Here is a 144,179-nt window from a genome sequence, read left to right as displayed (position 1 = left end):
GGAAAAGGCACTTGGTTTATGTCAAAGCATTTACAGCAGAACATCTTTCCTCATATTTAGCACATGTCCAGCTGGCTATCACCCAGATAAACAGATTTGTCTTGAGATTTCTCATGGGAAAGCTAATATCAAAGCATTACTTTCATGATTCTGTAGTTTTTGTCTTTTTAAAGAACCCCTTCTTTTGCAAAGCCCAATCAAATGAAACCCATCCAATCCAAGTACGTGCACAGCACTGTTCAGTACTGTATCTGGTTGTTATTAAAACTGCTGAATGAACTTCATACTATTGATGGTGAATGTTTATTCCATGTATCCCAAAGCAGCCAAGAATATTGACTTGGCAGGGATCAAGAAACGAGAAGGAATCAAGCTGAGCAAAACAATCCTAGAAGTATGGTCTTGGAAATAACATCAACAAGGGAGACAAATATATCTATGAAGATACACTGAACTCTTTCCCTTAAAACCATGAGTATTCTATCACTTGGAAAATCTGCTGAATTCCATCCTTTCCTGAAGTTTACTAATGACAGTGAATCTTTGCTACTGTCAAGTTTTCAGTGCTTTATTCTCATGTCTTAAGTAGTTGAATTGGCAAAAGAATGCTGAAATCCACAGCATGCCTGGAAAAAAAAAAAAAAAAAAGAAAGCAAAGAAACAACAAACAACCAAACAAAAAACCAAATCCAAAAACCAGCAGCAACAACAAAAAAGCAAACCAAGACCCCTGAGATTTTAAGCTGGCAAACTAACATCAGGGCTGTGGTCTTGCAGTATAGGCTATTATACATTCTTTAGGGCTAGAGATAATAGGTTTTTTTCCTTTTTCTCTTTTACAAAAAAGCAAGCAAAGGCTTTTCTACAGTACCTATTCAAAATGGTACCCCAGAACATGTTAGGCTAATGAATCCTGTTCCTTATCATCATCTCCTTGTCTCTGGAAATTTGTTTTTAAAGTCATCATTATGCCAACATTGGTAGAAATTGCCTCTTCTAGTTTGTCAGATTCCATATTACCCTGCTTTCTCACAAAAGTTCAGGCTGCAGTCGGATTGCCCTTAACTGAGAACACCAACCTCTGCTTCTGTTCTTGAGCCTATTTTCTTCTTAGCTGCACTCTCCCAAGAGGGTGGAGGGGGGAATAAAAGTAAGAAAATAAAAAAGGCAGTTTCTTTCAGGGTGGAGCTGGATCCCAATGCAGTGGAGTAACAGAAGAAAATTGAGGATGATTGCCAGTATCCACAGCAATACCTCCCCTACTCCTTCCCCCCTCACGCTCCTAGCATTCCAGTTATCTTCCCATCAGCCCCATACTCTGCTCAATCCTAATGTTTTATAGCCTTGTTTTTCAAAGTCCTGTGGAAATGTGTAAGTTCAGAGATGATAATTTCTGAGGTGCAGTGACACACATTTTCAAGGCAAAAAAGCAAAGCTCACTTTCTGAAGAGGTTCACACTCTTTTATCATGGTTATTGGCATTACAGTATTTTCCAGAGGTTCTCACCAGTGAGCAGCCACACATGCAGAAGGAGCACATATTTCGAAAAGACATATAAGCAAAAAGTTGAGAAGAAAAACATTTTTTGCATCATCTTACAAAGCACAGCTAACAGACTTGGCTAAGATTGTTCCACATGTTCACCTCAAAACCAAATGCAGACACTAGATTTCAGTGTCTTGCTCACTAGATCGTCAGACTTCCCTTCAGGTGTGTTGTAGTAGTATGTTCATTTCTTCCAGCTAATTACCCTTTGTGGGCATTTTGATACGCTATGACAAAAGCCCTGTTTGCTGCTGGGAAGACACCAAAGTCTCAGTAGCATCTTGCACCCATCTCTACAAAGGCACTTAGCAAAGCCACCCATACGAGGCTGTGGGAAACCATTTCCTCCACACCACACAAGTACATCACCGAAATCACCTCCTCAAGTTACTGCTATAGCTATGACCCAAGTAATAATGTATTTTTTTATGTCTTGTAACAATCCAAAGACACATATTCTGCACTAGGAAGAGACTACAAAGTGACAAGCTGCCTGTAACATACTGCATGCACACATTTCAGAGGGAAGTACTTCTGCACATCTAGTGAAAATGCACAAGATGATCTAAATGGCCATTTCCCCTTTATGGTCTGTTCTCAGCAAACGAAACAAGAGACACTGAGAGACTAAGATCAGAGAAATCGGGCAAAACAAGAAAAATATATCTCATCGCAACTAAGACGTACTGACCAGATGACAGACTAGTTTACAGGCACTGCTGTGGCTCCTGTGTGTACAGACACCAATACATTTGCTGCATGCAAAGGTTTGCCTGGATGAGGACCCCCCAGATTGCACTTGATGTCAGTGTAGTGTCAGCTGGTCTTTCGGCAGCTGGCCTGCTCTTATCTATCCACTTCTGTTCTCTTTAATGCTAACATCTGCCCATGTTTTGTGTTGACAGAAAGGTCAGTGAGACCCTAATGATATGTTAAACCTGATAATCAAGTGATGCATCATTTGCAATTACCCTATGCTCAATCTTATTCCCCTTGTATTCAGAGCTCTGCTTTTTTTCTAAAAAACTATAGTGCAAGTGCAGAAATATCTGTAACCTCAAATCTAAAACACGTTATAGAGATCACACAGGATAACAGAGAAAGGATGTCAGAAAACACGTAGTCTCTCCAGGCTTCCAAGAATATTAACATCTGTTCTGTCACTATAGACATAAATTTCTGATTCCAAACTATTTTTCTCTACAATGCACAACTACCTCTTTGTTCAAACCAGCGTGCCCCATTTTCTTTACTCCTACAACAATTTCAATTGAACACTGAGCTGTGAATCCTAACAAAAGAGAGACCCAAACCTAGGTGTAAACTCATTTTGAGGCATGTTACTGCATGACTTAAACATTATGGTCCCTTGCATTCTCTAACAAAATGCTATACTCTGGTGGGAATATGTCTAGATCCACTCATTTTGCTCATTCAATACACTCTGAACATTTTCTGAGTGAAGCTTTTCCTGTTGCCTTCACAATGCAGGACTTGCAGAACTCATGCTGGTCTTTGTGACCTATGACTGGTATGTTTGTTAAATGCCTCAGAAAGAACAACTGTCAACGCTGGAGAAAGTCAATGCAAAGAGTTATTGTTTTCTCGGTACCATCTGCTGCATTGGGTAAACTAAATCAAAAACCAGTAAAACTGAATGTAATGGTGGACAATCTTTATGACTGTTCTGCAATGTTTCTTATAAAATTTATTTTCCTTATCTGCATGAAGAAAAAAAATGTAATTAAAAAAAAAAAGCTCATGGTTAAATTATTTTTCTTCTTTCTATCTCAAAATTCTTTATTTCTTCTTTCCAAATAAATTATGTAACAATACAATTAAAAAAAAAATAAATCATCTGCAAGCTCACAGATTTTAAGCCACTACATGTGAATCCAACTTTCATTACTGGTGCACTGTAAATTATTTCCCAGATTAACTCTACCAAATATCAACAGGACCATTCAAAGATTAAGGTAACGTACATGTTGGATTGTGTATCAGATTTCAGACCATTGGGAGCCTGAAGTGGAAAACACTTATTAAAAGTGTTGATAATGGAAATGTTTCTGTCATGATTAATCTAAATTTTGACATTCAGAACTTAATTGACTTGAGATCATTTGGGCTTTTTTCTAAAACTAGGCCATAGAAAAAACCTCACAAAAAGTAGCACCTCAGTGGTTTTTAATGTGTTTTCAAAAAAACCCTAAATGTTAAAGGCTGTATGTTTTATTCTAAGCACAGTCAACTACAAACCAGAAAAAATACACAGATAGTAAGAGAAGGCAAAAAATAAAATAAAAAAATAAGAATTCCACCAGTTATGTCTTTTTCCATTTATCCACTGGAAGATCAGACAGCATATCAGAGCTGTTAGTGGGTGCCTTGGATATTTTTAATCAGTTTCATTTGTTTCTGTGTAATTCAGAAGCATGCACTGATGTATTGCTGTATATATTTCTAGATTATTTGCACTGGTAAAAAGGTCTCATTGCTTGGGATGTCCTGGGGACTAAAGGGGCATCACAGATGACAGATGTTTACATCATATAGTGTTTTAGGAAAAGACTGAGTCCTTGAATTTGAAGGGAGTTAGACTGGGTAGGTAATAATTGAAGATATTGCATCATTTATTTATCTATCAGGTTTAATACATTTATTAGAATCCCATCAACTTTCTCTAATAACATTTGTGTGTCTGTATTAAGGAAGTACGATTAGTATTAGGGAATTATGATTAAATGGAAAACATTGGTACCTGTGCTACTTAAAGGTAATGCTTTGGTATCTATACCCTGTCATTCTACAAAGCCTTCACTCTCTCATTTTCCCATCAAATGTATGGCATGCATTCATTCAGTTGTTGAAGAGAGCCATATAAGTCACCAAACAATTCCAGCTATGCAGAAAAGTGATGTGCACAGGTCCATATACAACCTCATTTATAGTTCAGTTCCACCAGTCTAAACTGGTAAGATTACTGGCAATACCCTTTTATATTATAAAGGTAGCAAACCACAGATTTTTGTATTACCCTGCCCTCCCCTACTTCCACCTTCTTATAACTGTCTATGATATACTTCAGCTGCATGGAATCGATGGCTACTCCAGCACTTGCCTGAAGAGACTTGCAGTGGTCACAGACCACAGGTCCTGCACCACCCTACACCACTGGGAGCTGCAGCTGTCCTTCCCAGCCTCGTCTGGGCCACAGACTTAAGGTTTCCTTGACATGGAGATGAGTTTAGTGTAAAGCACAGGTCTATTTGCATGCGTTTTACACCTGAGACAGGATAGAGAAAAAGCATTCACCTGGAAATCTGGGAATCAATAGGCCATGTCATCCTCACTGCCTATTCTCCAGATCACCTCACAGTTTTTAACCCAAAACAGGAAGGTATGGTTTCCCTTGCCCCTGGCTCATCAGTTTGGGCTTTTCTGGGGCCGCGTGGTACTGGGGGGTTGTAATTTGTCGTGGATTTTTCAAATGGAATAATGAAGCAGAGGCTGAGGCTCAGAAGCGCAGGTTTCTAGGGCCCATATCACTTAGCTGTAATGATTTTATTTATTACTTGCCTGGCATTACCCAAAGAGTCTTAGGAACTGAATCTTGAGCTCTGATTAGTCCACTAAATAATACCTTTCAAGGCATTATTATGTAATTTTGGAAAATGCTTAGTTTTGGAAGGAAGATATCCATTTAACCCCCATGCAAATCTTGTGAGGTTGATTCTAATCAAAGTAGAGCTGTGTAAAGAACTATTTAATATATGATAGTCACATTCCTAGAAAGGTGCACTCCAAAATGCATTCACTTTTGCAAGCTGAGGACTTTAAACACTCATGAAAACATTTTAGAGTTAGAGAAGACATGCAGAAAAGAGCTGTCTATAAATACAAAATCACCAATACAAGCATAAGTCATCAAGAGCCATAAATACAGGTAGTATAAAAATAATTTATTGATTTCTATTGTCCAAAATAGCATTAAATCTCTCTTAATTTCTCTTGGGAAAAACTATTTTAATAACCATGAAAAGGCTTCTGAAATAGAATACAGTATATTCATCTTTGTTGATCTTATCAAGATTGAATGGAGATACCAAGCTGAGCAAAGAGAAAGAAGACAGAGCCTTTATCTTGTGTCAGTTCTTCAACACAATCCCAGTAAGAAATCCTCTCTCAAATACAAATAGTCATAGCTTCAGAACCATCCATTTTGCTTGAGAAGCTGCACAATAGTTCAATGAGGAAATCACAAGTAAGGGTATGGAAACTACATGATCCACACCCATAACTATGGAAAGACTCTTAAAATACACAGGCTGTAATTTAGTGTAACAGCCGTAATTATGATGGAAAAGGAAATGGACACATTAAAATTAAAGGAAGGCAAGTAAAAACTATCCTCACATTAAAGCAGGTTCAAAAGTATGGGTGTCTTTCTTTTTACAGTGGGTCTAAAAAGGGGTAAGATGCAAGCAGCACCTGTTAGGCAGTGTTTCTAAATAGCCTGCCTTTTTAAAGAGTCCATATAATAGGCTGAAACCACTGAAATACTGGCCAAACACTCTTTCAAAAGGACCTGAATCTTTGTCAGCTTCATTTAAAGTTTATTTTTATAGACTGTAATTTAGATAGCAGCTAATCAGTACAAGTCCTTTTTGTACAAAAGTGGTGTTCATTTTGCTACCTGCTCCTTCCCCCCACACTTCTTCCTCCCAAAAAATAACTGATTGCAGGTTCAAAAAACATCACTGAGACCTGCCCGAGTCGTTTTACAAATAGTAACAAACTTTGCATGAAATTGGTAGCAATTATAGCTTATGTAAGAGAGTGAGAAGGAAACAATCATTTTTTAACCCACTTAAAAATCTTTCCACACGGGAAAGAAACATATTTTTGGTATCTTATTTATGTTCTTTTGATTTGTTTTTAAGAGAAGCCTTTTTAGCTTTAGTACTCCAATGTTCCATATCACTATGTGCTAGAACCCTATAATCTAGATACTAAAAAGAGGAAACACAGAGAGTTAAATTTTTCATTGAAAAATCTCCCATTAAGGGAAAAAAAGAAACGGAAAAGTGGGAGCTTCAAAAATTGTATTAAAGAAACAAATCTATTGATTCCTCCTACAGATGTAGCTAAATAGGAATAAACGAGTATTTAAGAACATGAATTAAAAAGTCGTGCCTTAAAATTCTGTAACGGCTGTGAGCTTTTTAATAGGTTGAAAATTACTACCATCCATGCATATTCCTTATATTCACTGTGGAGGCTGATGAGATGACATTAACAAGAACGTCCAGGAGAGTCAGAAAATGCACTGAATTCTCTACTTTCTCAGAAACAAAACAGGTAGGAATGTGATTCAGAGCAACTAAGCTAAGTAGGAGCGAAGGGGCTAACTTAGGTGTCAGTCTCTGAAGACAATCACTTTTCTCTAAAACTGCAGAGGGGATGAAGTCTGCTGGTGCTAATATGCCCCAACCAGGCCTACCAACAAATCAAAAAAGCCACAGAAGTTATACATAAATGTTGCAGTGGCTTAAGTGCCGAAGTTAGAGAGACTATCCAGTAAAAGCAGAGCTCAAAATAGAACACAGATGGGAAGAATTTGGATGTGAGGTATGAGATGCTTTCAGAAGATGACAGACAGAAACAGGAAATGTCAGGGCTGGGGAATCAAGACTCTCAGCAAGGAAGAGATCGATGCTCCCATCCAGAGGATACGAGTTTCAGTTAATATACCAACCTGTGAGCAGTTTCTAGTGCATGGTCTTGAAAGGAGAGAAGTTAATGGTGCTGTGGTATCTTCTTAATGGGCAAACTGGTTTAGAGAACAGGAAATGGAGAATCAGTGGCAAAACTGCACAGCAAGTAGTCTTAGAGGAAAGTGTGGCAGGGCAAATCAAACAGCATCATTAACTATGTGATGGAGAAAGATCTAAGGAGGTGGATTCAGAAGAGGAGTGATTCATCAGAGGCTCAGGCAACTCTAAACTGCAAGCGTGAGCTGCCTGACTGACAGGCTGCTCAGAAGCAAACACCTGAAAGCAAGACGCCTGGGGAAGCTGTGACAGTAAAGGGAGAGAGAAGAGACAAAATGACTCGGGAAGAGATCAGGAAAGCTTTATGAAAGTGTTTTTTTCTTCCCTAAGAAAAACAATGTTTGTCGAGTCTATGGAGAAAAACCCAAAACTTCTCAGCTCTGTTTCCCATTTTGAATTTAGGCAGAAGAGTTTTAAGGCTGTTAAGACTTTGCTGTACTTAACTGTGCTCAGTCATAGCAGTAAGACCTTTTCCACAGACAAGAGGGGTCTGAAGAGCCATGCAGACCTACCTCTGCAGGTTTCAGTCTGGAAAAAAGTCCTAATCATATCTTGAACAATGGCATTTTCCAACATGAACCTATTACTCCCTGAAAGTTTGAGTCTGACTGGCAGGAACCCAAATGAGACATTAAACCATACAACTCTATTATCAGAGGCTTCAAAAGTCATGCCCTGAATCAAACCTTCCTTGTTCAGTGGGCTAACCATTTACCATCATGAAAAAAATTTTTCCATTAAAGCAAGTGCTACTTAACATGACGTATTTAGGGTCTGCTTAGCCTCTTACATGCAGTAAAGGCAATAATAATTAGTAAAGGGAAAGCAATACCATTCAAGATTTCACTGTTCAGAGACCACAGATCAGAACCCCCTGGCCTGCCATTAAGCAACCCTCAAAGGCTTAGTTACTGAAGCTGCAATACAGAGCTATATAAATCCTCCATGGTCCTAAGTATGCTGTAGCTCAGTTACACAAAACTCATGATATACGTTGAGCTGTTTTGGGCCACTCATCCCTTAAACTCCCGGACTTTTGGCTCATGATAGAAATATTCCTTTATAGTCACTACAGCTTTTTCCAAATATCACATTGCCAACTGGCTCTAGCACCATTTTTCAGATTCTGTGGCACTGACAGAAAAGCCAACGAGAAGAAAAATATCAGTAACTGCTGTGCAGAGTCTCCAGAGAATATTTTACAGCACAACCAGTAAGCCTGGAAAAGTACCACGGCAGGTTTGGCCTCTAATACTGCAGAAGCTACACATCCACAGAAAAAGGAGAAATGGTACTGCAAATTCAAGCCTCTTATGATACTCTGTAAGCAACACCCTGAAATTTATAGCACACCTTCCTGAAGCAGTTGACTTTACTGTCTTCTTATTTCACATCTACACACTGTTTGTTGTACTGTTAGAAGCTACCTTGTACAGATAGTTCTTGAGAAGACGAATGACAAATACAGGAGGAAGGGATAACTATCAGGACAGCTTATTTACATCTTGGAAATTTTGGGGACTGCTCACCCTCCTTTTTCCGTCAGAAATCTTCTACTCTTCATCTGTTTCACAGTACAAAGATCAGTGACGGGATATGGGGGAAAGGGGAAAGAGAAAAAGACAGAGAGAGAACACACAGTATTACGCTATTCCAGTCTCAGCCTTTCCAGCCTCAGTTTCTAAACATGAAAGGCAGTAACAGCTAAAGTACAAAACAAATCTGTTTTGGATGCAACACTGTGGAAAATAAAGCACCAGTCAGAATGAAAAACTGTCTTTAGCTCACATAACACTCAACATACCCCAATTTGTGTCCCAAAGAAGACCAGCCCTAGTTTTTCAAAATAGCCTAAAATTAATCCCAGCTAGACATGAGCCACTAGATAGCATCTTTAGCATCCAATCTGGAGAGCACTGAGAGCAGCTGGTGCAGAGCAGGATGTCTCTAAACTAATCTCTTAACTGCTATCAAGTCCAGAGTGCTCCTACTGTCATCTGCAAGCATAAAAATGAAACAATTCAGGAAATTAGCCTTACTCCTTTTTCTCCCCCCTCTCAAGCCTGAGAGCTAACAACCCTAAATAAGAAAAGGCAAAAAAAGGGAAAAGAAAAAAAAAGACAAAACCATTTTTCATGTAAGTAATTAAACTGGTATGTCTGACTTTAGACAGCGATTACACAGTGAAACATCCAAAGAGCTGGATCTCTTGTAAAGTTTTTATTTTGTTGCCAATTTGAACAAATAAATTATAACCTATTTTTGCAGCACAAAGTCTGACATACGGGTGCTAAACAGTGAGACCTGTATGGTTGGGGCTAATTAAAGGTAATGTCCTACTCAGGCACACATGCGCCACAATGGAGCACCTTCCTTTCTTTGCGGATAAAAACACAAAATCAATCAGCTAGATTTTTAGCCATTTTGCTCTGTTTTGCCAAGCCTGTTTTGTCAGTCTTCAAATTATTAAAATGGAGCTGCCACAAAATCATTCAGAGCTAATTACCTACTTGAAAAATATGTCTTTAGGCAGGAGTACTTTTTAAAAGTAAAGGCAGGAATGGATTTCTCCTGGCATTCTTTTAAGCACTATAGAATTTGAGCCACAGAAGCGACTCTTGTATTTACAAGAAATCTTTTAATACATTTCTTCAAGAAACATATTTCTTCAAGAAATATATGTTGGTTGTTTTTTGTTGTGTTTTTTTAAAGAAATATTAGTTGGAATCAAAATAGCACAAGAAAATCTTAAGACACATGTAAAGCACTGATATAAAAGACAGAAACACCACTTTTTGGCTCAGAAGATATGCCTGTCACAATCAGATATTCTACATTTATGGTTATAAAGATAAAAGCTGAGGATCAAAGTGCTCAAGTTGAACAAGCTATAACACATCACCTGAACCCCAGCAAACACAATGCAAAATCACTTTGCTTAACCTCACTCCACTATGAACTGCTCAGATAAATAACCCTACATTCGCAGTGAGCTGCCTGCGTAAGATTGCTACTACTATATGGCTGGCCTGTTAAACATCAGTAACAGGGTGAGGAGCCTGGTCCTCAAGTCACTGACCCAAATAGACAAAATCAGCCGAAATACATATTTGACAGGCTGGATTGCTTGAAGATCAAGGGCTGCTGAAGCCACGAAGGAAGAATACTTTCTGACATATCAGACCATCCTTGCAAGAGACTGTTACATGGCAACTATAACAGTAACACATGCAAAGAAGTAAGTCAGAAGATAGATCCATCAAGGATTTCCTTATGAAAATTTATGAAAGTTGCTCATTTCCTCTAATCCACTGCTAACACTGGGATCAGAGTTACCAAGATGGTATCTACATAAATAAAACAGAAGTTTTGCCCATTAATAGTTCCACAGACGTATCAGCCATTCTTTGGGTTTCTCAAATGGTTACATTAAATAAATTTCCTATGCTAACAATTCTTCGATACTGTAATAAAAATCAGAGCAAGTACTGTGCTGACTTTTAACATTAGACAGTCTATACTGGACACCACTCTAAATTTTCTGTACGTCGTAAGTTCTAGTAATGTTTCTTTCGCCTCTTGGCAATGAACTTTTGCTTTTTCTTCACAATCATGGAAAAACTGAGCTGGTTCCCTCCATAAGGACAGTGCTTTTCTCTCAGGGGAGCACCATCAGTGTGAGACTTTCCCCTAAAAAGACACAGGCAACTCCTGTGCATTGCTACATTCCAGGGTGCTCTTTATTCAATTAGTCCTGACCTCTGACTCTATAGCCATATATCCACAAGCAAAGCCACCTCTCCTTCTCCCTCTAGTAATTCCTTTCAATTTGTTTTTTAAAAATGCTCACTGGTTTTCCTTATAGTTATGGGCAATTTCTTTAACAGAACTTTTTCAAAACACTTTCTCCAGTCAGATAACTCCTTACTCTGCATATAATTTCACTGATGTCAGTAAGACACAGCACAAGAAAAGCATCAATGCTCAACTTCATGCTGTTTTAAATATGTAGCAGCTTCCTGAAGTGAGAGTTTTGTGCCTCTGAGCACAAAATTGGTGAAATCCAATATGTGTTATCAATCCCGAGTGTCTCAAGTGTCTTGTGCAAATTTGTCCCCTTTAGAAAACAGCTAGGATGCACTAATCAATAACTGTACAAAACTGAATTTCTTCACTTTGTGTATGGCTAAAATATTCCATTTAGCAGTGAGTAAAAAAGAAAAAGACCAGAGAATCGTTGAGTACACAAGGTGCATCAAAAGAGAGATTAGCAAAACTTAGCAGGTCTGTGATACACATTTGTGAGGTTTTTGACAGATATAAACAGAAGTGACATCAAAGCTGAAGAACCTCTACTGTAAAATGTAGACTACTTAAGAAATTCTTAGCAACTGCTTCCTTGTTTCATGCTTCAGCAAAACCACTTTAAATATTCTAGTGACAGAAAACAAAAGCATGAAATATTTAACTTCGCAGAGACCCCAAGTTCCTGTGACTGCAGCTACTGCCTTCGGATAGCAATCCCCAGTCCCATTTGTAATCTGTCAGTGCTTTAGACATCAACTTGCCTCTGGATTGCACCTGCTATCCCCATAACCCTTCAGCAGAAAGCACTCATGCCACTAACATGTCATGTAATTTCCCATCTCTTTACTGACTTTCTAATGCGCCTACCTATAGAGGCCCAAGCAAGTTGGTTCAAAACAGATTGGTGCTGGTTTCACCAGTAAAACTTGCAGAAAACAGTGTCAGTCTTTCACTGCCACCTTACTTCCAACAGCAGGCTCGCAACCCTCAGAGTGCGGACAACTGGGTTGAAGCCTAGACAAATAACAGTGCAATGAACAGCCCTTACAAAAACAGTAATGCTGACGCAAACAAGCACATCCTGTTTCAGCTGGTTTCCAACAGTTCCCTAATGAACTTAACTAATCCTAACTGTTTACATTGTTACCTTTCCTCATGTTTGCTTCTCCTATTTCAAACTTCTTCGGATTTACATTCCAAGAGGGAAGAACAAGTCAATTAAAAATTACTTTCAGTGGTCCACTAGAAGATTTTTATTTATACACATTGTAACAGAGAAATACACACAATATACATTTTTTTATGATTATGAACTTGTATTCTGTCTGTTCACATGATTAATTACAAATTATTTCCCTTCTCTTCAGCCTGGGTCACTTTGAAGTTCTACCTTTTCAGGAGCAGTTATTACACAGTAAAATCATTCAGGTGAGAAATTCAGGTAAAATGCAAATCATGGAACAAAACACTGTACTTAAGACAAACAGCAAAACAGGTATAAACAAGTACTATGACTTCTCATCATTAATAGCTATAGAGGTCTAAATGCAACTCCAGTGGTCAGGTGTTCACTGTATATTTTCCTTAGACTGCATGATTTTAAAGGCAGAAATGGAAGGTTACAGGACTGTGACCTAACAAGAAGGTAGCCTTTTCCTATGCAACTTATGACATCTGCTACCTAAAACTACAGGGAGTGTTGATCATAAGACTTTCAGGTTTAATTGCCTGTAACCACAAACAATAACCACAGTAGGAAGTCAGCTAATGAACTTGCCCCAAATGTAACAATTGCTACCTAGACAAAATTATGAGGCTGTTTTAAATAACAGTATCCTTCCTTCCAGCAATACTTACATTTTCTTCTGCTGCAAAAAGTTACAGACGTTTTTTTAATCTCCAGTCTCTAAAATTTTCACAGAATTAAAGGTTTGATCCCACACTCACTGATGTCAGAGGGAGAGACAAAGCAGGCCATAAAGACAGGAAAATATCCAGGTCCTAAAAGGTCTGTTCTGACCAATTTACTGTTTGGCTTTAGCAGTTTTTAATGACACCAAGAAGAGCCAAGAACAGAGGCTCCCTAAGCTGGAGACTTGGCAGGTATCGTAAGCAAAGACAAGGATGGGTTTTGTGTAGTCTTCATTCTCTGTGTACTTATCATCCTAAAGCCCATTCACACACTTCAACCTATTTGCGCTCCCACTGAAAACCAGAACTTGAAATTCTTTCTTAAAAAAGGAAATAAAACCAACCCACCAAACCATAAAATCCTAAATCTCTTCATCCTGTCTTCTGTTACCTACAAAGTTTGTTTGTTGTCCCTACTTACTTGGATACATGACCTATACAGCCATAAAACCAAATTTAGGAGTTTGTATATATATATATGTGTATTACATACACAGGCAAGTTTGCATATTTGTAAATGTTTCTCACCCACAGATGTGTATACAAATACCTATTTCTGAGCAGAAAACTACCTACAGATGTCTCATTTATTGGCTTTCTCTGTGCCCTTAGCCAAAAAATGATAAATGCAGGTTCCCAGAACTTTATCTTAAGCAACTCTGTCATTACTATATCAAGTTCAAAGAGGAAAGCAGCCAACAGGTCTAAATAAATAAATAACCCATAATATTCACATTGCATTGGAAAGAACACATACTTTTTCCACAGCAAGATCACTGTTGATCACGCTTTTACAATCACCAACCGCCATACACTTCATACCCCTCTGTAAAACCAAACTTATTTTTAAAACATACCTATCAAATTCAGGACCTCAGCCTCATTCAACTGCCCCAAAAGAGACAGCTGATTAAAAAAAGCATCTGGCATGACAATCTAAGGAACCCACAAGTCCATATGCAGCACAAGTTCATACACTGGTGGTGCATATGTTAAGAAACAGAACTAAGGGATATGCTGAACACTCTGGCCAGTACCACAGCACTTTCTTGATGAGGCTCACAAGCCTCTTCCTCTGCAGGCAGTCCCAGACTGGGTTCTGTCCATCCATGGCTATTCACCCCTTCTACCAGCAATCACTTCATACAAAACCAGAGCCAGTGAAGAAGAGGAAAGCCTGTAGATTCTAATACAAGCAGTGACCTGTACTGAAAAATCAACAAAATAACTCCAAAACCTAAAGAACTACTGTGATGTTTATGCTTATGCTTTTTCTTGGGATATTCTAAAAGGACTTGAAGTCACACCAGTCAATAGCCACATATAGCTTTTTATGTCACACTCCGATGAGCCATGTTGCATTTTTTCCCCCAGGATGCAAGCCACCAGAAATAGATGTGGGAATCCAAAAATATTAAGATTTGTTTTCTTGTCTTAAAAAGGGAGGAAGGATGACAGAAAGGGGAAAAAAAAAAAAATTAAATCATACAGTGCAATCCATTTAATTACACTTAGAATTGTCTGGGGGGAGGAGGAAAGAATCATTGGAACAAATTAAGCATCAAAACCAAAATCCAGAGTTTTACAGGACACCATAGTAAAAACACACAAATACAGAACTATCCCAAAGCCAGAGCACAGGATGTGCGTTTACTTTATATAGAAACCATCACTGCACACAGTAGACATTGATACCTATTAATTAGACATGAACACACAGTTTTTCCCTTCTATGTGATCTACAGTTACTCAGAAGAAAAAAAGAAAAACACCTAAGGAATCTGACTGGCTTACAGACGCTGTTGCTCCATGCTTGGTTTCAAATGGTTTGCTTTTCCTTCATCAAGAAAACATCCCATAGTCAAAACCATATTGCTACAATGTATTTTTATTTGGACTCCAGGAAACTTACTATTTTTCTTGAATATTTTGGTTTTCACTAACTATAAAGTCAAAGAAAATCTGAAACCACAACCTGAAAAACAAATATTCAGGACATACCTAAAAATACCTGTGAAGAAGGTAACTTAAATTGTGAAGGAAACCTTTGCAGACAAGTATTTTCTTCACAAAATAGAAATAAGCATCTGCCATTTCACTGTTGAGTATTTTTATGTTTGTTTGTGGACTTTTGGGTGTTGTTTGTTTGTTTGTTTTATAATTATAAATTTAAGCAGTGAAAATATAAAACTACAGTTTCCTATATCTGGTTTCTGAAGAAAGCCCCAGAAAGATTCTTTCCATCTCAAGATCTTCAAGTACTTCTGTTGTCCAAAACATTATACTTTGACTTAATAATTAGTATTTTTTACATAGTTTTTACAAAATAGATTATTTTTTACTATGTAAACCAGGCAAAATAGTACTGGAGTTTAATTTACTGGAAGTATATTAGAAAACAGAATTGATAACACCCATATCACCAGTTAGATTTCAAGCTTTGCTGTATTTTAGTTGAGAAAGAGAAAATATTTTTCTTCAAACTCTGGCACATAGAGTTGCCGAACAATTTGGAAAGTGTATGATATCATAGGTACCAGTGAAACTTTGAGTCAATGAAATCTTGATAGTTTATTGATACTGATCTTGAAACTTTGGCATACAAAAGTAAAATTCTGTTCCTAAAAATAAGACTGTTAGCTATCAGAAGAGTGAAACATTACACAAAAATCCTAGAAAATACGTCTGCACATATAAAAGTGATCACTGTTCAAAGTTTCCAGACGAAATGCAAGGTGAAAAATAAGCGATGAATCACTGCCACTGAAAATAAAGCCTATTATATCCTTTATTACAATTTGAGAACATGTCCAGAAAAAAAGAAGTTTTTTCATGTAAACGTTTTCAAGTAGGATTAAACACTGCACATATCACTTTCCTGTTACTTCGTTAGCAAGCAGAAATGACTGTTTTAAAAGTAGAAGCATTCAATCCAAGTAGAAGACAAGTCCTTTGTGTTCTTTAAAAAAAGCTCTTTGTCTGAATAAAGGAAAAATTGTAATCACTGTGCTCAGTCAAGCCTGTGTATTTAAGACATATTTCTGGATAGGAGCTTTGAAAATGATTTTTTAAATGTTTGTATGAAACCAAGGTGATCTAAACGAAAAGGCCTTTATTCTCTGTAGGAATCTTTTTTCATTAAAAACAGGTCTTCCAGTTCAAGACCTGCAGTGTCAAGGAAAATATGCTGCTGTTGCTCAAACTTTATACACTTAATACTCCCTAGCTGTGAAAACACACCTTTCAGCAGTTCAAACCTTCAAACAAAAGAAAAAAAGACTTCCACAAACACCTTTGGGCTCGTAAGGATTGCATCAGAGCTGGCACAAAAGCCTTTGCAATGTACAATCCTCTTACGCAGTTAATAGCCAGCCTAAAAACAACGTTGTCCCTCAAGATGCTCATTATGGAGATAACACGGTAAGTTTGAAAGTCCTTGTGGGTAACATTTTTACTTTGGTTTAGTATTCAAGATTTCTACTGTTGCCCTGGTACCTGTTCATGCCGTGAATGACCGAGGGGAGCTCTCCACTCAGAAGAGGCATATCCTCCAATGCACAAACAGCCCTTGCCCTTCTCCTCCTATTCTCAGCAAAGGAAGGACAGGGAAGAAGGTCCACAGTACTGACCCCTACAACTAAAACGTATATGCACACGCAATCCAGGCCCGTGCACTCCCTCCCTGCCATGCAGGTTGCCTTGTTCAGCTGGTGTTAGCAGGACCCTACTGTTAAGCAATTACCACCTCACCCAGATGTTGGGTTAAGGCTTGCTTCTCAGTCCCACAAGCTAAATTGCTGATGCAATAACAGGAAAAACAGTTACAAATTATTTTCAGCATAGCATGTCACATTGTAGAACCCAAAGTACTGAGCAAATTATGCAAGAAATTTCTTCTCATACATGCCCAAAAACCTAAAAATGGCTCTACCTAAGCTATAGCATAGCTTAGGTAGACAGTAAAAAGTTCCCCTTTTGCCCTGCACTGGTCCATTTACATCTGTAAAAATTATCTCGTACAATCAGATCTAGACAACCACTGCTAATGACTCAGTGAAGCACCACTACTAATCTGGGATTTATGCCATCATTTTTCAGTCAAGACTGATTAAAGAGATTTGGCAATACTGCAAACATAATTCAGCATCTCTGGCACTGTTTAGAAAACTGTGATCACAGCTTCATATGTATTAAGACTGGCTGGCCATCTGCAAAATTTCATGTTGATGCATCCAAATAATATATATTCAGCCAGCCATTTGAACTGTGGGCAAAAAAGATGGGTAGGAAAAGAAGATCATCCCACACAGTATGATTAAGCAAATACCCTGATCTAGAGAGGTTAGAACTCTAGTTTTAAAAATAGACACTGTGCAGTATCATCTCATGTGTTGCACATGCTAACATAAAAATATTTTGGTTTTATAAAACAAGATGAAAACCAAGATCTCTATTGAAAATACAGACAATCTGATACATCACACCTTAAACCAATAATTATTTAAATGTGTTATGAAACTGCAACAATGTTTCTCCTGCAGACTTCTTCCTTCCATGTGACTTTGAAATCAGTACTCCAACAACAAGAACAAAACCACATTGCTTCAAGCACTCTTCTGGCACCAAGAAATAGAAGCAGGATATTAAGTTAATGAAGAGCGCAACATTAAAAGCTGTGGCATCAGCAAAGTGAAGGTGCAGACAGCAGCAGATTTTCTGTGACTCTACTAGAGAAATTCCATCTGAAAGCCACTATCCTGTGCTCCAAATATGGAAATTCAGATAAAGTCCTGAGGTCCAATGGCTGCCAGCAACAGATTTCAGATTCATGCAGAAGGCAGAGAGAAACTCCAGCTCTGACAGGCAGGGACTATTGCTGCTATGTGGGGCTATGCCTTCATTTGCAAGATTTTCACACAATTGTCAGCAAATCCTTTTCAGAGGAAAGTAGGCCAGTCAGCCTGACAGTGCAAACAAATGATGGTAATGCATTTCCAAAGCCTTCCAAGGTGTTGCATGTTCCCATCATCATGCCCACCATCACCACCACATACTCCAGTAAAAGTCATCTTCGTAGCGACATCACAAACGTCCCACTCCAGCTTTATGCACCTCCTGTTCCCCAGAGAGGAGGTCACTCCCTTACTACTCATCTTACAAACCTTTCTTATCATGTACATCATTTCAAGGATTTCCACACTAGCCATTGCTGTCAGGAACTCTTCCCTTCTTGAGTGTAAACTCTGCCCTCATTTGCACTCTTGCACAAACCAAATGCTGAATGTTGCAGAGGAATTCAGCATTCAATAAACGGAATGTTACACGCATCACTACCAAAATACCACATTCAGATGTGAATGTGTCAGAAGAGGAGGTCTCTGAGAAAGGACTTTTTTGAGCATCTGAAGCACACTGGGCCAGATTATCAGGTCTGGAAAGCATATGGCAGAATTTCTTAAATGTAAAGTCAAAGATACCAGAACAGAGTATGTGCCTGAAGGGCAACAAAGAAAATGTCTTTAGCTGGGCTGTCACAGGAAGAGAAGTGTTATTAACCATGCTGGTATTTTGGTAAATATGAGCACATGCTATATACACAGTCAGGTGCAGTTGCTTTCTCTCACACAAATTTTCACCAATTCAAATGCATGCCCAAAGCCATATAAAACCCAACAAAACAAAACTACCCAACCATAAAAAAGAAACAAAGCTTTATCTTCCTTTTCAACTTTCAGCTACCTCCCAGTTACCTTACTCAGCCTCATGCAATGTGTCATTTAGGAGAAAGCCAAGTCAATACCCAGATTACTTCCAACCACATGTACCACAAAAGGAACACACAAATATATCCTGCATCATTACATCATCTTGTTTCCCTATCGTTACCCATTTGTGCAATGCATGTAACCCTATTAACTAAACACTTTCTCAACACAAGCCCACTCACCTTGTAAAAGGGTCCAACAGCTGTTCAAAAGTAAACAGGGAGGCAGGTTACCAGATGAGGAAGGGGACTGACCTCCATTTGACAGCCTGGGAAGGCTTATGCTTCAGTAAGGACAGGAAGCAACTCTTCAGAAGCAGAGGCTGTCCTCTGGCCTGAACCAACTCTCACACTGCCTAGTCTAGAGGAGGATAGAGCCGTTTCTTACTCATGAGATGTCACCCTTTTAATTTGGGTTCTATAAGAATCAGAAAACACTTTACATCCTATAGGCCATGGTACTCAGAGCTGACAGGACTACAAGCCAACATGTTAGAAATGCAGCAAAGTTCCAGCTTCAACACACACCAACCACAAGAAACTCACCTTAAAAAAAATACCCTAATCAAGCACCCAGTCAAAAGTAAAAAGCTGTTAATTAGGGCCACAAGAGAAAAAACTGGCATGTATCCTGCAGCTGATGGAAACGGGAAGGATGAGATCACAATGGTGGAATACCAATGACAGGATAACGAGCCATTTCCTCAGTGTCAATGGCTCGTTGAAGACAGTCAATTGAGCCAACCACAGTTTTATTTTTAAGTCACCTTTCTTCCTCTCTGGAAATTAACACATTTGCATATTTCTTTCTACCCACAGGGTAACCATTAAAGAAGTTTTTGTATTAGTAATCATTGTCACTAAAAGCATCTGAAAAAGTATTTTAGGATAACCGTACAAAGTGAAATATTGTTAATTGCAGCTCATGAAGATAGAAACAGTTTTGATTCAGGTATCTGTAGTCAATGTGGGAGCCTCATTTTCGGGGCTTCTTTATTCCTGTTATGCTTTAGGAGGCCAATTCTGAAAGTACAGCAGATTCTCATCGTTTACAAATTCTACACAGCCTCAGTTCCCTCCAAGTTCATAGTTCCCCTTCCTTGGGTTTTGTTTTGGTTTTGGGTTCCACTCCCTCTTCATTTTCTCCCCCCCACCCAGTCCTGTTTCTTTCAGTTCTCTTACCTTCCCCGCCAACTACATCATAAAAATAATAACAGATAAATTACAGTTTCCCTATTTTCTGCACAAATTAATATCAAGGTTTTTAATGTCTGTTTGCTTAGAACCCATTCATAGAATCATATAATCAGCTAGGTTGGAAAAGACCTTCAAGATCAACAAGTCCAATCATTACCCAAGGACTGCCAACTCCACCACTAAACCATGTCACCGAGGGCCTCATCTACAGGCTTTTTTAGCACTTCCAGGGACAGCAATTTGACCATTTCCATGGGCAGCCTGTTCCAACACCTCATCACTTTTTTGGTGAAGAAATTTTTCCTAATATTCAATCTAAACCTCCCCTGCCACAGCTCACAACCATTACCTCTTGTCCTATCATCTGTTACTTGGGAGAAGAGGCTGTCCCCATGTTTTTTCTTAATCCTGTCAAAGTTTCACAGACTCATGTCTCTGAACTTGTGTTCTGCAAGTACCCCTTCTGTTCAGCTGTATCTCTTGCCACCTTCATGGCTTCACATCATGGTTTCCAATGGTCACAATTCTAGTCTAACCCTAAACTGCAAGAGCAACCGCAGTAATGGGGAAAAAGGGCCCACTGAAAAAAAATCCCCATTTCCTTCTACTTACGAAACTAAGACTTAAATTTTCTTCCTTATTCCCTGAGCTGTTGACACTTTTTTTAGGTGAGATGAAGCTTTCCTCCTTTCAGAACCACACAGCATTACCCTCCCTAGAGGTGTATCTTCATGGGCTCTCCAACCTAGCTGCTAAACAATAAACCAAAAAGAGGGGCAATACAGATGGATTTTTACCAGTTCTTGCCTCCTCCAATTCTTAGATGTCACAGTTTAAATTAGACTGTTTGTAAGCTCCGATTTATAAATCTCAGTAGGAGGTTAATTCTTCACTTTCTAACAGTTCCAGGTAGATGCAGTACATATAGATACGTTCATGTTGGCATCACACTGTCATCCTGTGAATTATTTTGTGCCACGAATCATAAGACAATGAACCACATACAATTACACAACTCCAGACATACTTAGAAGCCCGTATAAAAGTGAGGTTTGCCCATCCTCATAACCACTGTGAAGGGCCCCAGGGAAACCTAGAAACACAAAGACTTCCTAGAACCTTCAACAATTACTCCTTTTGGAGTCACTGGTCCTTCCAAGTATTTTACCCAAGTCTCACAATCCTCAGCCTTTTCTTGAAAGTCTCAGGTGTTATACACAGGAAAGACAAAACCTTTCACATTATATCAGAATAGAGCCTGCAAACATGCCTTACAAGTAAACTTGTAAGGAGGGCAGGACACATTAGTTCTTCAAAGCCATTCCCAGACACAAAAAATTTAAAGACACAGGGATTTTCAGGAAAAGCAGAATATAAGGTGACCGCATAGCATGCTGTTTTACTTAGTATTACTGCACAGGGACCATCAAGATTGGGAGCCACCTAAAAGCTCCCAAAGCTGGGAGCCAAATATGAAGGCTATGGAAAGGATTATTTGAGCAACCCTCACAATTCTGAAAGCTCCCTGCAGTTTCTGAATGCTCAAGGTTGACAATACTACTGCCACATATATTCCTTGACACCCTTTTCTAACTGCTGCATGTAAAATGTAGGCTTCACAACTGCCTTTCTTCAAGGGAGAATTACTCATGACCTAATTTTACTTATGACATTACTACCATGGCTTCTTTTAAAAGAATGTTCCACTAAATTCCCACAACCACTTTCAAAGAACTGTTTGCCTTCCCATCCTATCAACTTTAACCATAAAGGCAAACCAAGCGCCTGTCACAACTGTAGATTCCCAGATTTGGAAGTAGGAAATGGGAGGTCAAAATGGTACAGTCACAGGAAAATAAATTTCTGCCCTCAGACTGAAAGCTCTCAGGAACACCCTTGCAGAATTACTGTACCCAGTATATCTCTCTCCAGCTCCTACCTGTCAGATGCAGTGTGGAAGGGAAAACAGGTTCCAATGATAACCCCTGGGATGAGCTACCCTGTTCATATACATGTGTCAGTGGAGAGGACTGTGTTGTTTACCTTTCCTTCCTCACACAGCAGCAGCTATCCCAGAAACAAACATATTCTGGAGATTTTCAGCCTCCAAAGCTAGGCAGGAGATGTTCAGATCAACCCTGGACTGCTGCAGCAAGGTATTAATACAACAGCACTCTGCTGTTCCAAGAGTAAGAACTAACATGTTAGTTTCAGAGCTGCAGTACCCTGAGTTAATTCAGAGGTAAGGGAAACCAGGAGGAAAAGGTGCTTTTGTCCTGTCAGAGAAACAGAATAAGGAGGCAATATAAAAGAACCACAGAAATAAAGAATTCTATTCCTGTACCAGGAACAGCCCCTGAAACCTCTATGTGAGACATGACATTTATGTAACAAAACACTAAAATTTTTCACTGCTCTTCCTAGGAAGTAAAATCTCACCAGAATAACACTGATCCTCACAATTCGCTCCCACTAATTGTCTCCTTATGTACCTGTTTTCTGCTAGGACTGAAGAGCAGTGTTTTTCAGGCAGCTCTCAGCCTTCCTGTGTTTGGCAGGTAGTCTAATTGCTAAGCTGCTTCTACATAGCAGAGCAGAAGCCTCCACTCCACCAGCATCTCCTCTCCCAGGGCAGTATTATCCTACTGAGAAGTAATAGGCACTATACACTCACTGAAAAGCAGCACAGTACATATGCAAAGAGCCAACAGTGAGCCTAGGATGACTTCTAATGGTTTTATTTACATCTTACCAGTTCATTTTTTGCAGTATGCTCATTTTACCTACAATATTTTAATACAACTGCTAAATTCACATCCAAGCCTGCAGGGTGCTGAAGTTCCCACTTTCTGACAGTACCTTGACATTTATTGCTCTATAGTAACGGGGCTAGTTATGCTATACAACAGAACTGCTAAATATTTTATGTAGGCATGTTCATTCAATATATTAATTAGGAAGTTAGTCTCAAGTGTTCTCAAAATTGAATAGAGCTCACACATCCAAAACTCTCATTATAGATTCACTCACTATAGAAGCTTTCACACAGATTTTTTGACTGACTCTGTTTTGCTGTACTCTCTTTTTATAGAGTATATATAACCTTCTGGTCATAGCAGATTGCTTGCTTCCAGCTGGAAAGACTCTTGGGAACACAGAACTGTAACCTACCACTAATATATTAAGAAGAGAACATTTCAGACATTATGACGCAGAAATCACAAAGATAGAAAGCTACATGAGAACCTGATGTAGAATTAACAAGACTTGTTCCATATCTGCCTCTAGCTCGAGTGAAGCAGTAAACCTACAGCTCATATTGGAAGCCTGCGTCTCAGGCCCTGCTACTATAACCATTAGTGCTTCTAGCAGAAATACAGTTCTTACTGACGCTTCCTGGAAAGGGTAATTTTACTAAAATATAGATTGAGTCTAACTGGAAAAAAAAACCAAACTATTCTTTGGTAATTTGATCTTGCCAAAAAGGAATGACTCAATCACAGCATATGTAGCTTTCTCAAGTCCTAAACTTGGCAAAATTAAATCTATTACTTGATGAAAAAAATAAACCCCAAGTAATGCAGACAACTTAGATGGCAGCACCCATATATTTTGAGTTAGTGCTCAACAAATGCTTCCTCGCAGTTGTTTGGAAAAGGTACATTGTCTGGGTAGAGAAAGAGTTTTAGCATACATTCAAGCAAAGATGCACTTCAACATTTCCACCATTCTTACCAAAAGGGGAAGAGTTGAAAAGTCTCTGTTTACATTAAAAGCAGCTCCTTGCTACTTAAGATTTACTCAATTTTTTAACAGACCAGTCATTTACATGCCATCACTAGTCTCACATTGTTTTAGAAACCTCTTATATGCCACTGCATGACAAACATTAAGCTGTTGCGTCACTGCACAATAGCTAAGATACATAGGCTCACATGAAGTGAATGAACAGCATGTAAAACACTTACTAATCCTTCAGCAGGAGAGAAGCAGTCAGAAGATGGGACCAGCAGCATCACTATCCACAACTATAGCTGTTCAACAGTCAAGCATTCAAGAGATGCTGTTCTCAGTTGCTTACATATTCCCAAAGTGCGTGCCCGGAAACTTTTCACATCGAGTCTTTGGCTCAGACTGATTTTTTAAATAATAGTCACTAGTTTCAGCTGGAAGCCAGCTACTGCCAAGAGTAAAGGCTAAAGGTTTGCATGAATTTGAAAAACAGCAAAACCTGGCAGTCTTTCCTTCCTATCCTAATCATTTAAAAAGTTACAGTAAACACAGATCCACTAAAGATTCACTCACAACTAAAATCTCCAAAAATGCCAGAAACCTGAACACTCTTCAGTTCCACAGGTGACCTGCCTGCACATACATTGTTCTACAGGCAGATTCACTGCTCCAGCCCAAGGGGTTTAGAAAACAAGTTCCTTTTAATAATCATTGAACATCAGTTTGGCTGAACATTTGAACTGATCCAACATAATCTGTATCTGTCAGACAAGCCTTCAGGAAATAGCAAATTCAAAAGCATGGGGGGAAATGGCCAAACTGAAGGAGCAGGAGGAGAACTAATAGATTTGAAAGGCAGTACTAACAAAATTGGCTTAAAAAAAAATGAAGCTGTCAGAAGACCAGGACTGAGGCCTGGGAGTAGAAATAAGGCAAGAAATTACTTGGCTGGGAGGAATCATTGCAATAAAGATCTGGGGAGCAGACAGGTATGGACAGACCAGAGACACTGGACAACTAGCACAAGGATGAAAACCTAGGGGGGCAACTTAAGCTGGTGCAAAGAGGCTGGGAACCAGCTGTGGGAACAGGAGAGACACGGGACACACACTTCAAGGGAGACCCAGCCTTCTGCAGAAAGAATAAAGCATCAACAGGCTTGGGCTGTCAGACTCAAGGCATCCAATATTCAACTTTGGAAGAACACAGTCTTACAGAATGTATGCAGAAATAGCTGAGAGGGCTTAGCTTGATTTAAGATCTAGTTTCTACTAGAAACCCAAACCTGAGAAATAGTGTACAGACCACTGGCAAAGGACAACTTTTAAAGACTTGCCTTGCACCACACAGGAGCTGTGGCGAGTGGTCCGTTTGTGTCCCAGGCCTCTGGAAGGATGCAGCTCTCAATTAAGAAACAATCTTGTCCTCCTCTTCCCTCAATCCCCTGCTTTGATTGCTGTACAACTTCCAATCACTGCAACAAATAAAACTGTTACACTTACTGATGTCCTTTACTGCCCAGTTCATCCCCAGATTAGGCCCCTTCTGTGCATTAAATAGAGGAAAGTAGATCATCTAACTAAAGATTTAGTATAATTGGAATTCGTGAGGCAAAACTGTGGTTACATAGATTGCTCTTTTAAGACGGCTATTTTGCCAGCAGTGTAGGTCATTTGTGGTTTAAAAAGTTGTCCTCATGCCTATAACTGTCTTGTTTGTATGGGACAGCACCCCTTTCAGCACAGAAACCAACAGTGACGAATACTTTTCCCAGTCCCAGAAATGAGGATGCACAATCTACCCACACTTAGGGAGCAGAAGTTATGATTACTAGAAAACCTCAAAAATCATGTTCACCCACATTGCTAGAAGTATGCAACTGGACAGCACAGCAAGGTCATGGGTCCACAGGATGTTAAATACCACACAACACTACCTCCTAGCTTTCAGCTGTGATACGACTTTTAACCGTGGCTAAACATACATGACTTTTCTACTGATACTATTATCTACTGGTCTCATATTAATTGTTACTGTGTCTGTCTGTGTGATACTGCACAATTTTGAACTTAAAGTCACCCATAAAAAACAGGAAGAGATAAGGTACCCACAGTATAATGCTCTTGTGCAGACAATGTCCATACTCACAAAGCACCTGAGAAATGCTCTATAGACTTCTGGACCTGGACAGGGAGACTTATGCCAGATTTTACATTTTATATGTAGCATCTTCCACAAGATAATACACAAGCAGCTTTTTTTTTTTAAAAATGTTGTGATGTTCTATATATTCTCATATTTACAGAGCTGCTATCAGAATTAACAACACACTAATACTTATCACTTTATGGTTAAAATAGAACAGAAAAATGGCACGCAGAGCTCAGCAAGTAGCTCTGGTGACTGAAGATACTACCACACTGCTGTTCATGTTTACAGCCTCCCAAGCAAAGTCAATGGACCAGATCAAGTGACCACTCTTCAGAAACGTCAAACCCACATCTTAAATTAAGCCACTGAACTTTGCACTGAAGTTGCTGAATCACAGGCACACATTTTGTTCCACCTGCCCTGCTGTGGGAGGTAGGAATTTTCAGCCTACTGAATGTAAAATGTAGCTACAGGATCAAATGAACTGTTGGTGGCAAGACAAAATGCAGCAAGAGAAATCCAGGTATGTTAAGAGAGTGGGGGGGAAATCTTTAGAGGGTCTATTGATAACTACTTTATTTTAAGCAACAGTGAAAAAAAAACCCAACTATGAAAAACTATTCGTTTAACAATGGTCATTACAGAGAAAACGTAGAAAAGAACTGGAAAAAAAGAACAGTGGAGACTCCAAGCAGGCAAGTATTTTAAGACACTTAATACAAAGCAATTTAATTCTGAAGTGTTATTATAAAGACTAAACAATTATTGGAAAATTCTTCTAAAGTCGATATCCAAGTTTCAGAATGCCAAGAATTAAGGTTTGAAACAAACACAAACTAGAATTACAGAAAGATCCAATGCCTAACTCTAGCAGCAAGACCAGCACTGCCCTTTCTGCAACACAATAGGTATAATGACAGAGAATGAGTGGAAAAACAAATTCTCAGCAAATCCAGTATCATCTGTTCCTCCACCGTTAGCCCTAATTTCTACCTGAGAGACTTGTCCTACTTGTCCTACTCATCACAAGGAGAAATTCCAGGCATAAAATTCTTTCTAAACACAGTTCATTGCACTTGTACATGCTTCTGTAGCTGGAAATTACAGAAAACTCAGTGATGCAGCGGAGTCCACCAGGTAAAGCAGCTATTCAAGCACAAAGTTAATCTGGACTTCTTAGTCTTGTAAAAAAGGAAGGAACTGAGCATGTGCAGAAGCATTTGCAGGCACCAATTTTAGCTGTAGAATTCTGTATGGTTTGCTACACTGCAGGAAGGTTACCTTGGCTACAAACTGCCCCTAAGGAATTGAGGTATGCTGTATCCAAAGATTTGCAACATCTGAATATATATGCTTCCTGTATCTAGTCATATAGCTGAAAGACGAATTATTCTTGTATAAGTTTAGCTGAGCAGTAAAACATTCTAATTTCTTAAGCAAGATGAAAATAGCCATACTTGTGCAAGCAGATGACCCCAACTTCTCTAAAGCATTTTATGTAGCAATGGGAGTTAGCAGCACCACAGGTGCTGTTCATTCAGAGTACCACAGCCCCACTTGCTTCCTCTATGCTCATGTTCAGGATGCACCTACCAGGGAAGCCCAGCTCTGAAGCCTGCCCCTCTGTTTGCATTCTCCCTAAGCAGACCCCAGCTGGAGCCACAGGTTCAGAACACCTCCAGTTGGGTTTTTCCTTTGCAGAAACTACAACTTTAAAGTGCTCTGCTGGCAATACTACAAAACATAGATCAGAACCACACCAGATACAGTCTTCCATTGCTATCTCTCTCCCTTCCTGTATGAGCCATCTACTCTTCTCATCCTCCCGACTCCCTTCACTTTCCCCCTCTATATCCACACTCCTTTTCTCCCATGCTACTCCCTTTCACCTCAGTTATCTCCTCCACAAAATCTTTTCTGCCTCCAACAAACTGGGAGAACACATCTGTATTTAGAAAGCATCATCTCTCATACAACAGACTTCTCTGTTAGCATGACAGAACAATAGGCCACAAACAAGATGGGTTGTTATACGCTCACCAGTGGGCCAGGTCTACATGTAACAGCTCAAGAATGTCCGTCTTTCAAAATCTCCTGCTGATTTCATACAAGGTCTTAGTGATATCTCAACAAGTACTTTTAGTGAATACAGACGCACATTCATAACATCAGCTGCAGAGAAGTCCTCGGTCAAGTACTGCACAAAGTACCTGCACAAAGCCTCCTTCACCTAAAATCAAGATTTCAACTTGCCTGGAGATTAGGGGGGAAGCTATGTTACTCTCATATTTCATCAAGACGCTTTTAGCTAAGTTAGGATGTACCTTAGTAATTCAATTTTCCTATTTACTATTTACTGCATAGTTGGAAAAAAAAAAAAATCATAAATTCAAGAAATTCACACAAAATAGAATTACACATGGCCAGTGATAGCCTTCCTGCTGAGTGAACACACTTCACTGCAGCTTTCAAATGTTGTTTTCAACAAGTGCTAACATATTTCTGCAGTGCTGGCTCCTCTCTTTCCTCTGCATGACACAGAAACACGGTGGGCTCAACAGGCTGACAGAAGCAGAAGCACAATGGTCACCTGTGCTGGCTGACGCAACATCATTAACCCAAGCCTCTGAACCAGGGAAAATACAGCAAGAACTGCCAGTGAGGGCTGCAGTGTTTGCCTTCCACCATCTCATACACACCTCCCTTACTGCCTGCCATACAAACAAGAGAAGCAGGCTATGACCCTACTCTGTGCAGCTGAGACACACACCCTACTCTCAGTCACATCCTTAATTTACAAATGCCCCTGTTATCTTCCTTACTTCACTCGGTCCACGCTTCATTCTCAGCTCTGCCTTGGTTATTCTTTGGGTTTGCCTCACACACTTCCACTCTGTGGCAACACTTCCCTCACAGTAAGCAGACCACATGGGAAGCAAAGGAAGGAGAGCAGTGGCAGCAAGAAGTGGCAGTGAAGCTGGAAAGGTAAAATCCTCCTATGTGAAAGCCAGAAGAATCAACTTCATCTACAGTAAAGAGCTTATCATATTGGCTAAGCAGGAATAGGGTGTGATTTAAACACATATGAGGCTATGGCTATGTGCCTGACAGATGTGGATGAGGTAGACACACCCCAAAGCTTTCTTCTTCCAAGGTCAACTACATTTTCTAACAACGTTTCTGCAAAGGATGTCTGTTTGAGATTTAGGTAGATAATCCAACAATAGAGAGGAAATTCAGTTTGTCAGAAAAGAAACAGGAAGGGAAGTGACAAGCAGAAGCAAAGAATGCATAAGATGGAGCTCTGAGCTATGCTGCCTGTGTTATTTGAACCTTTCTCTCTGTAAGGACAATGGGTAGAGGTTTCAAACTCCATCTCCAAGCAAGGCAATTATTCTCCAGATCCAGGTGAGAAACAGGGAAGTTTTTTTAACAAAGTAATCTACACAGGGGGGCCAAGGTGTATTCTTATATTCTAAAGGTCCATCTTATATACTAGCAACTAGGTAATTAAAATTTGCTGTAACAAAGCACATGCCAGAAGCTTGAATTAAATGTCAAGAAGAAAACAAGAACCAAGGACCTCATTGGCCTTCTTATTTTCCTTCCTAATTTTGACACAATAGTATGGAGATTAAGAAGCTCAGAACATATAGGAAACAGAGCAGCCATTGCAGTCATTTCACTCCACAGGGAGAACTACTTCCATTTAATACAACATCTGCAAAACCAGTCTGGACTTTAACAGGTGTAAGAGACAGCTGAGGATGTTCAATCTTCAATGTATCTGAGATCTTCAGACCGAAAGTTCTACTACCCTAGAAAGGGTACAGCCTTTTGTGCAGCTGACAGCAAGCAAGACAGAAGCAAGTAAGTTTCTGCAGGAATCACTGTCTCCTGTAATAGAGCCCAACACCCTCTGAAGATCACATGGCTTTTTTGCCACACTTTGGCAGGGTTCTTTGTTTTGCCATGGCTCCTTACGAGCTACCGCCCACTATCAATTTAGTTGAAATGAGCTTATTAAAAATAAATTAAATCACAGGCAAACTTGTCATCTATCAAGAAAAATGCATACAGCCTAGATACAGATACTGGAAAACAGCACTGATACCATGATTTTCTAACAACTTGGTACAGCCAGCAGGAAGCAGTGCATAAAGAAGGTCACATCCACCCTAAAGTTTGGGAAGTGCCAGAACTTCTACATTCAAGAATACTGAATTTCAGGGTCTTGCCAAAAATACATGTTCCCTTCCCCACTTGCACTGAAAGCCAAAGAGACTTGTGAAAAAATTTGCAAGGTATAAGGAAGAGAATCTTCACTGTGAGGGTGGTGAGGCATTGGAACATGCTACTCAAGAAGTTGTGGCTTCCCCATTCCTGGCAGTGTTCAAGGCCAGGTTGGATGAGGCTTTGAGCAACCTGGTCTAGTGGAAGGTGTCCCTGCCCATTGCAGGGGGGTGGAACTGAATGATCTTTAGGCCCTTTCCAACCAAAACTATTCTCTGGTTCTATGATAAGATACTGCATTCTCTGAGTTCCTAGAAGCAAGGTAGCCCATTGAATTAAAATCTTCAGGAGCAGGAAAAGCTTCAATAAGTTTTTTAATTAGGATCTTTTGAAAAAAGCATTAAGCAATCAGTGGTTCTCAAGGGGAAAAATTACCTTGTTTTCCAGGACAGCAGGGTTGTGCTACCTCATCCCCCTTCCTTTAGAGTCTGAGAGCATACAAACACAGAAGGGTCTCTGCTGCTGTTGCTTAGAAAGTAACACAGCAAGACCTTCCCAGCTAGCTCTCTACTGGCAATGTAGACAAGCTCGATAACACAGACTTCTAAAGAAAAAATGATATTGGCCTGCAGCTGGAGAGCAATTGTCAACATGGTGCCTGATGGTTCATGAAAAAGCCCCTCTCCCGTCCATGCAGCCCATCCTAAGCTTCAACCAGCATATACTGCCTTTACCCATTGTACAGGGAAAAATGCGTGGCACTGAGAAAAAGCTGCAGCTTCATTCTTACACTGCTCCATCAAAGCCATTCAAAACGGATGATGGTGCATCAGTACTGAAAAGGACTCTACATACATTATATTTCACAACCATATTCTAGCTTCATAAATGAGCAAAAATCTGAAATATGCACCAAACTAAACACACAATCTGCTTCCTTTTAAGGCTTCTCTACATTGTGAAAGGAATCAAAAAGGCTGGTCTGGAATAAATTAAGGGAGGTTAAATGTTCTTCAATATCCTGTTGCTTTGCACTGTGCACTCTGCTCACAAAGTTCAGCTTTTCAGCTCCTGCTCCCCAAACGATGGCATTACTGATGAAAAAGCAGAGCTCAGTAAAGAGCACTACATGTCACCAGACAACAATTGCCAATGGACACTCTCATTTTCCTGATTTTCCCTTTTTGCAACTCCTGCTACCAACCCTGAATGGACAGTCCCACCTTGCCTCCTGCAGTTTCCATACCTCCTTCTGAGCACCGGTGTGAAGCGGCAGAGCACTACTTTCGGCTAATTGCAACCACACTACCTTGCCTTGGCGTAACTCTAGTACTACAACAAGTGTGGCCCACCACAAATATCTTGGGGACATGGGGACTGGCAGTCTGCTGCTCAAACCCATGTCACAGCACAAAGCTGTGAAAAAAGCATGCAGGTGAATATCAAAAAGCACGGATCTCATAAAAATACCTGAAAACAGGAACACACTTGAGCTTCCAAGCACCCTCTTAAAATACAGTCACAGAATGGTTTGGGTTGGAAAGGACCTTAAGGTCAGCCAGTCCCAACCTCCCTGCCACAGGCAGGGACACCTTCCACCAGACCAGGTTGCTCAAAGCCCCTTCCAACCTGGCCTTGAACACTGCCAGGGCTGGGGAAGCTACAGCAACCTGTTCAAATGCCTCACCATCCTCACATTAAAGAACTTCTTTTTAATATCTAATCAAGACCTCCCCTCTCGCAGTTCAAAGCCATTCCCCCTTGTCCTGTCACTACATGCCCTTGTAAAAAGTCCCTCCGGATTTCTCGTAGGCCCCCTTTAGGTACTGGAAGGCTGCTAGAAGGGAAGGTCCCTCAGGAGCCTTCTCTTTTCCAGGCTGAAAAACCCCAGCTCTCCCAGCAGATCTTCACAGGAAGTCAAAATTAAAAGCAACCTCACCATTTTTGCCGACGCCTCACGCTCACATCTCTTCCCGAGACAGCTGTTCGAACGCCCTTACTCACACACGGCAGCCCGGCACGGCTCACCTACGCTCCCGCGGACTCCCAGTACGAACCCTGACCAACGATAACCGCGTACCAGCGTACACAGCAACGCCGCCACACGCAGCACCGCGCCGCAGAGGACCACAGCGATGACCGAAGCCGTGGCACGAAGCAAACACGGGGTGCCAGGCCTCCCCAAGATGGGGGCGAGGCGCTCCCAGCGGCGGCAGGAGGCGAGGCGAGGCGAGGCCAACGGCCGCCCCCTCACCCGGAGCTGTCAGCGGTGACTCCCACCTCAGCCGCACCAGCCCCGGCGATGCACCTTCTCCCTCCGGCGCCCGCCTCACACCACGGCGGCGCCGCCCCTGCCCGCTCCCGGAGCCCGCCCGGCTCTCCCCGCTTACCTCCGCGGCCACAGCTGCCGCCACCGGCCCCGCACCCTCAGCAGCTCCGGCGGCCCGACGCGCGCCGGCGCCCGCCCGCTCGTGACGGCACCGGGAGCGGCGGCCCCGCCCCGCCGCTGGGCCCGGCCCCTGCGCCGTCCGGCCCCGCAAGGCCCCGCCGCGAGGGGCGGGCAGGGGAAGGACTGCATTGCGCTCCCTCCCGGCAGGGCTGAAATAAGCCTGTGTCGGCAGGGCCGCAGGTGCCGGGCTGCCTGCCCGCCTCAGGGCCAGCCGCCGGCCCCTTGGTGCTTTGTCATCCCCGGCCCCACGGGATCCAAACCCACAGAAACTGCGTTCGCTTGTGACATCATCTGCAGGCTGAACTGGGGATCTAAGAAAGAACACGTCACGGGGCTGAGAGGAACCCGCATCGCGGATGTGAAGTTTGAGCCAAATAATTCGAGATAATAATCCAGAACTTCTTCTCTGCTAATAAAAACGTCGGCATGTTTCCTCCGTTTGCCCTTACTCACTTGAACTCCCACTTGAAGCCACTTGATAGCTGGATCAACCAGCTATGGCTGCTGAAACAGCTGTGTAGCTGGAGCCAGGGCTCCGTTTCTTAGTCAATCTCTATACCACGACGCTGCCAGTGAGGGACTTAACCTGCTCAAGCAGTGCCAAGTGTAATTTGAAGGACCGTAAGGAGAGGTCACAGTCCAGCTCTTGACTCATTCTGTTACATTCACATGGCACACAAACGCATAGGGAAAGGCAGGTTACTTGTGAGCCACTCCCTGGAGGTCTGCCAGAGGCTCCAGCGCACAGGAAACACCCTGAACTGGGGAATTTGGGAGATAACACACACAGACACACTCTTCTGGATGCCTCCCGCCAACCGTGCATGACCCAGAGAGTACAGCTGCCAACTACCAACTGAGTCAGTCCCAACACCACTCCACTGCAAGAATCTGAACTTGCCTGTTGCAGCTCCCCAGTGCTGGAAGCTGCCTGGTCAAATCCTCAATATGATAATCTGGAGAAGCCAGGAGATGGACCTTGAATTTTTCATTTTTCTTTCCTTTCCATCTGTCAACAGTGAAATTCCATGGAAGGACTTCTTCAAAATCACACAGAACTTAGAGAGAGGAGGCATTTTCAAGGCCTTGTCAAACATATGGGATTTTTAACATTTATCTTTGGTCATAGTTTGGCACAAAACTAATGAACACATGCCACATTTTTAAACAAGGAGACATAAAATAGGAGTTCCTCTGCATACCACACAAACTTAAAGCCATCCTCTCATAAAAAACATTAAATATTCTTGGCCAGAACAGGCTAGAAAGCACGTAGACACTGTCACTAGCACACTCTGATTTCCATATAGAGCTTGGCAACATTAAGAAGCATAAAACATCATGGTTTATCTGTAGCTAATTATAACTGATTATCAGAAGGGAGCTGTGTTTGAGTAGAGGTACCTTGAGAGCTGCCCCAGGACACTTACCAGGTTCAAGACTATTCAATATTTTCCTCAAAGATGTAGAAGTGTGTATAAACTCACTGCTGATTATATCGTGGAGAACACAAAAGCTGGCACTATGATGAACTAAAGAACTGGGCCATCACAAAGGAGTTCTGGAATAGCTGGTACATTATACTGCTCACAATGATTATTATTTTTTTTATAGCCAAATCTCAGATTATACATCCAGGAAAAGAACACAAAGCTGCACCTTGAGCACTGGGGAAAGAGCTGACTGAAAAACTATTGACTCTAAAAAAGGCATCGGGATTGTAATGGACAAGGAATTGAACACAAGATCCCAACTTACCACTTGTCACAAAATGCAACATGAGTCTCGGAAGCACATTAACAGTGTACAAAGAAAGAGGGGATTTCACCCATACGTAGATCACTGAAAAAAACCCAAACAACATAAAAGGGAATTTATCTCCTTCTTAAAAGATTACAAATATGTGAAGTGACTAAGGAAGACAGGCATAACACAAGATTTCAGGAAGTCAATCCATGCATTTCATCAAAAAATATTAAGGCCACACTTACCTTTCCCCCCCTCTCCCTCCCCCAAGTTTTAAATGCATTCCCAGCAAGAAAATACAACCTAGGACCATCCTCTTTCGCAGAGCCATCCCTTCTTCTGCAAGTGAAAGCTGAAGTCAAATCCTGATCACCAGACAGACTTGCACTTTTGAAAGCAGGACTACTAGCTATTGGTACACACTATCAAAAGAAAACATTTTATGCCCTTTTCAAGAGCAAGTGCCTTTCTCTAGCATAAAAGCCTTCACAGGAGGTCACACCAGATAAAGGGTGTCAAACTCTTACCTAGACTGCTAATATAAAGTGGGAAGGGACACTTCACCAGATGCCAAATCTCAGCTGATAAAGGGCTTTATGTAGTTTCTGCCTTTATACTGAGCAATGCAAAAGCTTACACATCTTACAATGACTCCCCTCAGCATGCTATTTACCTCCATCTTCCTTAGCATGCCAGAGACCTGACAACCTCCAACAGATTTCTTCCCACTCAGACTTCCAGAAGCCATCCTGCTATAACCATTAGAGAGGTATGACTGACACAGAATCAAAAGCCTGAGATTCAAGGGCAGTATCTAACAAGTATTACATGTCTGTGACCTACGTACCAGAAAGACTTTAGAACTTCTCCCACTGAAAGGGCCTCAAAGATTCCTGCCATGAACTAACAAAAAAAGTCTATATTCCTCATCCTTCATGATAATGACAGACAACACAATACACTTCCACAATAGCACAGTTCTCATTAGAACATACAAATTACAAGCCAATTCCTATATTCACTATTTTTCCCTAGCTTCTTTCAAAGTAATAGTACCAATAATGCAAAACCAGAATTCTCTTCCCCCAGAGTGTCAACCAAGTCATTGTGGAGTATACCACTTACCGAAATTGACAATTTTCTGCAGATGCCTGCAGCAAAACTATGCCAGAAATAGATAACTCAGCATGCACATTTGGAAAAAAGATCTTAAGGTTTCTGGTTACTATTCTGTCAAGTACAGTTTATGACTGAAACTAAAACTGTCATGCTCTTCAGCTTTAAACAATGAGATACAGATTTAGAATAAATATACATATTTTAAATGACCACATATCAAGCACTGAGGCAGCATGAGGACTTGTGAAATTCATCATGATAGCAAAGCTGCTGCAGTTCTGTATTTCCAAGTTTTCCAGCCAAAGGTTTAAACAACAGATACTGCTTACCACCTACATTCTGTGACTGCAATTTTAGAAGATGATTGCACTTAGTGCTCTTCTTAGGAGCAGAAGGTGTCAGTCTAGTTTGTTTCAGGCTTCCACTGAAATAATGAAAAAAGGCTTTAATGAAAAAAGCCTATCATCTAACCTGCTACTCCCCAGAAACTTGGAAGTGAAGAGAGAATACACAACAAATTTCTTATGCCAACCATTGAATAATGAACCCCTTTGTAATACAAACACATACATTCTGGAAGCAGAAAAACTTTCAAAAGTGCATACTTGTTAAACGCCAACCCCTTTCTCTCTCTTTTTAATAGATATGAACATGAGACTTCATTAAACAGATTCTGTAACATTAAACAGATTAAACAATGTGCTTAGCTTCATACTAACTTGAAAGAACAGATTTCATGACCTAAAGAATTTTCAAAACCAGAATAAATAAGTATGGCCTATTTTTTATCAGGATAAACATGCGGGTCGTTCTGCTGTATGTGTTTACAGCTACATAAATACAAATACGGACCATGGAGAGAACACATTAACTGATGAAACCAGATGCAGCAATGCAGACAGGTCCTAACACAGATGGAGGCAGTCTGCAACACGAATCTCAACAGCACTCAACACCCTTTGACTCTGCCACGGTGTAAAACAAATAGAAGAAACTACAGCAGCAGAGAAAGGGTTCTGTATACTGTCCTGGACTTACACAACACAAATTATTAGCACTGCATATAATCGTGATTCTAAAACCAGTAAGTGCCTTTTGGCACCATTTCAATCTTTTGCTCTCCGCTGTCCAATTTCACAGATTCAAACACATTACATGTTCAATCCCGCAAAATCTACCACAGACTAGAAATAAGTATTTTTTTAATAAAAGCCAGTGGTGTGCTACAAAGCATGAGACTTAAAAATACCAATATATTCTAATTAAAACACTTTGTGTGTAAGGAAAAAGCTGGAATCATATACACAAATTTGTAGTACTTTGGGCTTTCTGTTAATGAAACGAATTCTTTTTCACACAAGAAACATTAATAGCTCTCAAGTAGGACAGTGCATAGAAGCCCAAGACAATTATATAATTAGTCATTTTTAGACAGAATGTTATGTTACACAGTACTGCATTGAACAATGACAGTCTCTCGAGCAAGTCAGTATTTTGATCCATATTATATGCATATTTATACTGCCCAACCAGCTTTATGAACCATTAGGAAATTTCGACACTAGGACTCCACTGTATCAAAACACATATTCTGTTAAATTAACAGAATGTCCAGTAGCAACACTACATTTAAATGTATCACTTGATCTTCACCAGAAATAACTAGTTAAAACTAACCAGTTGTCTGCTCTTTTCCAAAAGGAGCTGCTGCAGTGCCGTTAGGTGAGACTTCAATGATTACAGCTAAGAAAGCCTATAGCCTGCTCTCAGAGCGCAGACTATGGAAGAGTCCTTGACTACTAAACCCACATACCATTCCCACTCTTCTCTCTGACATTTAACTACCTGCCAATAGGCTTTGAATTTATTTTTACTCCCTTTTTTAATGTCTTTCTTTTTCCCCAAAGGGAGAAGGCTTGTGAGTAAAAGCTTGAAATTAGAGTGCTATAATTAATACTCTTACAATATTTATATACAATTTATCTACTGTAACTATAATACACAGTATTTATACAGCACCAATTTATCATTTTAGTATATGTAAAGAGATAACATGGTAACTAGGGAAAACAAAGTATGTTTACAGCACTTCGACAAATGAACTAGCTTTCACTTAATCGACAGAACATGAAAAGGTGAAATCGGTGTTGATTTATGGTTGCAAAAATAAAATCCTACACATACAAGTAATATAAACACACTTTGCAGTTGCTTAAGGCAGACAGAATTAAATAATCAACACATACTCATTCACTCAAGTCATCAATTTTACAAGCGCAAGTGTTGCTTGCATCTGTTCAGACTAAATGTAAATCAGCCACAGTTTTAGCCAAGAAGTTACTATGACTCTCACCTCTCCTATTTCCTAATCTTTTTTCTGATCACCTTGTTTGAAGTTATTCAAATTTCCATATGTAAGAGCTATAGTACCATCTATTTCTTCAGACACACTGAAGAAAGGAAAAAGAAACATTCTTCAGAAACAAGTTCTCAAACAGAACCAGTAAGTATTTACCACAGTCGTGGTTTAATCCTGCTTCCCCCATAAATCCTGCTTCCTTACCAGGGTGGGGCAAGAGAGACTACCTGATAGATGTCATCTGTCTTGACAAATACCGTCATACCTCAGATAGATCTGCCACAGCCGTACTTGATCAAAGGAATGCAAAACAATAGTTCCCTCTTAATTTCTTTGCTTTTTCACTTCAGTTTTTTTTATAACATGTGAAACTATATGAAATTTGACAAAGCACTAATATTCTCAAGAAAGAGCAAGTATTAAGAAGTGTATAGCAGGAACTAGTTACCATTTAAGTGAATGAGAATTTGAGTATTTTATACCCATAAACAAGAACCAAAGATTTCAGAGAGAAGTGACAAAGTAAAAATGAGAATACTGCTTACACAAAGTAGAAAGTAAATTTGTGGAACACTACTTCTATAAACACAATAAAGTCCAGATCACCATCCCTCATTTGGATTAGTATTTATACAATTGCTTGGAAAATAATGCAGAAAGACCATTCAGGGTCATCTCAAGAGGAACTCACATACTGCTGTAAATACTTCTAGAACATAGTAATAGCTGCCATGGTTTCCTCAACTGCTGGCCTGAGGACCACCTTTCTCACCCATCCAAAGATATACAATTAGCTACAACCAAGCATCCAGCTTTCAAGTCATTGATTAGGATAATGCTATAGTTCTCTTGGACTTGTGTCAATACAATAAAGAAGACAGACTACTTGAAAGATAAATCAGACATCTTTTAATTTAGAGTAACCAAATGTAAACCCAGTTGCCCAACAAGACTAGACAGTGCTAATAACCATTTACATCAATCACCACATTAAAGGGATTTGTAGCAAGAGGAAAGTGATGCCATCCTTGTACATATGGGACTGGAAAAACATCACTGCTCCTACCTGTTAGTGCAGGTTTATAGGGCAGCAAACCTACTGGGGTGGAAACAGCTTGCATACATTTCAGAACCTCATTCAACTCAAACAGCTCTATCCTGAGGCATCCTCTGGGATACCAGTTGAGTGAACTCCAGTTTCATATCTTGTGTCATGTGAAATAGTAAACATGTTCAGAATTAGTGAAACCACAAAAGACAACTTCACTTCAAAACAGAATGATAACTTCTGCAGCTTACTCTAGATTTTATGTATTTTATTGCAAGTGCATGACAAGTCCCCATTTTGGCCAGAACTTGCAGTTCTACACTTGTCTTCATTTTAACATTTAAATGCACATCCAGGTCAATCTATTGGAATACTCAGGATTGGGTACCTTCCACGAAATTACTGTATAAAAGGATGCAGCAGATAGTCTTCTTCCTTTAGTCTCTGTTTTGTGTAAAGTGCTGATGAGCCCTGATTTCCCACGGCTGTGTCTCTTCATGGGGACTTCAGTATCCTTTCCTTCCTCTGAATCTTGCCCTAGTATCCAACTGAAAATTGAAATCAACATATTAAAAACATGCATTTTGCAAAAGAAATGCTTTAGAGTGCTTGTGAAGTCTTGGCACTTCATAACATCAGAACAAAGCCCAAAATACAGCAGAATTTACTGTAAAGAAAATTAGTGATGTAGCCAACAAATCATGGGGTTCTTCCAATGAAAAAGACATTGTATTACCTGGAATTTCACTCAAAATTAAAAATATGTGATATGCATTCTCTGTAATAACACAAATGACAGAACATCATAGTGGGGTGGCAAGGAACATGGAAAAACAAGGTAGTGTCCATCTGCTTAGATCTCTTTTTCCAAACTTAACTGATAAGCTGAAGGAGCAAAATTCAGATTGGGTTGAAGTGGGAATCACTGCAAATGTCAGTGAGGAAAAGGGTAACTTAAATACAAGAAGTTTCTAGGGGGAAAAAAAAGCCCAACAAAACACCAAACCACAGTAAAAAGTGAAATAATATTCAACTTGTGAAATCTGTGGGTTTATTCTTGGCAGTTACAAAAAAGCCATTTAATGGAAGCAAAAAATTGCAGTAAAGCTAAAATAAAAGCTACAGAGCGCACTTACACAAGCTAAACTGCAAGTTCTTTGCCAGTGCAGCAGAAAAACATATTTTGATCTTGGGAAAATTCTTCTGACTTTAGTCAGTCTTGTAGACAGCAGCTTCAGACCGCAATTCAGCTGTAATCAATCTAATATCTGAGGGTGGGTATTTTACCTCCATTAACTAACCTTCCTTCAGAATTCCAGCAAAATTTGTAAAGAGCTAAACTACATGATGACACAGCTTGTCCAAGACAAGCAGCTTCCACTCTAAACCTTAATCCTACTTTAACATCTAAAATAGTAGGGAAATAAACTTCAGTACAAGACATTACATTTCCTTAGAAAGAAAACAGAATCTAGGTAAACCCCCTAATGGTTTTAGCATACTATAAATTACATCTGCATTTAGCATCTAACTTGGTTTTGGATACTCTCAGCCTTACTATTATGCCAAGTATCAAATGCGGCAGAGCAGGATTATTGAAATTTACAGAGGTCACAGGGCAAGAAAAATGTCACTCATCAGCCTTAGAATTTGGAGCAGTTAAACACAACCATGTAAGAGCCAGGCCTCTTCCTGCATGACAGGAGACACTTGGCTAGAAACTTAGTTTCACCAGGTTCCCTTCGCAATCTACAGACAGAAATACAGGCACATCATGTAATGGTATCACTGCTGCAACATATACATATATATATATATATATATATCTCAAATATATATTTCAAGCATTAAATACACAGAGTTTTTTTCCTGTCCACAGAAATAATAATAACTTGTCACTATGTATTAATACAGTTTATATATGAGGGGTACGAAATGCTGCTACAACTTTAACAAAAATACAGAATGGAAGAAAAATTTTAGGTACCATTTTAGCTGCATGTTCTTCATTATGCACCACACTGCCTACAAATAAAAGTGAGCCCAGAACTACTTATGCTTAGAAAGTTTTGATACTATCTTTACAACATCCTAACCCCTTTTTAAATGTTGTGGAAACAACCAACATGTTTCTGGATAAAATAGGGGAAACTTTATCTAATTACATTTTTAAAACTGTCTTCACACTATCATACTTAACAGCTCACTGTTAAAAAAAAACCCAAACTGTTACTTATTATGAACTCCAGTCCTCTAAGAAAATGAAGAATAGTGTAATTTGAATGCAAGAGCCAGCTTCATCAGTGAAAGCCTTTTTTCAATAGCACAACCTCTTCACTTAAATGTTCTCCATACAGATCTCTTCCAATGACCTCAAACAAAAATTAGCTTGTCAGTATCTTATCTCACAATTACCTGACCTACTAATATTGCCTAAACCAAAGCTTTAATAAAAAAATAGCAAAAATGCCTCATTTACCTGTCACATTCTAAGCCTAATTCAAATATGCATTTTTCCAACTCTTTTATACTCCGCTTTTTCTTCAGATGTATAGATGTACAACATCCGTATTTCTGAAAAGACTTCAATTGCAAGCCTTATTCTGCTTAATGACATCAGTTTTACTGATCTGAGCGCTCTTCTTCAGAAAACGGGAAAAAAGAGGGCAAGCATGCAGGCCGCTAGCAGGAAACGCGCCACAAACACTCACCATCGATCTTTTGCATGCAAAAAACGTCATTTGCAAACTTCGACAGTGTCCTTCCCTCAAGCACTGCTTCGGGCTTTTATTTTCCTGTGAGACGAAAAACAAAGGATTACACACTTAAACGGATCGCAGAAGCTTCTCAATAAGACATCGAACTACTTCACATGAGGTTTACTCGGGATTTTGTCATGGTACGGTGACTCGCGCCTTCTTCTAAAGTCGCCATTTCTTAACTTTCTTAAAACCCAAATTAAGGGGTTTGACAGAGACCTCGGGGAAGGACCCTGAGCGGGCCTCGGGGCACCCTAAGCCCAGGGAGGCGACTGAAGCACCAGCAGCAGGACCGCGAGCCCTATCCCGGGAGAGCGGCAGCGCTCACCTGCAGGACGCAGGGGCTCTCCAGCAGACACTGCCGCAGGTCCTCCCTCACTCCCCCGCAGGCCTGTCCGTCCTCCTCTTTATCCTCATAGTACTTAGGCATGGTGGAAAAACAGGCTCTATAGCTCGCTGCGGCCTACCCAGGCATCACTACCAGCACCGGCCGCCATGCCGGGCGCCCTTAGCCCTATCCCTCTTCCGGCGGTAGAAAGGAAGAGGCGGGGTGGATCCCGGAAGCAAACCGGGGCGCTTGCGTCACCGACGTTACCGGAAGGCTGCTGGTGCGGGGGGTGGTAGCGGCCCCACCACCGGGTGAAGCGGGGGTCGCGCTGCGGCAGCAGGTGAGGTCCCATCCCCTTGCCGGTTGCTGAGGGACGAGCGGCGCGGTGGTGCGAGCCCGGCTGCTGGCGGGGAATGAGGGCTCTCGGTGCTTCCCACCCGGCGCTGAGATGCGGGTCCCGCTGAGAGGGCGGCGGCTGTCGCTTGTGGGGCGGTCACGGATGTCACTTGGGCGATGCTGGGCTGGTGTGGGCTGAACTACGGACGGAGAGACCGGTAATCGTACCTTTGCCCCTGGCTGCGCTCTCCGGCCTTTCGCCTGCTGTAGAGCCTGTCGGCCTTGACTCGCTTTTGCGATGGGGCCGCAGGGTCGGGGCCGCCTGGCAGGCGGTGCTGAAGCGGAGGTGCCTGCTCCACCTTTCCCGCTTACTGCCCTCCCCAGCAGTCCGCAAAGGCACTGTCAGGACATGGCGGGCTCGCCTGTGACTGTCACAGTTCATACTTGTGCGTAGCATTTGTAACTTACGTGGCGTGAATGGCCTGGTCGTGGCTTTAGTCCTCATTATGTGCTAAGCCGAATGCATCTTTTGAAATTGCTTCTTCAGCGAAATGCTGCCAACTACTTCAGTTAGTTCCCGGAGCCAGGGCAATGGTGTGCTGAGCCCCAGGGATGCTGCAAGGCATACAGCCGGAGCCAAGCGCTACAAGTACCTGCGGAGGCTCTTCCACTTCCGACAGATGGACTTCGAGTTTGCTCTTTGGCAGATGCTTTACCTGTTTACTTCACCACAGAGGGTTTATAGGAACTTTCACTACAGAAAACAGACAAAGGACCAATGGGCAAGAGATGATCCTGCTTTCTTAGTGCTTCTCAGTATCTGGCTCTGCGGTGAGTGCAAGGGAATTGCATGAAAGAGAGTCAGGGAAAGTTTAGGAATATACATTTGTGGCCCTTCTAATAACACACACACAAAAGGACCAACCTGTATGGATTATCCTTTAATCAAAGTTGAACAGAAAAAAATGACCGAACCATTTGGAAGTTAAAGTGGGAATTAGAAAATGGAGGAGACAACTAATACTATCTAGTCTTGAATTATTCTCTCTATTGCAACTCATTTCCTATTGCATTTCAAACTATATATAATTCCCTGTAACTTTACAGACAGTAATAATATGCCATGCCATACAGCAATGTTTTACTTAAAAAAATACGAACACTTGGTTTATCTGAACATCACAGATAAAATGCTATTTTTGCAGTGAAAGCCTTAGTGAGATTCTGCATATTGCAGAATTAAGGTATAAACAAAGCCTCTTGTGTAGTTTTGAGACTGAACTGCAAATATAAGTCTTACCCTATTCATCTTCTGTTACATAGCACGTTGCTTTTAGTAATTCCAAAACCGTTAATTCTAAAGTGAAAGTATGTATCACCACACACATGGTTTGGGTTAACAAGGAGCTTTTATGAACCAAAGTATATTCTATTGTAGTTTTGTGTGGCTTTTTTTTTTAAAGGAGTTTGTGTGGAGCAATAGTATTTGCTGTTACGTTGTTAAGCCCAAGTACAGATGAGTGTCCTCCAATTTGTGAAAGGGATTATATTATGAATAAATAGCTTTATGCTTAGTTTTGGGTGGGAAAAAAATTAGTTGTGGGACTGAAAATCTCGGGGAGCAAAATAAGAATGAAACTGGATGTTTTGTAACAGTATAATCAAAAAGATATAGTGGTATAAGATCTCATGCTTTCTTGTCCACAGCTAATTTAAATAACCTCATTCTCCTTTCAGTGTCTACTGTAGGATTTGGATTTGTGCTGGACATGGGCTTTTTTGAAACAATAAAGCTGCTACTTTGGGTTGTATTCATCGATTGTGTAGGTGTTGGCCTCCTGATTGCAACTCTGATGTGGTAAGTAGTGAGGGCTGAAACCTAGTTCAGTATTGCTGATCCGATAAGGATCATCCTCTGCTGTTTGCATGACACTTGGTTCTTTGGGGCAATATCATAAAGTGTGTATTGACTGTAGATTGGTTTGTGCTGACATGGTAATTGTTTCAAAATGTTGCTTTAAAAAAGGATGCATTTTTTTTTTTACCATTATTTCCTGCAAAAGGTGAATGCTCAGAAAGTTTGTATTATGAGAAACATTTTGACTTGTTTTCTTTCTTTCTGTGCTGGTTAATCTTCAGCAGTAATGCCAGATCAAGACTGTGGTGATCAAAACCAATATTACTTCATTTCTTATTTTGATTCAACAGCTTAGGTAATGTAAGCCTAAGGATGACTGTATTTAAGTAGGGCAATATACAATTGGCTCATGCTTATTGCTGAAGATTTTAGCTATTTCCACTATAAGCAATGTTGGTTCTATTTTGTGTATGTTTGCTGTTTGCTGCCTGCTGCCAGTTTTAGCCTGTAATGTCCAGAGACTTTAAGAAGGGGAGAGCAGTAGGGAGTAAGTTTACAACCTGGGTCTCAGCACATCATAGATGTGTCCCACACCTTCAAGGGAGCCATGAAACAGTGGGAAGTCACTGTTTCTGGGCTGTGGGAAGGGGAGGGGAACAAAGAAAACATTTTTATTTTACCAAGAACATAAGGAAGTAAGAGCCCTTAAAGTTGAGTTCTTGGGAACAGAGCTGACATCTTAAACCAATACCGCTCAGAAAAGGGAGATTCCTTTCAAACAATAGGAACTCCCATTTTCAACTGCAAAATTCAGGATGAAGCACATACCAGAACTGTAGCTGACAGATGAAAGGTACCTCTGCTGTCTGGCCCAGTAACCCATAAATTGCTTGGAGAAGAGCACAGAGTAATTCTTCCCTGCATCCTCCAGTGATTTGTGCCTCTGGATTCAGTCTCCTGAGCTAGAAAGACAGTTTTTCTCTGTCCCTTAGTCAGCTTCCTGCAGGCCTTGCTGCCCATCACCTGGCTCCAGTTCGGTTCAGGTCCCTTCTTCCAGTGCAGGATCACTTTCTTTTCAAAAGCTCCCCCCGTTCCTAGTGAGTCTGAACCCCTTCTTGTTTCCTCCACCTTGCACCCATGTTCTGCCTTCTTCTGACCCTGCCCTTAGCATAGAAAGTACATCAGAGGAAGCTACCACAAAAACTCTGGTCTCTTATTTCTGAGCATGGATTGACTTCTTGTTCCTCTTATAAATGGGATACATTTTCTGATGTCAGCAGAACTTCAGCTGGAGAAAACAGTCTTGAGGCTTGTTCCTCAGCCTGTCACACCAGGCAGTGCACATTCTGTTAGTACGTGTCTTCAAAAATAAGAATGGGCTCACCTTAAGCCTGTTATCCTTGCCCTCTTTCTGTGCTTGCAGTGCAGTGGTTCTGTGAAGATGAGTTAAGCCATCCCTATAGGAGGTGTGTTGATTGTGTAGGGGCACTTCTCTGAAGTCACCTCCTGTGTGTACAACCCAAAGAACTTATTACTGCAGTGATAAATTGTAGCACTGATCTGTTTAAAACAAAGCTTTGTTTCTGTATTACAGGAATGTCTCAGCTGCCTCTTGAATGCAAGGGATGCAATTATAGTTTTAACAAAAAACATTTTGGCAATAACCTGGCCTCGTAATTCTTGTGTGTTTTCTCCCAGATAGTGGAAACTTTGTTAGGGTAGAGCTAGGATCACACCTGTCTTACTGTCTCAAACCAATGCTTTGTCAGTCAGCTCTACAGTCATATTAACAACATTCTCAATTGTCTTCTCATATAGGTTCATTTCTAATAAGTATTTGGTGAAGCAGCAAAACAGAGACTATGATGTGGAGTGGGGATATGCCTTTGATGTTCATCTGAATGCTTTCTATCCACTTCTAGTCATTTTGCATTTTATCCAGTTGTTTTTCATCAACTGTAAGTAGAATAGTTTGGGTTCTTTGCTTCAGAATCGCGCTGTGTCACAATAGCTGAGAGCAGTTGTCTCTTCCAGATATCATCATATCTGATTCTGTCATTGGCTATTTTGTTGGGAATACATTATGGCTGATTGCAATTGGCTACTACATCTATGTGACATTCCTAGGATACAGTGGTGAGTAATGGCAGCCTCTTTTCTATTTGACTAAAAACAAGAGCGTAATTTCAGCATATTAATTTGTAAATTAATACAAGAGACTCAGCTGAGTGTTGAAGTAATCTTATCTCCGTAGTGAAAGAAGTCTGATAGAAATTTACCAATCCCTGCCCAGCTGTGTGGATATCTTAACTGAAAAATTATATTCTTCACCATACAAGCTTCCTGCCCCATATTAGCTCTGTAGGTCCACAGGGCTTGTAAAACTTGGATTTACACAGGAACTAGAAAAACAAATTGAAACATTTGCATTGGATAAAAATTCTGTACCGAGTTTAAGACAAAACATCTCCCAGGGTGTTAACTCCCCCAGTTACCTCAAGTCCTCTCTGATCTGCGATGGTGGTAGGACTAGTAGGGCAGAGATGACAGCAGAAGTTGGGCAGAGTAGCACTGTTTTTTTCTTAGTCTTCCTCCATGGCCATCCTACATGAAGAACTTTCTTGAAAAGGGCACTGCTTCATATTTGCTTTGGTTTTGTTTCTGTTTCAGCATTGCCCTTTTTGAAGAACACAGCTATTCTTTTGTATCCGTTCGCCCTTCTCATCCTGCTCTACTTGATCTCCTTGGCATGTGGATGGAACTTCACCAAAATGCTTTGTTCCTTCTATAAGTACAGAGTGAAATAAAACCAGGACTTTACGTATCTAATGTTTATTTTGATTTTATCTGAGCTGTCTTGACAGTAAAGAAAAGAGCATTTTGTAAATTGTTGTAAATTTCTCTTTATTGTAGATAATTGTGTAAAAAAGTTTGAAGTGTCCTTTTTTTTATTAAAATATTTACAACAGTAAACATGTTAGCAATTTTGTTCAAATACTTTTGTAGTACATTCCTAAAACAGCGTTACTTGTACATCTCTGTAGCTTAAATTTAACTGCAACAAGTCTATTTAGCATAACTCTTACTGCAGCTATTTTGCACATACTGGCATAAGCTCTACATTATGAGGATTTTAAGTGACACCAAAAAGCAGTTCTACTGAAGAATAATATTGGAATACCTTGCCTTGGATTGGGTGAACATATGGATCTCTGTAGTATTGTAATGGTAAAGCAACAGCTGTCTCTAGATATGAAACTGTCCCCTCCTTTCATGAAAGAACTGGAGAACAGGTTTATTTTTATGACTACTTCAAATATACATGGACAACTCTGGCACACAGAAGAAACGGTGATGAAAGGCACAATTAACATGACCCATATCAGGTTTCCAAGTATAGCAGCAAGTTTTTAAACCAATCTCTATTCTAGCAACCACCCTTACACGTGGCAGGTCAATGAACACAGAAGGAAAGTACAAGTTTCATTTGGCTACAAGGGTGGGCTCATGGCAATGCCTGCAGCTGCAAGGGCCACAAGGCAAGGGGTATAAACTGACCATCTCAAATGCTACCTTCTGGAAATGGCAGATGACAACTTTCCAAAGCAGTGTTCAGTATGAAACATGAGCACTAGGATTCAGTTTCCAGAACAACACAAGAATAAACTGGTTACAGTAAGACATAATATTTCAATACTAGAATTTGATACCTATGGAAAAGACTGTATCTTAAAATACCAAATATGCTGGCAGTGCGTCTTACAGTACTGTGTGTTTCAGCCACTGTTAAGGCTTGAAGAGAATCATGCTTCCCTCTCAGCAGATGCTGAGCAAAGTTCCCCTTTTAACAAGGGGAGCACTGATCCATGGAAGGCGAAGGATTCCAGTTAGGACCTGCTCCTACCCCTGCTGCTGGCACAAGCTCCTGGCCTGCAGGCAGCTGCAGCCCAACTGTACACCTTTTCCCTAACAGGAATCCAGCACCAGTGATCACCCAATTCACTTCAGCAGTGAAAATACTTCATACGTAGTGCCCCATGGTGTAATATCAGTGAAACCAATGAAGGACTTGCGGCTTGCGTACCTTCCCTTTAGGGATATCAAAGTTTGTCCCCTTGAAGGAATACTTCATTGTTCTCAAAATTAAGCTACTTCAAAAGTTCTAGCAGCTCACTTTTTACAGCAGAAATCGGCAAAACCCTTAAGAGGCCACTAAGGTCAGAAAAGTGACACTCGAAGACCAATTTCTTACATCAGCAATCAATGCTAGCCTGAAAACACAAGTTGTTTAATGGCCTTTCAGCATTATGCTGGTGATTGCAAAGGTGATTTAAAAACACAAGGGCTTTTTTCCCCTTTACTACTATGGTTACTCACTTCAGCTTTTTCAGAATACATAGTTCCTACTAAGAACAAATGTAGAACCTACGGTTAGTTTTTGTCAGGGGCCAAGGTTTGTGCTCCCCACCCAAAGACTAAAATAGTATTGTCCAAATTGGAAGCAAACTACAAATTACTACAATACTTCATCTGGAGCAAATATTTCCAACAAAAAACAGAGACTACTGAAATGATAATACACTTAAGGAAAAAAACCACAAAGGAAAGATGTTACACAGTTGTTCAGTTTTTTCCAAAGACCTGATCATACTCCAGCCCATTCAAGGAATTGTGTATCACATGGGCAAAGTATAAATGGCTTTGCTCTAAACTGACCCAAGGTACTTAAAAGCTGCTTTTGAAACCATCTTTAACTGTTTGTACAAGCAGCAATACAACAGAAGAAGCCAGTCTTTCATTGGTCCATGAATCATATGTTTATCTGTTGGAATTTTTCTAAGACTCCTTTCAGTTAAGAAAAACCGGATGTATCTATGAGAATATTTTCTACAGGTACAAATGCATGGTTGAGATGCCTGCAAAAGCGCAAAGCTTATGCAGTGCTTTAGAAACACTCCTTAATTGAAAAATAAAAAGTGCTACTTTGGGATCACATCCTGTTCACATTATTTACAAAGCTTTCAGAAGCACTACCTACTGAATAAGCAGAGCAAGGTCATACCAAGTCTTTTGTATCTCCTTGCTCCAGAGCAACCCTCCTCAGCTTGGAAATCCAGCACTCATACCAGCCATCCTGTTTGGCATCCAGTACAAGAAGTTAAGAATAATTTGCTCAGATAATGAAGGTTTCTGGTAATGCCTTTGGCTTCACAAAGTTCCCTTTTCTGAAGCTTTAACAGCATCAGAAGGAGCTGACAGGAATCATAACAATAATATGATCATATGACAATGCAGTTTATTCTGAAACGCTTTCCATGATTTGATTACTCTAAGATTTAGTGGCCTAGAGGGTATTTGTAAGGCCACAACAAAATAACTTGAAACTAAATACAGGTGGGAAAAAAACCTCCCCAAATATCAGGAAATAGGCTTAAGATGCTGAGGAACTGTTGTGGTAATACTGTTAAGTTACGACTGAGACGTGTAAGAGACTCCAGCCCCTCTGGAGCACACCCACCATAAACAGCGCCCAAGCTGATGACTGCTGAGCCAAAGCACCACTTAACCCAGACTTAAGGACTGGAATTTGAAAGGCAGAAAGCCCAAAGCAGCTGTCTGTAGAAATAAGTAGCTAGAAAAAGTTTTCCCTTTTTGTATTTCTCAACAAAATCTCCAAGGAAATTTGCAGAACTATCTGATTACACCAGGTCTGAATTTACAAAACATAATTTATATTAGCATGGCACATTTATTTATAGAACATAAAAGCTCAGGAACATTTAAAGTGTTAGAGCAGCCTGGAGTATTTCCAACTTCTGCTAGTAGGATGCAATAAAAATGCAACAATCTTTAGAACCCCCCCACATACTTTGCCAAGCACTAGTTAATTTGTTGTCTTTGATAAGTTTCCTCTCAACATCTTTGAAAACTAAATATACTGTTAACCAGAGTCCTACAATCACTGTGGTCAGGGTTCTATATATTTAAATATATTAGCAATGATTCACCTCAACTAGTATGAAACATCAAGAACAGCGATGCTTGGAGAATAAGCACACAGCTTTCTTAAATAAGCAGTACCAATAAACTTTTGAACTCATGGAAAAAGATGACAATCATTGTCTGCAAAACTACTTCTATTAAGAACTGCAGTGTCTAACGTATTTCTGCAATCTAAATTGTAATATATAGCTAGGGTTTGAATTACTTGCATCATTCATTCACAGGCACAGCTGAGAAGAAAACCTAAATACTTGCTTAGACATTTGGTAGATAACGTGTGATGAAAAGCCATCACATGGCAATACTTTGATGGTACGGCATCATGTATGACAAGCGGGGCTGTGGCATCCCAACAGGTTAAATTCACATAGGATTCGGACCCTATCCATCCACATTCCTAAATCCAAAAATAAACCCTATTTATGAAGCCAGTGGTTAGCTTATGCCCACAGTCTTTATTGGCAAGACCAGCTTCCCAAGTAACATTTTATTTACACCATCCAATGCAATCCCAAAATGTCAGCAAGGCCTGCCTGGTAGCTTTCTACATTTCTTCAAGCTACACAGAAGGTCTTAGCTCTGTGTACAAACCCCGTCTTCCCTGTGTCCCCAGACAACATAGCTAAAACAAAATAGCTACAGTCTGTAGAAGTAGTTAAGCTCTTGAATATCCTGAACTGTCAAAGCTACAACACAATTTTCCAACAAGCCAGAGGGAAAGAGTGGTGATGGCTTGCAGTGCCAGGGAGTCAGATTTAGGCTCCTGTTCCTTATAAATACGTCATAAAAAAGAGGCCAGATCTGTTAGTCACTTTGATGCTGTAGATAACAACTCAAGAGCCCTGCTCTAGATCAGGGACCCTGCAACAGGTTGTGTGCACCTGTGCCCTGGCCGCAAAGACCTTAAAAGCCTTTTCCAGACTAGATGATTCAATGTTGGGGATAATGGAAGGGTTTCTTTTCCACAGGAAAGACTGGGCCAGCTTTCAAAATGTCAGTTCCAGGAGGCTGGTTCACAGCACAGCAGGGAATCCCTAAGCCAGGGTAGATGCCTCCCTCCAGTGTCAATCAGGCACTTTATTCCTATTTAAAGAGAGGAATTTCTGCTCTTCTTCCTGACCGTTCTAACTGGGTACCTTAATTTTTGCCAAGGCCATGTCCTTATACGTAAGCACCTAAGCTGAAGGAGTTTTTAAGAGCAGTGGCATCATTAGTACTGCAACAATTCCACTCTGGATCGAATTCAAATCACTTTCTGTTCCTGCCCAAGTTCCTGATCCATTTAACATCACTGTTGTTTCCCTTGAAACAAAAAGGCAGAATACTAATTTGAGGCCAAATTCAGATGCTATTAAAAGTCAGTGGGAATTACAACACTGATCAATAAAGGAGTCAAACTGAAACCTCATTCTTGAACAATGGAAGAAAATAAACCGTAACTACTCACTGTAATGAGTATGTAATGTATCTAAACTACACACTGAGGTAACAGAACTTTTTAAAAGGAGACCTCTGTAGATCAAGTGTATCTAACTCCTATTAATTCTTTTGATCAAAGTTAACCTCTGTCATTCCAAAGCAAAGCTGGAGAATGATCTTCTTGTTTCAGTACAGAAAATGAATTTGTCCAGGCTAGGAAATGTCTACAAAGATTTTTAGAAAGAACTGTTTGGAATTGAAAAAATTCTTCTAAAATGCAATGGATTCAATCTAAAATCACTGCAGATTTTGTACATAATATGAAACAAGACATTTCAGCATGCTTTTCATGTGGCTACAAACTGTACATAGTGGAAATTCATAGCCCCAAAGAAAAATGCTCTTCGGAGCTCTGTTAATGCCTCTGAACATCATTCACATTCCGTGTACAAAACTACATAATTTAGAAACTTAATCTAGGGTTTTTTTAAACATGGCAGTATAGTTGAAATATGGTATTAATGTTTGCATCTCCAAAGGAAAATGTAGAAAGATAACTTAAACTAGAGAATTCATAAAAAAACTATATCAATTTAAAATTCTACTGCATAAAAATATGTACTTTTCAAATTATTTTAATAAATTAAATATCCCTAACATTTTTAATATATATCCCTGACAGTCTATAAAAGAGGGTTCTTGTCATAGAAAATAAATGGAACTCCGAAAGTACCCCCTTCATAAAACATATTTAACAATAATTTTTTTCTTCTTCTTCTTCAAGGAATGTAACAATATGTACAACTTCTCTATAGTACTATACTATCAAAATAGTACAGGTTAAGCGTAGCAGGGATCTGTAACCATAGGATGGTAAAGTCACATTAAAGTGGAGGACAACTTTGGCCTCAGACGAACATTATCAGTGTGGAGCATCAGTTTCTGGATGGATCAGGTAAGATGGGGTCAATACAATCTTCTCTTCTACAGTAGATTTCACAAGAGGTAGAGTTCAAGTGAAAATGAAAGAAATTTGGAATAAGGTGCATGCTCAGTATTTTCAATTTGTGACTTGTTAAGGATGTCAGATCTTATTGGAAAAGTTAAGGATTCTTTCTTTTTCCTCTAAAGCAGGTTTCTGTGATCAGTTTGTAATCTTTTTAATATGAATCTGAAATAGAGAATCAGAAAAAACAAAGTCATGTTTTAGGGTATTAAATTTCTCGGTAAGAAGAGATAATTGCTTCAGCATTAGCCAAAATTCTGAGCTTCAAAATGGAATGAAAAAATCTCACATTTGCCAATTTCCCTTTTAAAAGGTTATACCATCTCTCACCTCATTCAGAATCACCCAAACTGCTGAATTCTGTATCACTGAAAGCCGGAATGATGAAATAGGGTTTAGGCTGGGGTCAACTGTTCCTTCAGCTACACCGTTTTCAAATTTACCTGTAAAAGAAGGTAAAGTATCTCTTCAGTTAACTCCTGTCCGACAAACTAAAGTACGAAAACTGTGCCCCTAAAAATGTACCTGTAATATCACAATTGACAGGTGAAACCGGCTGCTGGTGGCTGTGGGGTTGACTGGAATCATTCTCAAAACAATTTTGATATCAGATTCAGCTTTGCAGCATCAAACAAGATAGGCCACAAAACGACCAGAGGGCTGGAACACCTCTCCTATAAGTAAAGGCTGAGAGAGTTGGGGTTGCTCACACTGAAGAAGGAAAGGCTCTGCGGATATCTTATTGAGGCCTTTCAGTACTTAAAAGGGGCTTGTAAGAAAGATGGGGAGAGACATTTTAGCAGGGCCTGTTGTGATAGGATGAGGGGTGATAGTTTTAAACCAAAAGAGGGGAGATTCAGGCTGGATGTGAGGAAAAAATGTTTTACAATGAGGATGGTAAAGCACTGGAGCAGGTTGCACAGATGGTGGTAGGTACGCCACCCCTAGAGACATTCAAGGCCAGGCTGGATGTGGTTCTGGACAACCTGACCTAATTGAAGATGCATCAATCCAAACAGGATTACATGTAAGAATAAAAAACCTTGGAAATGTCTAAGAGTAGGAGCACCCAAAAAGATTTTGGCACAGATTTTAATATAATTTCATGGAGCTAAATATGAAGTCTCTGGTTTATGTGTTTTCAGGAAGGCTTATGTGTTTTAAGGACAAGGGATATTATTTATGCTCTGCTTGATGTACTCCTATTTAGAGGATCTTTAATTATATTTTTGATAGGACAAGGGGTAATGGGTTAAAACTTAAACAGGAGAAGTTTAGATTGGATATAAGGAAGAAGTTCTTTACTGTAAGGGTGGTGAGGCACTGGAATGGGTTGCCCAGGGAGGTTGTGAATGCTCCATCCATGGTGGTGGTCAAGGCCAGGTTGGACAGAGCCTTGGGTGACATGGTTTAATGTGAGGTGTCCCTGCCCATGGAAGGGGGGTTGGAACTAGATGATCTTAAAGTCCTTTCCAACCCTAACTATTCTATGATTCTATGATATTAGGAGGAATAAGAATCAAATTTAAAAGACCACTTAGACTTTACGCTTAAAACACAGAAAAACTGCTATTCACTAAGATGAAAAAACTTGCTCTCACTGTAACAGGGATACCCAACATATGTCCAGCAATTAAATACAATCCACAAGTAAAATTTCTTGTCCTTTACAACAGGTATCCTGGCACTCTCCCCAATAGCCACTTGGCCATGGATATGCCCACCTCATCCCATGGCAAGACAGCTGTACGGTGGGTTCAAACCCAGGCCAAGCACACAGCTCACATGGAGGCACTTGCACCATCACAGGGTAGCAGAGGTGATCTTACACAGCCTGGAAACGCCTCTACAATAATCTTGGTGATTGACCCTGGCAGAGAAGTTAGATGCAGCTGCACTACAACTCAGGGTCACACTATATCTTTGTTTAGCACATTAGTCTCGAAAAAGAAATATTTGGAACATTATTAAGTAAAGCCTACAAGTCATGGACCCAAAACCAAACTATTAAAGCTCAGTTTTAGGTTTGGTTTGGTCTTAATGAAAATGTCTTAACTGTTGCAGTAGCAACAACACAGATTTTTTTTCACTGAGACATACCTATCCTAAAGTAGCCATCCTCCAAACGTTTGTCTTTGGTTTCTTTGCTTAATACCATTTCTTCATTCTAGAACAAGAAAGCATAAATAAGATCATTTATTCTGGCACAGGACTTTACCAGGGAAAGACAAATGTGTGTGCAGTCTTGTTATATATTCAGCATCCATCTTTTCTAAATAATTAGGAACCAGCCTAGGATAATTATTTATAGCCTTAGACAAGCCAACACAAAGAAAGAAAAAGCAGCAGTGTTTCAGGACTGAGTGGTACTTGGCTCCAGAGTGGAAAAAAGAAGTACTTTAAGCACCCCACGTAACTTGCATGGTAACTGTCACGTGAGCAGAATACATAGCAGACACCAGCAGACACAGCATGAGAAAAGCAAAGGCAGGATCTTGCTGCCTTTTCTTATGGCTGAACCAGAGATTTCTCTCAGAACAAATGAAACTTACAGCTTAGTTTTTGATGTAAGAATTTGGGTGATGTGAAAAGCCATCAGCCTAGGAAGGGAAGCATTGCAATTATTGCTGCCTCACTAAAAAGGGATGGCTATCAATAAACTTCTTTAATAAGAACAGAAAAATTAAATTGCAGACCAGAGTTTCAAGAACAGGTGGAAAATTACAACCAGAATCACATGATCCCATACTAAAAGACCCACAATAAGAATTTGCTAAGAAGCAATTAAAAATGCTTGACAAAACAGGAGATTAAATCAATCAGCTTTTATTTTATTTTGTATTTTATTTTATATTTTATTTTTATTAGTTCCTACCTTTAAGGAAGGCTGCTGAAAAAGCAATGGGGTTTTTTGGTTTCAGGAGGGAGTTGGGACATGGTGGAGTTTTGGTTGGTTGGTTTGGAATTTGGGTTTTGTTGGGTTTTTGGAGGGTTTTGAGGGTTTTGCTTGAGTCCCAGACAAATCCAGGCTGGGGACACTCTGGTTTCTAAGGGTTGTTTTTTGTTTTTCTGAATTCTGCTTATGGAGGATTAGGGCTGAAGTACCTGAACAGGCTTCCAGCTCTTCTGAAGTCTATGGTGGAGAAATAGTTCTCTCAGGAGAGTACCTATCATTTTGCAGCCACTGTCCCCATATTGGTGACATTATCTGCTGACACCAATGGTTTCGGAAGAGACCAGATGCAGAATTTCCTGTTTACTTCCCCACAAATTGTGTCAATAGCAACAGAAGCTCAGTAGCATTCCGTTCTTGAGGGATGCTCTGGTTTGATGAACATTTCACAGTTGAGTGTAGCCAAAAAAAGAGATGCTTGATGCACATTTTTTCTCATAATTGTGTGCATTCTTGTGGTATTTTGGGACCACATGAAGTGAGAGCTGCTGCTGGCTTTGTGGTTGAATATATTTCCAAAAGTCTTGAGAAACAAAACCTAAAAATCTTATAATATGATATAATATCCAGCAATATAATATCCCACATATCATGTTGTATAATTAGAATCAAACAGACAAATTTATTTTCAGGGGTGGAGTGGTTGGAATTTCCTATTTTTGCACATTCCTAAGGAATGCAGACTGTAAGACTGGAGAAGTGAAGTCTTCCATGTTCATTTACTTTTCAGCATATGGTTATTTAAGGCAAGGTACCTACCCAAGGTGTATAGGAGAAGAGAGGATTACTTTGCTATTTTAACAGTAAATAAAATGAAACTTGACTGAAATAATACCCTATTCGCATCACAAAGTTTTGTGATATACATGGTTAGCTACAATATCTAGTTGAAGAAAAAGAACCCACAGCATCTGGCTTCCATAAAGAATATACTTTAGATAGTGTAGTGCCCTCCCAAGCAAAAACTCAGAGTGAGTTATGGAAAAAAATTGATAATCAGTAATCAAGAGAAAGAAACACATTTGGTTTACGAGTACAGCTATTTCAACATCTAGTATGGTTTGGGTGTGTGTTAATTCCCAATCCAAGGCCTTTTTATTCTCAAAAAGCAGAGTGACTTAGCTTTCGCATTTTCCAGAATACATAGGAGAGGAGAAGTTGTTGGTTTAGGATTTTTTGTAACAGTAGCAGAATTTTAAGAAAATAAGCTTTCCCATCTCCAAATTACCAACGGCGCTTGTAGCAGACTTCATCTTGAATGAACATCTGAACAGTTACAATAGTTTTCTGTACACAGATCCAATTAAAAAAAATATGAGAGCATCAGAGCATCAAGGTCCCATAGTTAAAAGAAAGTAATATTCACGTCTCACCCTGTTAAAAACATCAATAAAATGAGGAAGTTTTATCTTATAATGTAGAAGACAAATTTGTAAATTCATACCTGAAAAGGCAAAACTTCCACAGTAGTGTTCAGAAGTATGTCTCCTGGGTGCTCTGGATTGCCACTGTGAAACAAGTACCTGCAAATGAAAAGGGAAAGATAAAGTACTCTACATATATCAGTCAGAATTAGCTAAGTTACTGTCTTAAATGTTAATAGTCACATTACAGATGTTACAATGCCAAACATAACTTTTATGGTGCACCTACAACAGCTGGCAATAAGAAATGAAAAATGGTTTCACCTAGTACCATAACTGAAAGGGATGACGTTCTGCACTTTTAAAGATTAGTTGGGCAATCTTTTACTTAGAAAGGTAGTTTCCATAATCTGATCTTGACATATTGCTTGACATATGCTATATGAAGTGACCAACACTGTAGTCATTACTGCCTGGCACGCACTGCTACCACCCCCAGAAGTGGGAGCCCTGCCTTCCTTCAGCCTCTCCCCATCACTCCCCAACACACGACACCCCTCTTTATGCTCATAGGATGAACTCTGCAGATCCATTCTGAACCAGTTCTGGGAATGCATCCAAGTCAACATTTTGCCAGGCTACTTTCCCCCAAGACCAGCTCACCATCCTGTTTCACTGCAAAGCCTCATTAATGACTATGCCAGGAATTCCCAACCCGTATTCACAGCCTTAATGCTACCTGAATTCAAACTTCTACTCCAAAGATGATTTATTTATTAAAAAACCTCAAACCCATATGCTTTCTGTGCATATATACACACAGGACTTTTTTATATACACCTGTACAAAGTTCCCATTAGCCTCATTCATTTAACGAAAATTACCCTTTTTTTTTTTAATAGGACATAGTAAACATGTTTCAAACTGTACCAAAACCATCCTTATACACAACAAGCAGTGAAGCATTGAAACTCTATCTGCCCACTCTCAAACAGCTTTTGCAATACTGTGCATGTATAAATAATGTTACAAAAGACAGTTTAATTTCCCTTCCTTTATATATGGCACAAACTTCATATTCTTGTGAATACGTATGATGTAAACAAGCAACAACTTTTTTACCACTAGGTGGTATCAACGCTTGAAAAATTGATCATCACCGTTTTTTCTAGTAGACCACAGTTTATTCAGATTCTGTCAAAAACTACCTAGATATCACACCTACTCAGATGTCACTTTTAACAAGCCTATTTTACTTTTAATACGTGTAAATGAATATGTAGAAATCTATCAACACATTTCAAACCTTTCATCAATTGGAACTTGGAAAAATTATCAGTAAGCACCATCTTCGACATTAAATACATCACCAGCCAGGGACAAAATTAGTTCAGAAATTATCACTTGATTAAAATTACAAACATTAGCTCAATTTGCAATTTATTAAGACATAATTGGAGATGTAAATTCCAGTTTGTCTTTATCCAATACGTTGAAGCCGGTACATACTTGCCATTAATCCACACTCCACAGCTACAAGAGGGGAAAAGAGCGCGCTCTGACCCTGAATTAGAAATGTCTGTGATCCCAAAATGATAGAAGTAATTAAAAAAATACACATACGCATTTCTTTTATTAACTCAGAAAAGGAGTAAATCCACACACTGTGACATAAGAAAGCTACAGTGATTTCTATTGCACTGCTTTCCGCAGAACTACACAGACTGAACTGCAAAACAAAACAGGATTCAGTCAGCTTCAGCATTGTACGTGCTTCAAGAAAACCAATTTCCCCACTGTAGTTTCACGGAAAGGTTAGTCAGTTCTAAAGTACACAAGACACCTAACACATCCACAGTTCTTCCAAGAAGAATCTTGTGACTTTTTCTAAATATCAAAAAAAACCCCAAAGACTTTATGATCCTTTCTAAGACACCTTTACTGGATGTTTCAATAATAAGCAAAACAAAACTAGACAAAGCTGACAAGAAGCTAAAAGCATATTCTGCAGTCTTTGACCTAGCAGATGTAACCTGCCATATTCAGTCTGTCAGACACCCTCATCATTACTGGGATTTTTTCTCTTGAAAACACTGAAAATTCTAAGGAGACTTATTTTAAAATGTAAGTGATTAAACACACATACCTAACGTGCTGCCATCAAACGCTCCAACCAAACCACAGGCATGCTGCTTTTCCTTAGTGCTTACTAGTTCACAAATCTTATTTCTGAGAAGACACACCTAAAAAGCCACAAAGAAACTCCTTGTGATCTGTGATCACTGAGCTCTCAATGAACACTGATGGCTTTGGGATGTCTGAGTGGGATTTTCTGGGGGAGGCAGGCCTTGGTGGTAGATTCTTTTCTTGTTTACTTGTGATTTTTTGTTATGTGTGTTTGTGTTAATTTTGGGAATCATTTCTTTGTTTTTAAGAACAACCCTGCAACCATAGGCAACCATTTCTCCTACTGTGCCACCAGCTTTTGAAACTGGAGCGGGGTTTCCTCATCCCAGCAGGTATCACTCCATTTAGGGCAATGCACTCCAAAGTTGGCTGACTTTGCAGAAGTAATTCATAAATCTGATTGTCAGGTTTCCATCTAATCAAACCTGCTGCTTTGGTATGTTTTCTATAGCTACCCATCTACCAGTATGCACACCCATGTATATGACACATGTATGTGTCATATCTTATTTAAAATTATGTTTTGAAAGGAAGGGATATTTTTGTATCTGAACCTTGCTTTAACCCTTGACAGAGAGCACCTACTTAGACATAAAAGGTTAAACAGATTAACAACAGTATGAATACACATACTCAGTCAATTCACATCTATGATGAGTCTTTTGCTTAGAAATAACATCTACAAGTTAGAAAATTTCATTTGACATAAAATTTAACTTACAAACAGATAATTCTACAGCTCCTAAAGTAAGTGTCATTAGCTATTCTTTTGTAAAGTTTGCTTTCCTGACATACTGATAAATCACAAGCTTCCAAGGTTTTCAGACTATGACAAGTATTTATCAATACAGATACTGAAAGACTCGGAAGCAGCTGTGCTTTTATCTGCTAAATTATTCTGACATTTGTCCCGGGATTTACATGTGACAGTCCATGTAAACAGTGAAAATACGTTGTTTTTTTTTCTTTCTAGTTAACTGACGTTTTCCTTAGAATAGAGTCACTAAGATATCCTTGCCTATCTGCTGCTTACACATAACACCTTCTGCACCATTCCTTCAAATTAAAATTCTGAAGGCCACAGACCTTTAAATACAGTAATCTTGAACAAACACAAATTCACCCAAAGTTAAAAAAAAATACTACCTTATGGAATATTAGTACTCAGCTTTCTTTAATTACAAAATAGAAACATGGACACATATGGACATTCTCAATGGAAGTCATCAGAGAAAAGTAACTCTAAATTACGACTGGTACATGAAATACTGAGGCATCTGAGCCTTAGGAAAACTTTTCCTCTGGCAGTGTCCTTTTCAAGAGTTACAGGTCAAAGATAATAACTAGCTACTGTAGGTATTCAAGAACAGAGACAACCTCCTCAGAGGTCTGCCAGAAGTTACTGAAAGTTACTTACACACAGTTTGCTCATGACTTCAATGCAGTGTGAGAGTAATAGAGAATGCTAGATAAGAACACCTCATGTGGCACAAAAAAAAACCCAAACAACCCCACAAAATTTAAAGAGCACTGAAGGCTAAGTAAAAAAAAAATCCAACAAAAAACAAACAAAAAAAAACCCACCAAAAACAAAACCAAAAAAACAACAAAACCAAACAAACAAAAGCAACAAATGGAGCAAAGCTGCACATTCTCATATTCACTCGAGTATTTACCCAAGTTGAGGGTTTGACTTTTTTTTTTATGAAACTATACACCTATAAAATCAAGCCAGTTGGAGGGTAAAAACCACAACAAACACTAAGCTGAAACAAATATTCACCCTAACACACCAAGGGAGGGGAGGGGAAAGGCATGATTATCATTAATATGCTGATGCAAGATATCATTACTTTGCCAGTGCAGTAAATTATTACAGTACTTTAAGAGCTTAACACTCAAGATTCAAAACTCCCCCAGCTGAAAGCACATAGATTCTCATATTTTGTAACATCCTCCCAAGTATTTGTATAAAATGATACAAATATTACTAATCTGCACTGTTAACTTTATTCTTTTTTGAATAGCTAAATTTTTCCAACACTTGTACTTGCAAATAAAACCCCAAAACAACCAAACCCAAAATCCCACTACACATGACTCTTTACCTTCCTCCTATTTTACTTATGAAGGGAATGCAACTCTCCTTTCCCTCACATCAAAGCATATTTAGGCCCAGAAAGCTGTTACTCTTTTTAGTGACTATTTTGTTTTCTTTTAGCCATTTAAAAAAAAAAAAAAAATCTGTTTTGCTGTCTTTTATATTTTATTTAAATAAATAGAAGTGCTAATGATTTTTTATATATATAGAAAGTGTGATACTATGATTTTTCTATTTTGTTTAGAAGAGAAAACGATAACTTTATCAGCAGATCATCAGCTTTCTGAAAGGAAGTAACATACAAAAATTCTTTAAAAAGCACAATTCACATCCACTGTCAATGCATTTTGGTTTTGTTTTGAAGGAAACAAAAGACTTCTCACTCAATGCTGAACAAATACTCTAAGAATTTATTTATGAATGCATAAACTCTGTGAATATCAGCAATCAAATAATTTTCTCTACCTACCCTCCTTATGTCTCTCTCTTTAGCAATCTGATGTATTTTAGTACATCCCATTTTCAGAAAAGGAAAAGAGGTAGGAAGAAAGCAGTGAGGAAATGTTTCCTTTCATGTTTGAGCACATTATCCATAGCAACACGCAGTGTAACAGTATTTAATTCCGCACATTTCTATAAAAGCAGCATTCAGTCAGCAAATTTTTGGCTCTACAGATGCCATCATCCACTTCAAGAGTCACTATTCACCAATTCTATCCAGTATTTTTGATCACTGGATGCAAATGTGCTAAAAGAAATATAATCTACCTCCTCCCTCTCATTTTCCCAGAGTTCTCATTAGGAAATGTTATTTTACTGTCACTGGAAACTGGTATTAGCCATGCATTATTTCCTTATGCAAAATACAAACAGAAGATGAATAAGTTCTTTTCACTCTCTCGAGCTCAGTTTCTTCTCCTACCCCCTACGCCTCTTCACCACTTTTTTGCAAAAACTGCTTACACTTCAAAAAAACAAAAAAAAAAAACAAAAAAAAAAAAAACAGCCTTAGGTCCTCGAGTCTATTAACTTCTACACAAAATGCCTGGTAAAATTTCGTTTCCTCTGCCAGAAGCAGCCAGTCTAACTGTCTATATATAAACTGAGTTGCACATTTGTGAGCTGTGAGGGATGAATTCCCCATTTTTATATGAAGTCCCAAACCAGCACGCCAAAAGGAGAGAACTTGCTCATGTCTGTCAAAGGACCACAGAGGTAGCCTGACTGAAGAGGTGATGGTGGGATTTTGGGGAGCGGTTCGAGTCTTTTTGTTATTGAACACACAACTAAGAAATGAGTTTTCTCACACCACTTTGAAAGTCAGCCTAAATAATCTGATAAGGTTCTCCATATCCATTTTCTAACTTTCTTCAACTGTGCAATATGAGGAGAAGGCATTTAGCTGGGTAAAAAAATCTCATTCCCAGGTCTACTCTTGCCTTCTGTTTCCCAGTGAGGACTATGAGATCAGCTTTCTAAACCTGCACTGTACTCTCTAGAGCATACACACGTCAACTGTAATAGAAAAGAGTCTGGAATTAAATTAATTTTATCTTTTTAATTCTTCATTTTGGAGGTAGTTTCCAGTTTTTTGGTGTTTTGTGGTTGGGTTTTGCTTATTTGTTTCCTGTTTGTTGTTGTTGTTCACTTGTTTTTTAAGGGAAGGGCTGTTCTCTGTCCTGAAATGTCCACTCTTTAAAGAATTCACTTATTTTGCCACTGCATCAGTATTAGTTAAATGGTCCTTATGTTCTTTCACAAGGTTACTTCTGCTGAATTTTTAATCCAGTGAAATGTAGAAAGGCTTTTGTTGTTGCTGGTTTTTCCGGTTTTTGGTGGGTTGGTGTTTTTTTTGTTTGTTTGTTTTGTTTTGTTCGGGTTGTTTGGGTATTTTTAATACACGAATAAACACGTTTCCCCCCCCCCCCCCCCCCCCGTTTAATTCTCCAAAGGCACAGATGATAACCCCATTCAGTTTTCTTAAACATGGCATTTGCCACCATTTGAGATTACACTTGGGTACGAGACCTTGTCACAGGCTGGCAAGATGAAATTATGACATCTCAGAGGCTCAAGCCCTTCTGGAAATCAGGTGAAGTATTTTAGGGTATCTCAAGTGGTATTAGACTTCTCATGTTTAGGTAACAGCATTAAGACTCCAAGATTTCTGACTAAGAAAACCAGGAACACTGCCAAATATACAAACCTTGAATATTAGTACCATTAAGGAGGAAGCAGCATGTCCTTGGCTCAGGCTTCTTTTCTTTTGTCTCTGATCCATACTTCAGGCTTTTTCATCCTTTTCATATGAAGTTCTTGCCTCATTGTTATGGGCAGAGTTCCATGCCCGGAGCGGAGCAAACAGCGTAAGTGACTGGAAGCCTGCCTGCCAAATCCCTGTTGTCAGTGCATCCAGTTGAGGATGTTCTACTTATTAGTACAGCAGCTTATATAAACACAGAAACCAGAATCCCCAGATTCTCTTTTTTTCTTTAATATATAAACTATGATTATTATTCCACCTGAAACATACTGACAAACACCAAAACATTTAATGAGATTTTCAAATATTTCCTATCAACTGACACCACCATTAAAGCTTAATAAAATGAAGATGCTGTTAGATTTGTTAAACTTCAATAACTGTACTATATCTTTAAAATCAGAACAAAGACTATTTCTAAACCATACACTCTGTGCGTGTGTGCATGTATGTGGTTCTTCAGCTAAAATTGCCCTAGAAAGGTTGAATGTATTGTGCTACACTGAAGCAGAGTTTCTATACTCAGCAGTGATATGAACAAAGAACAGCTTATGCATTATTCCTCTACTAATCTAAAATCCAACCAATTTTGCAGTTCCCTAGGTTTTAAGTGGTGATTACTGCAAACGCAAATTATGAAAAAGTTCCACGTCACTGTCAGTTTTGGAAAGCGGCTAGAAAGTCTTTTTTTTCGCTTTGTAATACAATTTGCTCTCGTGTATCTACCCACAGGAGGACTTGCATCCCATAGGCAGATAATTAACTATATTTTATATACATATATGACCAACTGCTATGATACTTTTTTGATAACTTTGTTATACTTAAAAAAAAAAAATTAAATTCCTTTTAAGTTTTCACTGCGAGGGAACCCGTTTCAAAAGCTGCATTTGTTTTCCTTTACAAGGAAGTGGCAGTAATAACAGGCAAACAACTGTCACTTTTTAGGTGAGTATTTTTCAACATTGTCACAGAGATTTCAAAGCAGACAAAATAATGTGTATGTTTAGCTACCAGGAGCTCAACAAGATACTCTTCACACTCAACACATTGATTTTCTAGCTTAAGTCAATTATTTATTTCTTGCATGATTAGTAACTCTATGTTGTGAGAAGATGCCACAGGAAATAAGTGTGAGCTAACATCACATGTTCCCTGGGATTCCAGGGTCAACAATACGAAAAAATGAGTGATTAATCTGAAATACTGCACATTCAGTATCTATGCCAGTACCAGAACACAAAGTAGTAAACGTAATCTGCAAGCTGATTTGTCAGAGTATCAAGATTTCAGTTTAAAGCTGAAATTCCAGTCAGCAAGTTCTACCTCATAAAATCACTTTATTAATGTCACATTAGGATGACCACAGAGTAAGTTGCTAAAAGAACAAAACTATGAGGCAGCTACAGAGCTAACAGCAGCGTTGGGACTGAGAGGAGAAAAAAACCCACCCAAAATAAAACACAACCATAAGCCAAATTCCCCTCCCCAAACCTAAACTCTGCCAATCCTTTTGAAAATATTAAAAGTAAAACTACTAAGCAGTTACAGACAAGAAAGGATAAGCCACATATTTTAAAAATATAAAGCAAATTTATGTGTGTGTATATATATATATATACATATATATATATATATACACACACCCCCCCCCCGTGAAGCTGAGATAGGTTTTGATGGATTTATTTCCAGTACAAAATACATCCTTACCTTTTCCTGCACCTTTTAAAAACCTATTTAATAAAGATCAGTATTTGATAGCAATTTATACTGAAATCTGAATCCCTTTCTATAAATTCCTATAATAAGTATAAATTCCTATTCTAAATGATAAATCCCTTTCTAAATTCCTCTTGCAGAAAAGCTGACAAGTGTAAACATAATCTAATTAAAACAACCACTGGTTATGTGCTTCCAAAGACTTCCTTAATGTAATTAGTGCACATCTTCTCTGAAAACCATGACTGATTTGTATCAATCACATCTATAGAGAGGACTCTGAAACTTAGTCAAAAAAGAGATGGCTGTGACGATGATGGACACGAGCATCACTTAAGTGCTGCAATGGAACGTCTTTCTGGGATTCAGGGATGTGCTCTTTTGTTTTGGTTTTTATTTTGGTTTGGTTTTGTTTAGGTTTTTTGTTTTTAAACCAGGATCACATTCAAACTTTACTGATCTCTGTTCAAGACTCATTACTCATTCACCAACATTTTAGAGCTTCCTACATACAAAAAACCCTCAAAGCAACTTCTGAAGTCAAAAGCTCTTCAGAATGAGCTGATAGGGCACAATACTCACTGACATCTTTAAAAAAAATAGAGATACTAATGAAGAAAAGAAGTGTCTTGAATCTGTTATTTATAGTGAGGAAAATGAAGTTACATTCAGTACTAGCATTAAAGTAGTAAAAATGTATGCTTCATAAAGAAACTCTCAAATATAACTGTACGTTTTAATAATTAAATGTGTGCAGACCAAAATAGCAAAGTGGATTTCAATAATTATATAACAAGTTAAGGGAGCAGAAATTCACTATTTCTTATCTTTACAATACAGGCTGTTTTGAGCATGTAGAAAAGAGTCTATTCATTTCTTTAAAAACAACAACAACAAAAACAAACCAACAATTAAACAAACAAAAACCCCATCAAACAAACACCTCAACCTTCAACAGCGCCGTGCAATTTGTTTTAAGAGGAAAGTCAGTGGATCTACTTTTATTCTCAAGAATATACTTCTGAGAGGTACATACGTTCTTATTCCAAAAATGAGATCCTAGCTTAGTATTAAGGGACATCAGTGTTGTGGCTGGAGATGTTTTGCTTGTTAAAAAACCCCACAAAGGTTCAGTACAAGAACTGTTACTAAACTGAGCATTTGATAATTTCAGTTTACACATACCTCCAGGTACGGTTTAGAACAAGCACCATCTATTTGACTGCTCAATATTCAGCAGGGATTTACCAACCAGACATTACACAAAATAGCCACAAATGTTCTTTTCTACTCAGCAAATGGGCACAGTTCTCACTTTAAACTATTAGGAGATTCTTGCAAGTGTTACCCCGACAATATTTTCAGATCTCAAAAATGAAATACTTAAGGACTTAATGAAAGGTAATTATTGAACTCTTATACTCAGCAGAAAATTTAAATTCAGTTCAGCAAAGCATGTGGCATGGAAAAACAAACTATAGGAACAAGTTAGTGCTCTGTTATAGCATAACAGACCTCCCATTCAGTCAGAGTTTGGTCAGTATTTCCATTAAACACTTGTTTATTCAGAATTTATTACGGGAGTTATTAAGCAGCTACACTCAAACTGACTCTGGCAGACAAAATTTTCTATAAATTCCAAGACCTTCTCTACTATTTAAAGAAGGAAACACCTGTTGCATCCCTTCACAAACACAAGATGGCTCTCAATAGTGTATTTTCTACTCTTAATTCCCATAGTTAGATATATGTCCTCACCAGTAAGTCTTTCTAATGCTCAGTCCACTTTCCCTTTTCTGTGTTTCAACTAACAGGTCACAGCTTTATTTCTGACTGCCTCAGCAAGCACCCTTGAAATATCAGGCAACACCACTGCTCCACTTGACCTTCACCTACCAAAATCTGCTGCTGCAGTTAAGCAGGTGAACAAAACCAAGTCTCAACAATTTGAAATTCCATCTGTAGCCCTCCCTAATCAGCCACTGACTTCAAAAAGGCAAAATACAGCATTTTTGAGGACACTGTGGCAATAGAAACTAAAATCGCAACAAAAGTCTTAAAGTGCTTGCAATGACAGTCCAAACAGTGTTAAACTTAAATCTGAACAGGTAGCATCATTCTAATTGGTGGATTTCCTTTGGGAAGCAACAGAATACAAGATATTCCTTTTCTTCTAAAACTAAAACGCATTGATTCAATAAAAACAACAGCAAAAAAATCATATCCTCTTCTACTGCTGGGACTGTTGTTTACACAGCAGGTAGATGCAACTACCTTAGGCCTAGATTCAATTTTCCAGGGCACAATAACGAACACTCTCTTCCCACCTTTATGCACACATAATTAGTACTTACTCATTCTCTCAACCCTCTCGCCATTAAGGAAATACATATCAAAAAAGATTATTTTCAGACCTGTGCACACCATTTCTGAATAACAGTGCTGCCCTATGATACTTGATAGCAGGGCTCTTCAAAATTGCCATTGTGCACTTGACTCATCCTAATCCACCTAAGATTATCATTTGCTGCTTAAAGTTACACTATTCATAACATAGATGCATATAATTTTTAAAAAAGTAATCAAGAAGCCAGAAAACAACCACCAAGCAATGAAGCAGAAAAACAAAGCAAACACACAAATAGGACATTTACTTCATAATTTTGAAGGGGAACATTTGATGTAAAAGAAATCAATGAATTCATACATCTGAGTTGAAAAATATGTATTTTTTCAACTATTGGCACAGGATAAAAAAACATTCTGCCTTGAATCCAAGGAGGTGTGGCAGTCAGATTGCTTAACACATGCACCTTGGAAAGCTAATCAGAAAAGTCTTTTAAACTCTAACGATGAACTTCAGTAATTTGACTTCTCAAATTACAAACTTGAGTTTCATAGGTCAGATGTTCATATGGAACAACATAGTAACAAGGAAACTAATGCTCCTTACTGCTGCTCTAAGCCAAGGTGAAGACTTACACTTTGATTATGTACCAAGGCACCAAAGTTGACTAATTGGATTCAGCTCAGGACTGCAAAAATGGCTGCTTCACAAGGAAAAGCATCCAGTGACACTGATACAAAGAAACTTTGCTCTACCAGACTATAGGTACTGGTCTCATAAGGTATGTGAAGAAAGTAGGAAAGGAATCCACAAACATAACATCTAAACAGACACTAAATGAACAATTTATTTTATGAGTCTTGGACTACTATGTTGGCAAGACAGTAAAAAGAAAAGCAGCAAATGAGCCTCCAGAAAGCTAATGGATGACTACACTCTAAGGCACAAACTCTATTACCCTTATTTCATCTGAGTAGTATCCAAAAAGAAGTCACCTTTAGTCCTCTAACAAATCACAGATATTTGTACGTGAAGGGCAGGCCCCCCTGTCCCTTTTATTTTTTTTGTCATTTTTAATTTTTTCAAATAGGTCAGCTTGGAGTCTTAGCATGCTGATTGTTTTCAAGCCCTAAAGCTACATCTGAAAAACATTATCATTCAGAGTTCCCAGCTTTCAGGTCTGGGGACATCGTGATATGCTCCAGCAAGATTTCTGATCTGGACAATCAAGTGGACCAAGGCTGCAGGGCACAACATACTGTACCACATACCATGCTGTACAATTGTTCTGTAATTAGAAGCAGATTCACCAAACACAATCAAATTGCCTTCTTTCAAATTCTCTTAACTTCCAGAGAAGCACCAGTTTTGAATTGCATAAGAATTAGAGGGAAGACACTAATGATTCAGCTGAACTCCAAAGACCCTGTGTCATTTCACTTTCGATTATAATGACAGCCCCAACGCTCTATCGTCAAGCATTCTTGGCAAACAAGCAGTTTTAGATCTGAGACCAAAGGCAAATAATTACTTACCTTTCTACATTGACTGGCTTGTCAAATTTAAATAGAATATAATCCCCAGCAACAGGTGTGACAGCCCAGAAAAAATCTTCCCCTACGTAGGTTTTTTCTAGCGTGTGTCCCTGGTAGACTTTTAAAGATGTTGAAACCTCTGCAGGTGGATTCACGTGGATTTTATGCAATAATGGTTTCAGGAAGTCTTTATCCTAATTGAAATAAAGACAAGTATCATGCTGGTCAGATAACCTGTTTCATTATACTTTTTTTTTCCCCAAGTGATTACACTTAAAACAAATCCTTGCGTCAAACAGAAAATGAATGCATTACTCATTTTTGGGTGTATCAGATCTTACTGATAAGATGAACATGCCATTGAAGCAAAAAAAAAAAACAAAAACAAAAAAAAAAAAAAAAAAAAAAAAAACCAACCGAAAAACATCCCCTAGCAAAAATCCACAAAACCAAGCTGAGATTAGCACTTCTTACACTTGATTGTAACCAGTTGAAATCAGGTTTCATTCCAACTGGAGTAATGTACAACATGCTTAAAAGTGCCAGACAAGAAAATGCCTGTTTTCTCAAAGGCTACAAAGATTTTCATTTAATCAACCTGATCTGGAAAAGAAGCAAAACTTTAGGTACTAACTGTTAGTTTCTGGATCTTCCCTGCTAGAGAGGAGTGGAGGCCAACATGCTGGAAAAGAGAAGGCCTGAAGCGTATCCTCAGGTTAGATTTCTGTCGATCACAATGTTTCTGAAATGATGGGCAGAAGGGGAAATGGAAGAGGGTTAAAAAAGAATAAATCACATTTGTAAAACCAGCACAAGGTTGCTGAGTTCTTACTGCAAGTATGTAACATTACATGAACCAAAAACTCTCAACAAGAACCCAGACCTATTTATCCAGTAGCTCTTACTTTAATTCCAGAAATCTACCAATAATGCTGTGCAAATCCAATACTATTCAAGGTTTTTGCACAGAACCTGCTTAGTCAGTCTTTCAGCAAGGGTGCTGCTTGAGAAATGAAGGCCCAAAATTCAAGTTTACTCCCCATTCAGAACCTTCTCTATGATTGCTATCTAAGCAATGGCTTTCCGCAGAGCCTCAGTGAATGAGGGGTTATGTGAATGAGTTATTTTAGGAATGCTACGCACAGAAAACAACTAGGCTTTTGCTTTTTATTCTATTGCATCCATCTCCAAAATCTGAAACAATAACAGTCATAATGCCTCTGAGAACTCTCTAAATTTCTTTTTGAGACTAAAATCTTGGTAGGAAGAAAGACTCAGAACATGTAGTACTCCCGTAATACATAGTATGCTAGCCTCCAGCTCACAAAACCAACTCACCATCATGAAAACATTTTAGAAGCTTTGTAATAAAAACAAACTTACAGCGTCTTTCTCAGGGTTACACACTTTCACCCAGAGGATATGGTCCAGCAGCCAATCAATAGGTTTCTCCTTATAAAACATAAATATGAACTCAACAATAAGAGTGATATCTGGAGACTGGAACATTTTACCTGTGATGACATTAAAAAACACAGGAGTTATTTTAGATTAAAGATAACATTGTCTTCTGAAAACAGTAAGACAACAGATGACAAGTTTGTGCCAAGACAAGAAATGTTAGCAATGAAAAACTTGAAATCTCAATGTTTTTAAAGCTCCATACCTTTTAACTATGTAAAACTAAATAAAACAACTATTCAAATAAGTCTTTGTAATATATCTTGGTGCTATCAAGATACTCAGTATACAATACAGTCTCGCTAAGAAAAGAATTTGTCAGTCTGTAAAAATAGAAGAAGAAGAGTTACAGACTTGTGTCTATGATTCTCCATGTCACATGTAAGCTTCAAGCATCTGAGACAAGGAGCTGTTGCAAGCGTTATCTGCTCAGTCATACAATTTCAGTATTTGCCTGTACAAAAAAAAAGCAGAGATGGAACACCTACCACTAACTCCAGATCATTCTGCACAGAAAATCAAAGGGAAAGAAAGAAGCTGCTAGACCTTAACCAGAGACAATGCAACTTAAAAATAAAGACAGAAGTTTTCTTCTGAAAGGCATAGGCCATCAGCATACTTACACTGAGGGCATTTCCAACTAGCTGTACTCGAAACAGTCAGCCGCCTAGTAGAAAGTCTCTCCCACAAAAGCTGCAAAACTTCTTTGACAAGTACTTCCATGACTCTGGGGCTTCCAAGACAGCATACTGCTTGGTCAAATCTAGGGGGACTTCTGGGTCGCACTGTGCTACAGGATTCTTGGGATCCCTGCAAACTGTGATGCTTTAAGGAGGCCTTGGCAAAAGAAGGAAACTTACTGTTGATGAAGAAATTCTATTTACTATCAACAAGAGCAACTATTTACATGGTCCTGGAATACACTTCACTGCCAGCACAGGAGTCTGAAGAGAAAGGTGGACACTTAAGAAAGACGTCTTCTATGAAGACACTGCTACCAGAAGCAACACAACTCTGACTGGGGCAGTCCAAGGCTGAAGATGGACTGACAAGTGCTTGTACCAGGGACTGAGTACCAACTAAACTCCCAAAGGTAGTGCTAGATTTGAGGGTGGATTCAGAGGACATTATCAGGTTTGCAGATGAAGCCTGCCTCTACTTTGCTAGGCTACAAAGGAGAAAGCAGGGAGAAAGACATCACATGACAATGAATCTCTCACAAAGACACCAGATGAAGTGATTCAGTTCTGCAGACGGTGATGACTGCTGATTTCTGCATGAGCTCTTGGGGCTTGGGGGCACTAATGTATCAGAGTCTACCAGATCAGTCTCCAATGCAAGTCTCCTGTCCCTCCACACTTGGGAGCTCTGTACAACACACTAACACACAGTACTTAGGCATGTGAAATGTGGTTTGTGTTTCTTCCACTTGTAATCTGAGGCCTTCACAGGCTTTTTAGATAAAAAGTTCCACAAGTGGTAGAGACCCTAATATCTTCTTCTATATTTACAAAGAACAGCTGGAGAAGACATTGAGAACAGGCTGCCCTCTGAGATGGCAAAAACATTCCCCACACTCATCAGAAAATGGGATTTAGTTCTTGTCTACAAGAGGACATAATTTGGAAAAGCCACTAAGGAGCTATATAGGCTAGTGTGGATTACACATAGGGAACAACGTTTTGTATGAAGGTTAAAAACTATCAGCAGTATAGCACTACTTGAACAGATGGCTGAGTGGAAATAAAGAAATGGTGCAGGCAGCCTACCTTATTTAGCCATTAAGGAGGATGTTTGCATTTATATAAGGAGAGAAATGTAGTGATAGAACAAGGGGCAGTGGCTTTAAACTGAAAGAGGATAGATTTAGATTAGACAGTAGGAAGAAATTCTTCACTATGAGGGTGGTGAGACACTGGCGCAGGTTGCCCAGAGAAGCTGCTGCTGCCCCATCCGTGGCAGTGTTCAAGGCCAGGCTGGATGGGGCTTTGAGCAACCTGGTCTAGTGGAAGGTGTCCCTGCCCACAGCAGGGGGGTTGGAACTGGAAGAGCTTTAAGGTCCCTTCCAACTCAAACCATCCTGATTTCATGATTCTAAGAGAGGGTATAACTGAGTATCACCATGAGCCAGTATTACACAAAAAATAAAAAATTATCTAGTCTAAAGTGATTAGGAAACTATATTTTCACTGTGAATGTACTCGGGGACTACCACTCAGAGCCAGACATTCAGTTACTTCTCTTTCTTTCAAAGCTCACTGAAGTCTGTAATTCATAGAAGATTAATGCAAGGCAGCATAAAAAAAACACCCCAAACAAACAAAATCCACAACAAGAAGATGAGAATTCAAATCCCTCTTGTAACAGGGATCAAAATTTTCTCCACTGAAGCAGGTGACTGAGCCTGGCACAATATACAATATCTCAGAGTAGATACAGTATGCCATTGTACTAGAACAGGTATCAGTAGTAGTAGACATAGAATGCCATTGTCAGCTTACACATAATAGCAACAAGGATATGATTAAAGGACAGTATCAAATTTGCAGGGCCCTGTTATGTGTGCTCTGACACTATTAGGTATCAGATTCTTACATACGGAGATTAGCTTTGCCAATGCCAGGATCTCAAATCGCAAGATCATTCATTTTGTCAAAAAGTAGACACATACTTAGAAGACCATCTATAGGGCATGGTCCTTTCCAGAAAACAGGTATGATGCACTCTCATTCTCTTATGACTACTAGGAAATTTGATCAGAACATAGCCAATGAAATAACGCTTTTTTTGGAATTCAGGGATAAGTTTGGAGGGGTCTGCACAAAGCTACATCATGATGCAGTGCAATAAATATAGACATGAAGCATCTGATAAAAGTCCCAATTATTTTATCCGTTGGAGTGATGCTATATTCATAAAGCAGACCATTCACACCATGGGTTGGCAAAGTAAATGTGATAAGACATTAACTGACCTGACACTGCTTAATCAAAGTTGCCCCTTACAGAAACCTTTAATCTGGCTATTTATAAAGCAAAACCATTGACATTACTTGTGCTTCTTGCAATGAGGCCCTTGAATAAGCATCTCCACTTGAAAAGCTGTAACTAAAATTTGAAACTCCCCCTACACAAGGGACAACTCCTACTAAACTAGGGACAACTTCAAAGATTTCTTCTTCAAAGACATGAAAGATGTTATGATTTTTTTATTAGTATATTGTTACTATTTGTTACTATTTACACACTGTATTATCATTTTTAAAACATTATTTGTGGAAGTAAATATTTTTAAATGGGTAGGAAACAATCACATGATTTGTACAATGTTGTCTAAAATAATTCATGCAGAATAACAGCTCCTTCAGATTGTCACACTTCCAACTAAATGGGCTTCCAGTTTTCCTGGTGATTCATCTCTGCCTACTGCTTTCAGTAGCATAGGGCAGGAGAAGAGAAAAATACAAGGAATCCTAATCAAATACAAGCTGAAAAAATGGGACTAATCAGATGTTTCTGGGGTGTTTATAGAACTGAAACCATCATTTCTTGATGACACCTGCTGAGGTAGTCTGTCATTCCCAGCTGCATCCATAGGAAGTGGACCTTTCCCTGTGGTGTTGGCGAGATGCAAAATACCATGCAACTCAAGACAGAAACACCCCCACATTATTGCTCCAATTTCAACAGCAACTGACAGAAGAGAGTTTATCCTCTTCCAGGAGGATACACAGTCATGATGCTCTGGAATGCTTTTCCTGGTATACCCAAGGACAGAGCAATAGAACTACACTGTGCATTTCTTCCTTTGATTAGCTCATCTTCTAAAGAGCACAAGGACTACAGTCTTCAGTTGCCATCTACAGTGAAAAGACACTCACAGACCATGTCATTTAAAACCTGAATGTTAATGTACCGGATCTGTGCCTAAAATTAAATAAGAAGACTGAACGTAACAGTAGGAATTTACTATTTTTCCTAATTTATCATAATTTTACTTAAAATACAAACAGGTTTAGCAACAAAGTATTTGCTTCCATATGGCAAACTTGGCTAGGCTGAGAGGCCCTTTATGCATGCTACTGTCAACCACGCAACCACCCCGGACTCAGGGAATCATTTGGTTAATAATGTCACAAGATGCACCAGGAAAATAAAATAAGAAAAAAAAAAACAACCCAAAACAAATAAAAAAAATTAACACACACACACACACACACACATACCCCCAAAACAAATCCTGATGCATGCAACTGCAACTGGTCAGAATATGCTAAGTAAGCATCAGCCACCTGTACTTGCATTAGTATCTTCAGTCCAAGCTGGCCTCTCTACATTACACTGCCCAGCACCACGGAAGGGTTTGACAGTACAGGCAAAGCCTTCTCACTTTAATTCCTGGTGATCTCAGGAGCAAAAATGAACAGGCAACACCCTCCTCCTGGGAAAAGCCCTGGTCCCCCTTCAGTAACCAAGCACAGACAGCCACACACTACTTGCTGAAATGCTGCCACCACCTTCCATGGCCAGCTTGGCACAGCCTTGTCCCAGCTCCTTGCACAGCATCCCTCATCTGTCACTTCCGTTTTCAGGACACCTCCGGCACAGCACAGTACTGCTATGGATCAACACCCTCTTTTCTCCCTCAAAACACTCTTGCTACATCTGCTCAAAACCAGGCCTCTGCAGTGAAGCCCTGGAAAAACAAAAACAGGTCTTCAAAGCTCTGGACCCCTGACTGTCCGCAGCTAACCCTTGTGATGGGAAACAGAAAAGTACAACTCCTACTCCACAGATCAACACCCCAGCCTGTCTGAATCCAAACCAGCCAAACCCTTGCCTAGGCTCTCCTGAGTGAGGATACCAGCAGCTGGTTGGCTTCCCTAGGACATAGCCACAGCCCAAGAACAAGAAGCAGCATTTGCCAAGGTGCTGCAGTCCTGTGGCCTCACACACAGCTGCAGGTGAGGAAGGTGCTGTGAGCCACAGAGCCGTTAAGATGCCATTCTAAATCCAGGCTACAGACTGCCCTCTGGTCATCCCCAGAATGTAGTCGAAATTCATCAAGCCAAGGATACCTAAGTAAAACCTGAAGTCAACAGGCACCACCTCAAACCAAACATAATGTGAAAAAATTGAAGCAGTGGCTCATCTTGTACCATGCTCATGACTTGGTACAATGCATGAGAACAGACACAACCCAGGAGACTTTAATGACAAAATTTCAGAGGTTTCAGATTCTGGGTTCCTACAACCTACCCTTTGGAAAGAAACTTGAAAATCCAAGAGAATTAAGACTCAAAATGTAAAATCTTGCTCCATAAATCTCTAGATATTTATGAAATATGGAAGACTTTGTCCATATTATTTATCTATACTGATACAAGTGAGAGCCAGAACTGGTTAAAAAAAAAGGTATTGCAGAACATTTTCTATTACTTATTGTGTCCTGCCAAGCCTTCAATCTGACTTTCAGTCCATTTAAATGCTATCCTTACTGAACTGTTCTGGCCCTGAGACAGACACAAAATGGAAAACTTTGTTTTCCACAGTTCTCTGAAATGCAAATATCTAAATCATTCCTTCTCATTCTTCTGCATAAATGTCATTAAATATATTAAGTCTACACCAACAATAGTTTTATATCTGCAAGCACATATTCTAACTACGGTTTAAGTATTTCAATGCTTTCCCTGTTAATGAAATGCAAATACTAGCATTAAAACCAGAACTTCTTTGAAGTTATTTAAATCTCAAATATTTGATTTGATCTACTCTTCCCAAAACTTCAACTATGTGGACAGCTTGAGCAAAACTGTAATCAGAACAACAGGCCTTAAAACATCAGGGCACATTAAGATTCAGAGGAACCGTGTAAGATAACCAAAAGGCCAGTTTCAGACCAGTCCATTAAAAGTTTGTGACAGATGGCATTATAGCTACAGTGCAGAGTATTGCATATCCTCTGTAAAACACTTCAGCTCCCAGGCAGTTGCAAGACAAATCACTTATCTCTCACAAAAAAGCTAGTATGACTTTGTTGTGTCAGGGGCCACAATCCAGAAGAGCAAGAGAGGCATCATCTTCCACAGAGCTTCTAAGGGAAACGGCATACATCTCACCCATTATTTATTAGATACTTGACAACACTAAAGACTATACTTTCAGTATTAAAAAAAAAAAAAAAGGAAGCAACTTCTCTGTGGCAGAGGTGACAGAATTCTGTAATCCTGCTGTCAGCCTAAATAGCTGCATTTGCCACTTCTTCATGTAGTACCTGCATAAATTAGATTCTCAGTTCAGAAATACACTGTGACAAGAAAGATTTTTACCTAGCAAACTTGCAAGCTGATCAAGGTTTCCAATAGCTTACAGTGAATCAGCCACACCTCTCTTTTTTAGAGATTATTTCTAAATCCCTAGCATCTAGACAATTCAGTGCTCTACTTGCTCTTAGACATCTACACAAAACCCATCCCGTTACAAATAGATGCTTTTACTCTTCTCCATAGCTACCCACATTACCAAACTACCATAGTACCAGTATGCATCAAGATCCATAAAGTGACAGCAGAGATGAGAAAAATCTACATTACTTGTATAAAATTTCTATGCAGTATATGGTTACAGCACACCAATGTGCCTCCAAGGCAGAAATTTTAGTCACATTCTTGAATACTAATTTCTCTCTCGAAACCTAAAAGCAGGATAAGGCGCTAAACTGAGAGAAAAAAGCTAATTAAATATTCTAGGTAGAAAAGGAACATTGAGATGTGTAGCCATAGCTAAATGCATCTGAAATTCTACTGATATCATCTAATTAAAAGGAGGCACACAAATATCACCCAAGGAACAAAGAACAGGGATGCAAGCAGCAGGAGCTAATAACTAAATTTAAACTACAACTGCTGAAAAAAGGCATATAGACAGAGCAGAAAAACAACTTTAAAAATATTTTTAAATAGTTCTGCAGGTAATTAAGCCAAATCTCAGTATTAAGAACTATTTACCTACTCCATCTGGCTTTAGGCACTGTGCCCTCTACTATAGCAGCACTGAGAACAGAAAGGGCTGTGAAATGCACAAATACACAAATAATAAATACATCTGCATGAGCTAGACGATGCATGTCCTAAACCGTAAGTTGGTTTTGCACAAGTTTTGACATGTCAGCCTTACAAAACTGCAATTTGTGAGTATGCTCTACTACTAAATTAAGCAAATGTAGAATGAATGTAATTTACTTCCATAGCCCAAACACTTCATACATTTAATTTACATTTCAAGTGCAATTAGGACTGGAGCTAAAACTCAAATTGTGGGCTTAGCTGGGTTTATAGTTTAACTGTTCAAAAAATAGGAAAAAAGCCTAATCAGATGCTGGTATTTAACCAGTCTCTGTAGCCACAGAACCACAGAGAATTGCAAGGGACTCCCCAACAGAGGAGACAGGTCTATTTAGGGCAAAAGCTTCTGCTTATTTTTCCATGATATGCAATACCATACCCTGTTTCTCCCTTCCACCTTTGAGGCCACAAAACCAGTCCATAACTATTTCAGCAACAGTGCATTATCTGTTGACAGCCCAAGGCAACTAAACAGATAGGTTATGAGGTGACAACATAAGTAAGGAGACTTCCCTCTGCCCATTTCCTCTTCTTCTCTCCACTGTTTCTGTAGGTTAGACTGACAGGGAAATATACAAAGTACCAGTTTGTACCCTAACATAGCAGCCTTAGGAGATATCTATTGTTTTCCTTTCTACTCAGTTAATGTCTGAGGCCCTGAAAGTCAGGGAACTATTGCCTCAACAGCACACCTGATGCTGAGCTAGAAAAAGGACAGTACATGCCATTCATACAGTTCTCAGTGCTACCATTATGGGTCACTGAGTTAAAGATTAAGTCATTCTCTGGAAAGTAGATCCAAAGTAAAAACAAGAGAGAGAATTTCCAAGAGAGTGACTGAACTTGGACTGCACTTCATCTGTTGCATGTAGAACTTCTTTCTGTTCTAAGCTCAACTTAGAGCCCTTGCACTAGAATCATTTGTGTTGACTACATAAGGAATCTCCACAGTTCGACTTAGCTTTTAATTTTTCCTCACGTATCTCCAGCTTAGTGCCTTTAAACAGATCATGACACATCACTGCAGTAATTAAATAACCTTCTGATTAGTGAAATCCCTTCAAAACTTCTCTTTCATGGCATTTCTGTTATGTCTAGTACCTCTCAATAAAAACATTAGTGTAAGAGCAAAAAACTAAAGTAATTTCAGCAGCATCCTAGTAGTCAATCCACAAGCCTGAGATGCTGCCTTAGCTTCTCTCACTGTCATTCACTGCAAATGACAGATAGACTCTAACTATACCTAATAAGGAGCAGACTGTCATAACTTCTCCTTGATTGATTAGAAAGGTGGAGATAGAACAGGCTTTGCAACCAAGACAAAGTGATGCCTGCTGATTCTTGGAAATCTTGTTAGAGACGCCAATGAAGTTGTTTTAGGTGGAGATAGTTTTCATGCTTTTTTCTTTTACTTCAGACAGGTGTGCTCTAATGACATTTTGTTTCACAGCAGCTAAATTAAAAATATAAGTCATCCCTTGCAGTTCAACTGTATTTTTATGAATGAACTAACTTTTGGTTATAAAAATGCTCTTTTCCAATAGTTCGAGTCATACAAAAGTATACAAATGAGTACACTCAGTCATACAATCATATATGAAACAACTTGGGGGGACTTTGAGTGGTAGGGGGGAAACAAAAAAAACATACAGCAAAAAAACAAAACAAAACCCTGACTTAAACCAGAGTTCCTAAAAAAAACAATGAATTTCTTCTACTTCTTGATCTATTTCCAGTACAAAGAAGACAGCTTTGAAGTCAGATCACTATTAATTCACAGTCTGAGGATGAATGTGTTCTTTTGAACAAAAGTGAACAATTTCTTACCAATGAAACCCAGCTGAGAAAATTCTAGAATCATCCAATCTTCAGAAGCGAGCTGAAGTGCAAAATTTTTTATTGTGCTAAAATAATTCTGCTTGACAACGATGTCATCTTCAAGCTAGAGGAAGGTAACAATGACATAAACATAAATAAAAAGAAGAGCCAGAAAAGCAAGAAGAAAAAGTACAGCTAGGAAATTCTGATTTACAATATATTGCTAACGCATAGCCATGTATTTCTAATGCAAGCACTGCCATAAAACCTAGATGCTATAGACAAGAATAACTATTGTAGGGGTCACAGTCTGTCTCTTTGTGGAGAACCATTATCTTTCTGTAGTAAGAATTCACAAAGGTATCCCAACTTATTACTTCAGAACATTGCTTTTCTAGCTTCTCCCATCAGAGAAAAATCATCGCTGAAATAATGCTAGACTAAGTGACATTACCAGTAGAACAAGTAGAGTAGCTGTTTTATTTGTACACAAACGTTACACTCTTTATTCATGCACCTGACAGCACTGAAAGAATTTCTCCTCTGCGACAAGAAGCTAAGAGACATTGTCTACAGAGGTGAGATTCATTTCACCTGGCTTTAGCTGTCCAACAGAGTAGGTGCATAGTCCAAATTAATCATCTAGTCCAGGCAGTTGAACTGTCAAGATGGGGTGCTACAAGCCCTTTAATTCATAGTAAGTGCAGTGGATCCTGATTCTTCTGTCCTTTCTCCCAGTGTATTCATGCTCTCCCCCTAGTGAGACATAGTACCAAAATCTAAATTAAGATCATTAACTGCAGTTACTCACTAAATCTGCAATACCTGTAGGTAAAGCTTCTACTTCAAAGCAGCGACACATAATTAGGCACAATTCTGAGCTAAATTAAAGCAAAATTGCTTAACTCTGTTCTTGAAAACCTCTTTAAAAGGGAATACAGAAAACAAGTCTAGCAACACATTGAAAATATATCTACACACAACAGTCATTAGTGTGATCAGCAGGTTGAAGGATGTGATCCTGCCCATCTATTCTGCTCTTGTGAGACCTCGCTTGGAGTATTGTGTACAGTTCTGGTGTCCTCAACACAAAAAGGACATGGAACTGTTGGAGCAAGTCCAGAGGAGGGCCACGAGGATGATCAGGGGACTGGAGCACCTCCATATGAAGGTAGGCTGAGAAAATTGGGGCTGTTAAGCCTGGAGAAGGCTGAGTGGAGACCTCATAGCAGCCTTCCAGTATTTGAAGGGGGCCTGTACTGATGCTGGGGAGGGACTCTTCAACAGGGACTGTAGTGATAGGACAAGGGGTAATGTATTCAAACTTACACAGGGCAAGTTTAGGTTAGATATAAGGAAGATGTTCTTTACTGTAAGGGTGGTGAAGCACTGCAATGGGTTGCCCAAAGAAGTGGTAAATGCCCCATTCCTGGCAGTGCTCAAGGCCAGGTTGGAGAGAGCCTTAGTCTAGTGAAAGGTGTCCCTGCCCATGGCAGGGGGGTTGGAACTAGATGATCTTAAAGTCCTTTCCAACCCTAACCATTCTATGATTCTATATAAATTAATACTGCATTTGCCTTCAAAATAATACTGCATTTGCCTTCAAAAGAATGTAAAACTGGATTTTAGCTCAAATTCCATTTAGAACTGTGCAGGTGGATTTTGCCTAGGGAGCTGCCTGCATTCCTCGCTTTTTTTACTAAGCATCTGAAGAAAAAATTAGTCACATAGGACAAATCACTTTCTACTTCAGAGGCAGTGTCCTCCACAAATTACTTTCTCATATACCATAACCTCCATATTTAATGCACTCCTTCAACTATGGAATCAAGTTCTGTATGGGTCTTCCTGATCTGACCAGTAGCATAGTTTCTCAACACTCATTTGAAAACTTGTCTCAAAACAAAGAATATAAATTTACCTGAATGTAATAAACCCCCTTTTTCTGAGCATACATCATAAGAAAACAATAATCCAAGTTTTGTTTCGTCCTCCATCTGAAATGAAATTAAAAGCTTAAGAATTATGAAAAAAAAAGTATTTCAATACACACTAGGAATGCAAAGTAAATGTCACTATAAAGAATGATGCATGTTAATGAAATATTAGGGGAGTTGCTTTTGGCGTTGTTCCCTCAGGAAATCCTCTGTCTGAATAAAAGGAACAAAGCTTTCACCTCATGCTTTAATACAGACATAAAACTGGTTTAACTTGAATGTGATTTTGTGAAAATTCCCTGACATTTCACTAAATACAAATGTGCATTTTAAATGGTAATTCAGCTGGAATTACTGAGGTTTACACTGTATTTCAAGAAAAACAGTAAACAAAAAAGTCTATATAAAGTCTCAGTTCTCCTCCAAGAATTTAACACTAAATGAATTCAACCAAGCATAGCATTAGGCTCTGATCACACGCAGAACAGCATGCAGATAGGAATGAAATGGATTCACAGAGCACTTTTAGCATCCCCACACTTTCAAGAATTACAGTAAGAAAATATTTCAAGAATTCACATCCCACTTGCCATTTCATAAACAACAAAAGCTGGTGTGGGAGGAGATGGGAATAGATCTGAGTGAATAAACTAACCTCACTCTCTCTTTTGAGTCTCCAAATGTCTCCTTCAAGTTCGTCAAGTCAGGATAGTAAGTTGCAGGAGGGGCTATTACTTCCACCAAGCCAGAATTCATCTCTGTAGAAAACCTGTCAATAGAAACATCCTAAAATCACATGAAAGAGTCTGAGTTCTGTAGACTTTCTGCTCGCTTTCTGTTGGTACAGTTATTGTGTCTGGTTACAATGACTTAAACAAAGCATGTAAAACAGAAGTATAAATAAAATAGAAGTATACAAAAAGTGTTGTTTTCCTTAGCATCTTCTTCAGATTGGTATAGCCTCCTGCCACAGATGCCACGAATTTCCATGCATGTTGAAGCAATCCCATCTATTGATGTTGCACCAAATAATTCAATCCCATTTATTGTTTTACAGTTCAACTGACTGAATCACTGCCCCTTAATCTGTCACCTATTAAGTTTTTGCTCAAACATCCAAACCCCTAAGAAACAAAAATGCATGATCTCGTATTTCCAGAATACTTTTTATTACTTACCACAACCAGATTTAGGAAAAAAAACAACAAAAAACCAAACCCACCCGAAAAGCAAACCCACCGATAAGCTAAGAAAACCTCCATTAAAATGAATGACAACTTACTCTTTTTCCAGGCTTGCAACAACACTGTTAACATAATCAAGATCAGTCTGGAAAAACACAAACAAAAAAAACCCAAATAGAATATTTAACAGTTTCAGAGCTACATTTTAAAGCAACCCAGTAAAATAAACATTAGACGTAGCTGTACTTGTAATTCAATTTCAGCATGTAAGACATTTGAGTAATATAAGAAAATATTGCAAGTAAAGCTTTGTAACTATGGCTTATGTGTAATGCAGAACAAACTGTTTTGTAAACAGAGAAGAATATTTGCCTCGTATCTGGACTTAACAAACAGTTCTAATCCAAGTGTGGAATTTTCTTGCAACCCCTCATGCTCTTAAGGACAAAATGATCACTGAGCGTTTGTATAGGAAGAACTTCATATTATTGTTATATAATAACATATATGATGCTATTACCAAGGAAAGCTTTCTGAAACACAGGTCACTGAACACACACTATTTCCTCAAAAATGCACCTCCTAAACTTTACATTTAAAGCACGGATGACCCAAACATAGACAGCTAGGGTTGCTTTTTTGCATCAGAGACTAAATTTCAGGGACTATCAATCCTACCAAACACCCAGTTCTTAAAGATGCATAGATTCTAAAAATTAACTGTTGGTTAAAACACAGACCGTGACACTCTGGAAAAGTCTAGATCATCTAACTTGCCAGAACTGGCCAATTATTTAACCTATTCTCTTGGTCATATATATGCATTTCAGGAAAGAGTTTGTGAACTCATAAATGTTACTGAAAACCCTAATCTTTGCTACATTTCCTAATCTAATAACTTGACTCACTATTTATCAGTTTTCAATAGAAAATTTACAGTCTATAGATCAACCCAGGTTCTGGTGGCTTATGAGGATTCTGGAGAAATAGCTGCCTTTGAAATGAAACGAGTAGCTCATTTTTTCTGATGAATTTGTAATGCATGTTATCATTAAAGGATTATACACATACAGAATAAATCCCTCCCAAACATTTCTATAGAACCACTAATCTTGTTTGATAAAGGTGCTTACCCTTTGATCTTAAAAAGCACCATTCCTATTTTTAAAGATTTATTTTTATAAAATCCAACATAATGCCAGTGACGCACACTTTTACAAAAAGGACAACAGGGGATTTCTTCCAAAACCAGGTTCTAAATACCACAGGGAAATGTGAGTAGAAAGCATGTGTTATAAATTTTTCATACATGTTTCTTCCTAAGTGTTATGCCTAGTTCTGGACAAAAGTTCTAGTAAGCAGGGAAGGTGTTCACAATTTAAAACTCATCTTGCAGGGAGTTCCACACATGGAGACTAACAGGTCCATACGGACCTTGATATATCACTAAGTCTTAAAATACATATATGGATTGCTCACGCACAGTTCATTACTGGAATGGAGTTTAAGACATAACTTCTTATGCTGTGTGTAACAGTTGCAAATCAGTGATCTAGAGACTACCTAAAAATAATTTTAGTATATCCATGTTTAACTGAAACATTTCTCTCTTTTTTAACCTTTTAAGCATAAAAAAATACAGAAATTGTTGTTTAGTCAGCATACAAAAAAGACAAGCAATTTGAATTTCTAGTTGGCGCACCAACCTTCAATTACCTGGTCTAGCATTAATAACTCAGGTACTTGTTAAACAGACCGTACTGCAATTGTATAGAAAAAGGCAAGATTTAAAATATATATGTATACACATTAATGTATATACATATACAGAGCAGAAACACAGCTAGTTTCTATACAATATTCCAGAGATGAAAATAAATGCCTAACTTCATCCCAGCTGCAAGCGTATGTTTGGTCACAAGTCCGTGCCTTAGTGCGCATCTCCTGAGACTAAACATAGTTTCGATGCATTTTGAAGATACACCATGAAGCCTTGCTAGTGCTTTTAAGCCTTACATACTTACATAGCATTCACCACAATCAGAAAAGAAAGAAAAGTCTGGAATAAGAAGGTTTTTTTCCCTACTTTCCCTTATTTATTTGTGTCCTTCATGCAAAAGGTTGGCAGTTTCACAGCAGAGCTGCAATCACAATAGCTTCATGTTAAAGAGATGTAGTCTGTAATCTTCCAATCTCATACTGTAATCTGTGCTGGTGTCACACAGCATCAAGATGCTCTGGTCTAGCTGCACTGAACACGAGACGGCAAATACCACTGCTGGTTTAATAAGTAGCCTTCCTTCTGAATCAATAACCACTGTATCAACATGGTGCAAAAGGAGACACCATTTTTAGAATGAAAAAGAACATTGAGGTTAAAAGAGTTTATGCCATTTTTCACAAGATCAAACGCATTAAAAACTTGATATCCTGCCATTATTTCTAAATAAGCAGTTGTATTTCAGCAACATCTGAGATTCAGAACCAGGATTTCAACACCAAACTCTTTCCCTCAGGATAGCAGGTTGACTGTCACATTTCCATATCAGAGAACTTCCAGAGGCAACCAACTCCTCTCATTACCCAGACTAACAGTACATGGGATCTTTGCCAACATGCTTCAGCTGTGGGCATGTCCCAGGAAGGTGGCACATGTAAGTTATTTCACACAACCCTCGTGAAATAAATGAGAATATGCACTAAATTTGATCAAGCTGTGACTATCCCCAAGGGAAGAGTTAACTGTATAGAAGACTTTGCAGGGTCGTGATGGAAGGAAATCAGGATTGGATAATTGCTCTAACCTAAGGATCTTCCAAGCAGTAGCAAAAAATTCAGCTAGTAACTGAAAACAGGAAAAAAAAAACCCAAACAAACAAAAAACAAAGCAACAAAAACCCCAAATCCGAACCTATTACTGACCAAAAGCTATTCCCCATTTCTGAGGAAGAAAGTGATTACTGCCTTGACAATATAAGACCTACGCTCCTCTTTATCAACCTGCAGGACACAAGACTGCATAAGGAGTAATACCCTTGTCTTCTCCAAGAACCTTAAACAGGACAAGACAAATCCAGATTAATCAAAAGGAAGTCACCCGTGAAAGACAAAGTGTAACTGTTCTTCAGGCTTCAGGGAAGATCATCTGGTAGATACTAGGTTGACTTTGGAGCAGCTATGATGAGCTTAAATTCTTTTTTATGGTATCAGTGCTGCTTGCTGCTGTTGAAAGGAAATGTCACTGGTGATCCCAACCAACACAGCACAACCTGAGGCTACAGATATGAATGGTTTTGTCTATCAAACCAGAATGCAATAACAAACCCAGAATTTTTTCTTAGTAAAACTATTAAGGTTGAAGACTAAGTAATCCCTAGGACTTTGGGACCCAGGAAAAAGAAGTAAAAAAAAAAAAAAAATAAGAATTAGTTCCTTTAAAGTGATTAAATGCAGAATTGTGATAGGCCGCAACCTAAGAGTTAACAGTGCCAGCCACAAAGATGCACCTTATCAATGAACCACACAAAGCCTTACAAACAAGTTTGTCCTGTTTGGTAGATTGCTGGGAACTAATGAAAGGCATAAGCAGGGGTGGTTACTTCAATATCAGCAGTTCAAATCTTTATGCTTGGTTTTTCTTCCTAGCCTTATGAAATGACTGATCTCTGAGAGAAAGCAGGAACACCTGGGGTGAGACATCCTCCTCTTTTCATTCATACCAGATCAGGCCAAAGATTGATCCAGGTCAGCATCTTGTTTCCAGCAGTGGCTGCCATGAACAGATACATAGCAAAGAATAAGAATAGGACAAGCATACACAATACTCCCTCCTGCTGCCAACCACACTCCAACTATTTTTAATTCAGGTTACTTCCTGAGACAGATGTGATTTTGTGTATTCAGTATTCCGCAGTCGACTCCTCTTCAAGATACCTCACCAGTATTGCCTTTGAGCCTATCTAAACTTTGAGCAAGAACAGAAGATTCTAGCTTATGTGATCTACAGACTTTCATAAGTCTGTGAACATGGCAACATCTAAGGTTTAGCTCCTTACATCAGCAATTTTGATGAGAGAGACATATAGAATGCTTCGATGAATCTTTCTGAAAGAAAACTCTAAAAGAGTCCACTGTGGACCAAACTAAAGTTTCAGACTGTCAGTAAAATAAGTTTTTAACTTTCCTTGATTTTTGTCAGATGTTGCCCTACAATTCCCTGAAGCACCTCCTCTAGTTGAGGTAAGAATGCATCTCAAATTTGCAATTATTCTAAGATTTGTCTGAACATTGTTATTCATAACAAACACAAGGAACCAGAGTAGCAATGAACTTTCCAATCTTTTTTACTGATTTTTATGAGTGAGCATGTGCATAGCAATGTATTAGCTAGCAGACAAAACAAGAGGTTAGAAAGTTCTGATTAACAGCTAGCCAACTGTCACAGTAACCCAAGATACTAGTTTTAAGAATCAACTTAAAATTCCAAAGGTTTGTTGGTTTTTGGTTGGTTTTTTTTGTCTTCCCCCCCCCCCCCCCCCCCCCGAGGCCACCAGGAGAGGAATTAAGATGCAGAAAATCAAAATATTACAAATTCAAGAAGAAAAGCTGCAGCGAAAGAGGGGAGAAATTCAGACATTAACTGTACAGTATATTCTAAACAATGTGGTTTATCTAGGCTGTTAGATTATGCAGATGTTAAATCTTGAATGAAATCTAATAGAAGTAAGTCTTAACTTACTCAATAACATCTTCCAAAAAGAAAACTATCTCTGGCAAACAACCACACTAATCTGTAAAGTGCAGTCATTTCATTGCTTACTAATTTCTACAATTTTGTTTGATCTTTCATCATCCCTGTAGAATAGGGGTGGAATAATTTTACAGTGTATTTTAAATAATAGCAAACAATGCAAAATTGAACAGCCTCCGGAAAAGACAACGTAAATGCGTATTTGCCTTGACATGGTGAAAGTACATAGGAATATAGTAACCTATATACAAGGCATTAAAATTCACACAAGAAAAAGCAGCCACTGAAGTGGAATTTGGACTTATTTTTGGCTATTTATGCAGTGAAGAAAAGCCCTGAGGAGTAAGAGTGCAGCAGTGGTTGCAATAGTGTACAGATATAAATAAAGCATAAGGCAATAATATCTGTTTGAGTTCAACAAATGCAGCTGAAAAAAGAAATTACTTTCAAGAAAACAGTGTCTGCTTTCAGGTCTGAAGCAGCAAGTTCACGTTAAATACAGGAAACATGAAAACAAGATGCAAAGCAAAAACCAGCAATGCAGAATACTGTCCTAACGCAGCTGTGTAATGTTACATAAGCAAAATGTAGCCTCTGTGTGCTACATGAGCTAATGACTTCCTCTCTCCCTTACTGAAAATCCACGTTCTACCAAACAGGTAAAAAATCTCTCTCTCCCATCATTTCTGTGATTAACCCAATTCACTTCAGGACAGGGTTTCACAATACAAAGCTTTTGGCAGCAATAGCAGGAACACAAGTACATTCTTGTAGCACTCCATTCCTGCTTCTCCCTGCCCTTGTGCCCTGCATGTCAGCTCCTCAATCATGAGGGCACACATCCATACAGACTGTGCTGTGAACCACAACACCACACCAGAGAACAGGTTTAGCTTTTAAGAAGGCCAGCCAAAAGAAAAAACAAAAACAAAAAACTTTTTTGCCCATAGGTGAGCCTGTAAATTGCTAAAAGGGTTTAGATTATTTGTTTTCCAGAAGATAGGTAGGTGCTGTGTACAGTCAAAAGCATCCTTCTATTATAGGTATCTTTTATTTGGAGGACAGAAGCAATTTGTCTTCATTATCTTTAAGCCAAGGCAGACCACAGCAGCAAAATTTGATAGTGGTGCCCAAAACTCGAAATGTCAATTCAGTCAATCATCCAGGCATGAAGTCACCTACTAGAATGCTTCTGAAATCAGATTATTACTCTTTCTTTCCATCTCACAAATACACTAAATGATACCAAAGAGAGATACAACTCTGAAAACGGTGATGTTCCCTTACATAAGCACCAGATAGTTACTGTGGACAAGGTGCACCTCAACAGGTATCTTAAAAAGAAGCACTTCAGTCATTCAACTCTCTAGGGTTTGAGAAAAGACCACAGTCCTGAATTTTATCTTCATGCTGAGGCACTGAATTTGTCACAGGTACATGGAAGTTTTCAAATCCTGTCAAGGATGTTTTCTCAGATCTAAGAAAGATCTAAGAAAGATTATCACTGTTTTAGTCCTATATAAAAAACTTTGCTACTCCCTGCCATGCAAAGAGGAACGTAAGATCCCATGACGGTGCCCAGTATCAGCAGTCACTGCAACAGCAGTTTAAATATCTCACATTCTCACTGTCAGGCCAAGTTACCATTCCACGTAAAAGAGCTGTCAGTTATCTAGAAATTGTGGTCATCCTGATCAGTTTTGAGTGAGATGTCCAAAACAAAGGCTACCATCTCTGTAGGCCTTTAAAACTACATGGTGAATATAATGTTATCGTCTCACACAATAGCCTTGTATAGCTTTCTTAAAAAAAAAAACAAAAACCAAAAAACCATATATATTACATACATGTGTATGCTAAGATCTACTGGTCTTTCTCCAACTTGAGACATGTAGTCAGATGTTTTGAGGACTAGGAACACACTCTACAGAGCAGCTCTCAAGTGTTCAACAACCAGCTGAATGGATGGAACTTCTCTGATTATATTAATACACCCATGTTGAGAGCAAGAGAGACAAAATACTCCTTTGTTTTCTGTCAAGATATCTGCTGATCAAAGAGATATACAATTCAGGCCCAGAGCAAGAATAGGTAACAATACAAGCTTGTTTATTTTGCTGGAAAAGTTTCACATATTCTACTCCAATATTAATACATCCAAAACAGGCTCAGCAAGGTTTGATCCAGTATGTGCACTCAGTGCTTAGTCTGCTGAGGCTTTGTTCATACCAGAATAGAGGATAGTACCTTGCTGGGTGTTTGTGTCACACTGACCCAACCAGTACAGAAGCTTTTCCAAAGAATAAAAGGTTCTCCACAAAAGGTGCACAGAGACACAGAGAAAAAACACTTTTGAAGACCGACATGTTTTAATTTAGCAGCCACTGTTTACATGAAGAGATTGCATGGTGACAGTAAAAGATAATTAAGATATGCAAGCTTTTCTAGCCTAAGTGAACTGTACACACATGAAGCACTAGAGTAAGATCTGAATAAGCAGTATGCAAGAAAGTGTAACATAAGGCCTAGTGCTCCAAGAACAAATAGCTGGGCAACCACTCCCTACAGTCAGATGTAATTAGTAGTGCAGAGAATTAGCAAAACACTTTTTCATACCTGTAGTGTCTTCTGATTCTTACTGAAATTATTTGCCTTTCTAATATTTTTTGCCAAATCAAGGGCTCGTAATCTTTCCATTATACACTGATTACTGTTTATACAAAAGACTGCACTAAGTGCAGTCACTGATTAATGAAGTGGACTGACAATAATTTGTGATATATTTAGAATATGTCTGAGATGAATTTTCTTCATGGTAAATGAGATTCCCCACAGGAGAAAAAAAGATATCAGAAAAGTATTCTTATTTCTCTCATGTTCAGTAATGTGTGTGTATGTATGTCTGTTGTTCCACTATGATGATACTTCAAAACCTTGTTTCCCATGTTAATTACAAACTTCATTAAATAAAAATACTAGATGACAATTTTAATCTGGACTTCATAATAGAGCCTATAGTGGTTTTTTTTTCTGATAGCAAGCTCTCATACAGAGAAGGTTAATGAGATTTAAATTGTTTGTTACAAGTTATCTGATGAGCCCATGTACTAGCTACATAGTGAAGAGCAGTAAAAAAGATTAACTATACACCGAATCATGCCTATTTATTAGTCATCCTAATGAATACCTACAAATTATTCTGCAATAAAGTTATTTTAACAAATTGGAGAACAGACATATGTCAGTTACTGTGACAATTGCAGCTTACTGTCAAGCAATTCTAGTAATTATTTAAACTGATGATTAGATATCACATCAGCTGAGATATTTTAGAATTTCTTGAACTTCCAGTATGGAAATTTACTGTGTATAATTACATTACTGAGAAATATCCATGCAGTAAATGAATATGCAGATCTCTATTTAGCAACCATAATGCATCTATATTTACTAGCTCATCTGTTTACACTGTTCATGCTGTTTGCAGAAGGCCATTAGCCTTAATTTTCAACTTGTTTTCTAGTAAAAAAGTCAAATTTACAAGAAAGGAGTGAGACTGAACTGCTAAAAAAACTAACAATATTAAAAGAGTTTTCTAGGGTGCTTAGTTCAAAGAGATTACAGCCCATGACTACAGCTCCCAGCAATGCTTCTTAAAGACTGTCAACTTGATTTCACAAATAAAGTCAGCAAGAAAATACGAAAATCCTTTTAAAATACCATTTTTCACATAATTCTCTGGTAAAAACAATTTTGTAAAGTCCTGTGCTTTTTTTTTGTTGCTACAAGCTATAGACAAAGCAAGATAGTAATTTAAAGCTCATTAGCAAAATTACCTAACCTCACACTATGACCATTTCTTGCTCTACTTAAACTGCACAGAAGTTGAGCAGCAGCCATATTTTTTTCAGAAACTTTTGCTACCCTTTTTGATACAAGCATAGCTGGTCCAAGCTCTAGTGTATTATTAAATAAGCTTTCATCAATGCACACAAGTTAATGACAGCAATAGTCTAACATATTTTAGGGTAGGAAACCCCACAGACAAAGCGATTTTAAAAGCTAAAGCCCTTCCTTTTGTTTAAGGAAATAGGCCTTCCTTCAACTAGCCAGAGAAATTGCTTAATAAACCTACACTTTTCATCTTGCAGAAGGAAGCTGAAATATACAGCATAACTCAGAAAAATCACAGCATAGTTGAAGTATTTACTGTTCCTTATTAACCACTGAAAAAGTTCCCTCTAGCAATTACAAATCAAACAATAAGATATTGAACTTCAGAAAACAGAAACATGGTCAAAGAAATAGTAAAGCAGAAAAGACATAAAATTGGATGGAGTAAAGAAAAAGAAATGGAAATCTAAGGAATGATTATACCAGGACAAAAATTTAAACTTAGGTTCTTCAAATTTCCCCAGACATTCATGGCTGTGGTGCCCATATCAGATGCGAGTAGGCACATAATGCTGCTCTCAAAGACAGCGGTAACAGAGGGTAATGGTATCCCAACAGTTCTCCTTAGGCACGAAAGCCATAGCTCCCATGCTAAAATGTTCACTTCCTTTATGGTCAATGTTGTAGAATCATTCCCAAGATGAAAGAGAATTTCACACCACCTCAAAGGAAGAAAGTTATTTAGCTATGGAAAACCAGGGTATAACAATATGGCTTGCCTAAAGCAACAAGAAATCTTGTGCAATTTGGGACACTTCTAAGTTTTGTAGAAGACAGAGTCCAGTGATAACACAGAGTCTTTACAGCTCAAACCTACTTAAGCAAAACAAAATGAAACTTCAGTTTTAAACCTTGAAAATGAAGCTACATAAAAGGCCATAAAATTACTCCAACTAATAGAGTGATGAAAAACTCAGTATTCCAGTAATTTGTAATGAATTCTGTTCTCTTGATATTCTGCATAATTCTCCTGATACTCCATATAAAAGTTTTAATAGCATTTGCTGCAGAAAAGCAGGACCTATCCAGACAGACAAGTTTATGACTGACTGTCAAGAAAGAGAAAGCAGAACAATTTACATCAGAACACCGTAAGAATCAGTTCTCAGGTACAGCTAAAAATTCTGCCAACTTTTCAAGGAAAGCTTTAGAATGTGCTGATAATACAACCAGAATTATTAAAATGCCTATCTATTTTTTCACTGATTCATCCCTGAATAGACACTGGCTCACAGGATTAAAATTGTTTTCAGTAATAACTACAGGATTCGAATTTTCATCTATGGGCCTCACAGAACAATGTTTCAGTAGAGCACTATATGATTAGGTGGATGATGGACAAACATATATACACATTTCCCACTCTCCAAGTCAGATTTCTAAGAAAAACATACAGACCAAAATAAGTACACGCAATTCCCAGCAGTCAACATTCAGAATTATTTCTGAAAGCACTCTGTCATTTTCCTAGATTTGTTTTCCACTAAATCAGAGCCAAACTGACCAGCCAGTCCAACTGAACACTGTTTGAATTAGTCTGTGAAAAAAGCCTGGACTTAAAATATCCACACTCTCCAGAAAATAAACCCAGTAAGAATCTGTGTCTAATATCTCAAACTGCAGCACTCACGTGACGAAGGACTGAGCAGTAGTACGAAGAAAACGGGAAGAATCCTCCCTATGACAGCAGAGTCACTTAGCCATTATTTTGATGTTGAAAGATAAGGTAATTAGCATATGTCTGTCACTATCCATAAACAGAAATAACCAGTCCACTGATTCTATGTCCACTATTCCCGTGATAAACAGACAAATCTGGGCTCTTCAGGGTTGTTTCCATCAGAAATACAAGACTGAGGCAGTCTCCTTTTTATGGAATGAGTCATCTGTCTACATCTTGAAGAAAAACTAGAACCTCATTAACTGTTGAAAGGAGTGTTGTAATTATAAAGGCAGGTAAAGAAATCGCATAAAATATTTAAGTGATTACCTCTCCTATAAAGACAACCATAACACAGTCCAGTTTTTCTTCAGGGGACAGCTTATCAATAAGGGAATGGAGAGTTTCTGTAAGGTAAGACTTGACTTTTCTTTTCACTGTAGGTATTCCCATTACAATGGAAACTGAAATCAAACAAACCAGAAATGTACTTTCAGTGATTGAAAAAATCTTACCTAGTAATGAAGCACTGCTTAAGAAATGCAGAGTTAATAGATGGAGATAACAGTAATTAAAAAGAGTTTAAAAATATACCACTAATCATCAGGAGCATGATTAACATAATCGTCACCAACACTTAGAGAAAACACAGCAAACAAAAAGAAAGTAATCCTAGACATGCCAGATTATTGTATACTTGCAGTGGATTGACCCTGGCTGAACACCAGGTGCTCACCAAAGCTGCTCTATTACTCTCCTCCTCAGCTGAAGAGAGGAGAAAAAGTATAACGAAAGGCTTGAAGGTCAAGGTAAAGACAGGAAGAGACCACTCACCAGGTCCCATCACAGGAAAAACAGACTTGACTTGGGAAAATTAATGTAATTTATTACCAATCAAATCAGAGTAGGATAACAAGAAATAAACCCTATATATTAGAACACTTTCCCCTCACTCCTCCTTTCTTCCCAGGCTAAATTTCACTCCCAAATTCTTCACGTCCTCCTCCCCAGCAGTTCAGGGGGATGGGGAAAAGGGTTGTGGTCAGTTCATTACATGTTGTCTGATGCTCCTTCCTCCTCAGGGGAGGACTCTTCACATCCCCCGCGTGCTCCAGCATTGGTCCCTTCCATAGGGTGCAGTCCCTCAGGAGCAGACCGTTCCAGCATGGGTGCCCACAGGGTCACAAGTACTGCAGTACTGGGCTCCTCTCTTTGGGTCACAGGTCCTGTGCCAGGAGCCTGCTCCAGCCTGGGCTTCCCATGGGGTCACAGCCTCCTTTGGGCATCCACCTCCTCCAGTGTGAGGTCCCCCATGGGCTGCAGGTGGACATCTGCTCCACCATGGACCTCCATGGGGTGCAGGGGCACAGCCTGCCTCACCATGGGCAGCACCATGGGCTGCAGCAAAATCAGAGAATCATAATAATTAGGGTTGGAAAGGACCTTAAGATGATCTAGTTCCAACCCCCCTGCCGGGGGCAGGGGCACCTCACACTAAATCATATCACCCAAGGCCTCGTCCAACCTGGTCTTGAACACTGCCAGGGATGGAGCATTCACAGCCTCCCTGGGCAACCCATTCCAGTGCCTCACCACTCCTTGTATCCAATCTAAACTTCCCCTGTTTAAGTTTTAATCCATTACCCCTTGTCCTATCACTACAGTCTCTAATGAAGAGTCCCTCTCCAGCATCCCTATAGGCCCCCTTCAGATACTGGAAGGCTGCTATGAGGTCTCCACACAGCCTTCTCTTCTCCAGGATGCACAACCCCAACTTCCTCAGCCTATCTTCATACGGGAGGTGCTCCAGTCCCCTGATCATCCTCGTGGCCCTTCTCTGGACTTGTTCCAACAGTTCCATGTCCTTTTTATGTTGAGGACACCAGAACTGCACACAATACTCCAGGTGAGGTCTCACAAGAGCAGAGTAGAGGGGCAGGATCACCTCCTTCGACCTGCTGGTCACGCTCCTTTTGATGCAGCCCAGGATACGGTTGGCTTTCTGGGCTGCGAGCACACGCTGCCGGCCCATGTTCATTTTCTCATCAACCAACACCCCCAAGTCCTTCTCCGCAGGGCTGCTCTGAATTTCTTCTCTGCCCAGCCTGTGAATCTCTGCTGTGGCACCTGGAGTGCTTCCTGCCCTCCTTCTGCACTGACCTTGGAGTTTGCGGGGCTGTTGTTCTCTTGTATTCTCACTCCTCTCTCTGGCTGTAGTTGCTCCTGTGCTGTAACTTTTTCTCCTTTCTTAAACGTTATCTCAGAGGTGCTACCACCATTGCTGATGAGCTCGGCCTTGGCCAGCAGTGGGTCAGTCTTGGAGGCAGCTGGCATTGGCTCCATTAGACACAGGGAAACCTTCTAGCAGCTTCTCATAGAAGCCACACCATACTCCCCGCACTACCAAAACCTTGCCACAAAATAGGTAACAATGAACAACCATCATATCAATCAGATAAGGTGCACCAAGACTAACAGTGATTAAACTCTTCAACTTAGCTTTGTTTTCAAACTGGCATAACTATTCTTCACTATTCAAGTATTTAACTTCTCAGAGGTCTTCTTTTAAAATGACACCAGTGAAAAACTCTTACTTTCCTTGCACCTAGTTTGGGTTCTTCTAGAAAAACAAGTCCAGGTCATCAGGATCATCCAGAAGTTCCTCACTGAAATCTCTTATCCCTGTTAAAAGCACCTCGAATGCAAAACAATCTGGCCCCTGCTACAACAATATTAACACTACCTTTCAGCTGCCCATTTAACTTCCATGTTCCTTAAATTTCCCACAGTCTTTCTTCTGTACCCTACCCCATAGCCAGGACTGACTACCTAATATGACACAGCAGAGAGCAGCAGGAATACAGTGAAAGGATAAACCAGACTTCATTAAGTCAGCACCAGCATTCTGAGCCATTTATGTGAAATAATTTACCACATCATGAATATATAAACCCAAACAACTATTTAAAGTGTTGTTTATCCTTCCTTACAGAGCCTGGCTCACCTAGCAACTACACATTAGCAAGCTCTGAATTTTTAAAACAAACACTCAAAAAACACAGTGACCGGGAAAGGGGAAAGTGAGAAAATAACTTTTAACTCAGAATTTCCTCCCTCTTTTTAATAAACCTCATTCCAATTTCTATTTTACAATTTCAAACTTCTGTCATATATTCCCAGTAGGATACAATACAGGCTTCACTTAAAACAATAAAGGAATATGTCTCTTCCTTCCTGAATAACAAGATTGAAATAAACAGTGTCAGAAAAATAACCCTGTAGCTTGAAACCCACACATTTGTCACACAGGCATGCCTTCTGTTAAAAGAAGGACCAAGCAAATGTACTGAAGTAATGAATAAAATTACAGGCCAGAAGTAATTAATGCTTCCTTCAAAAGCAAGGAGGGGGGAAAGAAAAGAGAAGGATCTAGTGGACAATAACATGAACCCTTCAAGTCAAATGGTACAAACAGAAACAAGGATTCATTAGTGGGGCCTTCAAGCTTAGTCACACACACCTATGCTTTGAGGTATTGGTTGGGCTTTATACGATCTTATAGAGCTCCATAAGTGGGATTCAATGGAGCTATTCTAATAATCAAGGCTCAGAATTTGTGAACATTAGGTGAAACAAAAGGAAAAGGCGGGGGGTAGATTAGCAGTACTGCAGCACAACACTGATTTTTTAATCCCCTTCAGTGAAGGTCCACATTTTATCAATGCAATTATATTGGATTATCCTAGTTCTCCCAACTCTAAGCTATACATTGTTCAAAAAACCAGAAACATCAACTCCAAAATAATTATATCCATGCATGATTGCCCCACAAATCTGAAAAGCCAAAGGGATATGTCCATTAGCAGTTCAGAATCTGTAATGCCTGAGCTTTGTTCCTTTTTACTTAGTTACAAAAAATTCATCCAAACTAAATGCTTCTTAATGTGCACCTTAACATGGCATGAGCTGTGACTGAGATTATGCAAAAAATAAAGTGAAGTCAAACTCCTTTCATCTTGGATTCAGTGTGAATTCTAAGAGATATCAATATCACACAAGTGAAATGAGATGTCCTTGATCTACCAAGGAATGCAGGAAATTACATTACTAAAACTAGAAAGTCCTCCAGATATCAAACATAAAATAAACATCTTATCAGCATACCTCCTGTCCTTCCAAGGCCAACCTGCACAGAAGGTTGAAGGCTTCCTTCATTTTTCAACAAATGAGGCAAATGGTAATAGATATTTGGCACTTGAAGAGATTTTCTACTTGTTAGCTCTTTTAACAATTTCAGCGTCTCATCTGCAAACATACATAAAATCAGTGATGCAGAAAACAAATAATATGAAATTTTATGCAGTGGTAAATCATCCAAAATTCCAAACTTGGCCCTGACTGAAAAACAGAACAAATGATACATTTTACTGAGGCATTATATTTCTTTTACAAAGGAAGTATTTTCCTCTTTTATTTTTTAATAAACAACAGCTGAGATTATTTTGCACCAAATAACCTTGCTACAAATATAGTTAATACTTACCCGATCATGTAAGACTTAGTGTGTAATCACAGAAGTAAAGAATGCTCCATTTAGTTACAGGTTTCATTGTTTGGGGTTTTTCTGGTTTGGTTCAAGGTTTTTTACCCCAAAATGAATCAAAATGGGAGTCTTACTTACCTAGATAAATTTTTACTTACGCTTACAGAGCACATCACCATGTAGTGATGCTACTGCAGATAATTTTTCAGAGCTACAAATACATATTGGAATACACTGCACATACAGATAACAAAACAAAAACAGCATTAAATATACAATTGAGATTTTGAGTGTTTCTGTAATAAAATAAATCCTAACGTGAAATTAATTTAGTCCATTAGAGTACTTAAAATAATTCTCACTCTTTCTCAAGTAACTGCCTCACAGGATGTCCAGGTGGCTCTCAAAGTTGCAAATAACAGTTTTTAAATTCCCCTGCTGTACGTGTTGATTTTCTTACATCAAGTGTGAAAATGACTCCTATTTCAAACGACAAATATGATAGCATATGGAACTTTCAAAACTTATGGACTTTATAATATCAAGTTAAGTAAAAAACTGTACCCAAGGTTTCCAAGATAAAACTGAATTGTGAAGAAGTGAGAAAAGTAATGCTATAAATGTCATTCCTCTCAGATTCTGAGTGTAGCTTCTACAAAGATAGAAGGGTTTTGTTGTGGAGTTTCGTTTGGTTCATTTGGGGCTTTATTAATATTTAGATATGAGTTAAAGTAAATTTCTAACCATTAAAAATCTTGAAAAAAAGCTTTGTAAATAGATGCCATAAGTAGAGATGCTTATTTTTATAGATTCTAATACAGCTACGTTTTACTTTTCCTGTTACCCATTTCCTTTAGCATCAACTGCAAAACCTGGATTAAAAATTCTGTCAAAGTATGACAGCTTTTTATGAATGAGTAACCATCTACATAAAGGAATTTTTTCAGCTTCAAAGATAGCAAATATCACATAGTAATATGTATACTTAAGTACATTAAACTTAATTTAAAAGAAAAAAAAACAAACTAATATTAAGTTCTGAGTACAAAAGCTGAGGAACTCAGACTTCAGCTGACTTCCCATCATGGCTCCACGTGGAGAAAAAAGGATATTCCAGCTGGGATCCAGACATAGTAGAATATTAAAAATGTGAATCAGTAACTTCAGTTGCATAGAAGAGAATAACTCCCTGTAGCTATAACGTCTAAAAGCATACTAAATCATTTTTAGAGATTAATGTGGTAATAAATCATAAATCCAGTATCAAAACAACTTGACCTCCTCTATGACTGTTCGCTTTAACAGTAAAAACCACACAGACTATGCTAAATGTACTCTTTATCCACACCATTCCTGGAGATCCAGGGAACTACGGGGATCAGGCTGGACAGTTGATCAGTGTCAGACAGAACAAAAAAATAAAATTAAAAATCCATACAAAATAGCAACCCACAGCGCAAATGGAAGTAGATTGAAAAAAACTGATCCAGGTTTTTTTATTTGCAAAACTCTCTGGGTTTATATTCCTCATTAAGCAAATACAGTGAAATTTCTGCAACCTACAAATCAGACCTCTTGCCAGAAAGCTTGTATTTGTTTTTCATTTATCCATCTAGAAAAATTAGAGTGACTATAGCAGTAATAGTGTGATTTTAAAAGTTAACTTCAATAATCTGGTGAGTAGTGCAAAGGTATTCTCTAATATTGTCAAACACAGGTCTCAGTAAACTTGAGCATCAACCTCCAAAAAGGGTAAAAGATTAACAGTTTACCATTTAATCACTAGTTATTAAAATAGGACATTACATGTGTATTTTACAAATCATAACCAATACCTTAACCTGTATGTTTTTACATATTCCAGCTGACTTTTAAACATATTCTAATTGCTTCAAGTTAATCCATGTCTTCTGTTTGCTCACCTTTCCCCTCAAGCTCTATTTAAAAGTAATGTAAATTATTGTCAAAATATATTTAGTACACTAAATAAGTAACTACAAGTTCCAAACTTTGGGAGCTAGGTGTGGAATAAGTATTCAGTCCCTAAAGTCACAAAAATGATGAGTAGGCAGATCATTAAGAATAGAAATTGGAAAAAACAAAACCCTAAAAGAATCCCCACATAATACAGCACATTGCATACTCTTTATTCGTATTGCTGAATGGTTTCATTTGGCTTTCTAAGTATTGATTTCTTATTCTACAGTAGTAGGAAGAGATACTGGTATTGCAGAGTTATAAAAAATAGCTCAATCACAGTATGTACCTGAAAAATTATTCATTGCATTCTTACTCCCATTTGTTTCAGCTACTGCACGCCTGAACTGTTCCAAGATAGCATTCAGCTCAGAAGAGCGTTGCAGAGTGCGATGCTCAGCTATACGAAGACGTTCCTTCAAAGCATGAAATTCCCGTTGATATGCAATCAACTTTTCTAGAGAGAAAAAAGATGATCCTGGTTATTTTTGGAAACAAACACCTAAAGACAGATCCAACAAAGTTCAGAGATGGCTTAGCTATGCAGCATCTGAAATCCAACCAAGAGCACAGCCCAGCACAATCACACCTGAGTGAAGCACCTTAGCATTTACACAGCCTACGGAGGGAAGAGTGAGCTGCACTAGACAGGAATACAAAGCAGGCACTGAGCACAGTATGGTCCTCACTGTAGCCTCAGACAGGGGCAACCTTTGAGTCCCCATTACTCAGCACCACAAGACAATTCTGCATCCTTTCATGGAACAGATGCCCACAAGCCACTTCTTTTGAGCAGCAGAATAGGAGTGGTACCATACAAAAGCATGAGTCATACCTTCTGAAAGCTCCCTTTGAATACTTTGAGAGAATGAGTGCAATTTAGCAGTATTTCAGACATACCAATTCAGACCCAAGTTTACACTAATGATATTGTCAGTGCATGCAAGAACAAAATTTTGATCAAAATCCTGCTAATGTAAATGCATACGTATATATTTTGAAAGGAGACCAAAAGGGAGAAGGAAACACCATGGTCATTTTCTCAAATCTCTTGCTCACCATCCTCACTCTGCTTCAGCCAATCTACAGATACAGACTGAAGTATCTCAAATGATTTCACACCTTGTAATCAATACTCTAACCACCCAGTTGTCATCCTGTGACATCTCTCTTCTGATATTTACCTATCCATTACTAGCCTTTTAGTACTGCAACGGTAGGGAAGCAGAAGTTTTGCAAGCAATTTGAATCTCTTCCTGTTGCTACACTGAAGTAAAAAAGGAATTATAGTCAAATTTCTGCTGTTAATAATGCTGCATTTCCTCCAACTTCTTTCAATTTACATCTATTCTCTTTTTTGTCATTGGGATATACTGTTGTGATTATGTTTAGAAAACATAATTAGCTAAATGCCCTCTGTTTTGAAGACAGAAAAACAAAAACATAGTTCACTACCTCTTAAAAACATTTCCCATGCCAGCTTATTTTCCTTTTTTCATTAAAACCAAATGGTTATTGCTTCTGTGCCAACAAACCCAGAACACAAACGCTGGCCCACAGTACGGAGCTAGGCACACTATACACTGAAGGCTGAATCCAGACTGCTATTTGAAGCAGGACTTGGTGCTTTAGTCAGCAGTATTAAGAAGGCCAGGAAAATGTTCCAGAGTTTCTGGCCTGAAGGTCATTCATTCTTGCCAGTGATAACCCAAAGAAATCAAAGATTGCTTGGAACCACGTCTACTGGTCACAGTAAGGTTACAAAGAATTTTAACAGCTAAGCAAATACATAGTTGTATTACTGTAGACACCACACTCAAGTACATGAATATTTCCTCACAAAAATGAATGAGTGATGGCAGGTTATATAGATCTATCTTAATTTCTGCCTAAATAGGGAAGAACAGGTGAGCTACCAAAGGTTTTATTAAGAGTTTCTACAGCAGTGGATACCCTCAGAAGCAGCCTGTAGCATCCAGTCTCCCTTCCTGTCTTTCTTCATGGTACAGGATAGCAGACAAACCGGCACTGTTCTTCCTACTTCAAAAAGGCTAAACTTGTCTGTGGCTGGGTCTGTACTTCTCCTGGGAAAATGGTGAGAACCCTATGAAACGTGTGATTCAGATCCCAGCACATCAATGAGAGCTTCCTTCTCCAAGTGACATTAGATCAAATGAAGAGAGGGGCTGTGATGGACCCTGTTCTCACCTACAAGGAGTGGCTTGTGCGGAATGTGAAGCTTGCTTTGGTTGCAGTGGCCATGCTGGATTTCAAGATCCTTAGGGCAGCAAGGAGCGTGCACAGCAAGCTCACTACCCTGCAATTCAGGAGACCAGACTTCAGCCTCTTCAGGGATCTGCTTCATAGAGTTATATGGGATAAAGCCCTGGAGGGAAGAGGGGCCCAGGAAAGCTGGTTAATGTTCAAGGATCACCTCCCCCAAGCTCAGGAGCAACAGATCCTGACAAACAGGAAGTCAGGCAAAAATCAGCAGGAAGTCTGTGTGAACAAACAAGGAGCTCCTGGACAAACTCCAACAGAAAAAGGAAGCCTATGGAGGGTGGAAGCAAGGATAGGGAGGCATACAAGCCTCTATAAGATATGCTGGTGATAAAAGGAAGACTAGGGAAAATGTGGACTGTTTCTAGAAGGAAATGGGACACATGGTTACCCAGAACATGGAGAAGGCTGAAGAATTCAATGACTTCTTTGCCTCAATCTTTATCTGCAAGAGCTCCAGGCACACTTCCCAAGTTGCAGAAGGCAAAGGCAGGAGCACGGAGAAAGAAAAACTGCCTGCTGTAGAAGATGACAATGCATAAAAACATCTAAGTCACCTGAAGGTTCCATGGGACCTGATGAGATGTATTTGTGGGTCTTGAGGGAACTGGTGGATGAAGGTTCTCACAGTACCACCAATAGTGGTCACCACCTGTCCCAGACTTTAGAAAAGTGTCCCTTAAGGCATCAGGAGTTTATAAATACTCTGATTTGTTTTTCCAGAGTTTTTGATTCCTTAGGACTTAGGAATGAGCCATCAAGATTAAATTTAAATATCTATTTTCATTTAAACCTTGAATTAGCTTAAATTCTATATTTGCTTTTTTTCCCCCTCTCCAATATATGAAATAATTTGAAAGCTAAATATTTTCATCAAAGAATTAGGACTTTTTGTGGAAAACATGTTGTTATATTACACAGAAGTGCAATTTATAATTTAAATTTCACTTTTTTCCTCAAAAGGAATCAAAATTTGCAAGTGACTGTAAAAATTTCTCCAGAAATTCAAGGCAGTCTTTCTGAAATGTGTATGCATGATGAAAGGCCAAAGCTCAGTTAGAACTGAAACTGGACAGTGCTGAATCTGACAACAAAAAGGACTTTGTTAAGTCCATTAATGGCAAAAGGAGGTCTAAAGAACATACAGGACTGATACTTGATGGTTATGGTCACCTGACTACTAGGGACAACAATAAAGCAGAGATAGTCAATGTTTTTTTTTCTGACAGATCTTGGGCTGCCCAGCCCCCCGAGTTGGAGGGCACGAGTATGGGAGCAATGATTTTCCACTTCTGGACACTTAAATTGTAAGGAACCAGCTGTATCATCTCAATGTTTTCAAGTCCATGGGGCCTGATAAGATTCATCCCAGAGTATTGAAGGAGCCAAAGGATATTATGGCAGAACCCCTCTTGATCATTACTATCTTGGGAATCTGGGTTGGTCCTCACTGACTAAAATCTAGTCAATGTTATTCCAATTACAAAAAGGGTGCGAAAGAAGACATAGGAAATTACAAGCCTGAGGTTAGTCTAAGCTCAGTTCCCGGAAAAATTATGGAGATTATAGTAGGTACTACCGAAAGGCATTTAAAGAACAACGCAGTCATCAGGCACAGTCAACATGGGTTCACAAAGAGAAAGTCTTGTTTAACTAATTTGATATCCTTCTATGATAAGATCACCTGCAGATGAAGGGTGGTGATGGATGCATATTTTTTTATTTTAGTGAAGCTTTTCATACAGTCCCTTACAGCATCCTCTGGGACAAGCTGCCCCACTGTGGGATGAGCAGGATTATGGTGACTGGTTGAAGAACTGGCTGAAGGGCAGAGCCCAAAGGGTTGTAGTGAATGGAGCTACATCTGGCTGGTGACAGGTTCCCAGCCTCATTCCTCAGGGTTCAACTCTAGGGCCACTTCTGTTCAATATTTTTGTCAAAGATCTGGATGCAGGAGTTGGATGCACCATTAGCAAGTTTGCTGATGATACCAAAGTGTCCCTCTTTTGAGGGACAAGATGTCTTGCAGAGGAATCTAGATAGACTAGAGCATTGGCCAATCTTCAGTAGTATGAAATTTAACAGGAATAAATGTCAGATTCTGCACCTAGGGCAGAGTGACACTGGGCACGAGTACAAACTGGGAGAAAAGTGCCAGGAGAGCAGCCCTGCAGAAAGGGATCTGGAGGTCCTGGTCTCTACAGGAGTCAGCAGTATGCCCTGGCAGCCAGGAGGGGAAACTGCACCCTGGGATGCATCAAATACAGCATCACCAGCTAGTGAAGAGGTGATTGTCCTGCTGTTCAGTGTCAGTGTGGCCTCACCTTAAGGACCATGTGCAGTTCTGGGCACTACAATTGAAGAAGGATATGAAGGTCCTTGAATACATTCAGAGAAAGAGAAAGCTGGTAAAAGGGCTGGAGGGAATGTCCTATGAGGAGTGGTGAGGACTCTGTGTTTGTCTAGTTTACAGAAAAGAAGGCTGAGGGGCAACCTCACTGCTCTCTACAGCTTCCTGAAGAGGGGATAAGAAGAGGGAGGTGCTGAGCTCTTCTCCCTGGTATCCAGTGACAGGACACATAGGAATGGTTCAAAGCTGCACCAGGGGAGGTTCAGGCTGGGCATTAGGAAGCATTTCTCCACCAGGAGGGTGGTCAAAAACTGAAACAGGCTTCCTGGAGGTGGTCAGTGCCCCAAGACGGTCAGTGTTTAAGAGGTATTTGGAGAGTGCTCTTAATAGCATGCTTTACCTTTTGGTCAGCCCTGAATTGGGCAAACAGCTGGACTGGATGATTGTTGCAGGCTCCTTTCAACTGAGATATTCTATGACAAGCTGACTCGTAAGCATTGTATATACAAAAAAAAGTCAGTAGTACAGCAAATATTTTCAAAACATACTTGACCAGTTAGTGTTTTATTGTTCAGGGGGTTCTCTAAACCCTAAAGAAATCGAACTGATCTCCTGTCAAAAAGCAAACCATTTTTTTCCATTGCTGTTCTAGTAAAAAGAAAAATGCTGAGCCTAAAACACTATAAAGGAAGCAGTCACAGAGATCAGTGGTCATCATCATGAAAAAGTTTCTGTTTCTACAATATTACCAATGACTTTTCTTCATATACTGAAATCCAAAGTAGTTTAAAAAAACAGGAGGAATTCAAACAGCAAGTTATTTGCCTTATACAGCTGATGGAAGAATCCCAAACATACCTAACATCCATCTAACAGCAGCTGTAGCCAATACCAAACTCATCTGGTCTCCAATAGCTTCAGCAGTCATTTTTATTTAATATACTATTTTACATTGAAATGAGAAGGTGATGCTTTTCCATACTTTGCTCTGGAAGCCAAAAAGATCAAATAAAAATAACTAGCCCTGACATTTCAAATAAAAATGCCTTGTTAAGAAGTGACTTAAGAACTGAAAGCATTCATTCTTCATTGCTCTCCCTCAAACTCTGGTAGTTTCAACTAAACTCCAGAAGCTGAAACCTAAATATTTTAGCTGGCTTCATGCTATGTAATTCTTGGAAAGTTAACACTATGTCAACTCACTCAGTAATTTGTTTTCTCAACTTTATTCACCTTGTTGCAAAATGTTCTCCTAAATAGGCAGAACCTGGAATTTAGACAAGCTCACTTGATAGCTGGTGCAGTGTTTTTAGAATTCAAAATTCAAATCAAACTGCAAAGGTTTGCAGAGTTTTGACCAGAGATGGAGTCTCAGCACTCAGCCTACTCTTCCTTCTCCGTGTTATTTATGGTTCTTCTACTAAGCAGCTGTTAAAAAGACATTCCCAAAAGACACCACTTGCCTAAGTTACAAATCCTGTCCATTCTCCTCTTAGTCACAGTCTTGATTACATCATTTGATTTTTGTTCCAAATTTAGACAGCTAATAAAGCAAAGTTTTAAACCAGATGCCCAGTTGCTCAGCTCAACATGGAGCTTCTCAACATCTCCACATAGTTTCATAGTTTGAGGTTGTCTACTACTAGTCTTATCTGTTTATGTACCTCAGCTCATGACTTTTAAGAACAAGGAGCTTTTCCTTGGGATAAAAAGGGCATCAAAGGAACAGAAAATGTGCTGTAGCTTGAATCTATGAAAGTATTTTGCAGATTAATTTAGCTCAACTAAAACAGCAGAAGAAGTCAAGACTTGGAAGTAAATTACCTATACTGCAGAACGCTTGCTGTATCATAATTCTAAATGAAACACATCCTGAACAACAAAATGGCAAACACATTCTGGAAACACAACCAAAGCAATTCTATGGGTATTCAGCTTTACTAAAAAGTATCAACAGCTCTTAGGTTATTTTGCTCATATTACATTTTTAGGAAAATGAAATTTTCAATGCCCCAAGCATGTCACTATTTCAGAGGCATTTGGAGAATGCCCTTAATAACATGCTTTACTTTTTCATCAGCTTTGAATTGGTGAGGCGGTTGGACTAAACAATAGCCATAGGTCCCTTCCAATTGAAATAGTCTATTCTAGTATGAAAACTATGCAAGGAAATTACTTTGGGTGCACTTTTAAACTGAGTGGAGTGCAAACATCTGTAGAATCAGCAAAATTCTCCTGCCTCTGACTATTTGAAGTTTCACCATAAACCATCTACAAAGGAAACAGAGCTGGGTCAGTATCAAAGAAAACCTAAGCACCTCGTCTTCAACCGCAAGTGCACTTTTGAAACCCATATATATGTGCATGTGTTGCTATTAATCTTAAAACACAGAATATGGAGTTGAACATGTATCTAGATGATACACATACGTATCTATTTTTATTAGTAGTGCACCAGGGAAAGGAGGTACAGGCACTACAGAATCAGAGATGCTTGTGACCCTCCATAGATGCCTCTCAAGAAATGGTCCAAACAGTGGGCAAAGGGCCAGACACCATCTAAAAAGGGAAGTTTTTCTGCATTTCTGCAATCTGCAACGGTTTCTTACCCCACGTAGCCTGCAACAGCCATACAATGATAGCCTGTGGCTCCAGTAAAAACCTGCTATCTACAGAAAAAAACAGCAATAAAAATCTGTGGCTGCTGTGCAATATGCCCCATCCCTTCTCCCTTTTATTTGGGGGGGGGGGGGGGGGGGGAGGGAGTGGGGGGTGATGACGGGGGGGTTGGGGGTTGCGGGGGGGGGTTGGAGGTTGTTTGGTTTGGGGCTTTTGCAGGGGTGTGGTGAAGGAGGTTAAAAGAAAACAGAATTTAGTTAAGAACCTTTACAAACGACAGGAATATTTCAGCCATTCTCAGTATTGCCATTCTCCCTCAAGGAAAGCCTTTTACTGTCTGCTAAAAGAAGCACCATCAACAACACAAAAAGCAGTATGAAAGTTTTGCAAGCTGTTATTTATCTTATCAATCAAGCAGGTTCAGAAATATGTTAAATCACAGGCCATTTCCACAACTGGAAATACAAATCCCAAACTAAAGTGGCTGTACTGGGGAGGGGAGAGGGAAAGAAAAAAAAAAAAGGCAAAAAGAGAGAAAAACAAACAAGCTATAATTTACTCAAGAGCTCTATGGTGCTACCACTGGCTGTCTCCAAAGGCAGATGCATCAGGCAACAAGATTAGAAAAAGCTTTACAGCCTTCCTATATCAATAGCAGGCAGTTGAGTCTTCCTCCAGCTCACAAATCAGCTAGATACCCTCAGTGACGGATCTGCCACACAGAGAAAAAGGTAACCAGACACAGACTTGGCACTCAAAAAAGGCAGCAAGAAAAGGACAGAGGGCTTAGCTTCACTGCTTTATAGGCCTGATTTTTTATTTCCTGCGCCTACCCAACTGAACTGTCAAAGCCTCTCACCCCCCTTTGTTCATTAAACAGGAACAGGAAAAATTGACTGAGTCTGATACACAAAAGGCTTTGGTTGGCAACCCAGCACTGCACACAAATATTAGCAAAACTGGTAAAAGCAGGAACAGATACCTGATGCAGCAGGACCTTTCCTGTATCAAAAGGGGGATATTCAAATCATTATTCAAATGAACAGTGTCTCACTTGCAACAGTACTAAGTCCACCAATGTAACAGTTATGTTTACAGCCCACCTCAGTGACAACCCTTTCAGTTTTCTTCTTTCAACCCCAGGGCTCTTTCTGTCCTTAGACCCTCACTCAAAACCTTCACAGCCTGCACCTTCTCTAAAAGCAAAAAAGCTTCAGCTGAAGCAAACTGCACTACAAGTCTACAAGTTAAAGGTTCCATTGCAAATGTCTCATTTTTCTGTATACACGGTTGAAGAGTTATCTAAATAACATTAAATAAACGTTTGAATCTGTGAGAATATACTGTAGTAAGTGCCAATTCAGGTACTTCTGTGACTGGCTATTCCACAACTCATTTACTCCCATTATAAAAACCCCAAACATCATGCTAAAGAGTCAGAGACAGTAACAAACTTCATGTATTAATTCATTACACTTGCATTAAGGATGTTGATTAATTTACAGGTTGATACAAAATAGAGATCTTAATGGACAGAGAGCATTTTATATAGTCCGTGGATGCAGCAAAAGCAGATTACTCTTCAATGAGTTTGGGATTCATCAATGTGCAAGCAAGTTCAGTCTGCCATGGCATTTTTCTTTTTTCAGCTATTTAAAGTAAAAGAGTAAGTCCTGCACTTCCCCTGAAATCAGTTCAGATGCTTTATGTGATCCATGAAACTGTGATACCAAGTACAGAAATATCCAGTAAGTCATGACAATACCTGTACTGACCTGCACTTCACTCTCACAGAGGCGTATGCAACACGTATTTTTTAGACTATGCTTGATCCAGAATACCCAAGTCCCACACAAGCTATCATAATTGTAGTTTCACCTGATCAAAGTCATCTTTGTCCTGCACAGATATCCTTTTAAATTTAAATCCTGCTATGCTGAAACGTGGCAAACTAAATTATTTCCAGTGTCAGTCAAAAAAAAAGCAAAACAACAAACTACACACCTGAATACCTCTAATAAATCAAAAGGGATTCATAGTACATTCGCACTTCAGTAATTTTCAATTTCATCTTAAAACTTGACACTCTTTTTGACAAAGGCTAGAGTTCCTCTTTTGCATGTTTTGCAAAATATAACTGTAAATACAATTACCCAATACTGTGATATGACATCCTGCTCTCACTGCACTGTACAATCATCCGATGTAAAGATGTGCAGACAAGAAATACATAGTGGCATTTACTGAGGAAATACAAACATTGCCTCCACCACCCCTTGTAAGTGACTCCAGAGCTCAGAAGATACTCACAAGGCACAAACTGAGCACTGAATTCTCAAACATCCACCTGAGAGGTAAATAAAAGAATTGTCAAACCGATCACACAGGAATGGCCAAAAAGCTCTGTCTACACAAGAGAGATAATAAGGATGTTCCAGAATCCACCCATGACATTCAGGCTTACAAAAACAGCAAAACATAGTAACAAGCTGAGGTAATGATCAAGTGTCAGTATCTCTACATAAGCACAAATCATATTTATAATCAGCAGTGCCAAACAGCGAAGACTAAAGAAGGTGTTAACAAACTTTGCCCCCCAAAATCAGATCTCAATTGTGCTTACAAATCAGATTCTGATTTTGTATCAAAACTGCCTAAAAGCTGATAGATGGTGTCCTTGAAATGTTACAACATATTACCATGGATGACTACTCAACATAAGCTAATTAGCTTCCTTGCTCTTAAGTGAAATCAAAACCTTTTACAAGCAAGTTATGATGAGTTTTACAATCTGAAGCAGAAAAGTAATCAGCCATGCAAATACAGAATAATGCAGTATACTGTAAATGCTAACAACAGATGCTATAAATAAAAGCTCTTAAGAAAACAGCTCAAGGTCATATTAAATCAGTCCTCATTGAACACTGGATCCTGTGGGCCTTTTTAGCTATGCGTATTCGTAACACTGTTTTATTATTTTGAAGGGATTGGAGAATATGTGATTGTTTTGCAAGTTTATTATTCTGTGGAATTAAAGACAGTAAAGTAACGTAGATGATTTATGTACAAAAATAGATCCTACTAATCATGACAAAAAATTTCCTGCTTCATGAAACAAACAAAAAAGGGCTTGTATCAAGATTCAGGAAAACAAGCAGGCAAATCATTCGTTTATCCCTGATCTTGTTACTCAAATTGACAGGTCATTTCAGCAATCCGGTATTTCAATCTACCAATACAATCCCGTAGAATTACTGTTTATTGCCCTTGTTTTGCACATAGAAATGTACTTATTAGGACTAAAAGTATTATGAAAACTGCTTATTCAAGCAGCTTTCACTGTGAAGAACAGCTTGGGTTTAAGGTTCTGCAGGTTTTCCAAACTTTATTAATAAAAAACCCCACCAAAAACTCAATAATTATAATTACTTAATTTTTCATTGCAACTTGTTCACATTTTGCATGGCAAGGATCTGTATAAACAAATAATGTTTTTTGTTCTTTCCAATCCTAACGCATTAGCACAAGTCTGAAGTGTTTGCTTTGAAACCTTCAGTGCCTGATCCAATCTCAGTCCAGATACTTCTGTTTAAACATTCCTTTGCAGCAGGAGTTAAAGTTGTTCTCACTAAAATTTTTAAAGCAATCTGAATATGATCCTTTGTAATACCAACTGGTAAAACCTTCCTATTTTGAAATGTAAACTTCAGAATCAATTTTACTTGTAATCATTCTTTTGAAAAATTAAACCCCCTGCACAAAGCAAGCAGAAAAAAGGGAGTACAAAACACATCAGACTCTGAGAGCCCACTTCCCTCCCCACCCCCTTTTTTATATCTATAGCTAAAAATGCTACAGCTCACCAATCAAAATAGAAGCACAAAGTAGTAAATCAGGCAGCTTTGGGTTGTTTTGGTTTGGTTTTTTTTTTTCCTAAAAAGCTACAGAATAAAATATTTTCCCAGAGGAAAAACAATCCTAAGCAATCAGAAAGCCAAAGAAACCAAACCAGAATTGTGACAACTGATGAATGATTTACTTAAGGGGTATTTTAATAGTCAGGAACAGTTCCAAACGTCTCCAGACACAATTGCTCACCTTTGCCTCTCTACTGGAATTGTTCCACACAGAAAGGTCACAATTTAAAAAAATCTACAGTTATAAAACTGTGACACTATGACACGTCGCATGTTAGAAAACAGATGACACTACTCTCTAATCTCCACTGATGAGGGCTGACAGAGGGTTTGAATGTTCCTTCGGACACAAGGAATAAATGGAATAATACACCAGAAAATCCAGACACTCACAACTAAGGAGGTCAAGTCAACAGAAGCATATGGTGTTCTTGTCTGTGCACTGGCTTCAGACAATAAGGATAATTAAACACATGATTTGTGTGAGTTATTAGCAGCACTTGTGTTGAAGGTCTTCTTTTAAAACAAAAACCAGCAAGCTATGGTAATTGAAAACAAAACAAAACCAAAAACAAACAAAAAAAAAACCAAAAACAAAAAAACAACGGAGACACCTAAGAAAATATCACATTTGCAATTTATTTGTCCCAATTTGACCATTAACTAGCATTCACACTTCTTTGCCTAGTAAACAACACCACCCAAGACTCTGTGGTTGAATGTAATCCTCAAGGTTTTTTAGGTTCCAGCTATTTGGGTTTTATTTTATTCCCAGTGCTAAGAAGCACTGTCAACTGTGCTGCCGTTTCTTCTTTAAAGGCAAAGTGATATAAAAAGGTCACTGAAATCGTATGCTAAATCAGTTCCACAATAAGCAATCAGCGTTTAACACATCTCTGGGCCTGAACAGAAACACTGAGGAATAAATAAAAGCTTCATAGATTCTATTCCCAAAAAACAAAGCTGTACAAGGAAAATTAATACAATTTTTATTGTAGGCATACATAGCACAAAGTTCAGCTTAAGAAATTAATAAAAGAAGAGCTCAGGTGGGTATGCAAACCATTGAAGTTGTGTAATTTGGGCATTAATTCTTCACAGTGTCAGAAAAAATTACCTTCCAACAACCTTCACTGAAACCCTCCACTTTGATATTTTTCACTTGTCTTGCATGAGACTCAAAGTATACAACAGCACAAAAGAAACTAGGAAGTGGTTAACAACATCATCACAGTATTGCCTCAAAAACAGGAACCCAATTTCCAGTGACAGCTTTTACAAAGATCATTATGTCACCATTATTTTTTTCAAGAAAACTACCAATTAATAAACCAAGCTACAACTCTGACCAAAATCTTATGCAGAAAATCTACTGCTCAAGCAAGCACAAAGCTCCAGTTTAGGCAAGCATTACAATTGTAACACTGAAACACACTTTAAAGATACAGGTTAGGTCAATATCTAGCCTGCATTCTTGGCAACAGTGAAGGGCTGGAGGACATATGCTGAAAGAAAGCATTTCCATTGCATTTTTTAACATATTAAAATAAAACAATCCATTCTACATTTCTGAAGAAATGTGTGCATTAAGCATCCATGTTGCATCCACGTAGTATGTCTGCTTCCACCATTTAGTTTATGAGTGTGTATACATACACTTTAATGCTACTAATAAATGAGAATATCTTCTTAAAACTACATAATAGCTAAGTAGACCAATTTCTAGCATGACATATGAAAGAAGCCATAACTGCTTATGCTGATCCTAGCAGAGCGTGGCTTCACAATGTAAAGATCAGTATCTCTGCATCATATCATAATTTCAACATTAAAAATAACACCAACACCTAACCCTGGTAAAACATAACTCTCTCACATTAGATAAAAGAGACCAAGAATCAACCCCTTCACCTGAAATAGATTTGTTTACACCATCAGCAAATCTGTAATTCAACCCCTCACAGTGAATTTGGCTACAAGTCTTCCATGACATCTCATTTTTCTCCTCAGACCTCAATCAGACATTTTCAACAACTTTCTATAAACAAGCACATATACCTATTCAAGCTAGCAAACCCAAATATCCATGCTAGTTAGTGGTCTGGAGTTTACTGGTTGTGGTTTACGTTTTACTGTTGGGTTTTTTTTTTGGGGGGGTGAGGTCAGTTTGTTTGGATTGGGATTTTTCTGTATGTTTGGGGGCGGATGTGGGGTGTGTTTGGTTGGGTTGCTTGTTTTTTTTTTTATTTAATTAAATATTTCTCTGCACACTGCCTTTTTATAACCCACTGAACTTCCAATTCAATTTACTAAAATCATGTTCTTTGCTGTAACAGAATTCATGAAAGCAGACTTTCCTTGTCTGCTCTCCTTGTAGTGATTTGGCAAGTTAAAACTGGAAAAGGGATTTGAATGAGAAAACAAATTTCCATAAAAGCTCACAGTAAAAGCATTCCTATTGAAAGTGTTTCTCTTCCAAATGAGGGTGCACAAACAGTAAACTAGTTTTTCTAATCAACCTGGTAATCATTCAAGCTTCCTAGTCAGAAGGAACATTAGAACACACAGATAGGTCTGCATTTGGAAAAAAACACAAAACAAAAAACTCCAAACGACAGATTCACGTATGGTTTAGAGATGAAATAACATGGTGGATGGATGATGGCAGAGCGGTGGATGTGGTCTACCTTGACTTCAGCAAAGCATTTGACACAGTCTCCCACAGCATCCTCACAGCTAAATTGAGGAAGTGTGGACTGGATGATCAGGTAGTGAGGTGGACTGTGAACTGGCTGAAGGAGAGAAGCCAGAGGGTTGTAGTCTATGGGGCGGAGTCTAGCTGGAGGCCTGTAACTAGTGGAGTGCCTCAAGGGTCAGTACTGGGACCGGTATTATTTAATATATTCATCAATGATTTAGATGAGGGAATTGAGTGTACTATCAGCAAGTTTACTGATGACACTAAGCTGGGAGGAGTGGCTGACACGCCAGAAGGCTGTGATGCCATCCAGCGAGACCTGGACAGGCTGGAGAGTTGGGCAGGGAGTAACTTGATGAAATATAACAAGGGAAAGTGTAGAGTCCTGCATCTGGGCAGGAACAACCCCAGGTTCCAGTATAGGTTGGGGAATGACCTGTTAGAGAGCAGTGTAGGGGAGAGCGACCTGGGGGTCCTAGTGGACGACAGGATGACCACGAGCCAACACTGTGCCCTTGTGGCCAAGAAGGCCAATGGCATCCTGGGGTGTATTAGAAGGGGGGTGGTTAGTAGGTCGAGAGAGGTCCTCCTTCCCCTCTACTCTGCCCTGGTGAGACCGCATCTGGAATATTGTGTCCAGTTCTGGGCCCCTCAGTTCAAGAAGGACAGGGACCTGCTGGAGAGAGTCCAGCGCAGGGCAACTAAGATGATTAAGGGAGTGGAGCATCTCCCTTATGAGGAAAGACTGAGGGAGCTGGGTCTCTATAGTTTAGAGAAGAGGAGACTGAGGGGTGACCTTATTAGTGTCTATAAATATATAAAGGGGGAGTGTCACGAGGATGGAGCCAGGCTCTACTCAGTGGCAAACAATGACAGGACAAGGGGTAATGGGTACAAACTGGAACACAAGAGGTTCCACTTAAACTTGAGAAGAAACTTCTTCTCAGTGAGGGTGACGGAACACTGGAACAGGCTGCCCAGGGAGGTTGTGGAGTCTCCTTCCCTGGAGACATTCAAAACCCGCCTGGACACATTCCTGCGTAATATTATCTAGGTGTTCCTGCTCCGGCAGGGGGATTGGACGAGATGATCTTTTGAGGTCCCTTCCAATCTCTAGCATACTGTGATACTGTGATGACTACTGTGCTAATCATGATGCAGCTGTGAGCACTGGTGCATCTCAAGCCTGTAATTACAGCGTTACACCAATTCAAAACTGAACACTAGCTGAACATCTGAACCTAGTTTAATCTCAACTCTAGTATGTTCTCTATGTATCGTATTTGTTTTGTCATCATTTCACAGACAACTTCCCTATGAATAAAAATAAGTTAAAAAAGAAATAAATCAAGGGGCACAGGATGAACAGGCATCTTTATGTCATATGCAAATTCTAGAACAAACAATATACTTTAACAGATCAGAATATCAATCATGGCAAACAAAACTGTAAAGAGAAAAAGAATGGTCTAGAAGCAGCAACAAATGTGTTTCCACAAGGCTAGAGAAGGCACTACTTGGTTTCTAGTTAGAACAAACTATGGCCACTGGAATTGGTCACATGGTGTAAGAAGCTAAATATTTTATTTTGGTGAGAAGTTCACAGACTCCAAAATACTCAGTGCAGAAAATTCTATGTTGGTTTAACTTCCCCAAATCACTGTGTTAACTACATATTTTTAATTATTTTCCCATTACACTACCCTTAATCAATATTATTGAACATTAGCTTGTGATGCGACAGTGCCACAGGGAAATGTGGTTCCATTTGTATTTTAAATGGGATAAGGTTTCTGAGTGGATTTATAACTTTCATATTGATCCTTCCTCTAACAAAGATGCAAAGAGTTTGTGGAAGAACTATCACACTGTAGAAATCATTCCCACAGAAGAAGAAATCCAAGAAGCATCATGTAGCTATAAACATCAGTAAACCTTTTACATTTCCATAAAGATGAACTGAAATTAAGTATATTTTGATTTTCCCTTACAGTAAAGACTTTGCTAAAGATTTGTTCAGAAAACCTTTTGCATTACAAAAAATGTATGTAAAATTCCATTTTTACTGTTGAAAGATGGTAGTAAGTATAGCCATAGAAGTTTCCTCTTAAGTTTCTATTAAGCGTCCCATTACTTTTTTCCATTATTGCAATACATAAATCAATCTGCTATAAAACTTTTTCTGAGAATTAAGGGTAGAGTCAACTGCATCAGCCACCAAATCTAATATTTCACTTAAATACCACAAATGGTAACACTCATTTTAGCATAACAATCAGCCTCCTACATTTAATTTCTATTTGAAAAATGAAGCTATAACATCTCAATAAACAACACAGCAAAGTAGCCACAGAATCATAGAATAGTTATGGTGGACCTTAAGATGATCTAGTTCCAGCCCCCCAGCCATGGGCAGGGACACCTCACACTAAACCATGTCACCCAAGGCTTTGTCCAACCTGGCCTTGAACACTGCCAGGGATGAAGCATTCACAACCTCCCTGGGCAACCCATTCCAGTGCCTCACCACCCTCACAGTAAAGAATTTCTTCCTTATATCCAATCTAAACTTCCTCTGTTTAAGTTTTAACCCGTTACCCCTTGTCCTATCACTACAGTCTCTAATGAAGAGTCCCTCCCTATCATCCTTGTAGGCCCCCTTCAGATACTGGAAGGCTACTATGAGGTCTCCACGCAGCCTTCTCTTCTCCAGGATGAACAGCCCCAACTTTCTCAGCCTATCTTCATACAGGAGGTGCTCCAGTCCCCTGATCATCCTCGTGGCCCTCCTCTGGACTTGTTCCAGCAGTTCCATGTCCTTTTTATGTTGAGGACACCAGAACTGCACACAATACTCCAAGTGAGGTCTCACAAGAGCAGAGTAGAGGGGCAGGATCACCTCCTTTGACCTGCTGGTCACACTCCTTTTGATGCAGCCCAGGATATGGTTGGCTTTCTGGGCTGCAAGCACACAGCGAAGCCAGCTCATGTTCATTTTCTCATCGACCAACACCCCAAAGTCCTTCTCGTCAGGGCTGCTCTGAATCTCTTCTTTGCCCATCCTGTAGCTGTGCCTGGGATTGCTCCGACCCAGGTATAGAACCTTGCACGTGGCATGGTTAAACTTCATAAGGTTGGCATCAGCCTACCTCAGAAGCATGTATGGCACCTTTAATAATGATACTAAACATGTACACACATTAAGTAAGATGCACAAGACCAGATACAGGTAAAGGCAAACAGCTTAAGCACAAATTCTTGCCAGACCAGAAAGCTATTCTCCACTAAGTCAAAAGAAAACAGAGTACAAAATTACACTTGCAAACACAATCACAAGCTGTTTGTCCTACACATTGAAGAAGGATTAAACCAGCAGTATAATGAAAAATCAAAACCTAATGTATACAATTTACGTGTAAATCTCTGCGTGAGTTTTATTTAAAACCATCATTTCACCTGGCACTCTGGTAATTTTGTGTGCCTAGTGACAGCCAAGATCTGGGGTGGGGAGCCGAGTTGAGGGTGGAAGCAGAGGGCAAATACCCAAACCCAACCAGTAGATACTGCATCCACACAAGTTTTGGAGATTCCTTTTTCTACAGTTGTTTCCATCCTCTCTCACCGACAAGGACTTCTGTCCCAGTAGCTCCAGCTGTTCCCCAAGACTCCCTGTCTACACCCCAGGACCCTCTGTTCCTCTGTCATTATAACCCCAGCCAGCAGAAACAGTGTTCGGCCCTTGGAACACCAGTCCTCATGTTTCCCCCATGTATATGCCTTCCCAGACATATACTTCAAATAGCATCTGCCTTCAATCACTGGCAAAAGAGAGCAGTGCTGCAGCAGACACAGATCTGCACCCACTGTGTGGTCAGCAGGAACATGAGCAGAGGCTGCCAGCAAAGCCCAACACTACTGCTGAGTTCCAGCCTACCCCTGCCTGGGACCAAGTGGAGACTCTTTCCTGGTGGTAACAGCCTGTTTCCTCCAAACTTACGGAATACACTGTTACTGTCAACACCAAACTTGAACCAAGTGAGGAGGACAGACTAAAAATGTGTTACAAAGGAGTGACAGAGGGAAAAAGAAGATACAGTGGCACATCAAAGCAATGAAGCTGCAGTGACATTTCAACTTCAGAGAAAAGTTAACCACAACCATCCTACGTTCATTGTCTGAGTCACTAATTTAAGTTGCTCTCCGATGCAGTTGTAATGATAAAGCCATTGGTACTGAATATACGAACATATTCTGAATGTCTCTGTATCAAATCTTTTCCTGCGCAGAGACAAATTCTCAACTTTAACCAATTCAAATGATTGATCACTGCTATCTACACACAGCTAAAATACTACAAATTCCAATGCAACTCATCTCTGGATCCCCAATATACAAGAGAAAGAAAGTTCTTCCATTCAGTTACAGCTCATTCCAAATTAAAAGCTTTATCAACCAGAGTTAAATAGTTGGGTTTAAAGCAACATATTACGAATACAGGGCAAAGTCTCTTTTTCAGTGTCTCTGTGTGATACAAAACTGCAAATTTATTGTACACAACTGCCTTCTCATTAAAGCAGTGTGGAGGCGGAAAACAACGGAAAATGAGCCCTGACCCTAAAAGATTATCTCTACCTTCAAATGCCTGCATCCTATTTACATCAAAAGGGAAAGCAGTTATTCTACCATCACGTGTCTACAAGTTACAGACAGGTCTCCCCTATTTCTGCAGATGAACAGATACATCTGTGCAAAGCAGAAGCATTTAACCCTGATGCTTCCACACAAATAAACTCTACAACTCATGCCCCTCTATACATCCTCCAGAATGTGACTCACAGCACATACATCAATCAACCAGGCAGTAATCAAGTGGTTGATTCCACTCAGGCATCCCAAAAGCATGTGTGCTACTGTGCAATTGCTCAGCAACTACTACCAGTCATAAATATACACTTACATAAAACTTCTCGAAGGTGTCACTTACTGTACACACACAATCTGTGTATGCCATTGGGATTTCTGGTCATGCAGTAAACTGGTCAGCAACAGGATGCCTGTGCAGCAGCATCCACCCATCCAGGGCTAACAGGCTCTGTAGCTGAAGGATTTGTGTCCAGGCAAGATTTCCGTAAAGAAAAAGAAGTAATTTCCAGGATAACCAAGGTATACATATCCCAAACCTTCTCCAAGCATCATCACACTATCTGCTCATACGCTGTTGAACATTCAGGGCTCACATTTCGAGAGTTAAGATGCTGTATATTCTCAGACAGATTAACTCAGTTACAGTACAATGTGGCACACAGGAAACCAGAATCATGACATAGAAAGAAAAAGCAATCATTCAGTTCTGACAATCTGAAATGCTTTAACATTTTTTGTTTCCACTACAGAATTGTCAGTAACTTTGTGAGTTTCTGTACCTGTAAATCAAGATACTCTAAACCATTCCTTTCCCTCCTCTTAAAACAGACAAGCCAGGAACTGCAGCAAGAAAAGCTAGCTTTCTAAATCTAAATGAAATTAGTAATAGTAGATCCACAGACAAATGTTGAACAATTTAATGTATCAGAATAAAATTCATCTATCAAAAGATAACTGGTCAGAAGACAGCTACCACCTTGCAATTAGCAATGCTATTCTAAGAGCTGAAACATTCAGAAATTCTTAACAGGTTGGGCACAAAAGCCAAGCCATTGCAGAAGTTTTATTATTGTTTTCACACATGCCAGTGGGTTGAGGTTGCTGATGCTCCTTGTTTCTTTTTGCCTTGACAACTGTGTTGAACAAGCTGCTTCAGAGAACATATTCTGTCTAATTTGTACTCCTTGCAAACAACTCGGGATCAAAGCTTCACCATGCTCCCATGTTGCTGCAAATTAACAACAACCTTGTAAGTCAAATGTGATCCCATCACATTTATTTTATTCAAATCTCCCTCCAAGAGTACCTCTACAGTTCGCCTTTAGGGGCTGTACAACTAAATATGAGGGCTGTTTATTTGAACAACTACTTTACTAGTAGTCTGTAACAGAAAAAAATATTTAGTTCAGCCCATTACTGAACTGAGAAAAATCTAATGTATCTGTGGGCTACAATAGCAACATTTATGCTTAATAGGCACAGGAAACTTAAATTCCTTTTTCAGCATAAGATAGTAAAATTATATATTGCCACAAGTAAAAACAGGGTTTCTGTTGTTTACTGTTGGATAGATGGGTGTCACATCTGTGGGAAGCATCCACAGGAATAGACAGAAAACTGCATGAAAGCCAAGGAGACAACCAGAAAAGCAGCTGGAAGCACAGCTCTAAAATACTGTAGAGTAATTGCTTTTTAGGTAGAGACTAGCTGCAATAAAGCCTTGCACTCTGAGCAAGGAAACCACTTTCTATTCACTTTCTGTCATGTTCAGCAAAAGAGAACACAGTGCATTATAAACAAAACTAAATTATAGACTTATTGGTGTCTCATCTTAAAAAGAAACAATTTATAGGATTCTAATCCTAAAGATTGTATCAATAATGAAAAAAACCTTCTTTTAATCCAGACAGCAAATAGCAAATAAAGTTGTGATTACACACCAGGAATAAGGTTACTGAATAAAATACTAGTCTAAACCATGGAAGTGAGGAGGTGGAAAACAAAAAGGATAATTACACTTGAAAATAAAAGCAAGTCCCTTTTTGAGACTTTTTTCTAACACGGTATTGTCATGGTTTCTAGCTATAGAAATGGCAGTGGACATTAACAACAAAAGCTTAAGTGAATCTGCTAAAATACAGGCAAACATTTTACATGTTTTAAGGGATCAAATTTTCTGATAAGAGGGCAGCTCTCACATATCCCATGCAAACATCAGTATTATTTAGTAATGAAATGCATTGGCACATCCCTCTGGCCACAAAAGGAGATAAACTTGGCCACAAAAACACCTAGTACAACTTAGGTTAGACAGGACTTCTAGGGGTCATCTAGTCTAACCCTCTCCTCCAAACTGATTTCAAGAAGATAGCTACTTCAAAGTTAGACCATTCCTGCCAGCTGCAGGTCTTCCCTATCTAAGACTTATTTTGAGTGTCATATTAACTTTAAAACCCAGTGTAAGTAACTCTTTTTGTGCTAGCCCAAATCTCTGTTGGTACCAAATGTAGTATTGGTGTCTTTTACTTGCCACTGCTGATTCAACTTGCTCTTGAAAATGCCTGCGTGGAAGTTCTTCACCCCTCCCTTCAATCTACTTCAGTACGTAACTACACTTACCATTAAAAAAAAAAACACCTCTTTCCACTACCTAGCCTTGTTCTCTCTTTCCGTTTCAGTCCTTTATATCCTGTTATTCAGTGTGGCTACAAAATGAATATGGGTTGTTTTTGGTTTTTTCCCCTAAAGAACTTTAAAAACATTTGAAACTAATCTCCCTGTCTCTCTCCTCACACCTTTCCTTCAAGCTAAGGAACGTCAGGACATGATCCTTCCTTACAGTGTAGATTTTTTAGATCTTTGATCACTCTTGCTCCTTTGAACCCTAGCTAATAAATCTATTTCCTTAGTGGACCATCTAGAAGCGAACACAATGTCAGCAGAGCAGAAAGACTCCCTATGGCTGGAGTAGCTGACTTCTTACTTCCTTAGCACCCTTTTCTGCTCAATTTCTGCTTTCTGCAATAACATGGTGACTCACGCTTAGCATTTGATTTACAGTAAACTGCCATTTCTAACTAGCATCCTAACACCAAATTTCTTCTTCCCTGTACTTTATGTATACGTGTTGGTTTTGTTTTGTTTTGTTTTTCCCCACTTTAGTGCGCCCGATGTCCTATCTGGGGCATTTTAAACTACCTTCAACCCTCCATTCACCTCCCTTCTGGACTAGGTCTCCAACTTTCGCAAGTCTCTTGCCTGCCTTCTCTGCTCCTCCAGAATGGTGCTGTTTGAAATCTAGCAAGAAATTGCTCCCTTCTATCACCCAGATTCACTAAGGAAAATACCAACCACCACAACCAGGACATTGCGAAGACCCCCTTACTCACTGTTAAAAATATGACTATGTATCTATTGTAACTACTCTAGGAAGGCAGTTACTAGCAAAAAGATAAATACACTCTGGTTTACAATCTATTGCAAAGGTTTCTTAGTGGATACATGTATTTCTTACAGTAGGGAATAAGCAGTTGTCTTGGATGCAATTTTCTTTCCTAGGTTGGCTACATCACTTACAGGTTAGCCTCTGCACGGCAGCAGCAACCAGCATTTTGCGGTAGTCATGCAAGCATAGATTCAGGCTGAAGTAGTATTAAGAGAAGCCACACTGAGCAAAAGTATTACCTTTCCTCAACAACGTGAGCTCCACAATCAAGAGCAGTCCCTCAAGATGTCGGCCAAGTCTGGTCACATTAAACACTGGTAGCAACCAAGCTTTAGACTCCCATAAACTGTCAAGCTAACCTAGTTAGCAAGTTACAGAAAAAGGGGACAAGGCAGGGCTGCTAAAACAACTTTGGTTGCGATCCTTTCCACTGCAGCCCACCAAATCACTGGTGTCAGAGAAGTTCCACTGCAACGGGCACAAGACAGACACAAAGATACCAGACCTAAAAACTGCCCACGTGAATAGCTGGGATATATAATACCTCTTCTGCTCAATTCACTTGGGATAGCGTGCTCATTACCTGCACAGGACCCTCTGTAACTATTCCAAACCTACACTCCTGATTGGCTTTAATGAAATTCCACTCCTACTTTTAATATCAATCAGATGGATGCCAATTTGTCAGTTTTGGAAATGAAGCTTAAACAGTATTTTAGATAAAGACTAAAGTAATGTTTCTGTGCTGGTATTAAAAAGAAAAAGGAAACTCCTACTTCCTTTAATTTCAGCTCCTGGAAGATCTGCAACAGAATTTCCAAAGGAAATCATGCTTCCCTCCTGTTTAACAGAAAAGAAAAAAAAACAAACAAAAAAGACACAAACAACCAAACAAACAAAAAAAAACGAAAAAAAAACCAACCACCTTTCTTCTGCAAACAAACTGGCATAACATAAGCTGCTATATGTACTTTCTACTTTAGCATCCCACACCAGCTCCTCCCTTCCTCTGTCTCCACTATTCCCAGCTTGTAGCCCATTTAACTTTTTTTGTTGGCTGGTCTTAATTCCTATCAGTGGGAAATCGGCACATAACTATGAAAATCAGAACATGCAGCCAGAGGACTGCAATTAACATTTATGTTTTTAAAGGGAATATTTGCATAACCACTGTCAGGGAGGGAATTAATATCTATATCTATCTATCTGTATATCTCCTGTCTTCCTTGCCCTGTTTCCTCCATTGTTATCCTAAACACTTCCTCCAGGAGAAGGAGGAGAACCACCTCCTGGATTTTCCACCACTGGCTGAAGCTTTTTGGTTTAGTCTCAGGTTTTCTTATGCTTGTTATTGAGTGTAGATATTTTTCAGCACTTATGACTATCAGGGCTGAGAAACAGCATGGGACTTCTAATTTTATGAAAGCAGCCAGAGGAGAAGAAAAGACAACAGTTTTATTTTACAGCCCACATAATTTTCCTTCCAAATAAGAGAAAACGTCATGCCTAACACAAAACAGTAGCTCTAACCATCATTACTTAAATATGAGTGAATATTCAGCAAACTATGAAGCTAGTTAAGTATCTCAAAAGTTAAAGTCCTCTTGCAGGTCCTTCCTTGTCAGTTTAAACCAGTATACCAAAAGAAGTCATCCTCATACAGTGAAAAGATCCTATAGTTACACCATCACCCTAGGATGAACTGAAAACTGTAATTTTTTTCAACTAATTCCTCATCACTAAACCAAAATATGTTTTAGATGGGAAAAAGATGATATACACGACTAGTTTCAGCTTGCTCTGAAAACTACATAGCTTAGACAATCTCAAAGGCTTAAGCTGCATCAGATTTTCACAATACATACTCCATATGTTTCCTCACCACTTCAAGTAACCAAATGCCTTCTAAAAATGATGCAAGACACTGCCAACCACTATCTTTCACCAAGAACAAAGTAACATACACTCAACACAAAAAAAAAAAAAGTGTGTAGAATTGTTAAGAATCAGAGCAGAACTTTAACAGGGGAAGCAAATTAATGAGGTTAATGAATGCTTTGCTGAGGAATTTCATAGTACCACACCTTCCCTAATTCAGTAAAGTCATTTACCTTCCTTTCCATGCTGGTAACAGGCATCAGGAAGTTTGCTGACCTAAGAAGAGTATGCTCTGTGGTGCTCAAGAGCCTTATGCTCTTCCTGGAACATTATTTACTCAGGCCGCTAGTCACATTAAAGATCAAAGCATCAAGACTATGCTCTCTACAGAGCATGCAACAGCTTTGACGTAATTTTTGTGGCTGGTGTAATAGGTATATCGTGCTGTTTTGTATTGCTTAGATCTTCCTAAGAGAAGTGCCTTAAGGATAAAAAAAATACTGCATTGCAGTGGTGCACAAATGAGGTGGTGAAGATCTGTGCCTCCGAGCAGGTTTGTAGTACCAGAAAGCATTATTTAGTCAAAGGAGGTAGAGTTAAGCATAAAGTTAGCACTTGCGTAAGAGCTCAGTCTTTGGAGCCATACAAGGACAACTTACACCAAACTGACTGTGAATTCACAGTGACTGCAGATCTTTTAAAAGTGGTCCTTCTGTGCACCGAAGTAATTTTGGCAAGATTTGATTTCTAACATCTACTTCCTTTGTGCTAACCATAGCACATTTTTAACTCCTAGCAAGCAGTCTCACCCACGACTCTTGCACATAGATCACACAGGAGAGGCCTTTCCCAGGTGTGTTCAGCACATGTACTGCTTCCTCACAACTCAAGTGCTTCTAGACATTACATGGGGTGCAGAAAGTGGCAAAGAATTATAACTGATTTTGAAAACTCTTTCCAAAGGCCAGAGGTATTTCAGTGAACCTTTTTCAAACTCAGTTTTAAAAGCACAACCACATAACTGACCATTTCATTCAAAGAGCAGCATCTGCTCTGTGAAAAGTTATTTACGTAATCAGATCATTAGGTAAGCTAAAGCCATGCTGTTTCCAGTGATGGCACTTCAGACAGAGTATTGCCTTCAGCTCCTGACAACTTTTCGAGACATCCTTAAGATGTCCCTGCAGAACAGTGATTTAAACGATTTTTAGCACTTTAAAACAGTACCAAAGTCTGTATCATTTTCAAGTATCTAAATCCTACCCTACATAGACTGGAACAAGGTGTATTTACCAGAAGACATGATCTACAAAAACATCCCATAATCCCAGTCTTATTGCTATTCTACAAACAATTCTGCATTTTAAGTGACAACTGTCCAAGTTCTTAGTTTCTCAAGTAAAATTAATCACTTGAATACTGGATTAGGGTTGTTAGAAACAAGGCACTATATTTCTGCTTTTAAAAAGCAAAATTTGTTCTACTTATCACTGAGAAGCCAGCCATTTGAGGATTTGCTTTTTCTTTAAAAAACTTTAATAGTATTGTCTTTCCAAGTGTTGATTTACTTTGCTGTCCAAAGACTGACAAATGGACAGCACTACAGGACTCTAGTGCATGCCATAGAAATGTAACAAATAACAAAAGATAATGGGCAGAGTATGTGACATCCCATAGCCTCTCAATGAATTGGAATGGCAAGTGCTGTATTTGCTTCTAATTGAGCCACTCAAAAATTTGTAATTAGAATGATATCAATGAATTAAGATACCATCTTGAAAGGCTTACTAAATACAAAATTATATCAAGCTGGAAAAAAATAATCTTAATAAACACATATCATCAGTTTCTTAATCTTTTCTATTGGTGCAGGAATGTCTCTAAAAACATGGTACAAAATGAACTCAGATCTGTTTTGGTTTTGTACAACCTGTACAAATTAATAAAATGATAACTATAAGTTAAAAAGTAAAATAAAACCCCCATTGTTTTATGTATAAATTTCTCCTGAAGCAATATCTTAAGATAAGTTATCCAGACTGCAGTCTCGTAACTGTGATTTATGATGAACACATTACTGATGTCTCGTGACACTGATTTTTATTTAACAAATTACCTATCCTAATGCTCACCAGCAAGACCTGGAAGAAGATAAATGCAGAACTTTCATACTACCATTAAGCATTGATTCTAAGCATTCAAATAGGAAAGAAATAAAAAGTGTTATAGAGCAGTCTGACCAACAACAGCTTTAATTGTGTAAGTGCTGTACATATTACTGCTCTCCAAATCACAGATTTCTGTTAATTTCTTTTAACAAAGACTTTTCTTGGTGTTCTGTTTTGACAAAAGAGAACAAGATTTGTAAATGACATATCAACAAAGAAAGAAAAGAAGAAAAAAAGACATTCCATAAACATGTATCTTTGCTGAAGTGAAAACAAAGTTCATGTGAGGTTCTTCAGCAAGAAATAAATCGGTAACATAAAGTGAAACTACGGAATGTGACGTTAGTCAAAATGAAGAAAATACTACTTACAGTGCTATTCAGATACCCTTTTCTTGTCAGTCTTTGGCACGTCTACACTTTTGTTTTCCAATGAAAAGATCTATATATTACCACAGCCTTGAGAACCTGACATTTTTTCCTGCTGCTTGCACTCAGAAGGCTAGCCTACCAACCAACTGCTACAGCAGAGATCACACCACAAAGCATCTGTTTCTCCTGCAAGTGCCCAATGGGGAAAGAAAAAAATCAAACCCAACAATAATTGGATACGCTACAGAACTCATCTGCTTCTTTTATACTGAAATAAGGGTTACAAGTTGCCTATGCTACAACAGACAATATTCCTGGAGAACCTCAGCTGCTTCTTATTGGACCTGAGGTACAACTGAAGATAGTATTCTCAGCAGAACAGTCAGAATAAACCATGTAGCAAGCTCACTAAAGACAGAATGTGTTTTAAAATTACTTGATCTTAGAAGGACATAGTCTACTATTTTTCAAAAGATCAGATGTTTATGAAGAAAAAAAAAACACAAAAAACCCAAATCCCTTTCTTCTCCTAAAGACCACTGCTGAACAAGTTTGTTTGCTTTACTAATGGACAAAACCAAAACATCTGACTTGCAGTTAACAGGCCTGACCCTCTGAAAAAATGTATTTACAAGCCTCACATGGAGTGCATTGACATAAACTAAGATATTTAAGAAGGTAAAAGTATATTACACACAAAAGATACTTTATTATTTAATGAGATTGCTCATGTTGTTATAATAGGTACATTTCCCACTACCTGGTCAATTTTCTCATTACTTTATTTCTTGTATCATGCTCTGACAAGAAATATTTTATATGTCAGTCAAAGACAGCAAAAAAAAGTCTTTCCACAATCTTGACTGGCAGTTTGCCACTGCCATCACTGAATCATCAGGGAAGAGAAAGCAGCACCAAAAATAACATTCTCCAGCCGGGTCCATTGGCCATATGTTACACGGAAATAAAATAAAAATAAAAAAATAATAAAAAAAGAAAAACAACAACCAGAGAACATGGGGTTTTTTGTTTGAGGGTTGTAATTTTTTTTTTCTCCAGGAACCAGGAAAAAAAATAAAAAAAAAAAAACAAAAAACAACAATAACAAAAAGAAAACCAACCCACCAAATTACAACTATTTAGCCTTGACCAAACCCTTCCTCCAAGGGCAGCATCTGATTTTCTTCTGGTATATTTTTTTTTTTCCTTTTTAAAATCACAGTGGCTCCAAGCTAATTTTCCTGAATCTATTAGTGGATGTTTATTCCTTGCCAAGGCAATATTTTTTGGAGCAGAGCTAGTCAACAAACAATTTACAGATTGCTAACATATAGCAGCAGTACCATACAGGCTCATGAAGGTCAATTTGGTTTTGGAGCCTTTTACTTACCTTTCCCATTTTGCCATGCAGTATACCAGGACAAACTGAGGAAAGTAGTGATGAAAACTAACACGGTGGCCACAGTTCCATTTCGGAGCCTCATCTCATTTCAGCATCACACTTGGTTATGTTCTATTAGAGATGAGGACCTATCTGTTGGGCTTGCTGCAATGAAGTCAGCTGAAGTCCATCAGCAGCAGTTGGCCAAAGCAACACAAAATGTAGCTCTCACATATCAGAGGTATCGTAAATCAATCCATTCCAATTTGTTGTAAGCTCTCTTATCGTTCTCATGAATTAAACTTGTCTTTTTTCTTCCAGTCCTGTTTAAAGGAAATAAAATTTTAACAGATTATGCCAAAAATATTGACAAGAGTCCCCATGTACCAAAATACAGTAACGAAATACTACTACACTCTCATTACTGTGCCTTACACGCACCTCCCCCGCACTGCCTCAGTCTTGGCTCAGAGAATAGAACTTGTTAGATTGATTTGTCCTCTTTCTGTAAAGACTGCTTGTATCTGGAAGAGCTGTATTTCACATGAATTTGCTTAGCAAAGGACAAACATACACATCACCAACATTACAAGTTTATCATAAAGTCAAGGCGGGAGGGATCACGTGCCACCTAGCAGGTAATGAACTGATACAAGAGTTGTTTTCAGGAAGCCAGCAACTCAAGGCCCCACTCCTAAACCCTCACATCAACAAAACTGCTCTGAAATCAGTGTGGCCTAATGTAACTGCAGCAGCAGAACTGCCCCCAGCAAACTGAGAGACCAGTCATAAACAGCCTTTACAAACCTACATCACTCATCTTTCTCTGCTTAGTGTAAACGTGTTTGATCCATCCACAACCATTTTTTCCCTAGCTTAGCTACATCTATGCACAGACTAGTCACACGCTCAGAGTGCTCAATCTATATCAACTGGCAAAAACCCAAAAGCCCCACAAAACACCATGGTATGACCATATCACTCCTCTATCTCTGTCACACAGGCACAAGAACAAAACAACAGAAATTACCTACAGTTCAGTTTCATCCCAGAGGAAGGTTTCATATCCTGGGATTAGAAAATCCTCAGCTGGCCAAACACAGCCAGCAGCTAACCACACTGTCCTAACTGCACAAGACAAAGCACAAGGAAATAAATTAACCAACTTTAAGAAGGGACGTGTGTAGATTTGTTTTTAAAGCACTACTTCATCCCTTACAGTAGTTCAAACATTAACATTTAATGTTCTTTTAAGGCACTACCAGATTTTACCGCACTATAAACTATATTTGATACAAATAATGCTACCCAGCAATAAATAACTTGCTCTGAATCTTCCTTGGAAGCAATCTCTGGCACTCTCTTGCCTGGGTGCATTTATAACAACAGAGAAAAATATATTTTGTATTATCCTTATGGTACCAAGAGATTCCAGTCAAATCTGAACTACCCTGCCCAAGCCTGTATCACAGCACATGCTACCTTTACCAAGGAGCTTGCAAAACAAGATATAACCAACAGGCATGATCAAGAAATTAACAGGAAAAAACAACAAAGTTGCAGACCTACAGGCTCTTGTGTTCAAATTGTGGTCACGACATCCAAGTTACAGAAAACATTTATCTTCAGACTGTGATTACCTCCCATATAATGCTACTAACAAGCTTTGTTTTGAGGAACTTTACACACAGATTGGCTTGTGGCTTTAAACATTAACTCAGAAATCACACAGCACCTATGAGGAAGGAAACAAATGCAAGAACACAGGAAGCAGACAAAGACGATGGCAAAATTCAGTAAGAAACAAAATAATGAGCAGGAACAGAAAGATCTGTGAAAAGTCTTATGACACAAGAAACCTGAATTCAATGAAATAAAAGATAAAGACAACTGAGAGACCTATAGAAAGTCAACACAGAGAGTATGGCATGCCAGTAAGCATCATCAGCACCAGCACTTTGAATAGGTGATGGACATGATAAAAAGCCAGAAGAGTAGCAATAGTAATCTGGTGATAAAAGTCTGGGTGAACTGTAGCAAGGAAAGGCAAAGATCTCAAAACCCCATGGTTTTATAAGGCCTGTCTACATAAATTTGGAAAGTTCAGGTGATTCCCAGACTAACAGAACAAACAGCTAGGATACCACTCAGGTCACTGACACTAACAGTTTAACACAGCTAAAGTGCCTCTGAAGCAAGGATGACTAAACCTTCATCTACCTTTACCATTATTCTAGCAGCAGTCAGATCTCTCTGGAGCAGGTCAGGTGTGCATGAAAGACCAGTCTGCAAGCTAGACAGATTATCCCATTGGGGCAAACAGACAGCTGGTCTGACATGCAAACAAGAGAGGGCAATCAGGAGAGCAAAAATATCATCTGATAATGCCAGGAAAATGAACCACCTCCCCCACTAGAAAACGCGGGCATCATTTTTACATTTGCTGCAATAAAATCAGGATGTTGTGATCAGGGCTTCTCACTGTGCAATTTGAATCCATAAAAAAAAAAAAAAAAATAAAAAATATACAGCATGAAAGAATTCAGAGGAAAAAAAAAGAAAAAAAAAAGAAAAAAGTAGCAACATGATTCAATTAGCAGCAAGTATGCACAAATTGTGTCAAATTAATAATTATCATGGGTTTGAGTTGGCTGGTTCTGCTTTTATCTTTCTCTTCTGGTCTTGTAACCACTCCTCTTAGCACAGGCACCAGCAGCTCAGCTACAGCTCAGCAATACTTAGACGATTATTCAAGCATTACACTGTATCAAACTGCATACATCAAGGCCACGCATGAACCAGAAGCGCTCCAGCTTTTAAAAATGCAGATAGTTAAACAAGCAGAAACCCATGTGTAGATGGACATAAATTATTTAACCCCCAGGTGGTCACTTTAGATTTGTTCAATAATTTATCACACAAACTAAACAAATTTAACTGAGGGGTAATCCAGTTTGAGCCAACGTTATGACAGGGAATAAGTAGATAGATTGAAGCCTATGAAACTTTCCAGCACCGTTGTGACCTGAACCTTTTCCCCTGCAGACTGACAGGAACAGTCCTGGTAGATGCTGACGACAACGGGTACCGAAGGTACCTGGCACCCCTCAGGTGCTGAGGGGCATTCTACTGAGGATTCAGAGGAATCCCATCTTAAATAAACCAAGAAGTTTCTGTATGCACCCAGACACTCCCAAAACACATACAAAGTATATTTCCAACCACAAATCAGAAAAAAAACGTTACACTTCAATGCCCCGGCAAAGGCTCTCCGCACAATTGCTGAAGGGTCGAATGGTGCAGAATCAGGGCATGAAGCGAGCCAGACTTCTGAGGGGATGAGGCCAGATCCCATCCTGCCGGGAGGTGCAAAAGCACCTACCGCGGCAGCGGCGTTGCGTTTAAAAGGTTGTTCTTCAAGGCATGGGAGAACGATTAAAAGACAAGAAGGAAAAGGTTGGTGGAGATCCGCTAAACAGGGGACTTTCCACCTTATTTCTACTGAAACGCTTCAGCAACCCCCCCCGTCACCCGCCGCCGTTAACGGCCGTCCCCTCCGGCTCGCCGGCGCCCTGTCATTTCGCAGCCGAAACGCCCCAAGCCCGGGGAACGGCGATCCGCTGCCTCCGCCGAAACCGTCCCGAGTTAGCCGGGACCTTCCTCTGTGTCTCACCGCCCCGGCCCTGGCTATTTAGTCTGAGAAGCGAAAGACCAAGCGGGGAGATAACGCACCGGCCGCGCCAGCTCTGCCAGGCAGCAGAGGGCGAGAGCTGAGGGAGACGGAGAGGAGGGAGAGCGCCGGTCCGCGGAGCTGCCTGGCGCATCGGAGCGTGGTGGCGAAGGGAAGGAAGAGGGACGGGAAACTGCAAACTCTGCCGAACCCCCGCGGGCTCCCTCTCCCGGGAAGCGAAGGAGGAAGGATGGAAAGAAGGGTCTCCCCGAGCGCACAAGAGGGAGAAGGAGGGGGAGCAGCGCCGCTCTTACCCTCCAACCGCCCGGAGCGCACCCTAAGCACAGGGCGAAGGGAGGGGGCGGCAGCAAGTCCTGCGAAGGACCCGCAAGGGCTCCCTACACCACCACTGCCACCAGGCAGGTGCATGCGAGCGCAGAAGGGTGCATACACGCAGATGGCGGAGCAGGACAGCCCCCAGCCTCCCGCCCGTCCTCCCTCCGGCGACACCGCAGAGACCGGCGGCGCTAGGAGGGAAACAGCCTCCGCCGCACACCCGCTCCAAAAGGTGGGAGAAACACCCGGCTCTGACCCCCCACAAGCACCCGAGCCGGCTGCAGCTGCCGGCTCTGAGCCGGGTCCGAAGGCGGCAGCGGGGGAGCAGGACCCACTGACCGCCGCTGCCATCCTCACCTGTGCGTGCGCTCCGGCAGGGGGAGCCGCGGGGCACGGGCGGCGGCGGGCGACTGTCTCGGCTCGCGCGGGGATCTCACTCCCCTCTCCCGGCCCCCCCCACCTCCCCTTCCTCCTCAGCGACGCACCCAACCCGCGCAACCGCACCCCCCACCCCCGGAGCGCCGTGGAACGGCACGGAGATACGCCCCGCCCACCGGCCCCGCGGGCAGCCTATGGGCGGCCGCGTCGGAGAGGGAGACTCATTGGCTGAGAGTCCTGTCGCTCTGTTCGGCCGCAGCTATAAATGGCTCTGTCTCGCGAGGCCTGCCTCAGAAGCTGTGGTGGGAGCTGGAGAGTATGGGCGTTGTCAGTGCTCATGGAAATCGTAGCGTCAACAGCGTTGGAAAAGACCTTTAAGATCATCAAGTCCAACCTTCATCCAAGGACTGCCAGGTCCATCACTAAACCATGTCACTGAGGGCCTCATCTAAATGGGTTTTTGAATGCTTCCAGGAGCAGTGATTCCACCACTGCCCTGGGCAGCCTGTTCCAGTGCCTGATGGCTCTCTGTGAAGAATTTTTCCCTAATACCCAGTCTAAACCTCCCCTGGCACAGCTTGAGGCTGTTACCTCTTGTCCTATTGCTTGTTACTTGGGAGGAGAGACCTACACCCACCTCACTACAACCTCCTTTCAGGTAGCTGTAGGGAGCCATAAGGTCCTTCCTGAGCCTTCTCCAGACTGGACACCCCCAGTTCCCTCAGCCATTCCTCATAAGACTTGTGCTTCATTCACTCCCTTCACCAGCTTTGTTGCCCTTTTCTGGATCATCAGCTCAGTATCTCTTACAGTGAGGGGCCCAGAACTGAACACGGGATTCTAGGTGCTTGTCTTGCCACAGCGTGTCTACTTATTAGGATGTGCTTTTAAGGGGTTATTGTTCTGAAAGACTCCTAAGAAAGGCTTAGCTGTCCCAGCACTTGGTTACTTGTTGCGTCATGGTAAGCTGCAGGAGGTCCATCCTGAATTTGTCCCTCCCTAGCCCGATGCATAAGGATTATGTCTGTCCTCCTGTAAAGAAGCTGAACTTGGCAGAAGATTTCTCAATCTGCCTCTCAGTGCCAAGCAAATCACATGCATTGGTGCCCCATGTGATGTGTGAGTTCACCAGTGACATGAAGTCACAGCCATGAATTCTACTGTTGAGTTCATACTGTGCTAATTATGTAGAGCTTGTAACAAGAACTGTTTCAGTTAAAAAGCAGCTTGTTGCTTCACACTGGTTAAATGAACCCTCTGTCCTTTGTACCATTCACGTGTTGCAATGCCATGTGTGCTGCCCAAGAGGCTGTTAAAACGGGTACAGCTTCAGAGGTGTGAAAACGAACTGGCTTTCCTCCAGAGGGTCATTATTTCTTCGTTGGGCAATCACTGAAAGAAATTAGTGACGGCTTTACTCTATGGGCTAATGATTTAGGGTTGTGGTGGTTCTATTCTGTAAATAATCCTCTCCCTTCAGTGGTTGGTTTCATGTGTTCCAGGAATTTAATGCATGTTTGGGAGGTCTGAAAGCTCCCATTAAAATCAGTCAAACAGCACCCTCAGCTTAGGTTAGGGTCCAGCCTACCTCAAAAGATCCATGCTTTTACCATATAGTGTTAGCTGTTTAGCGCTAGCTGTTTAGCAGTCTTCAATCCTTTTGACTGACTTGATTGCTTCCCCTTTTTTTACTCTCACCTAATTTCAACAGCCTATAGTACACATTTTTTCTCTCAGTTAAGGCTTTTACTGTAGATATAGTGGGATAGTTCCCTACTAGCACCTGAGGAAAAATCTTGCTAGTTGTTCTGTCTGAAGAGTGACCTTTAGCAAGCCTCCATAGCTTATTTTTATTTAATGCTTAAGCATGTTACAGTATTTTTACACATTAGGGTACCTGCACAGAAGCCTTCAGTGATTTTTGTGGCTTTCTCAAAGCTTGCAAAGAGGGGCCGCTGGTAACTCAGGCAGAGCACAAAAAAAGGAGTTTGCAAGGTCTTGATACACAGGCTGTTCTGTGGTTTTATTTGTTGAGCAGTGAGAATTTATTATGAAAATGTGCCTCAATCTTCCCTTTTGTAAGGAACTGGAATGAAGTGGATTTTTTACTGAAAAACAGATTTAGCACAATAACTTTCAGACAAAAAATAGTGCATGCATGTCCTCACGTGCAAACACACACACCTATAGCAGAATTTTCTATTGAGATCCCAACAAGCCAGAGACATTACAAAGACATTAGAGCCACCGTTGTTTGCCTCCAATAGATGAGTATTGCTTAGGGATATAAATTTTTGCATTTCTGTGCTGGAAAAGTATAAACTGGTGGAGACATTTTCACATTAAAATCCTTTTGTCAAAAGAGCTTAGTGTTTTGAAGGGAAGGCTGTGTTGCGCCATGAGTTTAATGACAGTCATTTCACAAGAACTGTCTGAACCTTTCCTACTTTTTGTTCTTTCACTGACTGGACCTTGACAGTATCCAATTAACTATTAACTTCCCTGAACAATAGGGTAAGCATAACATGTTTGTTTCTCAGTTCCTCTGACATCTTCCCCTGAAGTTAGTTTCCTGAGAAGGAAGGCAAAGTTCAAAATAGAAAAAATAAATATTCAGCATTGCCCTCATCTGACCTACTACAGCAATAATCAAATGCCTCTTGGCATATTCCGCTACTTTATGATTGGAAAAAGTACACGATGAAGGAAAATGCTGCAGCTGCCAGAGGAAAGGAGCTGAGGATTTTTGTCTGACACTAAAACTTTGCTTACATTTTAGTGTAAGGTGAGGGTGGCAGTTCTATTTTAGGCCTGAACAATATTTAATGCCTGCAAATTTCTGAGTTCTTTCTTTCTGCCCAGTTACTCTTTCATCCTATAGCCACTGCTGTTCAGCTGAAGTATCAGTTTTGAAACTGGAGAAGATTAAGCACTTCCAAAGTGTTCGCAAGTGTTTAAATGCAAGTGTTAAGGTGCAAATACTATAACAACCATAATGGAGGAGAGGTGGGAGAGGAAATTGTTTTAAAAATACAGGAAGTTTAAATCCTTGGCATTCTAGCTTGGGTTGCTGAAATAGAAAGACCAAGGAGCTTGCTAGTCTATACCAGTAGGAAAAAAACCCAAAACAAACCCCAAAACAATGCAAGAGAGAAATGCATAATCATATTTTGACAGAGAAGATTTCATGTTGGGATATTTTTGCTAAGGTATTACCTACATGTCAGAGTAAAGACAAAGTGACAAAAAATGCTCCAGGCCTGCTGTAATTTCACACATTCTTCAGTGACTGCTCCTGGCACACCTGGGCAACTTACTTCTATAAGGCTGTGTGATTGTTGTCATTCATCAGATTTGGAGCTCTTTTTACCCAGGCACTTCTCCTGTCTCATTCAGAAGCATAACAGTGTTGTCCTTGCCTTTCACCATGCTCATGTTCTGGCTTTTCCAGGCACTAGGAAAGACGCAAAAAGGGTAGAGGTGCTTGGCAGTGGCAGCAAAAGTCTCAGCAGTTGAAAAATATCTGTCTGAAAGTTGCCTGTGTCTCCTGACTGAAAACTGAGTTCTCTTTCAGAGATTTATTCCCAGCCTGCCACTAGCCTTGTTTTTTTAACAGAGCAAATACCTTGGGACTCTCAGTGCTTCCACCTCTACTTCTCGGTTTTGCTTTTCCGTGACCAAATCTTTTTTGTTCTAGCTAGCTGAGCACCTCACTCAGTGAAGCTGTATTTCTGCTGTAAAGGGAAGGGAAGGGGAAGGGAAAAGCAAAAGCGACAGGAAAGGAAAAGAAGGGGAAAGGTAAGGAGAGCTTTCCCATCCCCTCTCTATGACTAGATAAAATGGTGTATACATAAAAATACAGAAGGCATTCCCATCTCACATACAGGTTTGATGCTTATGCAAATCCAGATCTCATTATGGCTTTATAGACACAAACTGAAACGAATGCTTCAGTGGCTGAGCTAGTTTGCAAAAGACAGGTTTTGGTTTGTGGTGTTGTAAACTTATTTTAGACATGAAGCTGCTAGATGTACAGTTCATGTATTAACGTGCGGCTCGTGTAGCATCTATTGTAGTGCTAATACTCTACAAGTGACAGGATATGGAAAATTACATGAAAATATGATTGTAGATACAAATGCTTAGTAGCCAAAAGATATCACTCTTAGGTAATCTTCATTATGCCTCTTCTGTGACTTACATGATGAAATAATCTTCTGTTACATGTTGTGATGCCACTCCACACAGAGCTGTGTCTCACTCAGAAGTCAGGTGTGATAGTGCCATCCTTTCCTGCAGGTAAATTGTTGGTTCACTTTAACAAGATAAAAACTGAGATGGGAAGCAGCAAATAATCTGTCCAGGAAGTCCCTCATGGAGGTAGGAACAGAGCTTGATCTCCAAACTCATGTTTCTGTACCCCTACCCCCACATCACTGTCATTTCACTTGCTGTGGAAGTTCTGTCTGAGCCACAAATGCCTCTGCCATGTGCCCAGAGGCGATGAACATTTACATTTCATCTCCTTCTGAAGGCAGAGGCTTTTAAATGCATTCCTACTATTACATAAACCCGGAAACCATGAAGTTCATATTGTGCCAATATTGCTAATGGTAGCTGAGGTCCAATGCCCAGGTAAAGAGCAGTCAGCTATGGTTGCTACTGAAGAAGTAGTCCAAGGGAAAGGAAATCACACTAAGAATTATGGATTTTGATTGCCAGCTCATTTTCACACATGACTGCTTCATGGTACTCTCTCTCCTAACTCTAAAAGACAAAAATTTTTTTCAGGGGAATTTTGAGAACTAGACTCTGTGCACTGTACATCTTCATCGGCCTTTGAGATGTCCCCTTTAGCTTACTTCAGGGTGACTTGATGGTTGGTCCACGGATGGCAGGGAAGCTGCAGTTAAAGGGAAGACTGAATCAGGTCCTCAGAAAGAGGTTTCTGAAGGTCGTCTTCTGAAAGTCTGTTTCACTCTTTCCTAGCAAAACTAAATATAGGTCCAGACAGCACGGGGAAAGAATCCAAGTCAACTTGCATGGACAGAAATAAAATTTTAGGAAGATCTGTCAAAACGCAGCACATGGTCTCATTAGTAGAAGAAGCTCTGAGAGGGACTGTGGTTCATGTGTAACTCTATTATTTTGTGCAGAATGGTTGCAAACTATTAGGGTTTTCTAGCTCCACCACCGCAAATGCCCAAATATCTACTTGAAAAAAGTACAGTTAAGGCTCTAGCATATCTTCTGAAAGATGTGGAGCTTTGGAAAACCTGAAGTAAAATCTGCAGAAAACAATGCAAATTTAAACTTCTGACTGTCAAGAAACATACATTAAAGCTCCAGACTTCTGGCACAATTATACTCCAGACTTCTGGCACAAGCTCCCTTGCCAAAGAGTGGGCTGGCCACACTTTGTGTCATTTTCTTTGTCTCAACTCTTTTCTTGTCTTAATCAAGCGTGGCTCTTCATTATCAATTTTCCTTCCCACAAGAAAGCAGAGTTGTGCAGGACATGCTTCAAGTCACTTTGTTAGGACCAGGTGCTGAAGAGTCAAAACCAGGTACCAAACTGTTAGCTAAAATCCAGTTCCAGGGCAAGTAGCTCCTTCCTACTCTTGCCCTGCCACCCACAAGATGTCTGGTCACTGAGTGTCTCTTCCACTGCTGACTGAAGGGCAGGTGTGCATCTCTTGCAAGCCAAACTGGAACAAAGTGATGGGTTATGCTCTGTTTCTGAAAGCAGTCGATAGCCTGCAAAAAGCCATGCTACAGCAAGAAATCTGCAGGTGGACAAGCAGCAAGGAAAGCTTCCTGTGCTTTCTTGTACCAGTCTGATCTCTTTCTTCATAGAGGGGGAGCACTAGGTGAAGAATGAATTTTGTGCATATTTTCTACCACCAGAGACAGCACAGAGCAGGGGGTGATGAAAAGTACCTTCTCCAGCAAAAGATGGACAAGGGGTTGGTAGCAACAAGTTAATAATGGGGTTGTTTGCAGTAAAGGAGCAGGCTGCCTCTCCATGCATTACACTAGCTGTATGGCCTTCTGAATTCATTCCTGGTAACCTAATTCCAAGCCAAAACTATTTACATGGTGCCTGATGCTGGAGACAATGGTTGGGTGAGAGCTTGCACTACCTGCAGTCATCACCTGTGGCCTACCAACACTCAAGTCAGCATCACCGCAGCAAGCAAAGAAGCATAGCCCTGGCTCTCATACCTTCTTTACTGTACCTTCTGCTCTGATACTGTGCTATGATCCTGTCTTCCCCAGCTGCTTTGCTTTCATAATTATGTACCAATATTGTAAGGAATAGACAGAAATTGTTAAAACGAATTTACACCAGAATTAAGGGAAGAAAAAGATTAATGAGCTTCTTGACAAAGCAGGACCCTGCAATATGCGTCCTTCTTATCCTGTCCAGCCCCACCACATACAATATGGGTAAAATGTTCAAACCCTAGGTTTATCCCTAATGATTACTATGGGGTTTTTGATCTCCCTATCAACCTGCCTAGACTAAGCTTCTCCCTGAACAGCATATTCACTGTGCATGTCACTCCACACCACAGCAGTGCCCTAGAAGAGCAGCTCAAATCCAGCCCGGGAAGGATGGGAGCGATGTTTGAACGCAGGCTATATGCCAAAGTCGTTCTGTCAGCAGTTGATTTGCGGCAGGGGAGGAGACAGAAGGAATAAGAGAATGATATCTTTTGATCCCCTTGTTCAACTTACCTATAGTATGTATCATTAACCTTAATGCGTATCCCTCCAAGGCACAGCAAGTGTCACGACAATCCCTGTGAGTGTGAGAACTCTGCAGCACTAAGAATAATTATCAAAGCCATTCTCCATTTACACTAGCAGAGCTGTTGCTCTGCTGTAATGAAAAGATCTCATGCTTTGCCCTGTCGCAGCAGGGATCCAGGCTGTATTAAGTCGTTCTGATCAGCCTTAAAGTCTTTGGTGATGTTTCTTTCATCTGAGTGTTATCTTTCTGCCAATTTAGAATCCCATCTCCTCCCCACAAAGCAAACTTTCAGTTATCCAAGCAGCAGTGGGAGGATGGTAGATGGCAAGGAAAACATAGATAGGACAGGAGCATTCTTCGTGGCATTTAGAAATAACGAGTGCAATTTCCCATGTCCTGGGACTTTTTAGAGCAAGGTTTTAGGAGAAAGAGAAATGAACCTTAGTCAGACAGCAGCCCTACCTGTATATCTGGATTAACATGTAAATAGCAACAAGCTAGACACTGCTGCAGCTCCAACAGGTGACAAAAATGATAGTGATAATGTAAGAGCTTTGGGACTATCAGATAGCTCCATCCTTTAGGAAGGACACTGAAGGCATACATTTTTAAATGAAGTGGTGTATTCCTTTCTTCACAGATTCCAAAGAAGCTTCAGATTCCCATCTCTACATGCAGACTAGGTGTTCAGCCTCCTCTAAATTGCATGCAGATTATTCTCCCAGCAAACAAAAGGAAACGAGCAGTTTAAGAGCAATATATTGACATATTCTACTCCCCAAAAGTACTTTTCAGAATGACAGCTATTAGTGTGATCCCACGTGCTGTGCAACTGCATGGGCCAATGCTAATTCCACCCACCAAACGTGCAGGTAATGGGAGTGAATGGGACAGGGGTCAGGAGCAAACACCTATCAGAGACTTTAACAGCTGCTGGCAGCTGGAGCACATTGAGCAATTAATAAACTCTTCCTGAAGTTTGTAACATGTCAGTGATGATGAGTTTGATAACTGTAATAGGTGTATCACTGGCATATTGCATCTCATGCATACCATTACTGTTATTCCTATCCTGAGAGGAACCGATCTGTAACAAATTGCAAGGCTTACGCACACAGAGTCCTTTGTTTTTTAACGGGATTACACCGAAACCCTAGGTTACAGAGTTACAGCACACATATCCTGATGTGTCCAAAGTCAGGTATCAGGATGACTCCTGTTTGTTGACAATTAAACCCTAAAACCATCAACAGCTGGGTTTTGTCCCTGACTGCCGGAGCTGAAGGGGGAAAATCACAAGGAGCAGGCTGAGAGCACCACGCAGGGCACTGGTGAAGTGGGATTGTGCGGAAAGCAATGGCTTTCCTCCCCATCTCTCCCGTGCTACAGGCTGTGTCACAGCTGACAGCACTTCCTCTTCCCTCTGCATTTAGGTAAGTTTGCCAGTTGCAAGAGGGTGAGCCCAGAGTTGCCCTTGCTCCCCAGCGAGCACAGCTGGTATGGTAGGTGATCCTTGGGGGACGTGGCTGCAGGCTGTCCCTCAGCCTCACTCTTGTGCTCATCCTGTTTGGTCAGAACCTGCTTATGTTTTTAAATCTCAGTAATTCCGTATCTGCTGCTAATTACAGCCCAACAATACTAAAGCAGTGTGCAAACAAGGCCATCATCCAAGTATTGTTTTGCCTAACCAGAATGCTGGGGTTGTGAACGTTTGCATAATGTTTAATTATTTAGTCAGAACATAAAATTTGTCTTCCTCTCAAAAACATTTTTATGAAATGCCTCAATAATTAAACAGCACTATGTTTATGAACAGCAGGGAAGATTCATAAAATGTCTTAGTCAGAAACAAGCAAGTAACTGCATCCCGCTATAGTAATCAAAATATGCCACCCAAGCCTGGCAAACACCAGCGTGAGCTCCTTGTGCAACAGAGCAGAATATGATTAAAAGCTTAACAGTTCAGTGGCTGTACCTTGGAAGGGTCAGGGAGCCAGAATTCAGTGTTTTAATTCACTCATTAATCAATATATATAATTTTGAGAGGGCTGGCTCAATTATACATATGAGTTAGCTGAAGTGAGCCCTATGACTATGAAAGGTAAAATCTGGGGTCAGCTGGAGACCCACAAGTGGTGCCACAGCCTGGGAACAGTGTCTGCAGGCTCCTGCTCTGGCATGCTGCCTATAGGAAGGCAGCAGGACCTATGCATTGGGTGACAGGTTCACATTTACACCTCTTGTGTGGGATTTGGGAGCAGGGAGTATTCCTCATGGGGTTCCTCTAGGTAATTGCCTAACATGCTGAAAAAAAAGCAAAACAGGTTCTAGGAAGGTAGCCTGAGGCACATAATAAAAACACCTACTTTGATGGCACGGGAAGGAGGTCCTCCTGCACTGCTCCTGTGCCATCTCCTGCTGATAGGGAATAGAGGCCAGCTCCAACCTCAGTTATTTTGTTGTGTAAATAGAAAAATCCCTAAAATGAATGGTCAGACTCTGGGCTGGAGTTGCTGAATGTATTGGGGATGTCCCAGCACCAGGCAAGACCCAGAGGTTCTTTTAAGCAAGTAAAACTCACAGGCTGCAGACGGGCATGGGCTGTCATACACCAGATTCCAGTCTGATCAAAATAGTTTCTGTGCCTAAACATAAAAACTCCAAATTGTACTAAATTGTTTGAAGGGAAGGCAGAATTCAGGAGCGCAAATTGCTTCTTGTTAAAGAAGTAATCGCTCACTAAACTGGGAGGAAGTATGTGTTATATCCTGGGAACAAGCATTTGCCTCTAAAATCAAGTATTTTAATAATTTGAATTTACTAGATTACATACAAGAGAAGCATAACTTTAAAATGTTTTATTTGGGCAAGATAGGGATTTTTATTCTCTTTTGAATTCAGCTTCATACTTCAGCCATATTTCAATTATGCTATGCACGAAATTAAGCTTGTGTACTTCTGCGCTCTCTGAAACTCCTCTGTTACTGGCTAACAAGGATTCCAAATTACTCAGGCCAATTTCTGAGACACACATGTAGCTAAGAGGCTCCCTTTTTGTCCATCAGTTACATAAAACCAGCAAAGGAAACCACCTCTCCTCCTCCCGTATCCTTGGCGTAACATCTGTGGCTCGGTCTGAGGGTTACTGGTTTGCAGCACTGTGCTGGGGTTGTGTCAGACAGGAGCTGGTGAGAGTATGGCTTAGTTTGGGAGGTGGATTTGAGGAGCTGCTTGTGTAACAGGGTAAAGCAAATAGGGAAACCAGCACAAGTCTACCTGTTCGAATAACCACCCTCTGCTTTCCCTGCATGAAAACATCAGTCTACATAAACAGGCTCTGACAGCAAATGCTGCCTTTTTCCCAAGTAAAACCCTCCTTCGCATCCTGCTTTAGGGAAGTAGGTCACAGTAATATCTGCCTTCCCCAGTCTCCTGTCCACGATCACAAGGTAAGATAAATTATACCCTCACAATTAGCAGAGAAATTGTGGCATGAAAAGGCAATTTAAAAGCTCAGTGTCTCTCTGGAGAGCAGCTGGCAGCACAATCCACCACTGAAAGTGCCTTGCAACCCGCTGCCTGTGCCCACTCTCCGCTGAGGGACCCAAGCTCTGTGGCTGGATCTGATGTTGAAGAAATGCAGCCACCCTTCGTCAGCAGACAGCCCATTTGCTGCCGGCTGCTTCAGCGTGCCATGGAAACAAACAGAAATCACAGAGGAGGGAAGCAGCAAAGAAACAGGGCAGTAGGATTTCCCTGCTGAGTAGGGCAGGTTGCCTCCATTACCTCTAGCTCCAGCTTCTTTTCTTTGCATTGCTTTTCTTCCTTCTGAGATTGTAACACCAAATTACCGTGCTGTCCAAAAGCAGGTTCAGCGCATCTGTTCCATGGTGTGTGCACATTCATGTGCATGTTGCGCCCCTGTTAGCAAATGTGAATTTTTGCTCACCTTCTCCTGCTATGCCAACCTTACACTGATGCCTGATGACACGTGGTCTAGCATGATGCCTGCCAGTCTGGGGTTCATGTGGCATCGTGTGGTGTATGGCTTACAGAGTGCTGTCAGGGCCATGAGCTGGTTGTTCCTTGTGTTTCCCAGTGGGTTTTCTGAGTGCTGGAGCTGTTGAACCACCACATAACCCTGGGGTTTGAAAGAACATATAGACAAGCTCTGCAATGCCACAAGGCCAAGGATGGGGAGTGATTTGTGCCATGGCTCTTCCTTGGAAGTCTTTGTTTTTTTTGTTTTGTTTTTTGGGTTTTTTTGTGGTTCAAAATAAAGGCATGAACCAAACAAAAACCTTCATTAAGCAAAAAGCAATCCCTTTTGCATACTTGAGGTGAATGCTGCAGGAGGAGGCAAAGAAGTTGAAAGAAGGCAGCCCTTACTTAAAGGAGTGGCTAGATGGGGAAGATGATGTCTGTTTTGCCTGGACAAGCTCAGGGCTTTATTCTTCCCCTTGTCTGCAGGCAGCCTGCCCATCAAAATTATCCCTGGTGCTGAGTGCAGAGAAGACAAGCCAACAGCTTATTAAGGAGTCTCTGTTATTTCTGCTGAGAAAGGTGGCTTTTATTTTCCTGAAGGGTTATTAACTGAATTCTCCTCGTCATAACTCTGGGTGTTTTCCTCTGCTCTTTCCAGACAGTTCTCTTTGGTTCTTCGATGTAGGCAATGTTTTGGAAGCATTTATTCAGTCTTGTTAAATTCTGGGCAGGAGGAATGAAAATAATGTGGGAATAGGATTTCTTTGGGAGACAAAATCACCAGAGCATGACTTTGGGACAGACCTGACTGCAGTTCAGTGACTTCGAGTTTCTGATACGGTGCTGAAACCTTTACAGCACCTGGGGCCCCCAACAGAAGAAGAACATGGACTTTTTGGAGCGAGGAGGACCACGAGGATGATCAGAAGCTGGAACACCTCTCCTAAGTAGACAGGCTTAGAGTCGGGGTTGTTCAGCCTAGGGAAGAGAAGGCTTCAGGGAGACCTTAGAGTAGCTTAGAGTACCTAAAGGGGCCTACAGGAAATCTGGAGAGGGACTTTTTGCAAGGGCATGTAGTGACAGGACAAGGGGGAATGGCTTTGAACTGACAGAGGGGAGATTTAGATTAAATATTAGGAAGAAATTCTTTACTGTGAGGGTGGTGAGGCACTGGCACAGGTTGCCCAGAGAAGCTGTGGCTGCCCCATCCCTGGGGCTTTGAGCAACCTGGTCTAGTGGAAGGTGTCCCTACCCATGGCAGGGAAGTCAGATCTGGATGATTTTTAAGGTCCCTTTCAACCCAAGCCCTTCTGTGATTCTATAAATAAATGGGAACTATGTGCTACAGTAAGTGAAAATACCACTGCACCCTGCTCAGCATCCTTGAATAGGCTTTGGTGCAATTATGAACCTGCAACATCATATGCAAATAAGTAAATAAACAAAGCAAAAAGAAATCAACAATGAAAGTACTCAATGTGAAAGTATGTGAGATGGAAGGAAGGAAAATTGTCCTCCATCACTTCAGTAATATCTTACAGACTCAGCTGCATTCCTAACTGTACTTAAGATAGCAGTTTGGGATCCCAGAGAGGGAGACAGTTCAACCTTCTCCTCAATGACCTCCATTTAAGCTGCCTTAGGTGAGCTAGAGAGGTTTTCTTCTGGGAATACATCCAGTGTACACAGAGAATTAGAATCTGCAGCAAAGGTGCTGCAAGATACTGCAAATGAAGATGATCGGAATGGACTATGAATACGTTCCCCTTCAGACTCCAGCTTCAAAGTGTAACATGATGCAGAGAATTAGCTGGGACTA

The 144,179-nt window shown here is 39.8% G+C and overlaps 3 protein-coding genes across 4 annotated transcripts; 1 reads left to right on the top strand and 2 right to left on the bottom strand.

The window, feature by feature from the left end:
* Positions 1–38,734: 38,734 nt before the first annotated feature.
* On the bottom strand, positions 38,735–42,135 carry LOC130606212 (cytochrome c oxidase assembly factor 5). The gene is made up of 3 exons (XM_057422329.1): positions 41,984–42,135; positions 41,608–41,691; positions 38,735–39,444 (listed from the first exon to the last, which is right to left on the bottom strand). The coding sequence occupies exons 1-3, from the start codon at positions 42,083–42,085 to the stop codon at positions 39,403–39,405; spliced, it is 228 nt and encodes a 75-aa protein (XP_057278312.1). The 5' UTR covers positions 42,086–42,135; the 3' UTR covers positions 38,735–39,402.
* A 430-nt stretch (positions 42,136–42,565) lies between these two features.
* UNC50 (unc-50 inner nuclear membrane RNA binding protein) lies at positions 42,566–47,150 on the top strand. The gene is made up of 5 exons (XM_057422271.1): positions 42,566–43,150; positions 44,057–44,177; positions 45,996–46,135; positions 46,212–46,313; positions 46,848–47,150. Exons 1-5 carry the CDS (start codon positions 42,871–42,873, stop codon positions 46,982–46,984), a joined length of 780 nt encoding a protein of 259 aa, XP_057278254.1. The 5' UTR covers positions 42,566–42,870; the 3' UTR covers positions 46,985–47,150.
* Positions 47,151–51,699: 4,549 nt separating this feature from the next.
* On the bottom strand, positions 51,700–131,702 carry MGAT4A (alpha-1,3-mannosyl-glycoprotein 4-beta-N-acetylglucosaminyltransferase A). 2 transcript variants are annotated; one of them, XM_057422215.1, is made up of 16 exons: positions 131,599–131,702; positions 127,245–127,558; positions 99,774–99,941; positions 97,129–97,269; positions 93,295–93,428; positions 82,699–82,745; positions 82,072–82,185; positions 81,401–81,476; positions 79,489–79,603; positions 70,458–70,588; positions 69,709–69,816; positions 69,075–69,268; positions 57,003–57,081; positions 54,706–54,772; positions 52,936–53,048; positions 51,700–52,770 (listed from the first exon to the last, which is right to left on the bottom strand). In XM_057422215.1, exons 2-16 carry the CDS (start codon positions 127,336–127,338, stop codon positions 52,744–52,746), a joined length of 1,608 nt encoding a protein of 535 aa, XP_057278198.1. In that variant the 5' UTR covers positions 127,339–127,558; positions 131,599–131,702; the 3' UTR covers positions 51,700–52,743. The 2 variants fall into 2 exon arrangements, with proteins under 2 accessions (XP_057278198.1, XP_057278199.1); XM_057422216.1 differs by lacking the exon at positions 127,245–127,558 and having other exon boundaries at positions 131,599–131,695.
* Between the last annotated feature and the right edge of the window lie 12,477 nt (positions 131,703–144,179).

This window comes from Pezoporus wallicus, unplaced genomic scaffold (assembly GCF_028554395.1).
Source record: "Pezoporus wallicus isolate ANWC-B61680 ecotype Strahan unplaced genomic scaffold, APGP_CSIRO_Pwel_v1 contig_5785, whole genome shotgun sequence".
NCBI classification, from domain to species: domain Eukaryota; kingdom Metazoa; phylum Chordata; class Aves; order Psittaciformes; family Psittacidae; genus Pezoporus; species Pezoporus wallicus.
This window is presented reverse-complemented; position numbering and strand designations above follow the sequence as displayed.

What these genes read in the sequence shown, in the direction of transcription:
- LOC130606212 (XM_057422329.1), bottom strand. Translation starts at nt 42,085, where the DNA reads ATGCCTAAGTACTATGAGGATAAAGAGGAGGACGGACAGGCCTGCGGG. An exon ending in AGAGCCCCTGCGTCCTGCAG is followed by an intron (nt 41,692 to 41,983) that starts GTGAGCGCTGCC and finishes TTCGTCTCACAG; the next exon opens with GAAAATAAAAGCCCGAAGCA. An exon ending in TTGCATGCAAAAGATCGATG is followed by an intron (nt 39,445 to 41,607) that starts GTGAGTGTTTGT and finishes TTCAATTTTCAG; the next exon opens with TTGGATACTAGGGCAAGATT.
- UNC50 (XM_057422271.1), top strand. Translation starts at nt 42,871, where the DNA reads ATGCTGCCAACTACTTCAGTTAGTTCCCGGAGCCAGGGCAATGGTGTG. An exon ending in CCAGTTGTTTTTCATCAACT is followed by an intron (nt 46,136 to 46,211) that starts GTAAGTAGAATA and finishes TGTCTCTTCCAG; the next exon opens with ATATCATCATATCTGATTCT. An exon ending in GACATTCCTAGGATACAGTG is followed by an intron (nt 46,314 to 46,847) that starts GTGAGTAATGGC and finishes TTTCTGTTTCAG; the next exon opens with CATTGCCCTTTTTGAAGAAC.
- MGAT4A (XM_057422215.1), bottom strand. Translation starts at nt 127,338, where the DNA reads ATGAGGCTCCGAAATGGAACTGTGGCCACCGTGTTAGTTTTCATCACT. An exon ending in GTTGCAAGCCTGGAAAAAGA is followed by an intron (nt 82,186 to 82,698) that starts GTAAGTTGTCAT and finishes TTCTATTGACAG; the next exon opens with GTTTTCTACAGAGATGAATT. An exon ending in GGATGGCTACTTTAGGATAG is followed by an intron (nt 53,049 to 54,705) that starts GTATGTCTCAGT and finishes CTTCTTTTACAG; the next exon opens with GTAAATTTGAAAACGGTGTA.